The sequence below is a fragment of the Chroicocephalus ridibundus genome, chromosome 1 (assembly GCF_963924245.1).
Source record: "Chroicocephalus ridibundus chromosome 1, bChrRid1.1, whole genome shotgun sequence".
NCBI lineage: Eukaryota > Metazoa > Chordata > Aves > Charadriiformes > Laridae > Chroicocephalus > Chroicocephalus ridibundus.
In genome coordinates this window covers 133250833-133353329 of record NC_086284.1, presented here as the reverse complement: position 1 = coordinate 133353329, position 102497 = coordinate 133250833, and the positions used below count along the sequence as shown (strand labels likewise).

The 102497-nt window shown below is 52.7% G+C and overlaps 9 protein-coding genes across 13 annotated transcripts in view; 1 reads left to right on the top strand and 8 right to left on the bottom strand.

The window, feature by feature from the left end:
• Window positions 1-6813: 6813 nt before the first annotated feature.
• ENO2 (enolase 2) lies at window positions 6814-16740 on the bottom strand. Its single transcript, XM_063353754.1, has 12 exons — window positions 16600-16740; window positions 13384-13475; window positions 12332-12427; window positions 11984-12042; window positions 10864-10933; window positions 10542-10675; window positions 9628-9850; window positions 8973-9170; window positions 8640-8841; window positions 8320-8428; window positions 8124-8182; window positions 6814-7784 (listed from the first exon to the last, which is right to left on the bottom strand). The coding sequence occupies exons 2-12, from the start codon at window positions 13466-13468 to the stop codon at window positions 7715-7717; spliced, it is 1305 nt and encodes a 434-aa protein (XP_063209824.1). The 5' UTR covers window positions 13469-13475; window positions 16600-16740; the 3' UTR covers window positions 6814-7714.
• A 148-nt stretch (window positions 16741-16888) lies between these two features.
• On the bottom strand, window positions 16889-23930 carry LRRC23 (leucine rich repeat containing 23). Its single transcript, XM_063353767.1, has 7 exons — window positions 23565-23930; window positions 23375-23487; window positions 22233-22486; window positions 22006-22136; window positions 18408-18544; window positions 17598-17817; window positions 16889-17311 (listed from the first exon to the last, which is right to left on the bottom strand). Exons 1-7 carry the CDS (start codon window positions 23667-23669, stop codon window positions 17273-17275), a joined length of 999 nt encoding a protein of 332 aa, XP_063209837.1. The 5' UTR covers window positions 23670-23930; the 3' UTR covers window positions 16889-17272.
• Window positions 23931-28740: 4810 nt separating this feature from the next.
• TPI1 (triosephosphate isomerase 1) lies at window positions 28741-31821 on the bottom strand. The gene is made up of 7 exons (XM_063353743.1): window positions 31623-31821; window positions 30643-30766; window positions 30473-30557; window positions 30212-30344; window positions 29877-29962; window positions 29582-29669; window positions 28741-29324 (listed from the first exon to the last, which is right to left on the bottom strand). The coding sequence occupies exons 1-7, from the start codon at window positions 31732-31734 to the stop codon at window positions 29206-29208; spliced, it is 747 nt and encodes a 248-aa protein (XP_063209813.1). The 5' UTR covers window positions 31735-31821; the 3' UTR covers window positions 28741-29205.
• Window positions 31822-32421: 600 nt separating this feature from the next.
• USP5 (ubiquitin specific peptidase 5) lies at window positions 32422-47233 on the bottom strand. 2 transcript variants are annotated; one of them, XM_063353720.1, is made up of 20 exons: window positions 47088-47233; window positions 45483-45608; window positions 45126-45192; window positions 42093-42226; window positions 41641-41786; window positions 41156-41340; window positions 40467-40561; window positions 39769-39962; window positions 39545-39616; window positions 38166-38247; window positions 37828-37953; window positions 37242-37395; window positions 36658-36832; window positions 35202-35290; window positions 34813-35004; window positions 34114-34257; window positions 33810-33955; window positions 33570-33723; window positions 32885-32969; window positions 32422-32712 (listed from the first exon to the last, which is right to left on the bottom strand). In XM_063353720.1, exons 1-20 carry the CDS (start codon window positions 47193-47195, stop codon window positions 32619-32621), a joined length of 2568 nt encoding a protein of 855 aa, XP_063209790.1. In that variant the 5' UTR covers window positions 47196-47233; the 3' UTR covers window positions 32422-32618. The 2 variants fall into 2 exon arrangements, with proteins under 2 accessions (XP_063209790.1, XP_063209799.1); XM_063353729.1 differs by having other exon boundaries at window positions 34882-35004.
• Window positions 47234-47454: 221 nt separating this feature from the next.
• CDCA3 (cell division cycle associated 3) lies at window positions 47455-50515 on the top strand. The gene is made up of 5 exons (XM_063353878.1): window positions 47455-47752; window positions 47832-47961; window positions 48039-48248; window positions 49604-49725; window positions 50142-50515. The coding sequence occupies exons 1-5, from the start codon at window positions 47639-47641 to the stop codon at window positions 50280-50282; spliced, it is 717 nt and encodes a 238-aa protein (XP_063209948.1). The 5' UTR covers window positions 47455-47638; the 3' UTR covers window positions 50283-50515.
• A 1371-nt stretch (window positions 50516-51886) lies between these two features.
• Window positions 51887-56909, bottom strand: GNB3 (G protein subunit beta 3). The gene is made up of 9 exons (XM_063353851.1): window positions 56853-56909; window positions 56240-56278; window positions 55958-56064; window positions 55783-55846; window positions 55504-55666; window positions 55332-55398; window positions 54188-54389; window positions 52842-53058; window positions 51887-52016 (listed from the first exon to the last, which is right to left on the bottom strand). Exons 1-9 carry the CDS (start codon window positions 56907-56909, stop codon window positions 51910-51912), a joined length of 1023 nt encoding a protein of 340 aa, XP_063209921.1. The 3' UTR covers window positions 51887-51909.
• Window positions 56910-63142: 6233 nt separating this feature from the next.
• On the bottom strand, window positions 63143-74325 carry P3H3 (prolyl 3-hydroxylase 3). The gene is made up of 15 exons (XM_063353707.1): window positions 73852-74325; window positions 73437-73589; window positions 72497-72689; window positions 72238-72369; window positions 71190-71323; window positions 70811-70900; window positions 70412-70464; window positions 70141-70199; window positions 68859-68983; window positions 68645-68740; window positions 67526-67676; window positions 67236-67353; window positions 64707-64782; window positions 64143-64283; window positions 63143-63847 (listed from the first exon to the last, which is right to left on the bottom strand). Exons 1-15 carry the CDS (start codon window positions 74281-74283, stop codon window positions 63638-63640), a joined length of 2163 nt encoding a protein of 720 aa, XP_063209777.1. The 5' UTR covers window positions 74284-74325; the 3' UTR covers window positions 63143-63637.
• A 1130-nt stretch (window positions 74326-75455) lies between these two features.
• GPR162 (G protein-coupled receptor 162) lies at window positions 75456-82219 on the bottom strand. Its single transcript, XM_063353695.1, has 5 exons — window positions 81981-82219; window positions 78313-80092; window positions 77235-77424; window positions 76505-76656; window positions 75456-76338 (listed from the first exon to the last, which is right to left on the bottom strand). Exons 2-5 carry the CDS (start codon window positions 79150-79152, stop codon window positions 75811-75813), a joined length of 1710 nt encoding a protein of 569 aa, XP_063209765.1. The 5' UTR covers window positions 79153-80092; window positions 81981-82219; the 3' UTR covers window positions 75456-75810.
• An 8150-nt stretch (window positions 82220-90369) lies between these two features.
• The window catches only part of CD4 (CD4 molecule), a 21745-nt gene continuing 9617 nt past the window's right edge, over window positions 90370-102497 (bottom strand). For 2 of the 4 annotated variants that reach the window (XM_063322459.1, XM_063322450.1), the window contains 9 exons: window positions 96835-96966; window positions 94734-94889; window positions 94505-94648; window positions 93983-94255; window positions 93174-93536; window positions 92812-93054; window positions 92603-92721; window positions 92295-92362; window positions 90370-90726 (listed from right to left, as the gene is read on the bottom strand). In XM_063322459.1, coding sequence (XP_063178529.1) covers window positions 90711-90726; window positions 92295-92362; window positions 92603-92721; window positions 92812-93054; window positions 93174-93536; window positions 93983-94255; window positions 94505-94648; window positions 94734-94889; window positions 96835-96895 — 1443 coding nt within the window. In that variant the 5' untranslated portion in view covers window positions 96896-96966 and the 3' untranslated portion in view covers window positions 90370-90710. Of the gene's footprint in view, window positions 90727-92294; window positions 92363-92602; window positions 92722-92811; window positions 93055-93173; window positions 93537-93982; window positions 94256-94504; window positions 94649-94733; window positions 94890-96834; window positions 96967-97955; window positions 98032-102497 lie in introns of all 4 variants that reach the window. The other 2 variants (XM_063322468.1, XM_063322475.1) reach the window with 2 other exon arrangements.

The following is a 102497-nucleotide window of genomic DNA, read 5'->3' as shown; positions in this document are numbered from 1 at the left end:
ACGGCAGCGGCGGGGCTGCGGAGAGGCGCGGGCCTCGCCCGGGCGGGCCTTGAGCGGCGCTACATCAGCCCCCCCCCCCAACTCCCTTCACCCGCCGCCGCCGGCAGAAAGGCGGCCGTGAGGTGCGGTGCGGGGGAGCGGTTGGGAAAGCGGCTGCCTCCCCCCTCGCTGGCAAAGTTCATGGCCATTTTGGAAAAGTTGCCGTGGAAGGGAGGCTTTCGGGAAACGGGGGGAGGCTGTTGCTTTTGTTTCCCGGTAAGTCAGTGAAAGGGTCTGCTCCAGCTGCGGCCTGGTTGCTCTGGGGGGGCACGGCCAGCGGGAGCTGGGGAGCCTGGGCCCAGGAGAAGCTACAAGTGACCAGACACTGCGCTCTTACTGACCATTTTAGATTCAGAAGCCAAGGCTGGTGGTACAAGCGCAACCCGGGCTGCGTCGTACGGAGGCGGGCACGTCTGTCCGCACATTTAAATAAGAGAGGGTTGGTATGCGTATGGGCACGTCCCTGTATAACGCTCTGATAGCCTTTAAGTGTAATCACAAAATATTTCCTCGCCAGGACCTTTCACTGAGCAGGCTGGATGGTGCGCTCTCAATGGGGTTTTATTCAGTAATTCTTATTGTCCGTTACATGGCTCCAAGCACTATTTACTGTACGGCATCCAAACTCGGCGCTGGATAAAGATGCATTCATCTCCTCTTGGATTTTTTTCCGTAGTGCTAATCGCCCGAACACTTTAAAAACATTAATAACAATGTCCCTGCAACAGCCTTGTAAGCCGACGGGCTCCCAACGCGTTTCTTCCACACCCTCTTCCCAGCGGTTACTGTACCATTTCGGGGCCTCCCTATTTATCCTGGACCCAGTGTGGCTCTTGGTGCCTCTCGCTCCAGAGCCAGCCCCGCTGGCACGCAGCACCCTGTTGCACAACGCAAGCATGCCTCATGTCTCCAGCCTTCACTCATTCTTTCATCCACCCTTCTCCCCAGCCCACCTCTTTGTCTTGACCCTTGCCGAGAGCCTCCGCCCTGTCAGCAGTAATCCCGGGGTGCTATTGTTCCCTAGGACTTTCTGGTTTCCACACGTGGAGCCAGGGAGGGGTGAAAAAAGCCCTGCCTAACTAACGTTTGCAAAAATGCCCGCTGGTTTTGGGTGGTCGGTCTGAAACATTTCAGAATATTGTTTTGCAGAGGTGCCACGTTGAAGAGAACGCCCTGTTGATCCCAAGCACAGAGGAAAGGATTATCTGCTTCACAAAGCGCCTCACCGAGCTGAGCCCCAGAAAACATGAAAGAATATTATTATTGCTGTTGAGGTGGTAGTATTCGCAGTTGTTATGGCTGCTTCAAACTGTTACCTTATGAGTTGACACCTGGCATCCCGAGCTCATAATGAGTGTGATCCTTAGAGGCCAAGGTAATGATTCATGAAGGAGGAAGATCTTGTCCAAATCTTTGTTTTCTGGATGCTAAACATAATATCCAGATCCCTGAGGCTTGTGATTTGGGGAAAAGCCTCTGTGAAAGCCTCTGTGAAAGTGGAAGGTTGGACCCTTTAGTCCCAGGGTCTTCTGGATCACTAACGTGTGACACCAAGTTTATTTAACCACAAAGTCAAGCCCCAAATGGCTTTCATGTCATCATCTCCCATAACCAGGTCAGTTGCTTGAGTTAAAAAATTTGACTTAAACAAATGTTAAACCTAATATTGAGATTTTAGTGTCATTTATTATTTCCGTAACAGAAGACGCAGATACCCCAATGCCTTATGAAAATCTTACTGGGTTTAGCATTATTTCAAGAAGCCAAGGTGGCCTGTCTCCTGTAAAGCCTCTGGGCGTACTTTATGAAAGGACATCAGAGGGGATTCAAAAGAGAAGCAGGACCAGGGGGTAGGGTAATAACTTGCATTTGGGTAATCCAGACTTCCGAGGGCTTACTCGTGGACAAAAAATGGCATCTCCACTAATAAGGCCGAGTTTTTTGGCCAGCAGAATGAAAAACAATGAGTGACTGAAGACAAGTGCAGCTGGTCAGGACCTTTGCTGGGTCTGTGGCCAGCTGAGGACAGGCTGTGGAGGATGTGACTCGGAAGCTTCCGCAGGGCTGTAAGAAGGGTCCCCACGGGCGCTTGTCAGCCTTCCCAAAGGTGACAAACAGCTTCCCCTTCCCCACTAGGAAATCCTCCTAGCCAAATTGCTGCTAGGTAAAACCACCCTTTATTCTGGTGCAGGGCAGTTAGCGTAAGCGGAAAACAGGCAAGAGAAATACAAGTGGTCGTGTGGGCTCCTGCAGAGAGACCAAGCTGGACTGGCTGCAGAACACAGGAAATGAAATGACCTCACCTTTGAAATCAACAAGTTGAAGGCCTCGGACAGATAGAAGATACGGCATTATTAGCTGTACCATTTCAGGACAGGTAAATGACTTGGGGAGCCTGAGAGCCACCGAGGAGGCTGGGCAAGCAGATGCCAAGCTTGACGGGGTGCAGCTGGTCCTCCCTCGGAGTGGGGAGGTGGGACACGCTGCCTCCTGAGGTCTCTCCGGCTGCTTCATCCCACTGCTTTCATCCCACACAAACAGTGTCCTGCGAAACGAGAGGCCTTGGCTGGGACGTAGCCTTCTTACAGAAATTCTGCATGAGAAATGCTGATAAACCAAAGTCCTGCAGGGGAATAATGAGATAGTTCACATGCTGGCGCCCGTGGCATACAAGGGGAGACTGAAGGAGCCGATTCTTTCAGCCTGGAGTAGAGAAAGGTTAGGGGGGAACTAATTATTCAACTTTTGGGGTTTTTTTTTGGGGGGGGTTTATAGACAAGTCAGAGCCAAGCACTTCTGACAGAAGCACAGTGAAATGGTCAGAGAATTTGCAACAAGGGACATGCTGACTAGATAAAGCGAAAACCTCCTCCCTGAGCGTGCCTCAGTACTGGCACAGGTGCCCAGAGGGGCTGGGGAATCTCCCCCTTGTAAATATTCGGGAAACACCTGGCCAAGGCCCTTAGCAGCTGGATCTAGCTCTGGGGCTAGCCCTGCTGTGGGCAGGAGTTTGGAGTGGAGACCTCCAGACATCCCTTCCCAGCCCAGTCTTCCTCTGAATCTAAAAATACACGGTTTTCCTTTTCGACAGTGCAGACGCACAGCACGCAGTAGTCTCCTTGATTAAAAGAATAATGAAGCCAGCCCTCTAGCCTGTGCTAGGCCTGGGGAAAGTCTTTCTCCAAGCCAGAACCCAGCCAGAGCCACCCAGGATGGCTTCTCCTGGCTTGCTCTCTCTCACGCAGACAAACGATACCAGCAAACCGGTGGGTGTTGGTAAGTGAGACACTGAGAAGGTTATAAAGACCCTTGCCCAGTCTCACCAGTCTCCCAGCAATGGTTGTCCCCATGGCTGAGATGGCTCAGCGACTGGTAATGAAACAGTGAGCTGCTTCAGTTTACCATTTAATCAAAGCCAGTTGGGCCTGGGCTACAGCTCAGGGAGGTGTTAATTGTGGAGGTTCATTCATGTGCCACTCCAGCAGCTTCTAGAAGTGAGGGGCAAGGGTGGCAACCTTACCCATCACCCCAGTTCGGTTGTCCACTAGACGTGCCAGTGCGTCACAGCTGCACGGCTGATTTCTGAGGCACAGCAGGATGTGCACCGTGCCAGCAGAGACCCCAAAGATGCACAGCGATTATCCAAAACTGTGGCACCTGCAGCATTACAGAGGCGTTTTATCTCCCCCGTACATGGCGCAGCACACAGTTGCCACTGCTTCCACGCTGAGGCAGGCAATGCTCTAGCAAGCGGATCTTTGTCCAGAGAGCGAGCTTCATAATGTCCTCCTGGCAACCTGTCTGCAGCCAGTCTTCCAGCAACAGAACCTAAGACTCGTCTTCATTAGAATGAGGTGGCCAGCACCTTATAGGAATTACCCAGCACCCAAATTTTTGGACCTCTTGTCAGGTGTTCAGCAGAAGAGCGTCTCTGACGGCCCCCTATGTTAAAGATGTTGGTTTCCCGAGGTTGAATACCACCCCGTCGTTCTTGAGAGAGACAAAGAGATACCAGAGAAATTAAGTGGCGCTTCATCATTAAGGCTTCCCCATGCACACTACGACAAGCCTAGTTGAGTGACATCTGCCCTTCCAGCTCCTTTATGGGCACACGCACCTATTTAGAAATGAAAGAACAATTCTGCAAGCTTTGTGGGAGGGCCGGGACAGGCCGGGACGGGACACTAGTGTTAAATTACCCCTGTTACACCTCGACATTGCTCTGAAAATGTCATCTAAACTGAGTATGATTTGAGAGTTAAAAGAAAACCAATCCAACAGATGTTTCCCTTCACAGATACTGTCACGTCTCCACCCCGTGCTCTGACTGAGAGCACATTGTAGCCCAGCGATCCGATGGAGACATCAGCTTATACAACAGGAGCCCGCAGGTGCGGGGAGAGCAAAGCGTTCGGGCATTTCTATCACAAAGAAACCGTAACCAAATCCCTGACACCGAGGCAAAGCGAGAGCAGCGCGTATCTTATGATGCATTGGCAAAGGATAAATATTTGCAGTGACCCAAGCAAACACACCAGGGTCCTATATTCCTTACGTACATTGTGCCATCAAATGACAGACTCTTTTGATTTGGAAAAGGCACCAAGGTGAGGCCGTGCTACGGCGCAACGCATTTGCATCCCCTCGGTGCTTTCACGCGCCTTCGGTGCCACAGGGACGTGGCAGCACCTCTCTGATACTCTTCATTAACAAATGCTCTTCGCTAACAAATTCTTCCCACAATCTAGGGACGTATATACCGGTTCCCTGCTGCTACCGCGTTGCTGCATTTAAATAGGCAACTCGGACTACCTTGGGTACTTAATTTCCTTCCTTGCACAAAAAAAAAAAAAAAACCAAACAAAAAAACCAGACAAATGGGGGGGGAGGGGGAACGGTTTTGGGAATATGAAAGCTAAGAAACTTTTCTTTCCAAAAAAACCCAAACCTGCCCTGCTTGCTAAGCAGCAGCCATACCGTTTGCAAAAACCCCAGCATCTAAAACAAAGGAAAACAGCAGTTCAGTCTGCAACTGGGGAAAAAAAGGCACGCACGAAACGCGCTTTCCTTCCCCCAAAAAAACCAACCCAGCCGCTGCCGTGCTTTTGCGGGCGGTGTGACGGCGGGGGACCGCGGCAGGGGGCGACCCGTACCCCTGCCCTTGCGTCCCCCGTCCGCGTCCTCGCTGCCGCCGGAGGGGAGCGGGCTCCGGCAGGGGAAAATGGAGCGTTCCCCGGTCGGCTCCGGCACTACAGCTCCCAGAAGGCAGCCGCGGCCCTGCCGCCCTGCCCCGGGGGCCCCGCAGGCCCTCCCGCCCCCCCCCCCCCAACCCCGATCTCCCCCGTCTCCCGCTCCCCTTGTCTGAGCTGGCGGCGCCGGTCCCCCGCTGCCTGCCCCGGGGGCGGGCGTCGGGCAGGCAGCCCCCGCCGCCCGGCTGCGGGAGGGAGCATCCTCCTTTTGTCGCCGATCCCTCCGGCGTGGTGGCCGGCGGCGGCCTCCCCGTGCCTGCCGGCATCTGCCGGGCGTGCGTGGGTTTGTTCACCGGTGGGTAGGAGGTGTGGAGCTGGAGGCGCTCCAGCCCTTGAGTTTGGGGTGAGTTTCACTCCGCAGCTGCGCTTGCTGGTCCAAGAGGCTGCGGGGGGGCGACTTCGCAGAGAGCATGGGGGAGAGGTGGCCTGCAGCTAGGACACAAGCTGTTCATTGCCACCGGGATTTGTTCTGTATTCACTAGCGATTCCCCCAGAAACCAATCCTGGCTCTACCCTTGCATTCTCCCTCCCACCCTCTTTTCTGTTCTGGGTCTTTGTTTTCTCTTCTTGAACTTACTCCCCTCACTGTGCTGTTTGGTAAAGAAGCAGCAGTGAAATGCCAGTGTTTTAAAGTGTGGTCTTGCGGTTTTAAAGTCTGCGTTGGGATCTAGTCGAGGGGGCTTGGGACTTGCTGAGCACCCTCGGCCTCCACCCTTGCGTCCGCGCTCATCATGGTGTGGCTTCGGTCTGGAAACTTTCTGTAGTGAAGGGGGGCAGGAGGTTTGCAGGACCTGAGCGCGCCCAAGTACAGAGAGGGGCTTCTGAGATGAACCGGTAACGGTGGGCAAGGTGGTTTTATCTTTTATTCTCCGTCATAGCTTGGATTGGATTTCTCACAGTAGCAACCTCCCCCAGCCTCCCGCCTTCGTTGGAGCCTGTCCAGAGTAAGGCTGCTGAGCAGGCGCTGGGGTTTGCTGGCACTCAGCCTGCTGGGGCACCCGCTGGAGCACGGGCTGCTTTCCCCAAGTACTGCTGTGTTGCCCCTGTGGAACAAGGTGGAGCTGAGAGGGACTGACATCCCACCTACCCCTCCATTCACCGCTCTGCAAGCCCCTCACAGGGGAGGAGGATCAGCTTTTGCTCTCCCAAAGGCTTGCGGTTCCAGTTCATCGTCACTTGAGTCCAGTGGGCAGCTGGCCGGTGGCCCACCCTGAGGAGGACACGATTAAAATCCCCGCAGAGCAGATCTTCGTGCAGCGTGGTTTGGGGGAGAGGATGGGGGCAATTCCCACCCTCCCACCTGCCTTCCCCTTTGGCGTTCCCCGGCTGGGTGGCTGACAGTCTGGCTGTGGGACAAGGCTGTGAAAGGAGGTGGAGGTACCTGGGCCTTGCCTTTTCTCTTTCCAGTCCCCTCTGCTTGTTTTAGTTACCTTTTCTGTGCGAGTCTCTCCTGCTTTCATGGCAAAATGTCCCCATTTCCCAAATGCCGGTGTATAGAGAGAAACATCAGGCCAAGCCAGGCAACTCAGGTGTGAAATACATTTTAATCGAGTTTAGGGGTCTGTAGTTTGTCAGTTGCTCAGCTGAGCATGGGCTCTCCAGAAGGTGAAGCAGACATTGTGGGCGGAGGAGAGGGTGAAGGAGTGCAAGAGGGAAGGAAACAGAGAAAAAGGTCACGAGAAGCAAACGAGAGCATGGGTTTGTTCACGGATGTGTTTTAATATATCGCCCCACAGTACTATGTGCTGACCCGGAGACTGACAACACGCACACACACGCACACCCAGTGAGGGACAGCAGTGCACGTCAACGCTAAGCTGCTGGCAAGCACAGCCCAACACAGCACAGCACTTGGGGTGGAAGGAGGGGACGCTCGGGTCCCCACCACGGCTCAGTGCGATCACACGCCTGGGGAACAAGGACGCCGTAGGCCAGTACACATACACCTACACACATGCACAACGAGAGCGAGCCACTGGCGACACTCGTCCAAACACAGCTACAGGTACGACACTTGTCCAAACACACCAGCCCACGCACATATGTTCACCGCACATGCTTCGGCGTACGAGGGGAACACACCGGGCAGCATGCTCCCGCGGTCTAACACGTGAACAGAGGGGCTCAGACGCGGCCCTGCACACAAAAAAAACCAAACAAAACCAAACAAACCAAAAGACACACGATGCCTAGATCCAGAAATGCTTACGACCCCAAAGCAAGGGACAGGGTGTAGGCCGCTCTCTCATCCTTCACCTGGGTACAACTAGCCGGGGACACCTGAACTCGAGGGGGTTTGAGGTGAGAGGGAACCGGGTGGCGGAGGGGGGAGAAAGAGCAAAAAAGGGAGCAGTGGAGGGAAGGGGGCTTCAGAGTCTGTGAGGTGGGAAAAGAGCAGCAGGGTAGCTGTGCCCTGGGAACAATGTTCAAAGAACACTTGGGTTGCGGAAGTTGTGTCCAGCAAAGCGTGCTTCATCGCCAAGCTCTTCCTCAATCCTGCAGGAAAGAGACAGCACGCGTCAGGCCCTTGCTGCGAGGGAGCGTCGGAGGCACCAGGGCGCTGGAGAAGCAGCGCATCGGCCGAGGAGCTGACAGGGGCCAGAGGAGCTCAGCTCCTGCCAGCTGCTGCGCTTGCGGGGCTGCACCCTCACGCCATGGAGGAGGGAGGGAGTCTGCTCCAGAGATCTCCCCGGGACCCTACTGTAATCTCTGCCCCTCATCTTCATAACAGTCCCCCCCACAAGCCCCATCTACCTTTGGGCTTTCAGCTTCTCACACCCCAGTTAGTCACTCCCCCCGTTTCTCTTCTGCGTTCCCGTCCCCGGAGCCCCTTACCTCATGAGCTGGTTGTATTTAGCCAGGCGTTCAGACCTGCAGGGAGCACCCGTCTTTATCTGTAAAGCATTCCCCAAAACAAACACGGTAAGACACTGTTATGACTTGCACCAGTTTCCCGTGGTGGGGCGGGGCATTCTGTCTTCACACCTTTTTGCTTTCTTCCAGGCCTGTGCATGGCCTGGGTCTCACTTACCTGCCCGGTGCACAGTCCTACAACCAGATCAGCAATGAAGGTGTCTTCGGTCTCCCCAGATCGGTGGCTCACCATCACACCCCAGCCGTTCTCCTGGGCCAACTTGCAGCTGCAAGAAGTGAGAAAGGCAGTCGTTAGCTCCCACTCCTATAACCACCACCCGCACAGGGTGACATCCAGGCACCCTCTGCTCCCACCCTCAGCATCCTGCACTCTGGTAGAGACAAAAATCAATGGATATCCAATGGATAGCGGGACACCCTGCTGTGGTTTGTTACCGACCCTTTCACAGGACAACAAGGGCAGTGGGCTGGACTTACGCTTGGATGGCCTCCGTGACAGATCCAATCTGGTTGACTTTGAGCAGGAGGCAGTTGCAGGCCTTCTCTTCAACAGCTCGCTCGATGCGCTTGGGGTTTGTCACTGTCAGGTCGTCTCCCACTATCTGAATCCCCACATTGGCCGTGAACTTGGACCAGGCCTCCCAGTCATCTTGGTCAAAGGGATCCTCGATGGAGACCACTGAAGGGACAACAGAAGAGACATGAGCGAAAGCTGCCTCCCTTCCCACCCCAAAAACACAAGAGAGGAGGTGTTCCTGTTAAGTATGCAACACCAGTGCTGATTCCCTACTGCCGAGCAAAGCAGCTCACCTGGATAATCACGTACAAAGCTTTGGTAGAGGTCGCCCAGCTCGTCCGCAGAAATGTAGCGGCTTGGGTCATCTGGGGACTTGAAGTCCAGGTCATATTTGCCATCGCGGTAGAACTCGGAGGCTGCCACATCCATGCCGATGACAATCTTGTCTGTGTATCCCGCCTTGTCAATAGCTTCCTTGAGGAGCTCCAGAGCTGGGAGGAGGAAAGTTGCAGTCATGAGAGTCAGCCCGAGCAGGGAGCTCTGACTTTCAGTGGCAACCTCCCCTGGGAGGGTCCTGAGAGCCACTGAGAGTCTAATGGTGCGATGGGAGAGATAGAAGGGAGCACAGAATGCAACAGAAACGTGACAAGGGCCTGTCGAGGCCATATCCAAAAGGATGAGGAGGAATTAGAATACAATCTACGGCTCAGTGACAAGTTGGGGGAAGGCCTTGGAAAAGTCTGCACGTACATGAGAGGTTTGTATGGAAAGGCAGTGACAGATCAGGGGCACCCCAAGGAGAAGGAGCTTAGAAACCATTCCCTAACACAGGAGGTCAATGACACCGATGCATCATATTTTGAATCGGTCTTTGGGGAATGCTGTGATCTGGGTGTAGGAAGCCACAGCACTGCAGGCTGGGGCACCCCATCTCTGCAGGGCTCTCACCTTCACTGTTTTCCAGGATGTTGGGGGCGAAGCCTCCCTCATCACCCACGTTGGTAGCATCTTTGCCATACTTCTCCTTGATGACACTCTTGAGGTTGTGATAGACTTCAGCCCCGATGCGCATGGCATCACGGAAGCTTTCAGCTCCCACAGGCAGGATCATGAACTCCTGCATGGCCAGTTTGTTGCCTGCGTGGGAACCCCCATTGATCACGTTGAAAGCCTGGAAGAGTCCATAAGAGAATCAGAGCTGAAGGAACCAGTCTTGGCACCACCTAGAGGAGGCTCTCAGGTGAGTCACCATGCCCATTCATGCCACATCCCACAGGGTAATGTAACACATCAACTACAAAGGCCAACGGCACATAAGCCCAGGGTCTTCGTTCCAATAGTGGCTCAACACAAATGGTTGGCGAAGACTTTCCCACCTGTTTCCCTCTCAGAGATCTCCCGAGCTATATGTGTTTATCTGTGCTGTGTTTATCTGTATGCATTTGTCAGCAATGCCACATCAATCTCTCTTCCAGGACCTTTCTCCTTGACGCTGAGAAAATTTTAGCATCCACAATACCCTTTGTGAAGGAGTTTCACAGGGCAGCTACCCCTGGTGTGAAGGCCCATATGCCCTTGTTCTGAACCATGCCCCAGAGGGTTCACATGATGCCCTCTGGTTCTTGTGCCAAGAGGGAGATCCTCACCAATCCCCACCACAACCTCTGCCGTATCCTCCTCAGGCCCCTCTTTTCTGTGTTGAAACCTGACAAATCTCACACCTTGGTTTGCTTCCTTGACAAGTGCAGTGCACTCAGATGACGTTTCAGTCCTATATCCCTTCCTTCTCTACCTCCCAACACACCCTTTGAAGTTTCGTTTGGAATTTATGAAGGTGGATGTCAAGGACAAAGGAGTCTTACAGGCACAGGAAGGATGAGATCGGAGTTGCCAGCCAGGTCAGCAATGTGCCGGTACAGGGGGACGTCCTTCTCTGCAGCTCCCGCCTTGCACACGGCCAGCGAAACTCCCAGGATAGCATTGGCACCAAACTTGGCTGTGGGCAAAACCAAGGAATTAGGCTTCTCAGGCAACAACCTTCTCTCCAGCGGGTAACCCTTGCAAGCCCAGCCTTGGGCTCACCACAGCTCTGACAGCGCCCCCCTACTCTCCAGCCCTGCAGCCTCCCATGCTCTTTACTTCCCAGACCAAAAAAAAAAAAAAAAAAAAAGAAGAATGAATTACATTTGTTCTCTGTGCCATCCATCTCAAGCATCAGATTGTCTATCTTCTCTTGATCCACAACAGAGAGGCCCTGCAAGAAAGAAACAGCTCCTCAGGAGGGGAGGCTGGTAAGAGCTGTTGGCTCCGGCGTGCGAGAAAGGAGGCGTTGATGGAGAAGCTGGGGGTTACAGGGACCTTTTTAGCTCATGGGGGAACATATACACACAAAGCTCTGGGAGTTAGTGCCTTGGAAATTAGTGCCTTAGTCAAGTTAGGTAACCACGATGACGTTGCTGCAGTGCAGTGTAGATGTACCCACGCTGGAGAGGGGATCAGCTGCAGCCCAGGCAAGGCCACGCATTGCTGGGGATACAGGACTCCCTTGGGGATTTACCCAGCCTTTTGGCATCTTCCAAGGAGCTTTGTGGTGCTGTGGCCACACAGAAGCTAGGCAGAACAACAGTACATGCTCAACCCCAAGCAAGCGAATGTAGACTGCATAGAGCCGTCCCCGGGAGCAAGGTGGAGAGCAGGATTAGACCCAACACAGGCAGCCCTTCACCAGGCCGGGTGTTTTTCAGGGGTGGAGAGAGCTGGGCTCTCAGCCAGACCCCACCACAGGCTGCACGGGCTGCAACATGTGGCTTCAGCTCAGCTCTCGTCGGAGCAGGCTCCAGGTCTTCAGGTGTGAACGGGTTGAAGATGTGACAGTGACACCACCGCTCCGCGAGGCTGTGCTGGGGGAGCTGCCAGACCTTGCACGGTACGGTCATTGCTCACCACACCATGAGTGCTGGGTGGGACGAACGGGCGTGAGGCCACAGGCATGTGGATGAGGTTCAGTGCTTGAGGAGGAGCACAGCTGAAAGAGGGAGAGCGCTCTACAGGGAGCATCGAGGGGACTAGCTAGGTGGTACAGGTGCTGCGGTGGACCAGGTAGCGTTAAATCCTTTCCGCCCAGAGAAAAGATCGCTGTGGACACGTACAGGCATGGAGGGCAGGAGGGGCGTGCCCAAGGTTCACAGAGAGCATCACTATGGCTGTTAACCCAGTGAGATGAAGAGAGGCAGAAACAGAGATCGGGGGACAGAGACGGACCAGAGTAAGCGTTGGACAAGGGAGAACAAAGAGAAATCCTTACAGAGCCCACGAGAGCTGGGGCGACAGTGCTGTTGATATGATCCACGGCCTGCAGGACCCCTAAAGAAGGGAAGAGACAGAGAAAGAGAGAGAGAGAGAGAGAAAGAGAGAGTGAGGCAAAGAGGAGAGTGGAAAGAGGGAGGGAGAGGACTGATAGACAGACTGAGAGGGAGACAGCAAGGGAAGATGGAGGCCCGATCTTTCACTTTACGCTAGGTCTGTGCCTCCGTGGTCTCCCTGAGGGCAGTGGGACACATCCACATCACGCCAGTGGATGAGCGGTACCCTCCAGCGGAGCCCCACGCATAGGCAGCCCCGGGGACGGGGTGCGGAGCAGGCATCTCCCCACCTTTCCCAAGGAAACGCGACTTGTCGTTGTCTCGCAGCTCCAGCGCTTCATAGATACCAGTGGACGCGCCGCTGGGGACCGCTGCTCGAAACATGCCTGGGAAACAGCAAAACATGAGTGTGAGACGAGCAGAGGGGGAAACGGAGAGAAAACCCTCATGTACCCGCTTCTGTCCTGCCTTTGTGGGACACGATGTGGCAACCACTTGTGCAAATGGATGGCCCTGCTGGCTGGCTGCTTGTGGCAGGTCTTTGCAGAGGTAGAGCACCTCTTGGAGGTGGAGCACCAGGGTGGCAAGAAATAAATGTACCCAGGGCTTCCAGACTGAAAAACCTGGATTTCAGGCACCCAGAGGTCCCCACTGATCCCAGAACTACAGATGATAGGTGGAAGTCTGGCTCCTCAGCCCTCCTCCTGGTTCCAGAGGCAGCCTGACCCACAGCCTCCAGGGGCTTCCTCCCCCTCAGACTGGGGCTGGGTTTCTGCCTCCGTGAAGAAGGAAAAGATTGGTCATATGCCTGCTCTGGCCCCTCACTGCTCCTCATTCCTCATCCCACCCCGCTTTGGGCCCAGCTCAGATGCAGCTCTTCCAGTTGAGGCACGTGTGGATGTACATACCGGCACAGCGATCTCGGGGACAAACCTTCCCCTGCCTCACATGCATGACCATGGATGTGTTTCCAAACTTGTATTGTGTCCCAGGACTAAAAGCATAGCTGCAGCAGGGCATCGCAGGGATGCGAGAAGGTAAATATATTTATGTTAATGAAACCTTCCGTCCCTGCTACTAGCAGACACATGGCTCAAGTCACACACATGGCAGCCAGCTGTCTCGTCGTGATTTGCCCAGCACATGCGTGGAGTCGCTGAGCTTGTGGCTCACGCACAAGCAGAGTTTTGGTCTCTGCCTGTTCCCCCAGCTTGCTGTCCACCGGGGGTTCACCTGAGAAGACCCTCCGTGCTCTCGGCGGAGCGTGCCAGGCTGCCGTGCAGCACCAGCTCCACCGGGGTGGGTAGGACTTCCCTTCCATCTCTTCTTGTCACCCCCGTACCTTTGTGCGTGTACAGGTCCACCTCAACGGTGGGGTTCCCACGGGAGTCCAGGATCTCGCGGGCATGGATCCTCTCGACTGCCATGGTGAGTCTGTGGAGAGGGAGAGGGAGAGGGAGAGGGCGAGGGAGAGGGCGAGGGAGAGGGCGAGGGAGAGGAGAGGAGAGGAGAGGAGAGGAGAGGAGAGGAGAGGAGAGGAGAGGAGAGGAGAGGAGAGGAGAGGAGAGGAGAGGAGAGGAGAGGAGAGGAGAGGAGAGGAGAGGAGAGGAGAGGAGAGGAGAGATTTTCAGCTCTGAGAGGCCCCAGGATGCGGTGTTCACCTTTCTAATATCTACACAAGACACCGACAGAGAGAAGGGAGCTCAAGGAATAGCGTCCTTTGGAGCTGGAGCTAAAACTATTGGCTCAAGAAAATTTAGAAATTGCTATTAAATCCCAGATGGTAGGAATGCACCCACATTTTGTCCAGGAACTGGTTATCCATTTGAATTTATCCTGTCCCTTTGCTGCAGATGACAAACTGGGAGCTCTCTCCCTCTCTGCCTGCACCATGGCCGAGTGCTGCAGCTGGCGCAGCCAGGAGGTGCCCCCGGCTCCGGCGCCAAGGACGAGGCACAGGCTCCCGGCGTCCCCCTTCCCCTTGCCGGGAGGCAAGGACGGTCCCCGCCAGGGCCAGACAGCGAGCGGCCACCGTGTCCCTGCGCGGCGGGCAGGGAGCCAGCCTGGCGCAGTGGCTGCCTGGGGCAGAGCCGGGCAAGGCAGGGGTCGGCCGGCCTTCCGGGACCCTCAGCCCCTCTCTGGCCCATGGCGGGGGGGGCTGCCCCAGCCCGGGTCTCGCAGACCCCCAGCCGCCGCGTCCCCCCATCTGAGAGCCTGTCTCAGCCTTCCCCTCTCCCCTGTCACCCTGCAGCGTCAGGCTGTGCTGAGGCGACGGGAGCGTGGCAGAGGCCGGCAGCCCAGGGGAGCCATCTTGCTGAAGGCCGCGGTGCCTCGGCCGTGGGAGAGAGGGCTCTGAAGGGAGGGGGGACCCGCGCCTGCCCCTGAGACGGGGAAGCGGATGAGGCCGGGGGGCGTCTCTTGTCGGGTGAGGAAACCGGGCGTTTTGGTTGAACCTGAAGTGGAAAACAGGCTGGGGGTTGAGGGCGGCTGCTTGAAAGACATGAAGTTTGCTCCCTATGGGGTCCAAAACAACATGTCCCCCCCGCCCCATCCCACCTTCTTATTCCCCCCGGCCGCGGGGCCGTGCGATGCCGGGGAGCTGCGTCCCCCCCAAAGAGAGGGAGCAGCAGGGAGGTGTGTGTCACCCCCACGCCCCCGGCAGCTTTTCCTCCCCTGGCTGCCACGGATGATTCATTCCCTCAACCCCACACGCAGAGCTCGGCGCAGAGGCTGGGCCCCAGCCAGAACCAGGCCGTGGTGGCACCTTGCAGAGGTACGGCCACCACAGGGGCTCAGCATGGGGGTTGCGTGCGGGGCCGGGAGGGGGGGTGGGATGCTGCAAAAGCACATCACGGCGCAGAGGGGAGCTAAGAAGCAGGCTGGGGGAAGCCGGGGTCAGCTCTGGACCCCGTTGGCTCGGGTGGGTGGAAATGGCAGAAGCGTGAGGAGGTGGCGCTGCTCTGAAGTTTTCGGCAAGAGCTTCCCGTACTGGGGTGTTTCAGTCCGCGACACCGGGGCTCTCTGGAGCCTGCGCAGGGCCCTCCACCATGTCCATCTGGGCTGGGATCCCCCATCAGCCGCTCTGGCAAGGCTCCTCACGCCATCTGGCACACGCTGCGGGAGCTTCCTCCAGAGCCGTGCCCGCACGGCTGCGATCTTCCTTTGCAGCAGTGCCCTGGCCATGCCTGAGCAGCCTCCGCGGGGGAGAGAGGAACAGGACCCCATTAATGTGATCTTTGACAGCAAGACACCGTGCCGGCTGCGGTGCCTCTCTGCTTAATGTGGTCGTGTTGCCCACGGTCACATCCCTCTGCCCACGTCCACCTGCCCCTGGTTGGGGCCATCTGCGAGGAAGCCCAGTGACAAGCCCGAATCCAGCCGTGCATGTCCCACCCCATCACTCGGCCTCTTCTCCTCTCTAGTCCTTCGCACCCTTTTCTCCACTTGTGTTGCTGCCCCATGTCTCCCCGCGTTTGCCCTCCTTTGAATGGCGCAAAGAACCACCCTGAAATCCCTGGCATCAGCTGCACTGTCCTGAAAGGAGGTCAGAGGCGGATAAGCCGGGATAAGGGATTGGGATGGAGCCACAGCCGGCAGCCCATAGACCACAGCGAAGAAGAGAGAGGAGCCAGGCTGGAGGCTGGGCAGGGCACCTGGGGAGACTGTCACTGCTGCAGTGCCTTCCCGTGGGCGCTGCTTCGTGGCACTGCGTGTCGCCAGGGCATCGTCTCACTGGAGTTCGCGCCGCAGAGATTCCCCCTCCCCGCCGGGCAGGCCAGCGTGGAGAACACCTTTGCCCTCCGAGCCCCCGCCACCGGCCCCCCGTGCTGCTGCGATTCCCCCGGGCTGGGCACTGCTCCCAGGAAGCCCGCACTGCTGCAGTGTCGTGGCTGATGCAGCTATTGCTCGCTTGACTGTCACCTCCTCTCCCTGCTGCCCCCCCCCCTCCGCCCCGTGTGTGGCAGATAAGAAAACATCCCCTTCTCCTCCCTCCCTCTCCCTGGGACCCGGCTGAGCGCCCGTGTTTATGTCAACACCTCGGGAGACTTGGGGAGGGGGGGGGCACTCTGCACTGAGGTTGAGTCCTTTCCCCAGCAGTGCCCAAACTGAGCTTTCCTTCCTCCCCGCTACCCACCCCCCCACCCCCCCCCGGCCACGTAAAGCTCCATCCCGCAGCAGCTCCCGGCAATGCCCTTGGGGAGCACCACCTATCCTTGTGGGTTGCCCCCCTCCTGCAATTCCCTAGATTCACATCTGACATGATGCTTGCCGGGGGGGTAGGGAAGGAGGGAGTACCTGAAATTAAAATACGAAAGAAAAGTGAGAAGTGGGGGAGAGGCGGCGGGGGGGGGGGGGTGGTGAGAATGTCAGGAGAAAGAGGTGGGAGGAGCAGGGGGAGGAAGCGAGGGGAGTTTAGTTTTTAATGCCGCTCACCGTGGTCCTTCTCCGCGGGGACCCCAAAGTGCGTGTGGGGTTTGGAGGGCACAGGGTGGGGAGCAGAAACATGCATGGGGGGAGGGGGGTGGTGGTGGTGTGCTGGCCGTGGGGAGAGACTTACCTTCCTAGGGCAGGGGTGAACGAGAGATTGAGAAAGTGCTGGTAGGAAGGAGAGAGGACGAAGCTGAGGAGGGATGCAGGACCTCAAGGGGAGATGATGTGTCCTCTAAGCCAACGGCGGCGGCAGCAGCAGGATGGAGACGCCCCTGATAGGGCCGGGACAGCAGCATGTGACCCAGAGCTGCGATGAGTCAGGATTTAGCAAAGCTTTGCAAACAGCACGTAGAGGATGGAGAGAGAAAGAGAGAGAGGCAGACAGGGGATAGACGTACACAGACGAGGGTTGAGAGAGCCAGGGAATAGGAGTGGGTGTGCAGGATAAACAATTCCACTCACTCCAGGCTCATTAATTATTTTTATTCAAATCAGAAATTCTTGTAGGGTTTTGGGGAGCCATAAATCGAACCGCAGAACCTGTAACTCTCCCCTTTCCCCTTTTCCCTCTTGGGCCTACTGAGAATAGAGCGTATGAGTGCAGTGACTGCAAAAACACTGCAGTACCTCAGGGCAACTTCCAGGACCAGGGTGGGTAGCCCTCCTCTTTTCTCCAGGGGTAAAATGAGGTGAAGGTAGCTCCGATACCTGCAGTTCTCACTTCTCCAGCTGCACTTGTGAGGGAAGGAAGGCATCTCCAAATCCTGACTGGTTCTGGGAACAGGTATTAAAACCGGCGGTCACTCAGTTGCATCAGCCTGGAGAAATCCTACTGTTTCCTGAAGAAGGAAAGAGGGAGAAGTTAAATGACTCCATGCCTGGCTTCTTTTCCCCTTTCACCGCTGAATTCTGCTGGTGGGGTTGGGAATGGCAGTAGGGTTGCGATGCTGGCCATCCCAATCAGGTTGCGAGGCCTGGCCTCTCTTGCAGGCTCCACTGCCTTTGGGACTGACCTCCCTTAGCCTTCTCCTCATGTAATCTAGAGGAGGAGAGGCTTGGTCAGCATGTTTGATCCTCTCTCTTTCCCTTCACTTCCTTCTTCTCCCTATGCCGTGCTGTTCTCACCTTTTCTTCCTGCCTTTTCTGACGGATTTCATTTGCCTCTGCCCGCTCATCTTGCTCAACTAATTCCTTGTCGAGGCGTTGCAGGTGTGGCAGCAGGACCAGGACCTCCAGCCGGTAATTGGGTTCATCAGAGCACGGATTGTCCAACAGCACCAGTGCCTGCAGCATGGGGAGGACCTGCAGTTTTGCCACCTCCTGAAGGCTACTGATCCCATTGCTCCTGAAGAAGAGGAAGGACAGAGAGCAGGGGAAAGTGACACATGCAAGTAGTGAGGTCGTTTTGGAACAGTAAGCTGACAAGACAGACAAAGCAAAATGTAGCAGCGTGATAGACCGTAGACCTTAGACCGCAGACCTGTGATCTAAGGTCCAGAGCTGCCTGCAGCTCCCCAGACTAAGGGACAAAAAGAACACGTCCTCTGGATTTCTCTGTCCTCAGAACAGTATTGTGTGATATCGCCATCACCCTGTATGGCAAATGCTGAGAAGTAAAGGGCACTTGCAGTCACGTCCAGGACACAGAGAACACACTTAGAGGGATCCAAAGGAGTTATGGCAAGGAATAAAAAGTATGAGGTGGGATGTGAGAGTAACTGGAGGAGCAGATCTTTTCTGAGAAGCCCAGCAAAGACGCTGGCTGTTATACTCTTAGACAGCTGACTGCTGAACACCAGTTAAGAATGATAAAGATCAACACATCCCCATCGGGTCTTCAACTTCCAAAGAAACCAGAAAAATCCTAAAGATCTAAATGTGAGTACAGCCTGATGAAGGGGTCTCTGGTCCCAACACAGAGCAAGGAGGACCCACCGTAGATTGAGGTACTGCAGGCACTTCATGCTACTACAGAATCCATCCAGGGTCTCAAGCTGGTTGTCACGCAGGTGCAGAGTTGTCAGCTGTCCTAGCCCCTCAAGGCCTTCAAGGCTCCGAATGGCATTCTGGGCCTGAGCACCAGGGAGGCAGGAAGACAGAAGGGAAAAGGGGACGCACAAGAGAGGGAACAGCAGTTATTTCTGGCCTTTAAAGCTCTTTCTACCCTTCAGACTCCCTACCACTCATAACGCAGCCTTCTCTGAAGCTAGACCAGGTTGCTCATCGGCTTGGCCAAATGGGTTCTAAGTATTCAGATTCAGGGACCAAAAGTTTGCTGCACCAAAAACTTCAGATTGAAGGACCAAAGTAGCATCACTTGGTGACTGGGACAAAACCACCCCAGATGAATACTCAGCTGCCAGCACAGCACCCCCTTCCATGGCAGTGCCGAATCTGAGTCCCTAAGGCCTCAGAGAGCGACAGTGTGGAGGGGAAAGCGGCGGCCTGAGCCTGAAACAAGTGTGTGTAAAGGATGAATAACCAGCCCCTCTTAGTCACGTAGTCCATGTAAGTCCAGGCATCTTCCACTGTCCGCAGCTTCTGTTGTGGGGGAAATCTACTACTCTCCTCTTTTACTCCTCTAGGAGCAGACGCAGGCTGTGTGCTCCTAAGAGAGGTTGCTGGGGGGCGTGGGGCTTGTTGGCTGGTTTAATTTTAAGCTTTTCCAGATATAATTGCTGTTTTCCATCCATAGGTGCACCTTCTCACAACAAACCTGACAATTGTACAGCAGGAAGAATGTGTCCTATCAGTTCAAAATTCCCCATCACTGAATTTCATTCACTTCACTCTGATGTGAGTTATTAGATGGGGAAAAACGAAGCCCTGAATTTCAGCCATAGTTTCACAGCAGGATTTCGGCTGCAAAAGACCACTAGAGGTCTCCTGCCCAAGGCCGGGCTCAGCGCAGTGCCCGCACCAAGGAGAGGTCAGGCCGCTCATCGCCTTCTGCAGCCGAGTTTGGAACATCCCTGGTAACTACAACCTCCACGCCACGTTCTCCAGCCCGGAGCTGCGCAGGGCTCCACTTGGGATCGTGGCTCTGGGCTGCAGTCTCTAAGGGTGCAGATACCTGCACGGGAAATGGGGAGAGAGCTACTGTTGTGCTCTCTTTTCCTTGTTGGAACCCAGGCAGTGATGTGGCCAACGCCTGAGACTAATGAAAGGGGCACAGGCTGAACTGGTGGGGTAAGAGAAAAAGGAAGTTTTGTAGAAAAGGTGGACTCTCATGGAAACTGGACAAGGAAGAGTCTGGACCAGCTGGGCCAAGTAAAGAGGGTAACACAAGGACAAAAAAAGGAAAGTCGGAGATGTAGCGAAAGCCGTGCAAACAGTTTTAACAACCAGGAAGGAGTAGTACCTCAGAGGAAATCAGGAGCTGGTGTGGGAAATAGGGTGGGGAGCTCACAGGCCACTGGTCTGTAAAATGAATAGTAACCTCCCATCACTCTCACTTTCTTCATTACTTCAGTGTGAACAGTTTTAACAGCTGCAAGCACTAACAGGACAAATACAGAATGGATTTTTTTCAGGGTTGTTTTTTTTCCCCTAAATCAAAGAACATTCCACATGACTGTTTTAATTAAATGCTCACATCATCACCCTACCTCAGATACCTTCACGTAGACGTGATGCCACCATTTCTTATGGACAGCTACTATAACTATGCTCCTCACAATTCCCTCACCCCTTCCTGCATACCTGACCTTGCTCTAGCTAGTCTTCGGCACCACTGCTGCACAATGACCAGGAACCAACACAGCCCTACTGACAGCAGTGATCCTCAAACTGATACAAGTGCCACGTGGTACGGAGCCAGCTCATAGTCTTCCTGCTAGTTGGTATAACTTTTTTAATGCTAAATTTCGTCTGCAACTATGTCATACATTAACCAAATTTAGTTCAGGTCCTTTCAATTTAGCCCTTTGTCTTGAACCCTGTCCTTGAGGGCATCAGCTTCATCTACCCATGGCTCAAGTAATACCAAAATCTTTACACAGAAAGCAAAGCAGTACTGGGAGAGATGATTTAGTGAGCGGGCAGACATGGGAGACAAATTCAAGCCCCAAAGATTCCTGAGAAATGAGTCAGTTCCAGTTTTAATAATCACGTCGTGCAATTTGCCCACTTCATATGTGCAGCTCAGAAATTCCTCAGTCATGCCAGGAACCTTCTTTAAACGCAAATGCAGTGCTTGCTCTTCTGTAATCATTCACTAAAGTCACTGGTTTTAGTTTGAAATTCTGTATTGTATTGAGTGACTTATCCACTTCGTCACTTCTTTCAGCACCTCTCACCCTAAAATCTGTTTTCTACCAGAAAATAGCAGACAATCTCAACAAGCAATCTCCTCAGTGTTTTCTGCCAGGGAGCCTTGATGAAAAGAAACCATATAGCTTTTCAAAGCCTTTATCATCTTTAATTGCTTTTTAAGAGCTAGTGACTCAGGACACCTATCCAGTCTTCGCAAGCTGTAGCACTGTGTGTTGCATGGAACTAAGCCATACATATTTTCTTCACTTGCATCTCTAGGAGTAAATGTTCCTTGAAGCAATTATTTTTGGTATTAGGAAATTGGTTCTCCTATCTTACTTTCACTTCGATATTCAATTGGTTTCTTTTTTGGCAGCTGAAGGTGTGAATCATATAATTGTGCTGTTTTTAAACCAGTATTTGATTAGGCCCATCAGAGAGGAGAAGGAGGCATCATCTCCCCCTGTCACCCAGAGCAAACCTGTTGCCTTCCGCACTGACCACCGTGGGTCCCAGGACACAGAGAATACAAGCTTGCTTAACACTGCCAGAAGGGAATACCACTCTCCTGTAGGATGCTGTGAGGGAAGAACACTGAACATTGCCAGCTCCTCCACTCTCTGCAGAAGAATTACTGGTCAGTGGCTACTTACTCCTATGAGGACAGGCTGAGAGAGTTGGGGTTGTTCAGCCTGGAGAAGAGAAGGCTCCAGGGAGATCTTACAGCAGCCTTCCAGTACCTAAAAGGGGCTTACAAGAAAGCTGGAGAGGGACTTTTTACAAGGGCATGTAGCAATAGGACGAGGGGTAGTGGCTTCAAACTGGAAGAGGGTAGATTTAGATTAGATATCAGGAAGAAATTTTTCACTATGAGGGTGGTGAGGCACTGGAACAGGTTGCCCAGGGAAGCTGTGGGTGCCCCTTCCCTGGAAATGTTCAAGGCCAGGTTGGATGAGGCTTTGAGCAACCAGGTCCAGTGGGAGGTGTCCCTGCCCATGGCAGGGGGGCTGGAACTAGATGATCTTTAAGGTGCCTTCCAACCCAAATCATTCTACGATTCTACTCCCTTCGCGCTATCTGGGCAGACAGCATAGAAGGAGCTACCCCAAAGAAGTGATTTTGTCTCTTTAGGTCTCTGAAATCTGTGCCTTTCTCAGGCTGAGAAGATTGAACTGAACACTGCTCTGAAGGGGACGGCCTCCTCCCCTCCGCCCACTGACTGGAAGCGCCAGGCTCTGCAGCAGCTCTGTCCCACTCCCCTAGCTGGCTGATCCCTTACCAGGTAGAGGTTCTTGAGCTTGGGAAGACTGAGCCCTGCTGTGCTTTCTAGCCTGTTTTCTCGCAGCTCCAGGATTTGCAGGCTGAACAACTGGCCGTGACTCAGGCCCAGCGCTGTCTGGATTTTATTTCCTGAGTGCCAGAGGAGGAAGAAACAATGAGAGAGTTAATCCCACCCAAAGAGAGCATCCTACGTGCAAAAGAATGAAGGCAGGTGGTCTGTATCACCTTTCAGGTTGAGGTTGGCTAAGCGGGGGTGAGTAATGCCCTCCATATCCTTGATACGGTTGTGAGCAAAGCTGATGATCTGGAGGTAGGGTAGCTCCTGCATGCAGGCACTGGTAAGCAGATTCCTATCCACCTTCAGCCAAAGCAGGTGGGTTAGGCTCCTCAGAGGAGACAAATCTTGCAGCTTGTTCTCTGACAAATCCACATACCGCAGGTGAATGAAGGATTCGAGGAGGCTGATGTCTGTCAAGTCCCTGTGGGAGGGAGGATGTGAATAAAACATCTCTCATATTTCCCCCTGCTAACAGCTTTTAGTTTGCGCCTCACCACTACTAGAGGGAGGGCTTCCTCCCTCCCACTTTCCTGCTGTCCTAGGAAGCCTTGCTGGAGAGAAGGAGGAAAGGAGAAAGGCGATAGGGACAGGTGGAATAGTGTGTAAATAAGGCTGAATGTTAAGATTGAACCTGCCTTCCTGGCACAGGGAGTACTTATTCTCATTGAACTGCCAGGAGAAGGCAGAACCAGAGCAGAAAAGAGGGTAAGTATGGGTGGGGTGGATCTATTAGACAGTAGTGGCAACAGCAAGGACTGTGTGGAAGGAGTTTGCTAGTTGGAAAAAAAGCTGTATGAGATACCTATGAGGCTGCTGAAAGACACAGTCTTACTGAGGCCTGTTAGTTAGGTCCAGGGTTATGTGGGTGTACAGATCGGGCTGAGTCTCCAAACTGTCCCCAGGCCATTGTGGCACTGTACTTACAAGTGCATGGCCTTAAAGGTTAGCAGTTGACAGGAGAGATGCTTAATGGATATTCCCCCAAATGACTGTGGGGAGGTCACCCCGTTCAGGTGCCCCTAGGAAACCACAGTCCAGAGCAATGGTCAGTCTCGCCTCAATCTAGGGGGACACTGATGTTCCCACCAGTGCGTCTAGCTATGGTGGAGGCGGTCCCCAGCTCAGGGCTGGGGGTGGACAAGCTACGCTGAAGCACAGACTGGAAGCCAGCCAGCCAGAGAACATGGCCTGGAAACGCTCCTGCCCCACAGGGTCTGTCACCAGTGGCCTTATGATGCAGCTGCTCCGTGGCTGCATAGGTGCCCAGGGAGGAGGAGGCCTTCTCCCGGGGCAGGTGTTGCACACTCACTTGTATTTGGCTTCAAATTTCACATAGGCGTGGGCCAGGCCGTTGCCGGTCTTCGAGAGGAGAGAGAGGCCCTCCTTCAGGGCCTCCTCCGTCAGGGGACAGGGGGCCGGCACCTGGGAGAGAAGGAGAGAGCGCGACGCCAGCGCTGGCCTAACGGCAGCCAGAGGGTGCTGAGCCCCCCCTCCCTCACCTCTTCTTCCTCCGACAGCGCCTTCTTCCCCTCCTCCTCCTCCTCTCCTTCCTCCCCCTCCTCCTGAAGGCTGTACTCCTCCCCGTCCAGCTCCTCGCCCTCCATCCTCACAGGCCCCGCTTCCCTCACGGCTCAGGCCGCTCCCGCCGGGCCGCGCCGCCCCGCTGCCATGGAAACCGGGAGGTTGAGGGGGAGGCGGGGCCCGCCGCCGCTGCCATAGCAACCGCGCTGAGTGACAGCGCCTGCGCCGGGAGGCGGGGCTTCCTGCTTCCCGCCGCGGCGCTGCGCGGCCCTGCGCGGATTTGCGGGGCGCTGCGCGGTGGTGCGCGGTGCTGCCGGCACCCTCGGCCTCAGCCGCCTCCTCCTCTGGTCGTTCCCAGGGACGCCCCTTCTCTCACGAGCCGCATCCTCGCTCCTCCTCCTCCCCCCCCTTCCCCCCCCGCCTTCCCCGAATCCAGACATTTCTGCTGCCACGTTAGCCTTTTCCGCTAAGGCGAAACCCAAAATCTCGTCAGCTCGGAGTTAAACCCCCTCCAAAAAAAAAAGAGACGACTTCTCCTATTTCACAGGCCCTGTTCCGGTTAGCGTGTCCCGCAGCTCACCCTGCGTTTCCTGCAGCGGCACGGGCGCTGGGGATTTGCCGCTCGCCGGCCACCCCAGCTCCCCGCGGCTTCTTTCTCATCACCCTGCGGGTAAATACTCCTCCCGGCCGACCGCTTGGGTCAGTTTGCTGCCCCGGCTGCGGTGGCCCGTCCTTTTTGATGTTCAATTCCACGTGCAACGCTCAGAGCGTGCCTTGCCTTCATCGGAAGCGCTTTGTCATCCTACTCTGCCTCCCGGCCCTTCCTGGCTGGGTGACATCCACGATCATTAGGAGTGTATCCAGAGAGCCGAGAGACCGTTTTGGTGGGAAGGGACCACTGGAGGTCGTCCTGTCCATGCCCTGGGGTCAAAACGGGGCCGGGGTTAGGCTGGGCTGCACAGAGGGTGGTGGCCACTCGGGCGGTGAATATCTCTGAGGAAAGACATTCCCTCTGATAAATGTTTAATTAACGTGTTGAGCAGAATTAGGCTGGGGCTCTGCAGGAAACCTCCCATGACGTGATCTCCTGGATGCCAGGAAGTGGATTTTGGGGTACGGCGTCCCGACCCGCTGTGGGTGACGACGCTTCAGCCCCCTGCCCCAGGCTGGGGAGGGCTGAGGCTGCTGGTGCCCAGCAGACGCCATCGGTGCCTCCCGGGCTTTGGTGACCCCGTTGTCTGCCGAGCAGAGCTGGGTGTTTTCCGGCCGGGAATGCTGCTCAGAGCTGACGGCCACCAGCGTTTCGCAGTTAATGCCAAAGTCCAAGGCCCTGCGCCCTTTCTCTCCACTGCACTTTGCTCCATCACAACCCCCCTGGGCAACGTCAGTGCTAGATAAGCTGGTCCAAACTGAGCTGGACCCAGAGCTGTCAGACACGAGCCTCACGCTCCTCCAGTGCCTGTGCCGGCCATCACCCCCTCCTGCAAAGCATCCCTCAGCTGCTGCCCGTGTCCCCCTGCCTCATCCCGCTTGACTCCCCACCGCTGACCTCGTCTCCCATGCTACACTCGCCCCATCTGAATTCACTCCCTGGTCATTAACCTGCGTATGACGGGGTTTTACACTATATCCCCTGAAAAAAAACCCAAACCAACCAAGACCCTTCTGCACATAAAGCACTCCGGCTCCTCTTGCCTTTGCTTTCCAAGGCTTTAAGGAGCCCTTCAGCAAATCAGTGCTGGAAAAAAAGCAACAACACGCTTTTCTTCCCGTCCCTCGTCCCTTTATGCTGAAGAATGGACCAGTAGGAGTTGTGTGTGCCTCTATGCAGATGTTTGATGTGGTCTTACAGAAGGAACATATGGCTCAATTGCCCTGTTTCTGAATGACCAGAGAACTTTCAAGAAACAAGAGAAATTATACAAGGAAACACAAATCTTTAAAGGAGTGAAAAGTTATTTATGTTACATATAAAAAAGAAAAGATCCCAAACCTAACTATACTGATCATTAAGGAGGTGATGTGACAAAAGCTCACCCTCACAGCCACAGAGGAACGCGGGGAGAGGACAGCAGGAGGGGGAGCCCAAACAGCACCCTGCTGGGCTGCTCCCAGGCCCATCCCAGGAGCCATCAGCCCACCAAAGGCCCATCTTGGGGAGAACAGCAACACAGTGGCAGTTGGGAACCCAAATTAAGGACTCAGAGGGGGGTTGGGGGAAGATGCAAGGGAGGAGCTGGCTGCCAGGGGGACCAGGGGGTCCCGGCAGCTGACGAAGAGTCTGAGGGACCTGGAACGCCAGAGCATCATGGGGGACCTGGCTACTGGGGGACCAGGGGGACTAGGGAGGCTGGGATGAGGGGCAGCTACTGGGGAGACTGCCTGAGCCCAGCTGCTGGAGGGAGCCACATTGTACATAAATGTGTGTGTGTGTATATATATATATATGTATATATACATGCTCACTAGCGCACCTCCACCCAGTTCAGACAGAAAAGGGGGTGGGATGAGGCTACTGGTGCTGTGTTCATGCGAGGGCTCTGTGTGGCCGGACGCGTTGTCTGTGTGGCCATCTGTCCCGGTTTGAGGTAGAACAGAACCAATTTTCTGTTTTGTAATTTTACTTTTTAGCTGGGCCTCTTCTAACTGCCTAAACTCTGGAATTAACAGCATATCGTTCAGAAACTGTTCACCCTCAGGGTGATAAGACCTGATTATGCCAAGGGATGGTACGCACAGAGGCTCTTGCTTATACTTATTGCTATAACAGCCAAGGTCAGCTAACTTTGTTATTTGCCCTGTTAGAGGGTCAGAAGCGGAAAAGCGTAGAGGGGTCCCACCTGTAGGGAGGGGGGGACAGGGCGCGTGACCCAAAACTGACCAACAGGGGTATTCCATCCCATCTCCACCACACTCAGTATAAAAGCTGAGGGATCAAAACGTCAGCTTTTCTTTCTTCAGTGGCCAACAGCTGAGGAGGACCCTGTCTGTTCGTCTGCTTTTGACCCTGATCTGAGCATTCCTGACTCCAGATCTGGAATCCTGCTCCTGTCCATCACTGACTCCAGTCTGGGATTTTCCCTGTGCCTGCTGGTGATGCGATCGTCATCCTGGGAGCTGAATACGGTTTTCTATACATTGTATACTTTTTAATTTCTTTAATATTTCATTATTCATTAATATTTTCATTAAAGTACTCTGGTTCTTTTTCTAAACTCGTAAATCTCCTTATCTCTTCCTCTCCTCTGTTTGGAGAGGGCGGGGGAGGGCCACCTGTCATTCTGATTGGCCAATCTGACCAAAACCACGACACCCTCCCTGTATATATGTACATATGCAGTGTGTACGTGTGTGGGTGCCTATGGGGAATACAAGCTCAGCCTGGCTACGGGTTGGGGCTGAGGACACGGAGCGGCAGCAGCCTCTCTCGGGGCTGTCGCATCTGGCACGACGCATTTTTCCCCAACAGCAACCTGTTTAAGATCCAACCTCTACCATTTGCAGTGAGGATCTGGCAGCATTTCCGCTCCACGGAGCTGTGGTCCTGCCAAAAAGCAGACACAAAAAAAAAAAAAAAAAAAAAAAAAAAAGAAGAAAAACAAGACCTGGCACTCCTGCTGATGCAGAAATCATTTTCCATGACTTTATTCCTCATTAAAAGAAGGCTTTCGTGCTTCTGTATTCTCCTCCAAACAGCAAGATCAACAGTCAGCTCCCATCTGTTTTGTTCTGGTTTTTTTTTCTCTATGTAGGTCACTCTCCCGGGCTCTGCGGGCAGCAGTGGGAACACACAGGGGTGTCGCAGACCAGGGCTGATCCTGCCTACCCATCCCCAGCAGCCTTCGGCATCGCCCACGTCCCGACCCAGTCACCGCTGCTCTGCTCACGCTGACCCCAACGCCCTTGCAGTTGTAGAAACCACGGAGTTTTCAGGATTTTGGTGGTTTTTTTGCGTGCGTGTCTGAAGCATCCTCCTCGCCACATCGCTCCGCACGCACCGAGTGCCAGCAGCTGCCAGCTCTGTGCTGCAGTCAGGATCTTCCTTCCTAGGCCACCGCACATCCTTCCCTGTTTGGTGGCTTTTCCTCCACCACGAGAGGCTCCCACACCTGGGACCCACCACCACCCTCTGCTCCCTGACAGGGATTGTCCCACAGCTGGCTCCAGCACCCACCACACCGTCAGCCATCCAGGATCCCAGTGCTGGTCCCTCCTGACAAGGCTCCTGCCAAGGAAGGGGCAGGGTGGGGGCCAGACTCCTGCTCCGAGCCAGGAAGGAGATGCCCTGCTCTTCTGTCCTGTCCAGTCCAGCAGAGAGGGAAGAGCACCATTAGCAGAGCAGGACCCGCAGCATTAGCGGGCTTCCTAAGATTTTTTGACCTTGATCCCTCACCTTCCGCCCCTCAGGTGATGCTGGCAGGGCAACACACTCAACAGCTGGAGTATCAGGGATGAACGTGCCACTGCTACAAAAACAGTGGACCAGAGACATGAACTGGGAGAGGATCTCTGAGCTGTGCATTGGCAGAGCCCTCCTTCCCATGTCTGCTCTGTACCAGAGCAGTGCCCAAAGGCTCCCAAGGACAGACTGCCCCACAGCTAAGCTCCTCCTTTTGAGACACTTCCTTTTTCCGTTACCTAAAAATCCCCTAGCTGGTGCAGCAGCTGGGAAATAGCATCTAGTCTCGCTTTCTCACCCATCAGCAGACAGCAGGCAGCGAGCACAGCCTCAGCACACGGCCTAAAAACCTTCCCTGCATAAAGAGGGAGCTGCTCCGCTCGTCCTCACAGGCAAAGACAGTGGGGATGGGCGCGTTACCAAGCCTGCCTGGAAAGCTCAGCTCACCAGTGGAACAGCCGGGTGCTCCGGGAATAGAGATGCACAGAAATCACCGTGGGACCAAAGAGGAGCTGTAACAGGAGAGAAACAAGATGCTCAGGGCACGCTGCAAGTGACAGCCGACAGCAAGACGCAGGCTGAACCTGCGCAGTGCCTCCTGGGGCAATGATGGGCCCTCAAAAAAGAAAAAAAAAAAAAAAAAAAAAAGGCCACAAAACCCATGCTGCCCTCTCTGCAACCAGCTACCTCCAGAAGTAGTAAGTTCTGTACACTGCTCATCCCCAGAAGCTTCCGAATAAGATCCAGGACACCACCTTTGCATTTTCTTTTTTTTTTTTTTCTCCCATTTATTGTTCAGTACAGGACACAGGTGAGGTAAGACATCTCACAAAGGTCTAAGCTGACAGGCTCCTTGCTGACGGAGCTGAAGGATGCAAGAGTGTGGTTCCGATTTCCCTCCCCCAGCACCAGCGGCCCCCTCTCCCTGCAGTGCTGCAGAGGAAGGGGGGAGGCACCGGCCAGGTTGACTGTGGGCTCTTACAGGTCAACAGGCAACCAAGGATTTTGCCAATTCAGAGAGGAGGCTGTCAAGACTCTGCCGAGACAGGCTTCCACTAAGAGGACTCCAACATGGTGGTGGGGGTTAGCAGCACAGCTAGAACAATGACGGTGGAGGGGGAAAGCCTCAGAGGAGGCCTCTGTATGTGTGCAATGAAAGGTCCCTTTCTTGCTTCCGTTTCTCGCTCTGAACCACAAGGGACTGCTCCTCACAGGCTGCTTCAGTGTTTGGCATTGATAATATCCACAAACTCTGGCTTGAGAGAAGCTCCACCAACAAGGAAGCCATCCACATCGTGCTGAGAGGCCAGCTCCTTACAGTTGCTGCCAGTGACAGAACCTAAAGAAGGAACAGCATTTTAAGGTCAGATGTGGCCAGCTCTAGAAAACAGGGCCAGGGCACAAAGGTAAGATTTGCCACATCTAACTCTGCAGACAGTAAAACTGTCTCCCATTTACTGAAACAAGCTGGTAGGTGGCTCTTTATGCTCTGACAACCTCAGGTTTCCTCATCAGCAGAGCACGTTGCACAGCTGCAGCAACAAGCAGAGAAACTAAGTGCCTCTTGCACTGGAAAGTGGCTTCAGATTCATTTACCTCCATAGATGATCCTAGTTGACTGAGCAACAGCATCAGACACGTGGCTTTTCAGCCACCCCCTCAGCTTCTCATGAACTTCCTGAGCCTGCAACAGAACGGAAGGAGTCCCGCTGAGGGCTGAGCAATACCAATACATGCCCTGCATACAAATCTAAAGAGAAGACAGAATCTCTTTGAGAGAATCTTTAGAGATTCTCTATATCCTTAGTCTTTAGAAAGAATCTTCCAGAAGACCTCTTGAGTGGGAAGGGTCAGCTGGACGTTTAGTCAGCCACCTTTCCCCAGCTCATACCTGTTGGGGAGTTGCAGTTTTACCAGTTCCAATGGCCCAAACCGGCTCATAGGCAAGAACCACTTTACTCCAGTCCTTCACGTTATCTGGGGAGGAAGGAGAAGATACAAGTAAGCACAGTACCCCATGCTAGGGAGGGTAGAGCTGGAAAGGCTTCTGGAACACCTTTTATTAACACAATCATTAATATTGTGTGTGAACACTTGCAGCAATGTATCTGCAAGCCTCCCCAGAAGGCCACGATGGCCATTATAGCCGTCCAGTTAAGGCCATTATGACCATTTCTTCCCACATGTCCAAAGCAGAAAAAAAATATGCCCGTTTTCCTCCCTTACCAGCAATGGCCTTGGTCTGTTCAAAAACCACTTTCTCAGTTATGCCAGCTTCTCTCTCATCCAGCTTCTCTCCAATGCAGGCAATGACTCCAAGACCCTCAGCTAGAGCATGAGCCACCTTCTGCCCAATCAACTGGGAATTGAAAAGAAAGAAGGCGACCAACAGTCAGATCTACTTCTGTAGTCATTTTAACTGCTCACCCTTCCAGCCTTTGCAGGCACATCTGAGCTGGACCATCCCTCCATCCCAGGGGCACACACCTCATCGGACTCTCCAAAAACATGTCTTCGCTCGGAGTGGCCCAGGATCACCCACGTGGCTCCAATATCTTTGATCATTGCTGGGCTGGGGAGAAAGGAGATGACTCACACCTCTGGAGGAAATTCACGTCCCAGAGGCACCCCAGCTTTACTCTTCTCTGTGGGCTCACCTGATCTCTCCTGTGAAGGCACCCTTTGGTACCTTGTAACAGTTCTGTGCCGCAACGCCGATCTTTGTGTCAAGCTTCTGACGGGCAAAGTCAAGGTAGATGGAAGGGGCTCCACAAACCACCTCTATAAGGCGGAGAAGGTGGTTACCCTTGAGACAGGCGAAGGGCAGAAACCGTACCCAGCCTCCTCCGACCCCAAACCCCAGCCCCAAGAGGTCATCCCTTGGGTCAAGAACTCAAGGCTCAGCCCGCCCACCCTTGCTGACATTTGGGGGACTCTCGTGCAGGAGGAACATCCCCGCTATCCGATGACTCAACAGCGGGGAGGAAGCCCTTTCCAGCGGGCAGATGAGCTATTCCAGGCCCGCGGCCAGGCCCCCCCCGGCGGGGTCACACGGGGAGAGGGCTCAGCCGAGAAACCGGGAGAGAATCCCACCTTGCTGCCCGGGCCTGGCTGCACCGGGGTTGGGGGGGTGGGGTGGGGGTGGAAAGGGCAGCATCGGATTACGCCGGGGACTGTAACCGGCGGCGAAGCGGGGGCACGGCCTGGCAGCGCAGCTCGGCTGAAACACGGAGCTCCGCACCCGCCGGTTGCCGGCCGGCCGGCGGCACCGACAGCACACGGGGCGCGGCGGGGGGTTGGTGGAGCGGCCGGGCCCAGGGAGACGGGCGGACGGACGGACGGACGGACGGGGGGGAGTGGTGCTCGGCAGCGGGGACACCGGGCCGCCCGCCCCCGCCTGGAGCGGGCCTCCCCCCGCCCCTCCCGGCGAGCAGGCGGAGGCGACCCGGAGTACGGGGCCGCATGGATCCGCCGGGCCCGGATCCGGTTTCGCGGGTATATTTAGCCCCGCCGCCGCGTTATATTTAGGTCCCCGCCGCCCTCTGACATTTGCGGCTCCCCCCGCCCGGCCGCCGGCCCCGCTGGGCCCCGTGAGGCGCCGGGCGGGACGTGCGCTACGTGCGGCCGCGCCCCTCACCGGTGTCGGCGGAGAGCTTGGCGCCGTTCAGCGTGTGGATGAGCTCGCCCAGGCTCTTCTTGTCGCCGTTCATCTTCCAGTTGCCCCCCACGAAGAACTTCCTGGGCGCCATGGCGGGGGCGGGAGCGGGCGGGCTGCGGCCGGTACCGGAGGAGACGCGAAGGTCGGCGGCGGCGGCGGCGGCAACGGCAACGCGGCACCCGGCGCCCGCTTTTAACGCACAGGCCACGCCCCTTCAGTTGACCACGCCCCTTGGCTCCACCCACACCCATTGGCCACGCCCCCTCCGCAGCCCGCCCCGCCGCTCCCGGCGGAGGCTGCGCCGGGGAAGCGCTGCGGGGGAACGTCTCTGCCGCAGCACCGGCGCTCACGCCCCAGGAGGCCGGAGGGCCCCAGCGATGCGGAGGGCAGGCAGAAACCGGGGGGGGTATTTCGACTTTTATTTTGTCCCTGGTGTATTTTGGCATGTAAAGGGCACACAAGGGGGAAGGGGGACACACACACGCACACCCCCACACCCACCCACCCTGCTCGTGGCCCGCCTGGTTGCCCACCCTGCGCCCCACAGGCTGGGCAGGAGAAACGCTGCCCCCCCCGCCCACCCCTACACAAGCCACAGGTACACACAAGCCCCCTCCTCCCCTCCGGGACAGCTAGGAGGTGGCATCATCCCACCACGCAGGTGGCCTCATCCCCCCAAGCAGCGAAGCACTAGGGCTGTGTGTCACACGGGGGTGGGGACAGTGAGGACATTTCCTACAGAAACAGACATTCCCCACCCCCCCATCCCCCCCCCTCCCGACCCCCTTCACTCATGTCCAGTCTTTTAGTCAGGGGACTCTTGTCTCCACGTGTGTCTCCACGGAGAAGGGACCAGTGGGGAAAGAGGAGGGCCCTCTGAGAAGGACCCTGCTCTCGTCCTCACGGCCCCCACCCTCTTCCCCCCCCAGTGTCTTCAGCCCACTCTGCCCCCACCACACACAGCGAGAGGATGTTCTAGCTGGGGATCCGCTGGTAGAAGTAGATGTAGCCCAGATCCTTGGGGGGCTTCTCAGAAGCACAGACTTTCTGGTCATTGTAGATCACCCACCTGCAACAGGCAGAAGGGGGGAGCTCAGGGACACTGTTCCGTAGCCAAGACATGACTTGATGCCCCTTGCCTGCTCTCATCCCCGACCCCCCAAGTCCTCTGAAGAAAGGGGGGAGGACAGTGATCTAAAGCTGTACCTCAGATCCCCCTTACGCTGTGAAATCCATCTTACCTGCCCTCTTTCTTGATGTGACAAACGTAGTGTCCGCACATAGTCGAAGTGCCCATGTGGCTGATGAAGGCAAACAGCTGATATTCTTGAGAGAAGGAGGGAAGAGAGGAGCGGTCAGGGAAAGGTAGGCATCTTACCCCAAAACACCCCGTGCAAGGCCCTCTCTAGAAAAGGATCCCTGAAGGAGCCTCTGCTGGGTTGTAATTTAGAAGTGGGTCTGTGAGGATGTGGTCTCAAGGCCAAACAGGAAAGGCCAAATCTCAAGGCCAAACAGGGAAACAGGAGATGGTAACCGCCGCTTGGCCTTCTCTCTTCCAACTGCTGATTTGGCCCACGGGTGCCGGGTGGCTAACAGCAGGGATTCCCCCTCCCTGGGGTACCCAGCAGCGCGGCACTGATTCTGCACAGAGACTGCAACCTGGTTTTTCAATGGGAACAGAAAACCATCCCAGGACGACTGGGAGAAAGAAGCACAGCCCTTCCCGTCTTTCACCTGACTCTGCCTCTCTCTTACCAGCTTCCAGGTGACCCCCAGCCCGACATTGCCATCCCTCTCCTTTTCCTCCCTGCTTCCAGCTCAACAACCAGACCGGCTCTGTGGCAGGTACTACTGCATGGATTAGGGAGGACAAAGCCATGTAGAGTTTGCAGCCCCAAATCAATATTCCTACTGCTTGGAACTCACTTCCAGGCCCATCGCGCACTTTAGGACCCACAGGGACAGATTCAGAGATGGACTCCGCTGCCGAGCGCCCCTCTGAGATATCCATAGCAGCTTCTGCATCAAGGTCATCAATGTGACTGAAGATCCAATCCACAGCACGCTCCAGACTGTTATTCTGGAAGGAAGAAAAGAAGACTGTGAACTTAGGAATGCCTGCTCCTGAGACTATCCTTTCCCTCTGACATCAGCCATGCCTCTCACCGTGGCTCTAAGCGCTTTCATAGCCTGGTCCCGGGAGAAGCCCATGGAGACAATGGTGGCCACACTGTCTTCTGAAGGAGGGTCTGGGCAGGCAATAGTTGATCCTGGTCCACTGGATCCAGGGAGAACTAACGGGTTAGCAAAGTCTGCAGCAGGAAACAGCACACACCTCAGAGCAGTTAGATCTCTCCAAAAGGGATACAGTCTGGGGTCCCAACTACTTCAGCTTCGCACCGCAGCAGTGGGACAGGAAGTACAATGGCCCAGGGGCAATAAGCTTCACCACGGCCACGTGGTCTCATACCTGGATCATCCATATGTGACATGACCCAGTTCATGGCAGCCTCAACCCCGCTGTTCCCTGTGTAATACACGGCTTTGCGGCAGGCATCCATGGGAAAGCCCATCTCCACTAGCTGGATAATCACCGACTCATCCAGCATGGGTGCTGTGGGAAAACAGAGATTAGAGCCACCCACTCCCACCCAGCCCTGCCTGCTCCATTTTTTGCAGTGTCACACAGGCCCTCCAGCCACCATCTCCTGGCTTTGTTTCACACAAGTTGTGTCCCTCTGCTCTTTTCATCCTTTGCTACCTGTCGTCTTCAGAAGCGCAGTCTCACACACAGGCACCCCGGGGAATGACAGGATTCAACTCACGAACTCAGGAGCACACTGGCTCTTCCCTAGCTTCCAAACCCCACCTCCCACTGTGTTTTGTGAAAATAAAATACCTCTACCAGTTAAATTTTGTATAAATCCCCAGCTCTGGCCCCCTTTAAGTGCCCTAGACATGCCACCTCCCCGTCTTCCATGAAACAGGAATCAAGAAGGTCCCTTGCATAACACCCTTGCATAACGGGCGCGCAAGGGAGGGAGACGGCATTCGCTGACAGAGGGACAGGGAAAGGCCGAGCAGGTGGGAAACCACTAGCACAGGAGACAAGACAAGGAGAGCAAGGAGATGAGTCAGGCATCAGGAAGAGAGGAGGAGAATCACTAACATGTCGGAGAGGAGAAGTGAGGGGAGCAGAAGGAGTCGTCGTCCTCGTTGCCATAGAACCCCAGGCTACCTTTGGGCTCGTCTGGTGTCACCAGTGGGGGTGCGATGTCTGGCATTTCTTCTTCTCCGTCTTGCAGCCCCGTTCCCTGCAGTGCAGAGATGTCCAGCTCCTCTGGCATTTCAATGGAGACGTCTGCAAGACACAGTCTTGCTCAGCCTCCCCGTTGGGGCAGAAACAAAGGACTCGGTTGGGAGATCTAAAAGGGAATGTCCCTGGGGATGCAATACTCTACAGTCTGCAGCTCCTTTTGGGGTAGTTTGCAGTAATGACCGCAATACCCACATATGACACCAAATACCTATATGCTCTGTACTTCTCATCCTTCTTACCAAGCTTTTTGGGCACCCAGTCCAGACCGAAAGTGAATTTCTTGATCTGGATCACCAGATAATCCGGGAAAGAGGCGAACCGTGTTGTTCTGAAAGAGACAAATAATACTTATAAATACTTTGTCAGCAATGATTGAGGGCACCTAGCGGATTCGAGACATCAGCGAGTAGGGTGGAGGCATGTCCTAAGGGGGGGATACCCAGCTCTGTGCAGCCCTCCTACGCTGAGCTGAAAGCTCTTCAAACACAGAACTATTTCTAAAGCAGGTGCTCTGACCAGATGAGACAGAATGAAGCATGTACGAAAACTCGGGGGGATGAGGAAAAACAGTACGTGTTCTCTACCCTCCAATCCTGTATTTTACAAGCCTCCTCAGCTTTTAACTGAAAGTCTAACCCTTGAGGAATGCAGAAAAAATAACATCTTTTATTAGACCAACAGACACAGCTGCAGGAACTGACAAGCTTTCAAGCACGAGAGCACTTCTTTGGATACGAAGCAAATGCAGTGAATTTTAAGCTAACTGAATTTGATTGAACATTATTTAGTTAGACAGTTTGAGAGAGAGGGTGTCTGGAATCTATGAAACAGGGGGGAATGTTTGTGAAAGGAGAAGCAGCAGTAAGAAAGACAGATACTTATTACCGGGGGATAATTGTAACATGCCATAAAATTAATTTAAGCAACGGTACATCTTCAATCCTAATTCTTACAAAGTGTTTGAACACAACTCACTACTTAAAAGCAGAACAAAATGTTACTTTTCAATGTGACTGCGTGACTGACTGTTTGTTTACAGTAGCTATTGCTTAATGATAGAATATTTGTTGGAAAACTATTTCCAGTTCTTTGAGGACTGCTCTTTCATTGCAGAACGGTCAGTAGCAGCCCAGCAGGAAGCCGCATAAGTTTGTAATCTTCTCACTACACCTTTGCACTGTCGCATGCGCTGCAGGCAGCCAGAAAAGTGAAAACTGTTTTTTAAACCTTGCTATTAGCATTTAAGTTAGCGTTCTTTAAAATAACACACGTCTGTTGCACTCAGTGCTTTGCTCAAACTTTTATAGCTAAAAACTTCCTTTAAAGAATTTTTAGAGACCAAGCAAGACCAGTGTCACCACACTGTCAGTACTGATTTTAAAGGTAAATTTTGAAATTAGAATAAAAGCTGTTAGTTTTCTGGAATATCACTGTATTTTTGTAGTCCCTCAGCAACTGAAATCTGACAGTAAGGGTTTCACTAGCGCTGCTCTTCTGCTCACTGTGATCCCTTGGGGGCAATGACTCCAGCACCGACAGACTGGTTCCCTCTCTGCTTCAATGTTCTGTGGGTCCAGGCTGTGGGGGACTACAAAGCTTTGGTCACGCTTCTTCCCCAAGCAACCGAAAGAAGGCCCCAAAGATGCAGCTATTGCCTGTTCGTCATAGCCTAGCGGGTAACTCGCACACACTCACTTGAGAGCCACAGACTTGGCCTGCAAGGCTGTGCTCCAGAAATCGTCCACCTGCTCTGGAGCTCCATAGGCTTCTAGGCAGGAGCTGAAAGGCACCTTGGCTCGCACCAGCTCGGGCAGTGGCTGCTTCTCCTCCTCTGCCTGCCGCTTCTTCTCCTCATATTCCAGTAGTTCATCTAGAGAATAAAGCAGAGGAGTCAAGGACCACCCCTAGGTACCCACAAAGCAACTGGTGTAAGCTACACGCAGAGGCAGAATAGGCCTGTAGAGGCCATCAAGAATGGAGCACAAAGTGGACGATGTCTTCCAGAGCACTGGTTCTGCTACTGCAGTCCTATTTTGCTGTTGAATCACAGCCCAGCTTGTGGCGTCAGAGGGAAAGGTTCTAGAGGGACATCATCGTGTCACACCACCTCTGAAGAAATCAGCCCGATCCCACAAAAGCAGGTGAAGGATCGATCTGGCTTCAGAAACGGCAAAGCCAGTCCTTGAGGAAGTCCCTTTCTCATTTAAGGAGTTTTGTAATAAAAGTACAACATCCAAACATAATGTTTGCTACTGTTCTGGCCTTGGCACATTACTGACCTTTGTTGAGTGCAGCGTCCATGGGCACGGGCAGCTGCATGATATAGTCCACACGCTGGGTATATTTCACCTTTTCTGTGGCCAGGCACTTCAGCTTCTCCTCCACCAGAAAGCGGAAGACCTCATTAGGATTCTCCGAGCTGCGGCAGTTCCTCTGGAGAGATTAGAAGGATAGGTGTAACATCAGAATGGCAGAACCACGTATCTGCAGTAGCAGCGGTTCCACAGAGGACACGGCTAAAGAGTATTCACTTCTGTACCCAATCCACTGGAAAAGACAGCAAAGATTAAACTAGAGCCAACTTCTGTACCCCAGGAACCCATGCCACTCCTGCTCCTAAAGACGAAAATTTACATCTCCGGCTGTGCATTCCCAAAAGATATTCCTCCAAGGAATCTGCCCTGAAAACATGGCCAAGCATCTCTCCTTCTCTGCTCCCACAGGTGCTGGCTGGCCCATTTCCCTGTGTTCTCTCCCTCCCTCTGCTCCGATTGCCAGCTTCTCACCTCCGCTCCTCACCCCCTGCTCTGGGGAGGAAACAAAGCTGGGCTTTTCCATGATTTGACAGACAGACTCGACCATTACCTCCACCATGTTGATGAAGTGCAGAAAGAATTCCTGGGCGTCCTGCTGTCGGTTAGTAGAAAATTCTGGGTGCCCTTTTCCAATGAGGGACTTAAACATGCGTGGAGCAATGCCATTTTGCATACCCTGCAGATAACAAGGTGGAAGAGGAAGGTGGTCACAATTTGCTAACCATGCATGTACCACGCTACTCTTAGCCATGCTTTTCTTCAGGTGACAGGGCCCTGGAACGATCCCCAGGACATGTCTGCAGAAAGGGTTCTCTCTTCATCCCCACGTAACGCACAAAATCCTTCATGCAACACACACATCATGAGGATGCCGTATCCAATTTTCACCTTCTGATCGGGCTGCTGTTCCCCATCTGCAGAAGCTGGCTTTGAATACTCCCCAGAAAGCAGTCCGTGGCCCAATTTGGCTCTGGAACGATGAAGAAGTCACTGTTAGCATCACAAAGGTTTCCGCAATCCCACATACTCCAGGAGCCACATCAACCCATCCAGCTTTAACACCGCCATGGACTGCCAGTCTCACAGAGATCGGCCTTCTCTGCTGCGCCAGCCAAGATCATCTTATCTTGGTCTGCGTGAGACATCATTGACTTGAAAGTTACTAGGACTTCTGGGCACCAATCTGAACCATTGCTTGCACGGTGGGGAGAACATAAAGGAACAGCTTCCTTTGCCCCACAGAAGGGCAGCTGGTGCTGAGCCATACAGCAGCTGCGTAACAGCCAAACTAAGCCGCAGCCTGAGATGGGTAAAGTAGGAGTGTATCAGCTGCACCGACTGTGCAGGAGACAACAGGGCAGAGTTAAATTGTCTGAGCCAGAAATAGCATTGCTGCGAGCAGACTGATCACATTTTCCCAGAGGAAAGATCAAGAACGAGCACGTGAGGCACTTAATGGACAAAAGTAACATTCAGCGATTTCCTCCTATGCTCAGACCCTCCCTACTCTTCCACCCCACTGCAGTCCTTCCCCATCACTGTTGCCATTTCTCTGGAACCAAACCCTACCAATTCCTCCCTTTGCCCAGGCAAAAATCTTTCTGGCTGTCTCAACTTAATCCCCTCCTCAGTGAACACCTCACCCCAGGCCGTCCAAATTTAGAATCCTCCCTTACCGCTGAACTCCCTTCCACAAATGCCACCTTCCGTTCCTCCACCCCAAACTTCCATATACTGCTTTGCTGGTGTAGAGCAGATGTAGCACGGAATTAATGCATTTAAAATGCAACACCCTCCCAAATCTTGCGTTCCTTTTTCCATATATTCTCCTGCTCTTGCAGGAAGCCTCTTTAAGTATATATAAATTAGCCACTGAGAATAAAGTTGCCTAAATCTACGTATTTCTTTGCTCTTAGCCATCTCTCTCCGTTGCAGAGAGCCAGTACCTCTTTGCTGTTACGCAGACAGAATATGCCTACCAGAAATCCCCCTGTGGTAACAGATGGTACTGCGTTCCCCACATAACACATTTAAGAGCCTCTCATGAACAGTGAGGTGCACCCTCTCCTCTCCATCTAGGGCATTCAGCTGAACTTTCTTGGCTTAGATCCTTATTGATCACTGAGGATCGGTGTCTCTGGCGATGGACACAGAAACAGAGAGGCGAGGCTCGAGGGAGAAACCTGCAGCAAAGCACTCTGTAGCAGCGCAGAGGGGACGCACCCAGGCAGCCTCAGCCTTCCTTCTCTCACCAAAACTCTACGTACACTTGTGTGCTGAAGTCCTGTGTGGGGTCCGAGGGTGCACTTTGGAATATCTTCTCCAGCTTGTCCACATACCTGCAAAGCAAAGCGGAGCAGTCTAAGGGATGTACGGGTTCATCTAGTAAAGACACAATTCTGAGCCTGACTACTGTAACAGAAGCTCCCAGGTCTAGGAGACCTTTGGACTGATCCCAGGCTAATGGAAAGGAATGATTAAGCTCACTTACTTTCTCTGGAAGTCTGGGATACTGAAAAGCACCTGCATCACGGAATTGAGGTAGCAACTGTTGCCCAGGTTCCGGATACCAGTGTACCCAGGCCCATAGAGGGGCTTGAGCTGCACACCAGACTCCTGGATGAGCTCCCACTCCCCAATGCGCTGGTTCATGTCTATTTCCAGTTCTGTCATTGTCTTGTCTGTCTGTGGAGGGAAAGAACAGGGAAAACCCTCAAAGAAGACTCAAGGGAACGTCAAAGGTGTAAAAAGTGCAATACTGTAGAGAAACATAAAGTCAAATCCATTCTGTTTTATTAAATTAGAAGAGGAGGAAGGTACAAGTATTGTTTTCAAATATCTGAATACCTGGGACAGAAAGAAGAATGGTAACAGACATGGGAGAAATCTGAACCTGGTATAAAGGGGCATGGAAATCACATACTAACACTGAATCCAGGGAACAAAGCTCATCACCTGGGAACATCCCTGCCCGCAGTACTGATGCAGAACCCCGAGGAAATAAACTTAAGAGACGGGAAAGAAAGGCAAAAAAGGCAACGAAAGAGGCAGACAAGATAACTCTGCCTGACCAAAACCAGGGTTTCTTGACCAGGAATGGTTCTGCATAGCCACAGAATGATGGAATCCAGCTAAGACACCTCAGACTTGCTTCTCTCTCCCTTTGGACTACCCCCCTCCCCGCCTCACCTTCTGCATCTTGAGCATGTCAATCCCAAAGTGAGCAAGGTGTTCTGCCAGGTTGGGATCCAACACCATGTCATCTTCATCATAGGAGTAGACATCTACACAGGAACACGGAGGAAAAGGAGAGACTTATAATGGCCTATGATCTAACATTCACTGCTGGATGAAGAGAACAGTTTTCAGAAATCCGAGTTTTGACTAACTGAGCAGTTGGGGTTCCTCTCCTTTCTCAGGAGAGCAGCATGACAGACAGAATATTGAGGTCCTCCAAAACATGTGACAAGACAAACACCTTTGTCATTGATCAAGGTACAGATGCGCATGTATGTCTGCAGTGAGGAAAGTGGGTTACTGTGCCATATACTCTCTACTCAGGCTTTGCACACCAAATTCTTTGATAAACGTCCCACCACAGAAAATAAGATGGCAACCTGGATAACTCTGCTAAAACCCTCCAAATTAGAAGGGAGGGGAGGAGGAAGGCAAGGTTTTATCAGTTGGTTCTTTGCCCGTCACAGGATGCAGGTCAGAGTGGGAAAGTTCACGATAGGATGACACTGAATGTTCCAGATCATAAGATGGGCAACACCAGCCTAATTCCTGGAAATCCTCCCTGACTTCCCTTGTCAGAGACCACAGTCAGCCTGACTGGTGTCTGACGTCTCTAACCCTCACAGGATCCCCCTTCTCACCAGCCCCATCAGGAGTAATTGTTCCCAGTTTCACAGCCAGCGGGTAGCCAGTTTCCCGATAATGCTCGACTGCATGATTGTTGCCACCACTGCCATCAAAATAACGCCGACCACAGAGGATGGCTCCATCCGTCATGTTCAGCCACAGGTTCTCCCTCATGTCACACTTGCTGCACTTCCAGCCACTATTGACAAGACAGAGAAAAAGAGATTAGGGTGAAAACCTTTGGATTCTATCTCCCAAGCCCTCTCCATTACTACGTACTGACTATAGCATAAGCAATCTCATTTCTCTTTTACTTCAGAACACCGAGCATCCTGGAATACCTTACTTTGACATTTCCCCTGAATTTACTATAACAAGGCACACTCAGACCCCCACAAAAGAAGTCTCATCTGCTGCTGCAGTACAGGAAAGGAGAAGGTGGTGATGGGGGTGGGTCTGGGATACAGAGCGATACAGCTAGTTTCAGTACTACGCTCACCATGGCGGGATGCGGACATCATTCTGAAGTTGGTGCAGGGAGAAAGCGTGTTTGGAAACACGTCGAACCTCCCCATCCCAAGCCTGCACCTCCTGCTTCCGTGACGCTGAATCTGCTGTCAGGATGGCCTCGACCGCACTGGCAATCTGGAATTAGGACAGCACGAAAAAAAAAATGAAGGGCAGAAGGAAAGAAGCTTCCAGTGCCACAACACCCCACATTTAGGCTCAGATCGGCAAATCAGTCGTGCTAGGGCAGCATTCAGGAGCCTCAGCCACACGCCAGGACTCCACAATATAAAGCACTGTATAAGTCCAGAACAATCCTGCTTACTGCAAGCTGAGACTTCACAGCCGCTCTGCAGGATCCCTTTTACAGCACAGCAGTTGCTTCTCTGCAAGGGCGCATTGCCTCCCTACCCATAGAAAACACAGCTCTCCATGCAAACATACCCTGTCTCTGACCATGTCTGGTAGTCCCTCCAGCCCATCACGAGGAATATCCAAATGCTCTGGGAAAATTACTATTTTTACATCTTCGTCATATTCAAACTTTTCCTCTGTGATGTCAAATCCACCTTCTACACCTACAGGAAGAAATTGCGTTAACAGGTAAAACCAAATAGCTTGCAAAGCTTCTTTACCCATAGCTTACACGAAGTAAGACACCATGACTAAGGCAAAGCTCCAGATCAATGATCCACGATTTTTCTTCCATTTCTGGACTCCAAAGTTTCTGCTGGCAGTGTGGACTTCACAGTAGCAAATATAAGCCTAGTGACAATAGGTCTGCTTTTCCCAGCTCTTTTTACAGATGCTTAGAAGGAATCTCCAGACCCTGACCACAACCAGAAAAAATACCCGCTCTAGGGAGACACTGGCCAGAACAGAGTCATGATAAAGCACTGCTGTTCATCCTTCATAGTACATCCAAGACGATGAATGGAGATGTGCATGAGGGGATCATATTCTAATCCTGTGCAAATGTCTAGCCTACCAGCATCTTTAAGAAGCCTGGCTCTGCTTCTCGGCTATTCCAGGAAGGACAGTTCAGAGCCCTGAACTTAAGCAAGGAGAACCAGGAGTTCCTCGGAAACCAGAACATCTAGAATTACAGAAAATGTCTTAGCAAAGGTACAGTGCTTGTAGTTTCTCAGGCCCGCTTAGCCATGCTTTCCAGAGATTGCAACAGAAATGGGAGTTTCATACATAACAGGTTATTTGCCAGGTGTCAAGAGTCATGATGGGTGCTCAGCAAAAACATCTGCAGTGGAGGGAACAGTTTCTGATTTATGCAGAGATTCAGGAAAAAGCCTTGGCCTTTCCTGTTCTCCAAGAGTTCACACCTTAGATCCCAGAAGGAAACAGGCAGAAGACACACATTGCTTACTAGCAGCCTTAACTCCCTATTTTTTTTTTTAACTGAATTTCCTTTATTTCTTTAAAAGTGACTGCAATAGATCTCTGAAAATCTGTGGCAGCAACAGATGGGAATACGAGAAGGGAATAGGAGTTTTTGCTGTTTAATGCCTCAGCCTCAAGAACCCTGTGTGCAACATGGTTGTGATAACCATTACTGCATTTAGTTAAAACATAAATACCCAGTTCCCACAATATCTCCCACAACTCTCCCCTCAAATACCTACATTTTTTAGACTATGCACAAACTGCCACGTATGAATGCAGATGCTGCAAGCCAGAGTGATTTAAGAAACACCTGAAAACAGTCACCAGCATCATGCAACGACATACCCAGATAATCCTCTCCTGTGCCTCTTCAGCACATCCCAGAGAGATCTCCTGCCATCGCTTCATAGAGTAAAGCAATACCCAATCCCTCAGGGGTTTTACACAGTTTTACACAGAAACACAATTTCTGAACTCTAAAACAGACTGATGAAGTTCCCTAGGGTGGCTATATGAACCTGCTGAAGCTCCAGATGAGGAAGAGGGTCTTCAGCCAGCAGACTGCCTCCTAGCCCTTTTTCCCCCATACATAGCCAACAGCTTGCCATGCAGATACACTGCCTCCCTCTCCATGGCTGCATCTAAGTGCCACAAACTCCAAAAGTCGTCCAACCAACATGCGGGCATGGGAAGCAAGCGCTACAGAAGTATTTACCATGGAGGGGGAAGCTGAGGTACAGAGAGATCAAGGGCTACATTTTGCAGCCAATGACATCTTGCTCCTACTCTTTCTAGTACCTTTAAAAATCTCCTGTGTCAGGATTAGCTAAACCAACACGGTTTAGCTAAAAGAAAGGAAAAAAATAAATATCTCTCCTGAATTTAAGATCGCTGCATCAACCACAGGGCTAATACAATCTTTTATTTTCGCCCACTCCATTCACACCACTAAACTGTTATCAGAGGCAGCTATTTGCTGACCCAGGTACAACACTTGTCTCAAGACTTTCATAGAACTGAGGATGCAGAAGTAACTCATGATGCAGATCGGGCTTTACCTCTGCAAAAGCAGCATAATCATATATATGAAAGCACTGTCTATCTGAAGAAACGCAGATTCTAGTCTCAATTTTGCTAGAAGTGACCTTTGGGACTCCATTCACCTCACCATAACAACAGGCAGCAGCTGAAAGTCTTAATGTTGGTGTTTGCACTGTGGCAGCAGCAGAGTCAACAGACGTCTGCCACACAATGGCACAGACAGGGAAAAAGTGAGCAAAAAGCAAGACGTCCACGTTCCAGGTTCTGGATTTCCCTCTAGCGGTCAGCTCCCAGCAGCCAAGAACCTGTTACTGCTAAAAAATGTTCCAATGCTCTGCTTTATAGAACTCCATAATGGTTCAGAAATTACTAGGCGAGACTGCTCCAAATAAGCAGCATGTTCATTGATTTCCATGACAGCCTTTGCAGCCGGTGCAAGACAGTAATGGAATACCAGCCCTGTTCTTCTAAAAAAGGGCTTGGCTTTTATATTTTAATGTTCACACGTATTTCCTCCAGTATCAGCCTTGTATTCCAAATAACTATTGAGCACAAAATGTTAATACAGCATTTACCAGTAATTTCTTCCCCATCTACATAAATAACACCAGTTCAATATCTGAGAAGTTTAAAAAATAGTTTTTCTACCAGAAACTTCAAACTTACTTTTCTCAGACTTACACATTTTCTCAAACTTACTCCAGCCCCACACATCCATATTAAGCAACAGCCCCACGCTGGTTATACCCACCCCAAGCTGAGTCAGGCATAGAGAGTTAAGAGAGGATGCAAAACGTTTACCTACAGAAAACATGATGCAACTTTGAATACAGCACAAAACTACCACCTCAACACCTGTTTTGCTGAAACTGCCCACCTAAGACACACTAGAAAACATGAAGTCTGAATTCAGTCAGGGATACTAGGTTCAACTAGTGCAGAAGAGGAAAGGGAAAAGCAACGTGCCACGAAGCCGGGCAGCTCCAAAGGACTGGCCCAAAACAACAAAGGTGATATCATACACAAATGCTTTCTTACCAATAGCCAAGCGAGTTGGTTTCTTCCTTGGGGGGTCCCCAGCACTCGTGTTGGTGTCTTCTTCCTTCTATTTCATTGAGAAGAAATAGGGAAATTAGAGTTAGGGGGACAGGCAAGCTGTGGCAAGCCCTAAGGACTGAAATTAAGCTACTCTAAAACCAGAAAGAGGCAGAAATAGCATCGGCAACCCATACAACAATTCAGCATAAGCAGAGCTGAAGAACTGGTGTACCTCAATTCACCAAGAAAAACACAAGTTACATTTGAGGAGAGAAAACTGTATCTGATTGAATACAGAGACACATACCAGCTCTCAATTTCAAAACAAGTTTGATTGTATGTATTTTTATTTTTTACCGGTTTACGTGTTCTTTTGAGGTGCAGGTAGACCCGTTGGCCTGTTTTCTGATAGTGCTTTTCCACATATTGCTTCCCAAAGCCCAGGAACGTGTTCATGCAGATATACAAGCCGCCATCTGACTCCTGGCAGGAAGGAGAGATAAAAACTGAAGGGAGATGGTAAAGAATGCCATTCCAGCAGCTAGGACAGACACAGACTTACCTCTAGGAACACTATTCGCTAGTCATTAAATCATGGCTACAGCTCATTCCTACGTACCAGTCACTTATTAGCTAGTCTGAAATAAGCTGGCGAGCCCCAGTCTGGCCGTCCCAGAAGAATGGGTACTCCTGTCAAGATGACGTATTTGAAAACCTCTTTGCCTGTTCATTTACGGCAGGATGCTACTGAATCAGGAAAGCCTGAGTGAGATTCCTCAGAAGCTTATTTCGCAAAAAGTCCTTATCATGCACAGTTCACACGTTCAGACTGCGGTACAATCAGGACCAACAAAACCGTGCCACCCTGTCTACAAGAGTAACTCCCAGTGCCATAGGGAACTCTGCCAAACTACAGTGTGAGGAAGGTTAGCAGACCACTGTTTATTTTTGCTGCTGTGTTCAAAAGCTTGTGAGTGCTCCGAGACGGATACAGAATGAGCCCTCCTCATCCCACAAGCACCCAGAAAACGCCACGCTCACTCAGCAGACATACTCGTTTTAAACTGAGGAGGCAAGGAACCCAAGTGCAGGGGCAGGAAAAGAGGCAAACCAGCAAGAAGGCCTCAGCCTGCTTCCCAACATGAACCAGCTGGGACAGCGTCAGGGCGGGGAGCACATGGACAGGCATCACCGTGGGGCTCAGGAAGGGAAAGAGGGCAGGGCTGCCGTGTGCTCTTTTCTCCAAGGACCCGTATCTTCCAGCCGCAGCCCATTTCTTCAGGTGGCCCGGGACACAGCCTGGACGGGCGCCTGCGGAGGTGGCCAAGGGGGGCACCTCGCCCTCCTGCCGCCTGGGCCTCCCCAGGTCCGCCTAGGCCAGGCAGGGATAGGGAGGGAGGAGCAGGGTTGCCGGCGGGGTGGAGACGGCCGGAGAAGGGACCACTGCCATCTTAATGACACAGCACCGACTCGCCCCTCCGCCTGCCCAGCCACACCACGCGGTGAGGCCGAGAGGGGCAGCTCAGACCCGGGCAGGGCGGGACCCCCGGCCCGCACCCCCTGCCGCCGCCAAGGGCCGGGCCCGAGGCACGCCCCGACCCCACACCGGACTACAAGTCCCGGCAGCGGAAGGTGATGTTGGGGGGCACCCGCTCTCCAGGAAAGCGGAGCCGAAGGGGGCGAGCAACCTGCCCACGCCCGCTCCAGTCCCAGAACTACAGCCCCCATCGCGCCGGGGCGGCCGGGCGGGGCGCGGCGCGGAGCACGCCGGGCGCTGTAGTCCCCGGGGGCCCCGCGCTCCGCCCGGCCTTGGGCCGGCCCGGCCGCCGGGGAACCACAAGTCCCATGGCGCCCCGCGCGGGCGGCGCCCCCGGCGGGCGGGTGGGCCGGGAGCGGGCCGGGGCAGGGGGTTCAGGCCGGCGGGGCGGGCGAGCAGGCGGGCCGGCGGCAGGGCGGGCTTACCGGCGTGTCAAAGGAAAAGGCGCACTCGTCCTTGTGGACCCGGTCGCCGGCCTTGGGCACCCGGATGGACGGCAACACCGAGAGCAGCGCCTCGCTCAGCTCCGCCATGACAGCGGCTCACTGCGGCACCGCCCACGGCGCCCCACCCTAACCAATCAGAGCCCAGCTTGGTCAGGCGGGCTCTGGCCAATCCCGCGCCGCAGGGGCGCGCTGGCAGCGAGGCTGAGGGCAGGGCCGGCGGGCAACGCCCGGATGGCTGGCCCAATCGCAGCCGGTCTTCTGCCTGTACGGGGGGCGGTGCCGGGCTCCTCGGCCAATAGAGCGGGAAGGAGGCGGGGACCTCCCCGAAGATTGACAGCGGGCGGGCGAGGCGGGACGTGCCAGGCGGGGGCTGCGCATCCCCGCCGTAGACCGGGGGGGCGGGGCGAGGGGGGCTGGCCCCGCCTCCGCGCGGGGGCCAATGGGGCGGTGTCGCCCGTTGCGCGGGAGATTTGAATCGCGGTCGGCCGGTGGGGCGGGGCAAGTAGCGCGGCCGGGCGACCGCCGCCGCCATGGGGGTCTCCGGCAGCGCCCCGGCTACCCCCATCGCCCCCCGTGACAAGCACCTGGCGCACCTCCGCGACCCCCGCTCGCCCAGCGCCGGCATCCTGCGGACGCCCATCGAGGTAGGAGTCCTCCTTCTCCTCCTGCCGGCCGGTCTCGGCGGCCACGGTCCGCCGCCCCTACGCCTGCTCTCTCCCGCAGGTGGTGAGCTCCCCGGTGGGTAGCCCGCAGCCCGCCCCCGCTGAGCCGGCGGCGGGCACCAGCCAGGACCGGGACCCGCGCTCGCCCACGCCCGGTATCTCCCGCACGCCCATGAGAGCCGTCTCGAGTGGTGAGTGAGGCCGCGGGAGGGGCGGGCTGCCCGGCCTAGCCCGGCGGCTCACCCCGACCTCCATCCATCCCCGGCAGACAGCGTGGACCACCTGGTGAAGCAGCTCAGCGAAGCCTTTGGGGCTGAGGCCGCTCCCGCCGAGCCGGCGGCAGTGGAGGAACCGGCCCGGCGGAGCCCCCCGCCTCCGGCCGCCGCCTCGGGGGAAGAAGCGGAGAGGCCACCTTCACCCTCTCCCAGCGCGGCCCCGGCTCGGCCAGCCCGCGTTGCTGGGCCTGGCTTCTCCTCGGGTAAGTGGTTGGTATGGGGGGTAACGTACCCGCAGCCCCCCGGGCCTGGTAGCAACACCCTGTGGTGCCTCTGCCTTCTCCAGCCTTGCTTCCTTACGGACACTTTGTCCGTTCCCTGCTCCGGTCAGCTGCCTCCCACAGCCTCGGGTAGCCCGGCCTTGGGGCTCTGCAGCTGGCAGATGGGAGGCTCCTTTGGGAACTGTCCTTCTATCTAAGGTATAAGGTCTCTGGAAAACCTTATAGCAGCCTTCCGGTACCTGAAGGAGGCCTACAAGACAGCTGGGGAGGGACTTTTTACAAAGGCATGTAGTGATAGGATGAGGGGTAGTGGCTTCAAACTGGAAGAGGGTAGATTTAGGTTAGATATCAGGAAGAAATTCTTTACTGTGAGGGTGGTGAGACACTGGAACAGGTTGCCCAGGGAAGCTGTGGATGCCCCATCCCTGGAAGTGTCCAAGGCCAGGCTGGATGGGGCTTTGAGCAGCCTGGTCTAGTAGGAGGTGTCCCTGCCCATGGCAGGGGGGGTGGAACTAGATGAGTGTTAAGGTCTTTTCCAACCCAAACCATTCTAGGATTCAAACTGTTTTCTGTCTGGAGTTGAAAAATTACATTTTCAATCGGTAGTCAAAATCAAGAGGTAAACATACCTCTTGAAGAGGTAAATGTCAGCTCTTCCGCTCTCTGAGACAGGCGTGTAATTGAGGAGGCCTATTCAGTGGGGGCTTGGTGTTTCTCCTTGGGAAGAGCTGGGAAGCACTTGTAAGTGCTATGAGTGAGTGGTGCTGAGAGCCTTTAATATAGATCATGTTTCAGAAAACTCTGTGCTGAGCATCTCTCCTATGAGGAGAGGCTGAGAACTGGAACTGTTCAGCCTGGAGGAGAGAAGGCTCAGGGTCATCCTATTAGTATGTGTAAACACTGGAAGGGAGGGTGTAAGGAAGGGAGAGCCAGGGTCTTCTCAGCAGTGCCTAGTGAGAGACCAGAGGCAATGGGCACAAACTGGAACACGGGAGACTTCATCTTAACATCAGTAAACACTTTTTTTCACGTTGAGGATGACCAAGCACTGGAGCGGGTTGCCCAGAGACGTCACAGAGTCTCCATTCTTGGGGATATTCAAAAGCTATTTGGACATGGTCGTAGGCAACTGGTTCTAGGTGGCCCTGCTGGAGCAAGTCCTTCCAGAAGTCCCTTCCAACCTCAACCTTTCTGTGATCCCTTTACCTGGAAGTCCTTGGGTAACAATCTTTGCTGTGCAAGGCAAGCAAGCTAGATCATGAAGGCCAGGACGCATTTAAAATCCAGGACCCTGTACTCCTGTCATGACAAACTGACATGTTTCCTTCTGTCACTAGGGAGCAAGCCTGTAAGACGCAAGACCAACAACAAAATCATGGCAACATCTGGTGGAACTGGCCGCTCTCCCCTCAGCATCCTCCAAGATGATAATTCCCCCAGTGCTCCTGCACCTCGCCAGGTAAAGTTTATTGATTCATACTCTGGGAGGGAGAATGGGCTGAAAAAAACCCCCACAAATCCTTCAATGCTGTATTTTGTAGGGCCCCAGTTTGGAACTGTGGCCTCCTAGGCCTGTAGAGCCTAGTAACTTCAGAAGTATTTTTCTGTGGTTCAGTTCTGTCCCTGGATGCCTCCAAGTCTTGTTCAATGTCTGTATCTTTGGCCTTATGATGATATTGCCCATTTCAATGCATCCTTTCTCTTCAGGCCATAGAAAGAAGTCCATCGCTCTTAGATACTTTCATAAGAGAGCCAAAGACGAATGGCCTGAAAATGGGCTACATGTTCCACTGAGAACTAACTAACTAACCCTCAATTAGGTTGTGTTTTACACTGTATGTTTGGGGTTGTTTTTTTTTTTTTTAATTTCTCTAGGGTAAGAGGCATGTCTTGGGAGAGAACCTTGGGGAGAAGAAGGAAGTGACAGTGGATCTAAGCAGGAGTGTCAAATCTGGGAACTGTGCTTGGAGTAACTTGAACAAAGAGAACCAACAGTGTCCTTTTGTGGAGAACTAGATATTTGCTTTTTGAAGATCTTGCTGTAACTTACTTCTATGTTTTGAGAGTCTTCTAGGGGTGAGAAATCCTGCAACAGACTGAAACTCCAGACTTGTGGTCGCTCTTCTCGCCTATCCCTGTTGGGGAAAGAGCACACTATCTCTCTCTTTGTGTGTCTTATGTACAGTACAGACTTTGGCTCTTCTATTGTATATCAGCTCTATTGACTTACTGTAGAGTTTTTACCTGTAGCGAATAAATTTATATAAACATTAGCTGACTGTATCTGTGTCCTGATAGGACAGTAGGAGTCCCCTGCTTGCCCAGTGCAATGTTTTCTTTGGGGACAACGATTCAGGGACAAATAGTTCAACCTTCCATTAGCCCTAAGACTCTGATGTCCCCTGCCTGTAACGTGCCACCATAGACCTGTGCTGAGGAGGGTCTGACCCTGAACCCACGTACTACACAGTGGGCTGGGAAGCTGCAGCTCTGTGCAGGAGACTGATGTATCTATCTAGTGTCCCTTCTGGAGCTCTGCTGCATCTACGCTGCCCTGAAACTAATGTATACAAAGCTCTGCAGCCTATTGTAAGGGTCTGGCATGAGGGTGAGGTCCAAAATAGGTTGAGATAGTATGGTGTGTTAGTATCTTTACCTTCTGTTGATAAGTCACTACAACCTCTTCTCTTCTAAAACATACATGAGGAACACCCCACCCTGGGGCCTTTGAGGTAGAGCAAGGCCTGCAGATGAGATGTTCTCCGGATGGGGTCGGTAGGCAGTATTCACAGGAGGAGAGTTAGGTTTACAGTAGCTCATTGTGATGCTGGAAAGAACACAGCCTGCAGTGCTTGTGTGAAGCTTTCTTTATTTGCCTGGGCTATGAAGAACTAGAACAGACTTGAAAACAGGGGTTGATGGCTACTGGGTCAACAGGGTCACCACACAATGCAGGGGTGATGCGAAAAGAGAAGGAACAGCAAGAAGCAGACAATAAGGAAGAATAAATATAATATTCCCTGGTGTTCTGGCAGGGGCTGCCTTTCCCCCATTTATGCATAGATAAGACTTGAGCTAAGTCTTCCCCAGTGGAAAATGAGCCCAGTTTACATTAGCTTTTTGATTGAGGTTGCATGATAAGGAATCTCAAATTCAGTGCGTCTCTGAGGCTGTCTGCAGGGGTATAGGACAGCTGTGCAGAGAAGCTAGGTGGAGTTAAATCATGGGCAGAGCTTAGTCTGGGATAGAGGTGTTCGAGGAGGGGTCCTCTGAAGGATGGGTGTCAATGTGGGTGGAGGTGTTTGATGGGAGGTGTGGGGTGTCTGAACTGTGCTGTAAACTCCTGAGACATAACAATTAGTGCTTCGTAGGTCTTCAAGCCCGCTGGAAGCTGCTGGGCCTCTTTAGAGGTGGAGAGAAGGGCGAGTGTGTATGTGTGCTCCTGCTCCCCAGCTCCCCCTGCTCCCCCTCCCCAACCTTTCCTTTCTCTTTCACTCTAGGAGACCCCTACAAGTGACCTGTGTCTAGAGACAAGGGGGAGTGGTAGGTAGGCGTTTCTGTTGTGCTCAGCTGACGATGTTCTTTGCATGGGCTCGGGCTGTGGGCCTTGCTTCCGCTGCTCTTTCCCTCTCTGCTGCCATCCTCAGTTCCAAATCTTGAGGAAGCTGTCCCAGGAGCCGGTGGCAACGGCCATGCCGTCTGCCGTCACCCCCAGGCAGCTCACTCTGTTGTCATGGCCAGAAAGGATTCCTGTTGGGCGGGGGGGAAAGAAGAAAGGTCAGGAAAAAGAAGTGGGTCTTGGGAGAGACGAAGGGGTTGACCACACTGAGGACACGCATCGCAGGCTGCGTACCTACACCCCTGTGTATCGCGCTGTCTGCTCTTACACAATGTGTTACAATCAGGCTAATAAGAACAAACCTGTGGAAGAACATTTGTGCATGGCATACAACCACCACCCACGGGACTGGCCAAAGAACAATGTTCTTGGGAAGATCTGGCTAGTTGAATCCTCATACAACTGCTTTCACCCTGGAGCGATGGTGGGACTAAGGGTGGCGTCCTTGATAAGACTGAGAAATAGCATTGGTGGGTGTGTTATAAGTTTTCAGAGGCTAGAGGCCACATCTGAAAGAAAAATGGTATTCTGTATATGACTATGACAGAGTATCCAAAGGTGTTGGATGGAAGCCCAGGTCCATGCTCAGCTTGGTGCTTGGTGGCCAAGTGGCACTGTAAGTAGATGGAACTGGCAAAGGGCAGAGGCTAGGAGAATGCAGGAAATACTATTGGTGCTTGTGAGCAGTTTTAGCTAACAGGAACCTTAATCATCTTTTCCCCCTTGAAACAATGCTGTTTAAAGGCTTGACTTCCTTAACGTGAGAAACAATAGTTCTTCTACACCAAAGAGATTTGTACTAGTTATGTTGTGCTCCTTAAGTGCGAGGAAGCTTTGTTGGGTTTCAGTCAGTATATGATGTGTCCCGTTTAGAAAAAATAAAGGCCTTTTCCTTGCCTTGGTAGGGACAGAAGTCCTTGCAGGGAATGAAAGAGGGACCTCCAGGAGCCACTCACCCACACGCTCTGCTTTCAGGGAGTCCCAGATGTTGCAGTTGAAGTCATCGTATCCAGCAAGCAAGAGGCGCCCACTGCGAGAGAAGGCGACTGATGTAATTCCGCAGATAATGCTCTCGTGGGAGTACACTATGAGCTCCTGGTCTGCCCGGAGGTCAAAGAGACGGCAGGTGGCATCATCTGAGCCGGTGCAGATGGCTTCACCATTAGGGAAGAACTGAGGAGGGCACACACCAGATTTTAATCAGGCTTACAGATTTCTTCAACTCTTCACCTCTCTCCTAACCATCAGGAAGCCATGGAGGTAGGAAAACCCAGTGGGACAAGACACTGGATCATAAAAGTTGAAGGGGGAGATTGATGCTTCTCCTAAGACCTAATAAACCCCTTCCACCTTGAGAAAGCCAGTGACCTAGGGGCTAGAGCTATTGCAAGATGTCCCGGTGTTTGAGGAAGGATTATTGTCTCTTTAACTCCAATTGTTAGTTCGGGGCTTGACAAGATGGAGTCTGGCATGATACAGAGCTACGAGAGCCTTCCTCTGTCTGATCCTCATACCCCAACCTTCTCATACACACCCCTTTTCTGTGTCCCAGCTCTGAGGAGCAAAAAAGAACTCCTCAGGAGCAGGTATGGCAGAAAGCCATATGGCTGGCAAGGTAGCCATGGGACAGGTGAGAAAAGCTGTGCTAATTGAAGTCAGCGGAGGGTGGCTCAAGCAGCAGACATTGCGGGAAGCTGGCAGACTCATTTGGTTGGCCACATGGGATTAAACTGACATGTTTCTTGTCCTGCCACCTCTAGGGTTCTGGTTTGAATCCTTGTCGGTGAGGGGGATACTTGCCCCCAAATGTCTGTGCTGCCTCCTGTGAAGATTTCATCTCCAGAAGGTCTCCCTGTGATCCCAGGTTCCCACCTCTGCTGTCTGTAGCTGACCAAGACCCTCAGCTGAGTTAGGTGTTCCTGCTGCCTCACTTGTGTCTTGTGCCAGGGCTTCTGGAGCATGCCTGAGCCATGGTTCCCAGCAGCTGCTATGAGCAAAGCTGCACCAGCACCTGTGTTAGGGTGCTGAGCTCCAAATACCACTGCTGAGTCCAAGCAGTGCTTTGAGTTAGACCTAGAAGCTTTGGGGCCCCAGTTCCCAGGAAGAGCCAGCCTCCAAACTTCAGTGAACTCAGGCCCTTCCTCCTGCTTCAGGCTGGATCATGGGCCCAAGGTCTCTTGTGACCCTTGTTCCCCACATGACACTGACAGCTTCTTTCAACCTTGTCCCAAGACCCTGTTTCAGAGTTGGTCCACCCTCTGTTTTCCTTGCCTTCCCACCACCGTGCGGGCAGCATACATACGCAGATGGCGTTGATATCGGACTCGTGCCCTGAGAAGGTCTGACGGCAGGTGCCCTCCCGCACATCCCACAGTTTGGCAGTAGCGTCACAGGCCCCAGAGATGAAGAGTTTGAAGTCTGGGGAGACGGCCAAGCTCATACAGTCTCCGGTGTGACCCAGGAACACAGTCTTCTGCTGCCCTGTCTCAATGTCCCAGAGTGCGCTGTGGGAGAGGAGAGAAGTTCTCAGAGCCAACCCAGGCAGGACAGATCTACAGCTGGGTTGAAGAGATGTCCCACTCACAAACAAAAGGAGGGAAGTCATGGGCCTGGCCACAGCATGGGAAAACAGGCCAGAGCATGGCTGGAGCCAGCTGCATACAACAGGAGATATCTTCACAGCTGCTGCTGGTCATACCTTTTGCCAAAGCAGTGTTAGACTAAAGCTGGGGGTCTATGAGGTTTGGCCGTATTTCTATAACCATATTGAATGGAATACTGAGAGGAGGTAAGAGGGACCCACGGGCAAACAGCTGGAAAAGGTCTGCTGTATCCACGCTTGTAGCATGCACGGGACGTGTTCACCGGGATCCCACGTTACAGCCAAACAAGCCCCGTGTAACCTTGATCTCTGATGGAAATGCCACATCCTGACTCATCCTCAGTCAAGAGGTTCTTCCAAAGCAAGTGTTGGGATGGGATGGGGGTGAATAATGTCTTGGCGCTGCTCAAAGTCACAGCACAGCAAGACCTGAGAGCCAGGAACCAAAGGATCCAGGCACTGGCTTTGCAGGTGTCTCTTGCACAGCAGGCAAGACTAGAGAAGTGGAGCACGTATGTGAGCTCCACATAAATTCACAATGTTTTCTGTTCTGGGATGAATAACACTGTGCTTTGTGAGAGCTGACGACACGGTCCGTACTGCTTCACTGATAGACCTGCATCTTGACCTGACCTCCACTGGGAAAAGAAGCACCTGTTCTGCCAAGGGAAGGGAGAACGAGTCTGGCTTCCTAAGGTGCTTTCTGTGGCCTCCCCGTGTAGAAGCAGTTTGTCCTTAGGTAGTGGATTGCTGCAGAGCAAAAGGACTGCCCTTGCTGATGTGTGATGTGCCTCTAAGAGCCAGAGGTGCATCGTGTCACTAGGATGCAGAAGATAACACTCACCATGTGGTATCTCCAGAGCTAGTCACAATATTGTTGTCATCAAGAAATCGGCAGCAGGAGAGGTAACCTGGGAAGTGGGAACAAGCAAACGTGAGAAGCAGGGCAGGGCTAGAAGGATGAGATTTGGAAGCAGAGGGCACCCAGGGTGCAGGCAAGCAGGCAGCACACACACCTGTATGGGCTGAGAGCTCCCGGCTCACTTTGACGTTGCCTTCACGAGTCTTGAGGTTGTAGATGGAGCACATGTTGTCAAGGCCCCCACAGGCCACAAAATTGCCTGAGGGGGCATAGGCACAGGTCATGACCCAGGAAGAACGCAAAGGGATGGCATGAACCTGGGAGGAGAAGAAACCACGTTGGGGCTCTGGCAGCAGAGAGAGCAGGGCAAGGACAGTAGCTCTGAGGGGACCTACTCCAGCATCCCGGTTTGCTGCAGCCATCTGACTCCTACCTTGTTGGTTGTGTATGTGTCCCACACAATCAGTTTCCCATCTTGTGAGGCACTGACCAGAAGTCTGTGAGAGAGGAACAAGACCATGTTAGTAGCTCTCTTCCCATCAGAGCCTTCTTGCCCTTCACGCCCACGTGCTGCCCTGCACCCAGCAGGCCAGCTGCATCCCTCTCACTTGGAGTCCGTGGACCAGTGCATGGCGTAGATCTTGGCCAGGTGCCCACGCAGGGTCCTTCGGGTCCGCATCTGGATGCGGCCAACAACCTCCACTCCAGACACAATCTGAGGAAAGAGTGGGGAGGGGGACAAAGAATTAATCTTGGATTGGCAGGAGCTTTACGGTTCCCCACATCTCTGCCCTCCTAACTCTGATTCCCAACTGGAGAGAGTCCCCCTTGGAGTGGTGCTCACTGACCCCACACACACAGTCACCCTCCCAGCCTGTCCTGTCCCTTACCTGAGCAAGTGTTGTGTCTGCGCAGGCTTTCCGGGCATCCTGGAGAAGAGACGGAGCAGATGAGACAGAAAAGAAGCCACATGATGAAGGCAATGGCAAGTGAAATTCAGGGGCATGGCCTGGGGGCTTCTAGAAGCAGGAACTGTGGCTTTGCTGGGTTTGGATTGTGGCCAGCACAGGGGGATCCTGGTCTGTAACTAGGGCATCTCGTCACCAGTCAGACATCAGGAAGGTGAGACAAAAGCTGCTCAGCACCCAGTTCCCCATGCAACACCCTTTCCATGGATCCTCCCGCCTGGCAGAACACCAGCTGCCTCCCAGGCAGAGAAGCTCCTGGGGACATAGTACACTTTTTGGCCCCCTGCAGACACAATGCCGGTGGCCACTTCCTTCTCACTATTGTAGTGTCCCCTCTTCTCTCCCTTCCCACCCCGCTCTTCCCCCCACCATGCTATGAAGATCTCCATTAGCACTTAAAGGGCTGTGCGGAACTGCAGGGGGCTCCAAGGATCTAGATGGAGAAAGTTCAACTCCAAGCTGTGACTGAGGAAAAGAACTTAGACATGGGGGGGTAGACATCTCTCAGCAGTTTCATGACTGTTGCCAGCATTACCGCAATCTGCTTCTTCAGCTGCTCAGCCTCCTGCTTCATCTGCTCCATTTCCCCCATCTTTCTGACCTAGGCGTGGCTCCTCCACGTGGGGCAGCCTTGATTCTGGGGAAACAAATCAAAGGAAAAAGGTGTGAGGTAGAAAGGCAGAATATGACTGCTCGGTTATGCAAATGTAGGCATCTCTGATAAAGGCTTAGCTACGATTTCTTGGCTGAATACTTGGTAATGCTGTGCTGTATCTGGTCAAAGCCCCCCTTAGGATTTGGGAAGATTGTCCTGGGGCCCGATCAAAGGTCCATTTGGTCTTGTATCCTCCTTACATGTACACTGGGAACCTGAAGACCTCCAGAGCCTCTTGCTGAGGTTCTGGACACGCTTGTCCCCTCACCTCTTTATTTTTCATCTCTTCATTCCAAGCACTACCATGCCCTGGGTCCTCTTCATCAGGTTCTCCCTCTCCATGGCCAAGCTGTCCATCTCAGCTCCAGGAGGAGGAAACTTTATGGGGGGAGCCCAGTGGCTATTTCCCATCGTTTATCCTAGGCAAAGCATCACCAGGCAGTGCCCACCAACTCTTTGACCATCAAGGAAATCTGGGGGCTGTCAAGGGGCTCTGTCAGGGTTCCCTCCTAATTTCCCATTTGAAAAAAAAAAAAAAGAAAAAAGAAAAAAAAAAAAAAAAAGGAGGGGAAGGGGGAATGCCTAGGGAAGGATCTAAGAACAACATAAGCAAATAGTGGTATTTCTCCTACTTTCCTAGCCCCAGGTTTTCACTGACATCCAAAGCTAGAAGCAGCATTACTGTACGCAAGTCCTTGATTGACTTCTCTTCTATGCATTTGTTCACACAATTTTTCTGCCCATGTCAAAGTTTGACATCCTCAGTACCCCATGGTGACGACTTCCACAGCTTAGTGGCAGGCTCTGCAAAGAAATCCCTGGTTCTGTTACTCCTCAATGGCACTAGTTCCACTTGGTGGTCCTAGCTTTTGAGTTGGAAGAATCAGTGAATAACTATTTTCTATTCACCTCAGCATCACTCACTATTTTATAGATCTTTGTCATATCCGTCTTCATCCATCTCTTTTCCGGACTGCAGAGCACACTTAGTCATTCCTCCCATGTAAGCTGTTACATCCTGTTACCTCTGTTGTTCTCCAAGACCTTTTCAGTTGTTTACAGAGTATAGATGATATGTTTTTGCAGAGAGAGCAGTGAACCAGAACTGTAATCCATATTCAAGATGCAGGTACACCATACGATTATACAGCATCTCTGTTTGGTTCTCTCTTTCTTGTTACGTGCGCTTAAAACTTCACCAGCGATTCTAGTATCTCCCACTCTTGTAGGCAAACCTGGTCTTTAATTGCTTTAATCTTTCTCCTGGGTAGGTGTCCAGATGTGCTCCAGGTGTTGTTCATCATTAGAACCAGCGCTTTGCCCCAAGGCCAAGAAATACTACAGCAGCACCTGCAGAATTTCTCCTAGTCCCTGTGGGTCACGTCACCTCCATCCCCTTCTGGCCTGTTGCCTGAAGGCCTCATTTTTTCCAGCCAACACGGCTTTGGGTTCTTCCATGCTAGGTTTCTCTCTTGCTGTGGGCAACCACACGCAGATGGCTCCCAAGTCCCACCTTTGCGTGCTGCTTCATAGAGCTCTTTGGGTTTCCTTCCAGGATCCCTTCCCCTGAATGTCTCTGTGGCTTTCCTGGTTGAAGGACGGGGACAGACCAGCACCTGAGCTCAGCCCTATCCATAGTTTATTTTTCCTCTTGTTTGAACAGAACAATGATGAGGGTGTTCCTCCCAGCAAGGATGCATAGTTGCACCTGGTTGAGTGATGCTGGCCATGGAGGCCCACCTGCATGCACTTCTCCTCCTTTGGGAAGGGGCTAGGCACCCCAGGCCATCTCTCAGCTAACTGACAGAATGGGAAGATGGTGGGGAAGGCCTTGCAGCTTTCAGCAGGAGGCTGCACATCCTCCTTACCTTGGGGTATTTCACCCTCAGCTTCAGTGTACACTCAAGCTGTGGACACCGTGGCCAGCTCTGGTTGTTGCCTACTAGCACACCAAGTGGCAAACCTGAACTTCCAGACACCCTGTGGAGACCAGCCCTACAAGTGTGGTCCCCATCTTCCCCTTTCTCTGTTCTCCCTAGGACTGATCCTACCTTCCCTCCATCAACCCTAAGTGTTGGATTGTCTTTCCCTGCTGGGCCACCTCTTCACTCTGACTCTCTCCTTCCAGTCTCTTCTGCTTGGTCCCCAAGCTCTGCAGGCTGTTATTTCACATGCCTTTGGCCATCTGAGATCATTGTCCATCCACCTGCCTTAATCTGTCATTGTGGACTTCTGGTTTTGCCCACTCAGAACCTGCATGGAGATGGAAGCCTTGTTCTCTTTTCCTTCCAATTTCTGCCCCAGGTGAAGCTGGCTGGACATGTCCTCCTCACTGCCCATTGGAGCCCCAGTCTTCCTTGCACCTCTCCTGCTTTTTTTACCATTCTCTTCCCTTCCCTGGGTGTTTCTTTCTCAAGCCTGGCACCATCACGGGAGCGCCAGTTCACAGGCGCCTGCTCTGTGAAGTTGCACAAGCAGACGAGGGGCTTTCAGAGCCAGTAGGCAGATCAAAGGGCAGGGGCACGACGTTGAGGACGGATAAAAAGGGCTAAATATAGAGAAGGTGCAGCTCAGGTTCAGGACTCTGTCCGAACCTTTAAATCCCTTTGAGGGAACACTCTAAATGAAGTTGGGAATTGTTCTCAGCCTCAGAAGGACAAGGAGCCACAGATGAGCGATAATAATAGCTCCAGCTTCTCCTGTCGCCTCCACCCATCACGTCCCGATGCAATTTGTGGAGAGTGAGTTACCCAGTCTCCAGCGGAGTGCAGGTGCCTCCCGGGAGGACCACGGCAGGTGTGCAAAAGAGCAGCTTGTCATGGTCATGTAAATTTAGGACAGGAAACGGGGGAAACAAATGGGGGAAGAACAGAGGAAAGGGGAATGGAGTTGGGAGTCTGGCCAAGGCACGTTCCTACCACGACCAGCGGGACCTTAGGGATGCACATTCTTGTGGATTCACGGATCAGCTCACAGTTGCTCGTGGTAGCTGCCCAGCCTGGTTTTAATGGGAAAGGCTTCTAAATGGTGTGCACTCAGTGCTTTCTGGACGTAAGGGCTCTTTCAGGTGGACACTAAGCAGTGGAGGAAACCAAGTCCTTTGGTAACTTTGAAAAAGCACTTCACCACCACGACTCCAGCATTGCAAAGAGCTACTGCCAGGAGGACCTTGGCACCAGCACTGGTCCAGAGTTGTGCCTCCTACAAGCATCACTGGGGAGCACAGCCCGGGCAAACAGAACTTGGGCTTCATCGGTTCATGCCAGCCCTCTTCTCAGCTCTGCCTTGGCTGCGCTCACCCAATTCACAGTTCTTGGCTTTTGGAATCACGTTCCGTTTCTTCTGCTCTCCAACATGACAGTTTTTTCCCCTCCTGCCTTTTCTGACAAACTTGCTGGAGGCACCTCCCGTAGCCCTCCTGTCCATGGGCAACCGGACACCCCCCTCAGCCCTTGGGCGTCCACTCGTAGCAGACCAAATGCCTCAACTGTGGTGCGAGGCTGAGGAGGGTCTGGAATTATCCTCCTCCTGCCTTTTTGCTGTCACGCCACGACTTTTCAGGGCAGCGACTACGTCTCCTGCACCTCGCCTGTGGTGGGGGCCCAGCCTGCACCCCAGAGGTGCAGGGTCATACCCACCATCACTCCCTCGTGGGGATCGGGGCGCAAGTGATGGGTGGGAAGAAAGGGGAGGTGAACCCCCTCGTTTCCTATCCTCCGGGTAGCTTCCCCCACACTGGGGAGGGAATGGTCCCTCTGGGAGATCCTGGCAGAGGGCTGTAAATAGAAAAGGGAAAGGTGCAGGAGGGAGGACTGAGTATTAATAGGCAGCATCCCTGGGTCTCTGAGTAATCCCTGGCTGGCCTTGCATGCTCGCCCTGGTGACCCTGGGCTCCTTGCAGAGCCGGATACGGAGATGATCCTCCTCTCCTGCGATGGAGATCAAAGGCCAGGGTAAAATTACCCTGCTCTGCTCCTTGCTCTCTGAGGGGTCCTTCTCCGTCCAGAAAAGCAGCCAGCTGCCAAGAGGTGTGCACAGGGGCGCACCGGGAGCACAGGGCTGTGTACTGGTAGCGAGTGCGAGATTCCTCAGGGGAGGTGTTACCTTCCTGTTCCAGTATGGAAACTGGTGAGATTTACCTGCCAAGGGGAGAAGCAGCAACTCCATCCCGTGCAAAGCCCCTCATCATCGTAAAGACATCTCAGCAGTAACCGCAACTCCTTCCCCACCGCGATCTTTCCCCCTCCCACGTCCTCAGATGGGATCAGCCCACGTACAAAAACTCCCCGCAGCGTCACACCAAGAAACCCAGTGTCCCAAGTGCCGGGCTCACCAAGGTGACCTCAGGCATCACAACAAGGCAGCATCCTTACCGGGATCTGTAGAGCGAGGTGGGTTGCAGTCCCCCCTGGATGGCACCCTGATGGCCTGCCTCCTCTGCTGAGAATGGCTCCCCGCCGGCCAGAAACCCCTCGTCTCTCTGCCGTCTCCAGTCAGTCCTGCCCGTCCACCCAGCGAGTCCCTTGCTCCCTCTCTGCTCCTCAGCCTCTCCCAGGACTGATCTCCCCATGGGGAGCTGGAAGGCTGTGGACGGGAGGGGTTGGGGGAGGGCTGATTCCAGGAGCAGCGTCAGGCAAATTAAATCAGACACCAGAGACTTGGGGAAATCGGATTGGGACGTAATGCAAAGCAGGTGGATGGGGAGGGGTGAAAAGAGAGAGTAGCACGCTGCTCCTGAAGGGAAAGAAACCATCACAGGCAGATTTGACTCCCTCTGTTTAAATCAGCAACAAACTAATAAAGTGAAGATTAGCCAGAACAGGCTAGGATTATCAGTCACTGGGGCAGGGCTTGCTGCACCTCACCATCCACAGGAATTCCCATTTTCCCGGGGACAGCATGCCACTTGTGTCCTGGGCAGGGCGGGAAGAGGGATGCTGCCACCCACGGTGGCCCTGGCAAGGGAAAACCCCACGGCAGGGCTGGGGTCACACCACCTCTGGGCAGCAAACTGGGCTCTGCATGCGGAAAACAGAACTGGGCACAGGGGCCAGGGGTGGCAAAAGATTTGGTGGCGTGCCTTTTGGCAGCCACTTTAGTGGGATGCTGCGAGGGGATTATCTTGGCCTCAATCTCTTTTAATCTCTCCCGCGGCTTTGGCCCAAGCCCGAGATAAATACCTTTTAACGGATCTCATCTGACGTCAGGAGGCCATCAGTCTAATCACCCAAGCAACCTTTGGGCAAAGCAAGCCAGAGATGTGGACGCTGGCCCCCTCGCCCCCCAACACGTCCTCATCAAGCAGGAACCATCCAGTGCCCCCACATACATCATGGGGAGGGAGGTGTGAGTGCTAGGGTGCGACGGACCTCCTGCCAGGGAGATGGAATTTGAAATGCACGCGTCAAAGTGTCTTTCTCCTGTGACCCTGGGGAAGACGGGAGGCAAAAAGGCTTGCCAATTCAGGTTTCCCAAACTCACATGTTGAGGAAGTGACTGGATTTAGACTAAGGAAAGACTTCCCTTTCCATGGAGCAGGGACCCCGTGCCAACAGCGAGGAGGGCATCACCCACTCACCTCTTACACCATTGGCCCTGGCCCTACAGATTTCTTCCATCGGAGCTGTAGTTGGGGTCTCCATACACAACTCGCATCAGGGCCTGTGTATGTCATGACCACAGACTGATCTCTGTCCCTAATGCTTCCCAGGAAAAGGGTCACTGCTCTTTTTGTTGCTCCACATCCACCCCATTCGATTCCTGTTGGGCTACAATATAATCCCATCTCGGGACACTAATCCCCTGGGCAGTGACAGCAGATTGTATCAGGGTGGAAAATGATAAACAAAATATCTCTTCTGCTTTCAGGGGCAATTTGGTGGTGGAGTAGGGGAAAAAAAAAAAAAAAAGGAAGAGAGGCCTTGCTGCAGGGAAACGTGAGCATACAGTGCTTTTCCTTAAAGGCACTCCCCACCCCTTCCAGGGGTTAGTCATGGCAGAGCTGACTTTCTCTCTTGCTCTCTCTTATCGGAAGCAGCTGGCATCTGGACAAATACTTTGTTTGTTTTCTTTCACTGAGGGCTCAATCTCCTTCTACCATTTGTTTAATTAAATTTCCATCAGCAACAAGTGTGCATGTCTCCCTCCTGGTGTACAGACTCAAGCTCCCGCCAACATCTGTGTCCAGCATTTTGCTTTTATTCCACATATTCACAGTCCCCCACCTTCCCTCTCTCAGACCAACTGCGTTTCTCGAGTTTGTGGGTGCCTCGGAAATTCACAGGCTTCTGTTTTGAGTTCCCGAATGCGAGACAGCCCTTACTGAAAGACCCTAGGCTCCTCCTCCCCCTCTCGGATTTGGTCCTGGGTGACCAAGAAGCTGCCACTGAGAGGAGACCTTGCCTTCTTACTTCTGAGGGACATAAACATGTTGGTGAGGCAGTGAAGAAAGTTCCCGGTGTCACTGACTTTAATATGTCAGGGACGTTAATGTCCCTGCTCCCATTTTTCAGCTGCTGGGATGTCACAGAGAAGAAAGCTGCATCCCTCCCCATCACTACGTCTCTAGCATGCTAATACACTTCTCCAGGCCTCTGTGGTCCCGATGCTACCAAGACCGGCCAGGCCATGGTGTGTGCCAGTCCTGCCCCTGCGGCCCTGTGCACTCAGAACTCATCTCTGGCCCGCAGCTCCTTGGGTTGCTGCATCCTGTCCGAGCCAGGCTTGTGTCTCCGGCTCGTGGGCCTGGCTCCTCCGCTGGAAACGGGAGACTCTGAGGAGGATCTGCCGCTGTGATCAGCCTGGCGTTCTTCTCCATCAGGCTGGTCCTGCTCCACAGCCCTCTGCTCCATCAGCTCCTCTGCCTTCACCCGCTCCTGCAACCACGGAGACAGACATGATGTGAACCCCTCCCTGCCAGGGTCTTCGTCCTGCTCACAGGGGCTGACAAGACGCATCTTGTCTTTGCCACATCCATCCAACCCCCCCAGAGTCCATCCTCCCTTGCGGGACCCATCACAGGCTGGCCTCTCCACCATGTACCTTGTCAGAGGACAACCCCCAGCTGCTGCACTAGGCCCTGCCCCACGGGAAAGCCTACAAGCCATTCCTCAGAGGGATGTGATCTAGCTCGGAGGCACTCTTATCCGCTTCTCCAGCATGGTCCTTTACCTGCTCAGCATGCTCCTGGGAGTGTGTGTACCACAGGGCGATGGCGCAGCGCCTGCCGCGGCTCACCGCCCACACGCCGTGGGGGTTCTCCTTGCCAGAGCTGAAGGCTACCAGCCTCCCACACTTAGGATGCACCTCGGCCTGACAGGAGAGACAGAAGAGACAATGAAGCCAGCAGCCCTCTTCTCCAGGGTATACAGTTGTCGTACAGAGGCAACGTTGCTGCTGGGAACGTGGAACAGCAGAGAGCCATTAGGCACCTACTGCCAGTCTATGAGCAAGGCAGACCTTGGGGAGGGTCAGGAAGAATCAGAGGGATGACCTACTTCACAGACACCCGCAGGGTGCAAGAGCCCGGAACATCTCAGCTAGAAAGGCGTTAACCTCTCCTCTGCCTGAGATTTGCCTCAATTTGCCTTTAGCTGTCCCTATTTGAATCTGCCACGGCACCAGCACTGGATTGTTTTTGGAGTGCTGGGATCCAATAACCAACCGGTTTCCACCTGCCCGGACTAAGTCTCACCCTCAGTCCTCCCTCCTTCTTTTGGCCAGTGCCAGACTTACTGTGACAGTCACAGCGTCCATTTCAGTGAAGAAAAGGCCCCCACCTTGGAAGTCGTCATTGAGGTAGAGAATGCCGCTGTGGACAAAAAGGAAGAGGACATATGGACGGTGAAGCTCATTCCTCCCAGGTGCTTCCCCACACTCCTTGTCACAGCAGGCAGTGGCACCTGAGCGATGCCACAGGTTCAAAAAATGACCAGACCAGTTAACAGGAGGCTCCATTTGGGGGTGTTAAATATGCCAGTGCCTAACTCAGGGGAGTCCCTCAGCTGCAAGGCACAGGAGGCTAGGAGAGCATGCCAGGGAGTTAGCTCTGCACGCTTGTCCTGTTTTGTTTTTGTGGGGTTTTTTTATTTTTAATCCTCTGCAGCATCCATCTGTGGCACTGTTGTGACAACACCCTGGGCTAAAGGGACTTTGGTTCTGACCTGGCATGACGTTACGTTTTAACATTGGAAATAATCCAAAGCCTGGAAGAAGAGACTGATCAGCGAAGTAAGCCATATCTTAGGAGTCAAGGAACCTCAGGGTAACATAGGAATGGTCAAAAAGAAGCTTAGTGCACGCCGAAAAGAAAATTAAACCAAGAAATTTCTTTACTTATGTTAGATAAAAAGAGAAGTAGTGAGGCTGCTGTGCAGTGTGGGTGAGACCAAAGTCAACTAGTGAAAGAATGGACCACAAACTACTTGAGTTCTTCTTGGTATTCAATTACGCTGATAGAAAATGTCAGAGGAACAAGAGAGGCTCATTAATGGGACTGGGAGAAGGAAATAAAAAGCAACACTGTGGCTGCTGAAGTAAAATGTTAAGGACATAAGGACAGCGAGAGGACTACCAACCCTGAAACCCAGGAAGTTATAGCTCTTCTGCCATAGGGTTTTAATAAGACTGTGAAGTTGGGGTGGTAACATGACTAGAAAAAAAGCAAGGATAGCTCTCACATGCACAAAGGGGCAGGAGGGTGGGGGTAGCGGTTGAAGCATGAACAGCCCTGCTAGCCTGACCTCAGTAGTCTGCAGGGCTTTAGGCTCCATTTCTGAGGAGAAGGACAATTAAAGGTCAAGAAACAAACGGAAAACAGTCTTAAAATGTAACATGGGGGTACTAAAAGCAGATTGGGCTAGCCACACAATCTTTGACGGAACAGTTGATTTGCCAGGGAAAGACAACGTGCTCCACCTCAGCGGTCTGGACTCTAGTAATCTGAACAGTGCCACTAGAGAAATTGCTACTGAACACTGAGATGGTGAAGAGCACGTGAACAGCACACAGTGCTTAGCGCACCACCGGCATGGAAAGCAGCACTGTTCGCCTGGAGGAGGATCACTGGGACTTTTGGACCCCTGGCCGCAAGCCTGTTCAATAGTTTCATTAATGACCATAGCACAAATACGCAGAAGAGATCCAGGAAGTTTGGAGCGCAGGGACCTCTTTCAAAAGGACACTGGAAGAGCTCAGCCCTTGTGAGTTGGCTGGTCAATCACAATTCACTCTACAAGAGGACAGGAATACTCCTGGAAATAATTCAATGGCATAGATCCCAGGAAGATATTTTAACATACATCCAAGCAGAAGTCAGAGAAGCCCACTACCTAGGGAGGAGTGAGGTGACAGGAGGGACAGAGATCTAACGAGTTACATGACAGAGCCTGGTAACTTTACAATCTGATTATACCAAATCAACATCTATGTCAGAAGGGAAATGGACTCAACGATACTGAAGTTCCCTCTAAGTCCCACATCCTTACCACAGGCTGCTTAGAGAAGATTTCTGCTCTGGGCACAACTACCACTCAAATAAAAGGCAAATAAGATTTCCGGATGCCCAGGGATAGGATGGTAAATAGGAGGAATCAACTGTAGTGAACTGACCTCATTTGGCTGCAGTGTGCAACAATTGCCACCATCTTTAAAACATATTTCAGGTTCTTTCACAAAAGAGTAACAAAACCTGCCACAGGCTGGAAAAACACTCTCACGTGGAATGGGAAAACTCTCACATGGAATGCCAACACAAAGTATTGGCAGTGAATCTTGAGAGATGAATGGAGAGAACAGTCACCAAAGTACACTGACTGCTCAAAGGAAATCCAAGGAGCTTGGCTCTCCCTCTCCTGTAATGCACGGGAAGACTGTGAAAGATGGAACTTTCACAGAAAGATGGAAAGATTAGAAGAAACAGACTGTCACAAGGGCTGGCAGTGGACTGTAGTACAGCGGTAGACCCACGAGACAACAATTTGATATCATGGTTCTAGTCTGTGCAGCCTCCCTGCCTCCTTCTGCTCTCCGTTAATGCTGGCTGTAAGGAGGGAGAAGTGGCAGATATTCTTCCAAGCCTAGGGAAGGTGTTTCACACCTCATTCTGAAGCCGCTGATGCAGCCTTCTGCCTGATGCTACAGTCCTGGCTGGCTTTGAGCCAGTAACCCACCACCTGGTTTCTATAAGCTGAGCTCATCCTCCGATGGGCCGGGGAGATGTTCTGATCTCCACACGATCTAACGCAGGCCCCCTTCTTCTCTTACCTGTAGTCCCTGTACACGTAGGCAGGCGGTTCTCTCCAGCACTCTTGCCCCTCAGGATCCAAAAGACAATTATCAGCATGGACAGGATGACTGAGATCCATGCGACCTTCCTGTTCCTCTGAAAAGGGACGTTACAGAAAAGAATACGGGCATTTTCAGATTCAAGAAAGAATAAGGCAGAGAGAAAGGGGCACAGTGAGAGTAAAGGGAAGAGAATCTCCTGAAAGCATATGGCTGGGACTGAGGAGACTCTCCAGGAGACAGGACTAACAGGGTGAAAGATCCTTTACCGTCTACAGCCGTGCGGCACACAAGATGTGTGAATGAGAAATGGAGTTTCTTTCCAGGAGCAAAATAGGACTCTATGATTCTCCGAGATTTCTCACTGGCCTGCAGAAGCAATTTGGCATCTCTCCAGTCCACGTCCCCATTCTGGGCCAGCTACAAGTGAAAAACAGACCTGTTAGAATACTTACGTACAAAGACACTCTCAGAAATGATACACGTACACAGCACAGAAGAAGAGACCTGTGAAAAGTCCTGTGGTCGCACATGTAAGAAAAGAACACGTTTTCTCATGTAAATACAAGTATAGCACAGCAATTCTCTCCTTCTACTCAGCACATGAAGCCACATCTGGAATGCAGCATCATTTTGTGTGCCCCAGTACACAAGAGACAGTAGCAAACTGGAGCAAGTCTTCAGTGAAGGGTCTTAAGATGGCAGGGGCGTTGAGAGCACATGACTTAGAAAAAGAGGCTGCGAGGCCTGGGTTTCTTCAGCCTAGAGAAGGGAAGGCCAAAGGAGGGTCTAACTACAGTCTCCTCCCACCTACAATGGGGTTATAGAGAAGATGGAGGGACACACTGAAAAGACAAGAGGCAACAGGCAAAAGCTGCAGCAAACGAAATTTTGGCTTGATATAAAGAAAAATTTAATCCTCCTGAGAGTAGTACAGCACTGAAACAGGTGCCCAGAGAGGCTGGGGAATCTCCACCCTTGGAGATGTTCAGGACTTGCCTGTGCAAAGCCTTGAGGGATTTCACCTAGCTTTGGTATTAGTCATGCTGCGTGCAGAGAGTTGGACTAGAGATCTCCAGAGGCTCCTTCCACCTTAATTTATTCTCCAATTCTAAGCTAAGCATGTCTGTTAAGACTGACGTACAGGGACAAGTAGCAATCCTGAAACCCTGTCTTACAGGAGAGAAAGCAGTTGACAAGCCCTCCAGGTACACTGTGCCTAAACATGATCGTGGAGGAAGAGGGTCAGGGGAGACTGCACATGTGCTTGTGAGGAAGATAGCACACCCATGACCCCATCCAGAGCGCAATCCACAAAGAAAAATGCTCAGGTGACAAACACTCTTTCTGGACAACCAACGACGTGGCAGACTCACAGAACCACTTACCTGCATGGCCTTCAAAACAGTCAACCCTTCAAATCTCTCATGTGGGGTATGAGGCGACCGTCTTGCCCGGTAGCCATCTCCTGCTTCTCCTGCTGCCTGGAATAGAAGGATACAGATGACACACATTAGGCTGCCATCTCTTCTCCATGGAAACACTACAGCCCTGCCTGCTGAGGAGGAAAGTACAGGAGGTCCTACAAGACCCAGGCCTCACCTTTGTCAACCGGAGAAGGTCCTTACACTCAGACTCCGTCAGCACCCTGTCGAACACAACCCTCTGGGTTCCATTCATCTGTTGGGAATCCATCGTGACAGCGATACCCTCAAAAGGCAAAGGACCTGTCGAGAAGCAAGTACAGATAGGCATGAGCAAGCTTTGGACAAGAAGCCCTCAGACACCAACCCCCAGCCTGGATAAGGAAGTGGAGAGACACTATACATTCTCTGAGAAGACAGGACAGTTCCCCAGAAGTGCCCATTCCTTGCAGACCCGGGCCACTTGCACCCCTCACATGCTTCAGGGGAACCAGAGCACCAGCTGGGGAAGCTGGCCTTCAGCGAGTGCTTCAGGAGCCAGCAGAAACTTGGGGCTTGCTGGGAGAGCAGCAGGGAGCTGGGGAAAGTTGTGGATCGCAGCAGCAGAACAGGTCCAGCCTACTGGGGTGAGGCTCTGGAGAAAAGAAGCAGGTAAACACCTCCATCAACCCTCCTTTCAATCACACATCTTATCCCAGAATTATCTCCAGTGAATCTTTCTATTTTTTTCATCCCCAAAGAGAAGCAATGGGTACTAGTTGGCGATTTGATCTTTTGATCTCTGGCCTTTTTTTCACCCCCCCTCTGACCTCTGGATGGTCAGGAATGCCAAGGCACTCAGGCCCTCAGACTGATCTGCTCTCCCATGTGTCACAGCAGAGAATCACTTGGGGTCACTTCAAGCAAAGACTCCGGGACAGAGCCCTGCAAGAGGCTGTGTGTCCACACATAAGAATAGAGAACCAGGAAGAACACAGGACTTTGCACTGCAGTCTATAGCATTCAGCCACAAACCATTTGGACTTGTGTTTTTCAGGGAAAGACTTGCCCAAGCCAAATAGTCTTCCAGTTGCCACTTCCCCCCATCTCTCCTTGTCCCCTTCAGAAAAATGTCGTTTGAAGTTGGGCTGGTGGAGTTGAACCAGGTTTGGTGTAGACACTCCTGCCACACTGAACAGGGATCTGCATATCCACAGGCTTGTCACGTATTCAGGCACCACTGCTCTCAGTTTCTCCAGCCACAGTGCTCTTTGAGTTCCCATGCCAGAGACGTACGCAGTGAGATTTTTGCAAGATTACACATGCATCAAAGAGGGAGAAAAGAAACAGTGAGAAGACTTGCCGAGCCATTCAAGTCAGTCTGCATCTATGCTAGCAGTCAAATGTCTGAGGATGGAAGAAGAGACAGCACTGAGCCTGTCTGACTGCATCCAAGTCATTCTTCAAGCTCTTTTACTCACCCCTCTTCTCACTCTCTTCCACATCCAGAGTCTCCTGCTTTTGCTTCTCCTGATCCTCTCTCGGGAGCAAGGGAAAAAACAGAGACCAGGGCTGTCAGTACACAGAGCTATGCCTAACCCTCCTCTGTGGTAGCATTTCACACCCTTCGCATTCCTCTTTTGCCCATTCCTCAGTAGGTATTACTGTTCCTTGTACCACCCCTGCCAGTCCAACCCCATCCCCTACTTCCAACACTTGTATTTCAGTCCTAGTTGACTTGTCCAACCTTACCTGTGTTTCTCCTTTAGGCTTTCAGGAATCAGCTCATCTGGAGTCCAAAGATCCTGGAGGAATAAATGCACACAGTTCGGTACACAAAAAACTCCTCCCACATGGGATCACGTTAAACAGCCACCCCCTTGTCCTGCTTCTCCAGTAAATATCAGACCAACTGTTCTGGCTGGCTTCTGACGACAGCCAGATTGGGCTAACGCATATGGTTACAGCACCAATGTGAAACTAACTTCAGTCCTGGAGTAGCAGAAAGGCCTTAAAGATCCACCTCATAAGGACTTGGGGGTCCTTCTCATCAGCATCTGATCCTTTCTGGATCATGTGCTACTGAAGTGAATTGTGGCAACTGTCTTGGTGAAATCCGGGCAGGAAGATTAAGATGATACCATTACTTACAGGGTCATTAAAAGTTCCTCCTAGATGCTCCACTGCATAATAAATCAACTTCTTCTCCATCAAAGATCTCTGCACATAATGTTGAATACTCTAAGGAAGCAAAGAGGCTGTCAAACAATCGCCCCACAAAAGACAAGACTATCCCTACCCAGGGCAGAAACCTGCCCCAACACACTGCTGTGCACACCGAAAGCCCAGTTCTGTCCTGAAGGGACCCTGCCTGGTACAGACTATACGTAAACTCAGGCTCCAGTTTCTTCAGTCCAGGGCCTGGCACACATCTGCAGTGAAACACGTTTCCCTTTTTGTCTCCCAGACTGTGATCCCATCGAATGGGACAGGGGAGGGCCAAGAAGTACAGACCTGGGGTTGTAACTACCTCTCTGGCTGTGACAGCTGTGTCCTCTCCCAGTTCTGTGCGATACTGTTCCATTTTCTCCAACATTGGCTCATCCGTGGGATAGAAGAGTAAGTAGGAAGCAGCACATTCAGCAGCCAGTGCCTGGTTCCCAACTTGGGCAGGGACAGAACAGAACAAAGATATGTCTCTGAAAGACTTGACATTAGCAGCAAACGTGTATAGGCCAGCAGCACCCAACTCCCTGGTCGGGATCCGGCAGCAGGAGGCTTTACACCGAGTACGCATCAATCCCTGCCTAGTTGGGCTCCACCCAACGATGGGCAGAGAATACAGGGAACGAGCCCAGTAAAGAATGGGCCAACTTTCAATATTTATTGGGAGCTCGTTCAGAGGAGACAGAGAAAAAAATAAGCATTTATTTGGAAGAAAGAGGGTCCCACCTCCCTCAGCCAATAGACATGACGAGGGGTCTGGAGGCTTCTTGGAGATACAAGTTTTACCAATGGTCTGACAGAGGAGACGAGAGAGTCAGGTCAGTGTGGGAAGGAGCAAAGGTATCCAAGAGAAGAGCTGAGGGGACCTGTGCAGGTGACTGACAGGACGACCAGTTTCATGACAGGCCATCAGTTTAGCGAGGGCAGGCAGGGCTGAGTCAGAAAGAGTCAACCCCTGTTGAGATGAGATGCACACGCATGCTCTAGATAGGAAGTGGGGGCCTGGTCTGGAGCCACGTACTGAAAAGGAGGGTATAAAATACACAGCAGATGGTTGGAGCAAGGACTTGAAACGGAGAGTGCTGGAGGAAAGACATGGGAACAGCCACACATTACAGAAGCTGCACAAGGAGACTGAAGTGGACCACAAGGGACCTCTCCCACGGCGGACACAGGCTTGAGCAAGAGAAGAGAGGTTCTGGGAAGAGCTGGGGGGCAGAACTGGGGAGAGAAAGGTAGAGCTCAGGTCGGTGTGCCAGTTCTCCCCATGACATGCTGCCCTGCAGGTCCAGAGGCAAAGGGCAAGTTTAGGAGTGCCACAGCATAACCCACTGGGTTGTGGCTCTACTTACCTTGATCATAGGCAAACTGCAGTAAATCAAGATGAGAGGGTATGAAATCTTCCGTGGCAGAAATCCGCCCTGGCTTTGTGGCAATTTCAAGGACGCACTGCTGTCTGCACTTTAAAACCTGAATATAATGGGCTGCAAGAAAGAGGAGCAAGAAAGGCAGTAGCTCACACTTCTTCCAGACGGGAGCTCTGGGAAATGGGGCATGTCCAGTGTGGGGAGCACGGCCTTCCTACCCAAACCTCTGTGCCTCTAACGCTACCTGCAACGGCTTCATACAGGCCAGGTTGCATGTCCTCCTCCTCCTCCTCGTCCTCATCCTCCCAAGGCCCTTCACACAGGGCACGACACTCTTCCAGTGCTGACAGCGCCTCTGTGAGTGACTCCTCCAGCCTTGCCACAGCCTGCAGGTACTCATCTGCATCGTAGTGCTGCACCCCAGCCTCGTATGCTTCCTGCGAAGGACAGATCCAGGTCCCTCATCAGTGTGGGTGACACCAAAGGACGCCCTGAGACTTCGAGTCGCTCACAGGGTAGTGGTGACATCTAGGGGCCTGCCTGATCATGCACAGCCCACCAGGCAGTGACAGCAAATCTTCTGGACTTAAACCAAATACTCTTCTCAAAGGCCCCGCAGCCTGCCATAACTGTCACCAGAAAGTCTCTGTGTCACACTTGCAACGGTTTGTCTTCACCCTGAAGAGATGCCTTCAGGGAGACCTTCTTGCACCCTTTCAAACATAAAAGTTACAAGAAAGACTTGACAAGAAATATAAAAGGGGCTTATAAAGAAGATTGGGTGAGACTTTTGACCAAGGCCTGTAGTAACAGGACAAGGGGCAACAGTTTTAAACTGAAAGAGGGTAGATTTAGATTGGAGATAAAGAAGAGATTTATTATGGTGAGGGTGGTGAGACGCTGGAGCAGGTTGCCCAGAGAAGCTGTGGATGCCCCATCCCTGGAGGTGTTCAAGGCCAGGCTGGATGGGGCTTTGGGCAGCCTGGTCTAGTGGGAGGTGTCCCTGCCCATGGCAGGGGGGCTGGAACTGGGTGATCTTTAAGGTCCCTTCCAGCCTAAACCATTCTATGTATGGGGGCCCTGTCTCAAGCCATGGCCCTTTTGTGAGAACAGATTAGGGTCCCAGACCGGTCCCTAGGATGGGATAAGAGCTGCCGACGCCTGGCTCTGCACGGAACCCTCACCCAGTGCGGCGTGGCCTCCAGGTCCCGAAAGTTGTCCGACTTCACCCCTGACATACGCCGGTACTTCTCGATGTCCTCCCGCATTTGCAGGTGCTGGGGGTTAGCCACGAAGAAGGTGTGAGCGGCGGACACGGCCTGATCCAGCTTCTTCAGCTGTGGAGAGAAGGCAGCCGTGCCCGTCACGCTCCGCCGGGCCCCCTCCTCTTCACCCACCCACCCACCCCTCTCCTCCGGCCGCTCCCTGGAGTCACCCACACGGCGCCTGTGCCCCTCTGCCGGGCCGGCGAGCCCTCTCAGCCGGGCGGTGGCCCCCCTCTGCAGACAGAGACCCTCACGGGGGGGGACGGGCCGGGGACACGGGGGGAGCGACTCCCATTCCCCTGCCGATAGCCCACCCCCGGGCTGCGGTCCCCACCTGGAAGAAGGCCACCTGCAGGTAGTTGTAAGGCTCCCTCTGTTCGAAGTCCCGGCGGATGGCTCGGCTGGCCCGGTGGGCGGAGGGCGCGGCGCCCAGCCGGCTCCCCAGGCAGTGCTGCAGGCAGTCGGCCCGCTGCAGAACCCCGCCGAAGAGGGCGGCCTCCCAAGGCCCCTCCGCCGCCGCCGGCCCGCCGAGGAAAGCCGCTTCCCGGCGGCAGGAGGCGCGGCAGGCGCGGCGGGCCTCCCGCAGCCCCGCGTAGCTGTGGAGGGCGCGTTGCAGCAGCTCGGCCGCCCGCCCCCAGTCCCGGGCGAAGTAGGCCCGCACCCCGTCGGCGTACAGCAGGTCGTAGGGGACCAGCCGGCCCGGCGACGTGGCGGCGGTAGAGGCGGCGAGGAGGAGGAGGAAGAACGGGCAGCAGAGGGAGGCCATGGCCAAACCGCCGGGCAGGACGAGGAGCAGGAGGAGGAGGAGAGGGGGTCCGGGGTGGGTAGGTCCACCCAGGGGGCCGGGCCGGGCCGCCGGTGGGCGGGCGAGCGAGCGGGCGGGCAGCTGAGCGTCCGGTTCGGGAACCGGGGGGCTGCCGGGGGCAAGGTCCCGTTCGGCCGCCCCCCCCCGCGCCCCCGTCTCTCCCTGGGAGCCAGCCGAGACCTGCCGCCCCTTCGTGGGCGCCTGGAGCAGCGCGGTCCCGCGTGGGCCAGCAGCGCCCCGGCACCTCGTTGTCTGAGGTGGTTCTTAGGTTGCCCAGAGAAGCTGTGGATGCCCCATCCCTGGAGGTGTTCAAGGCCAGGCTGGATGGGGCTTTGAGCAGCCTGGTCTAGTGGGAGGTGTCCCTGCCCACGGCAGGGTGGGGGGAACTAGATGATCTTTAAGGTCCTTTCCAACCCAAACCATTCTAGGATTCATCCCCCAGTGTCATCCCACCCTTTGGTACGGGTCACATAGACCCCTCCAACGAGACATCTCGTAAGAAGTTACGGTTAATCTACCAGAATCCATGCCAGGGACAAGGCACGCTTTTACGGTTCATAGAGCAAGTCCCATCACATGGAGGAGTGCTTTGGAGGTGAAGGGTTGCCTGTCTCACACATCCTCTCCGATGCAGCCAAACCCTTGCCCATGGCTGGAACTACAACCAGAACTGGCCTGGAGGAGGCCCATCTCCCACACACTCCCCCTGCACCTCCCTTCCAAGAATTTTGCATTGGGCAGGAGCCTGCTCCAGATCTCACCACTCCCAGCTTTGATGGTGTGGGCTGCCTCAAAGCAATACCTTTTGCTGAGCAATATTAGAAAGCACAGAGGCCGCTCCTGCCTAGCTGTAGGCAGCCCAAGTTTTCCCTGAAATGGACAGGAAAACTTCTCACCCAGTCTCCCATCACGACAACTCTACGGGCTTCGTTCCCTTCCCTGGGCTGCTGAGCATCTGCTGCCCTCCAGATGCACTGACAAGAAAGAGATGGCGAGGGAGGAAAGGAGCCTCGCACATTACACATTTCCCTTCCAGAAGCCTGAGAAGCTTCATTAAACATTGGGCCAGTCATTTTGTTTCTATGGAAACAAAATTATTACTAATATATTATTTTAAAAACAGACACACGATTGACACTCCAAATATAGAATTTTAATACCATTCTGCGCCTGCCTCGTGTCTTAGGGCAGCACGGATGCGAGGGTGGAGTTCACAAAGGGACAGGACGGGCGAGGGTGCCAAGTGGCGGTGGCAGCGGTGGGTGTGTTTGTAACCTGAGAGCAGGCACAGGCTGTCCGTCTGTCCGTCATGCTCCCTTCTGCGGGTCTGTCCCACTTCTTTTTTCCCCCACCAGCGTGGGGTGCCATGTTTCCTGCCTGCTGGCGAGAAAGATGAGAATGCAAATTAGTGATCGGGTCCCGGGACAAAGGGAACACTTGAAGTTTTATTTAAAAATCGTGATGGCACTGAATGTTTGATGCTGTCTCTCATAGTTTGGGATCCTGGAAGGTCTGTGCCTCGCAGGCCTCAAGGGTCCTTTCACGCGGCGCCTGCTCTCCGTCCTGCAGATGCCAGGCTTCGTTGCCAGCCAAGGAGCAGCGCCGTGGCCGGTCGGCGTTCTCCTCCTCTCTGCTGCCAAGGGAGAGGCGGCGATCGCGGCGTGATGCGAGTGGGAGACGGGAATGCCATGGGCTGCAGGCTGGGGTGGGTTGAGGCGTCTCGTCAATGAACGTAGTGATCTCATCTCGGAAGAAGCAGGCGCTGGAGCTGGAGCCCCGGGGCATCAGCCCCCCTTCCAAGAACTGCCGTAGGGTCGTCAGCTCATCTTCTGGGGGCCGCCGGCGGTGCTGGTAGTCATGCAGCTGAGGAGGCAAGAAGCCAGGGCCTCCAGGCTTGCGGGGGGTGGAAATGCGGATGTCATCAGATGAAGACCACTTGTGTAGGAAGGATGGAGCGGAACGGTGGGCGGAGAAGATGTTAGTTTCATCATGTGACATTCTCCGGGAGATAGGGACCTGGAAAACAGAGAAGGAGGCAGGTGATGGAAGACTTGAAGAGACAGAACAGGAGGGGGGTAGCGGAGGCTTTCTCAGGGGAGAGAGTCAAGAGGACATGAAGGCGTGAGAAACTGACAGAGAAGGAAGTGGGTTGTGAGGCTGCCCCTGCTAGCTCTCGGCTCACCTGCAGGTAGTGCACCTTGTCCTGGGGCAACAACATGTGGTGCATGGGTAGCAGCTTGATGTCCCGGGAGTCCCGCTTCACAGCTGCAGCACCGTTTGCATCAAATCTCACTTTGCAGATCCTGCCATCGCCATAATCATCGCACACACCATCTGTTGGCAAAGAGGAGAACGGCAGTCAACACTCTTCAGCTATAAGAGGAGCATTATCAGGGCACCTGGACGCCATCCTAATGCTTGTCTGACTTCTGCCGCCCTACTTGCAGCCCTCAGGGCTCACCTCTGAACAAGGACCTCGTCTTTCTGCTTGCAGCAGCACTGAAGCACCCAGAGACTGCCCTGTTTCTTCAGTCTCACTTTTGAATTGCTCACTGCCAGAACTTGGACCTTTGGATCAGCGAGTTGGGCTGAGGCCCAGCATGTCACTTTTGTTGTGGTTTGGCAGCTGTACGCATCGTCTCTACTCTTGTGTCTACTGTGAAGGATGTTGCACTAATTTTTCCTGGATGCCAGTGAGTCCTAAGGCAGCAAGTGAGCGGCAGAGCCTTCTCCAGAATAAATTTTCTCATGGTTGCTGACTCCAAGCTATAACACGAATCCCACCTAGCCACCCACAACACCACTCCTAGTGCCATCAGGTCCTTTTCCCAAGGCAGACCCCTCTTTCCTCTGTAGTCTTTTGGGGAGGGGGTTAGTGAAGAAAGGTGACTGTGGGGTGGTGAGGAGCTTACCATCATCTCCATCTTCCTCAGACATGATAGCCACACACTGCTCCCACACGGTGCGGAGATCTGCTCGGTAGCGCTCGCAGGACCAGATGAAGGAGGGGAGCAGCAGGGTCTGCACCATGGAGCACCAGAGCACAGCCAGGACCATCCAGGTGGGGGCCGTATCATAGCGCAGGCTAAAAAAGCTCACGACCTTCAAGGTAAGAGAGAGTAGCAATGCCGAGAGAGAAGACAGAAGTGGGGATCAAGGGATAAAGATAATGTGAGTCAATTCTGTAGTAGAACATGGTCTGTCAGTAAAGGATTCATCAAGTAATGACCCTGTGCCCCTCTGAAGAACTGTTCCTGGGGTGTTGCCCCGGGTTTGCCAGACCATATTCCCAGCTGTCAGATCTCTAACATGAGACCTGGTGTAAGCATCCCTTCTTCCCCGTGCTCATTATGAGCTGGAGCTAAATAGGTGCTAACAAAGGACACAGCCACTGGAAAAAAAAAAAAAAAAAAAAAAAGCTGTGACTAAGCCTCTCTTCTCTTAATGGTTCCCTTTGAGAACTTCCCCATTTTCTCCAGTTTTGCACAAAATCAACCAGCCAGACAAAACCTGAATGCTGACTATGACCGTACAAGCAGAAGGAAAAAGAAAACTGTCTGCAACAGCTTTTAAAGCTGGTGTATCAGTTACCCCGAAGCAAACTGGAGAGATAGAAATCTCGTTGTTTTTACAGAGCTAGATCCCCCGTAAGTTTGCAGAACAATTTCCTCTCCTCTTAGCCACTTAAAACTTTCACAGTGGTTTTAGCTGTGTGGTGCGTATTCCCCAGCCACTTGAAACTTTCACAGTGGTTTTAGCTGTGTGGTGTGTATCCCCCAGGCTTAGACTTGTCTTAAGAAAACGCTGCTGCGGCAGGATGAGAGAATTACTGCAATCTTTTTAAAACCAGCCCCCAGAATAACACAGATTCAGATGTGGCAGCTCTGTGGCTGGTGGACAGAAGGCAGAGTTTCTTCTCTAAAACTTGAGAGAAACGGAAAACTAGTTTAACTGCAGACTCTCAAGGGAAAGGGAGAACTCGCTGCTTACCAAGATAGGCACCCCAGTGAGTGTGTCATAGAGGAAGACAATAGCACTGATGAGGTTGGTCATCTGCAAGGAGGTCTTGGCTGACTCAGAGCCATCCAGTGAAGACCTCCTTTTGCCTCGTACATCCTCCACCACAATGGCCGGCACGTTGAAAGTGGTGTGTGCTGATGAAGAGCAGGATGATGCTTCCTCTGCCCTCTGATGGCGGCACTGCCGGAGTCTTCTGTGTGCCCACAGGGTCTGGTAAAAAGTGATCCCCACGCACACCAAGCCCATGACAATTCCTCCGAGCAGCAGGAGGCTAAAGCAGACCCCGAAGCCCAGCCCTATCTTGCTGACGATGAACTGGCAGCCGCGGGCATAGTAGCGCTCGCCGTTGTTGTGCCAGCCGATGGAGGGCAGGGTGGAGAGGATGAACGATACCATCCAGATACCCATGACTGCGTGCAGAGCCTGCTTCTTGGCATTGCTCAGCCGGTAGTTGACTGGCCATCTCACCATCCACATCCGGTGGTAGGAAAGGGAGGCCACTGTGAAGCAGGTGGCCAGCGCCAGGGTGTAGTATGTGGAGACGAAGACCTTGCAGATGCTTTCATTCCAGTCGTAGTCGGAGGACTCACGCCGCAGCTGCACCACGGCATAGGTGGTGAGGGGCACTGCCGCCATGAGGATGTGGGTCCCAGCAAGGAAGCATAGCAGCAGCTCCAGGGGCTTGTGTTTCTGTTGCTTGGCCGTGATGCTGAGGATAATCCAAGAGTTGGCCAACAGGGCTAACATCCCACATGCCAGCCACCACAGGGAGTTGTTGTGCAAGGTGGACTCTGATTCAGAGTCCCCCATGCTGCCACCCCTGCTAGGCTGCACCCTGTCCCTGCTGCTGGGATTTCGGAAGAGGGTCAGTGGGACTCCGCACTGGGGGAGCCACGTCCTTCCTCATCTGCTGCCGCTGCGATGCAAGGTGTACACACGCTGCAGGAGTTCCTCAAGGCATTGCCACCAGGTGCTAGGCAGAACAGCCGTCAACTCCGTCTCACTTTCAGTCCTCCCTTTCCCTTCTGCTTGCTTATATTTCTTTCCCTAGTTCTAACTTTTTCACCTGTTTTTTCCCTTGTTCTCTTTCTCTCTTCCACCTTCGTTCTCTCTCTTTCTCATGAACGTTTGCCAGTGCTTCTTCCCTCAGTCGCTTGGGCTCACTTTTTTTTTTCCTCCCCATCTATTTCATCCCCCTCCTCCACTCTTCCCCCCAAAGAAAAAGCTCTCCTTACTTCATGTGCCCACCAGGCACCTTCTGTCTCAGGTACCACCTTCTGCTGGGACTGGTGAAGGCCACACGCAAGCAGGGACTGCTGGGGACTCCAAACAGTTTGGTAGCAGCAGTAGCACTGCTGCCCGGTGTCCTAGTGAATGAGGAGCTAGCCAAGAGTTTCAGAGAAGATGGGAGGCAGGACAAAGGTCCCGTGGAAATGGTGAGGGTGGCACATACACTGTCTGGTGTGTAATCCCCCTCTCACCAAATGCCACGCTCGTGGCTGGGTAGAGGTTCCTGCCAAGACAGTCAGAGAGCCACCAGCAGAGAGTGAACAAGACTCAGAGGGCTCCCTACCCAAGGCTTCACGGCACCCTCACTACATTGTCCTTTTTGCTGTCCTCCAGGGCTCTCAGCCTGCTCTTTCAAGCTTCCCTGCACAGTGCAGGGCAGAGCTGGCAAACAACAAGGAGATGGCAGGGAGGGGAAGATCCTTTTCAAAGGTTCCCTTGGAGATTCAGGGCATGAGGTTCACTGTAGAAGAGAGAAAAAAGAAAAAGTAATTTAAGATCATTCTATCTCCCCAGATCTCTCTCTCTCCTTGCCCACACAAACACCTTGTCATGATTTAGGCTGTGCAGAGCACTCCCTGTGTCTTTCAGGGAACAGACAAGCCAGATTTGCAGCCGTCCCTGTATACCTCAGGCTGGACTCTGGCCCCAGCAATTCCTTCCAGTGCTGCTGAGACACCCTGTGCTCTCTGCCCCTTCCAGTCTGAGGCTCCCCATCCAACGTGTTACTAAGGCCTTTTTTTTTTTAACAGAAGGGTTGATTCTCATCGCTCCCTCCACTCCGGTCCTGCCCTCCCCACGCACCCGCTGCAATCCCTCCTCGCTCCTGCCGTACCGCTCCCACGTACAGCTCCCATAGCTATGCCAGTCTTCAGACCTCAGCTTTTCTCCACCAGTGCTCTGGACTGTAACCTGCCGCTCCCGCCCCGTCCTGTCCTGTCCCATCCCCGGGTGCGTGCCACCGCTCCAGCAATACCCTGCCATCCCACAGTCTTGGAGCACAGCTCTTTCGGGCACACGCCTCACCCACCTACCGTGTTTCTGCTAGAGCAGCTCTGGTCTCCAGAGACCCCACGGTTACAAACCCAGCCAACCAGACTGCCAAACTAGTCCTGAGTCTACTCACCTTTGCCAGTGGTCCTAATGACTCACACCCCCTTCTCCTGTCCTCATCTATAAGGGATGCCCAAGCAGTATATTCCAGGAAGGTATAGGCCTGCTCCATGCCTTGACCAGAGCAGATGCAACCTTAGTTTTTCTGTGGATGGATGGGTGACCCGCCCCCCCCGAGTCTGAGCTCGTGGCTCTCTTCCCATCCCTTCCCCTTCCTTCTGCTTCTCCGTACTTTCTCACCCTCTCTGTAACCACCTGAGGCTTTTCCTCCTTCCCTCCCTGCTTGGAGCAGTTTGTCATGACTGGATTGGTGATGCCCCCAGTTCTGCCCTGGTTCATCTTTTTTTCCCCCCCCAGTGCCATCACTCTTGCAGTTAGGCCTGTGGCCTCTGGAGACAGTTACGCTAGCCAGCCCTGATAATCCCACGGGAACGAATTTCCTTGCAGCATCTCCTTCTGCCGCCCTTCCCACCCGGCTCCTTCTGGTGGCCCACGCTGTTCCCTCCATGAGGCAGGCACCCTCCCACCTCTGCTGGCTTAGGGGCCCAATTCTGCTCCCAGCCGCGGTGCCCAATTCTGCTCCCAGCTGCGGTCCTCCCGGCTCCCAGGGATGGGAGAGCCCCGGTGCCCATTGCAGGGATGGCCAGGTCGGCGAAACCCACCCTCACCTGGCCCTGCTCCCCGGCCAGACCCCCCACTACCCCCCCTCCCCCCTCGCCTTCACCCCACCGCCCATCCCACCAGCGGGCAGAGGACAGGCTGGTGGTCCCGGGGCTGCTGACTCAGGGGAAGGCAAGGGCGGGAGCGGGGGGTGTCCGCGGGAAAGATGACCCAGAATAATTGCAAGGAAGCGCGGAGAAAACCGGAGGGCTGGGGGATGTGGCCGGCCCGGGGCCGAGCTGCGGTGCTGCCCCCGCCGCCCCCTCCCTTTGCCCCCCTCCCGCTCTAGCCCGGCCACGGCCGCGGCCCCCGCGGCGACCGGAGGGGCGGCGGGGGGCTGGGCCGGGCCGCCCCGAGCCTCTCTCGGGCAGCTGCGGCGCGGCCGGGGCTGGGCTGGGCTGGGCGGGGGCCGGGGCCGCGGAGCCCGCGGGGCGCCCCCGGGGCGCGGCCGTGCCCGGCGGCGGCGGCGCCGCCCTGTGCGCGACGGAGCGAAGCGGGGGCCGGCGGCGGCGGCGGCGGCGGCGGCGGCGGGGGCCGATCGCGGCGGCGGCGGCGGGGGCCGGAGGGACCCATCTTACCTCTCGCCGGAGCAAGCGCTGCCATGGCGACGGGCGCCCCGCGCGGCTGTGCGCGCCTCTGCCCGGCTGTGCCGGCCCCCGGCCCCGGCCGCCGCAGCGGACGCCGCAGGCAGCCGGCCCCGGCCCCGCGCTCCGGCCATCCGCCAGGCGGGGCGACGGCGAGGGGCGAGGGGCGGGGAGCGCCGGCGGGGAGACGGCGGCGGGAGCAACCGCCGGGCCGAGCAGCCAGGGGGCGGGACGGCCGGACGGCAGCGGGAGCCGCCGCCCCGGCCCCGGCCCCTCCCGGCGGTCCCCGGTGACGGGGCCGGCTGTGCCGGGGGTACGGGCGGCTCACGGAGATGGGTCTTGGCCAGGGCCCGGCCACAGGGGCTGCTGCTGCCCGGCCTCAGCCCGTCCCACCTCATCCGCATCCCTCCTGCCCCACGGGGCAAGGCTGGCCGCCCCCCAGGAATAGGAGTTTCAGGATAAGAAGGTGCCGGGCTCCCATTCTCAGGGAAAGAGGGTTGTGAGGAAGCGCCCTAAGAGGTGTCGGGAGGATGGATGCCGACCTGAGGGGAAAGGCCAAAGATAGTGCGGAGAGAGGGGCCTGCAAGGGATGCTCAGAGAGCGGGGAGGCCAGGACAACCCCTGCCCGGGTGAGCCGTGGTAGCAGAGCTGACTCGGTTTGCCCAGCTGCTGCGGTGGCCTCTTCCCTCACCAGCCAGCAGCACCGTCCCACAAACAGGGAAGGAAGGCGATAGAGCAGGAGTAGTGCTCGCAGGAGTAGGTTGGTCATGTTGGAGGGGTAAAGCTCTGCCTCCAGCTGCGTCACCTCAGCGAGGGCAATCCTTGCGTCACAAGGCAACGGACATCTCACTTTCCCCAGTTACTGTCTTGCTACACCTTCTTTGTCCTTGTTCCGTTTAGGAGCTGATGTCTACCAAAATGTCCACGCCCCTCCATTGGAACTGGGGTTGGATGGGAGTCCATGTTTCTGGACACTCAGGGTGCAGCTGCATCAGCACCTCAGTTTGGATCAGGAGAACGTGAACAATTTAGGGGAAAGGACCTGCAAGATGAGTGACAAGCAGGCTCTGAGAACTAATGAGAATTCAGCTTTGCTTTGGGATACAGATAGTCTGAAGTAAGCCCCCAGACATTTACAGCATGGTCACTAAGTCCTCAGCATCAGTTGTTTTCTTCTACAGATCTGCTCCTGCTTCATCACCCTAAAGTGGACCTGACCCTATGGATCCAGGGTCTGCTCAGCTTTATCACTCCCTCTGACAGGGCAGATTTCATATGTTGTTCCAAATACTGTCTGAGGTGATCGCAAGTGCCTTGGATACCAAGGAATTTCATCTGAGGTTTGTGTGGTCAGCAGAAGGAGGGACTCTTGAGTAAGAAAGCTGGAGGTACTGCTGGTTCTCAGGCGCAGGGGCAGCAGCAAAGGCAGTTCCCGAGGTATAAAAGAGATCATCTCTAAGGCGAGACCTGTTTGCATTGCAGTGGCCATTGTGACTGGAGCCTCTTTTAGAGACAGTGAGTAGAATCAGGAACCACTAGAATAGATCCGGCTTGGTGTCAGGTAGGTGTTAAGAGATATTTTGGAGGAAGGCGGGTGGCAACGATGCTGCCGTGCTCTGGCTATTCTTTGTCATGCAGGAGCTGCCACGGTGGAACAGCCCCGAGGTGGTTCATGTCAGTGGTCAGTCCAGCAATGGCAGGAGCCAGAGACATGAGAAGGGACAATTATGGCCCCCCTCAATCATTTCTTTTCAGCTCCTATCATTTACAGTAGGTTTATGCCTTGAAGTGAGAAGGTCTGTATCCACAAATGTAAACATTCATGCAGCTCCAGTTGTGTCATTTGTATGAATTACTTAATGTGATAACTTCCACATTACCATCCCCTTCTGATTCAGAAGCTGAGTCTCCTTAGTGTGAGCGGTTAGCCTGTCTGTGCTGTGTGGGTGAATAAATCTTGTTATCTCAGGGAAACAGCAAACCAAGCTTCCGGCACTTTCTGTGCTGCCTGCCTGCCTCAGCTCCACTCAGGTAGGGACATCCTGCAGCCCAGCATCTCTTCACGGCTTGGGCTACACCTGACAGAGGTTGGTGAGCAGACCTGCATGAGGACAGGTCCTCCTATCTCGAGGAGGCTTCTTGTGTTTGCAGACGTGTCCAGGTTCTTAGTTTGAACGAGAGCACAAAATTGAAGATTTACTGTGAAGAGGCATGAACTCTGTGGGAAGGAGAAGAGCATTTACCCTTGGGCTGTCATATTCCTAAGCAGATGCTCGTCAATCCATCCATCTCACCTAAATGGATTTCAAAGACGCTCTTTATTTGCCTAGGATTTCCAGACACCTGGTTTCGCTGGTTTTGATAAGACGTGGGTCACAACCGCGCATGTGCTGTATATTGACGGTGCACAGGCAAAGGAGCACCAGTGCTGGGATCTGGAAATCCTGAAGCCCCATGGTGCAAGGTTCCCTACGACTGCAGGGTTCCCCGTGTATCTAGGAAGTCCAGGCTAGAAGTAAGACCCCTTCCCTGACTCATCTCCTAGAAGGACTCACAGAGCTGGGAGCAATTTTTAATTCCTGCAGAGCCAGGCTGGACTCCGACCGGTGATCTGCTGTCTAAAGGCTGAGTAGCTCACTAGAATATCCTAAGGCATCCAGGCCCAAAGCAACACCGCTGTTACAATGTCAGAGTAAGAAATGTTTTCTGGAAAAGTTCGTTGCATAAAGATCAGTTATTTCTGGACAGCAGCTCTGCAGGTCCGGTGAAATGCTCTTCCCAGAGGTGCCCTGGATTCTTAAAGCAACAGAGGTCGTTAACCAAGAAACAAACACCAGAATCGTAAAAGCAAAAGCATTAACAGAACAGCCAAATTCACTTCATGGGGCTTTAGTGGTTCGCAGCTGTTACTCAGGACTTTGATAGTGACCATGAGAGGTTTCATGCGTTTTTCTCGCAGATCATGGATGCAATTAAATCCATCCTCTGAGCCCCGACGTGGCTCACGCCAGCCTTTTGTGAGGCTACGCTGGTGTGCTTGCTGGCAGGTTTCCTGGCATCCTTCCTGGCTCTTTGAGCAGGGTGTGGTTAATGGCTAACGAGAATCCAGCCAAGCAGATGCGTTAGCATATTCCTGCGGAAAAGACAGTGACTGCAATGTAGATTTGTCACATCCAAACCTTAGGTTCTATTTCTAGCACCGTACGGAAAGATTTAGTGAGATTTCTGGGATAATTCATCTGCAAAATGGGCAAATGATAATAGCTCACACTAGGGGACAGACGACTAATGCTGGTCGTGAGCTACACAGAAATATTAAGGGTTTGCAATATAAGAACTGGGATTTGAACTTGTGGATGCTTGTTTACGGCTGAATGTATTTCCTTACACAGCTGGGCACCTTCTAAAAGATTTTTTTTCCTCTGCCACATACATAAATATTTGTATATGACATTTTCTGTGAGAAAAGTACCAGGGTAGGCTTGTCAAATACATGGTTGTTACGGAGGTGCATGCCCTTTAGCAGAGGTGTATATACCCTCCTGCTTCCCCCACCCGATGTAATGATTTGAGTGTTCTTCTCTTCTGTATGTTGCTGACCCCTTTTTCATCCCTCCTGCTCTTGTGGCCTCACTGATCTCCCAGCACAGTGAGTGCCAATCCGTAAAGGATGTAAAAATGTCACTTCAAAATATAATTGCGCCACTTTCCAAAATTACTGAACACTTACTTGTTTGTTCTCATACACAGAAAGGATAATTAGGAGCTCTTGAATCATTAATCTGGGAACCTACGATATCTGGAAGGAGCTGAAATGATTTCTTTTCTTTGGATTTGGAACACAGAACCGCAACTTTCTTTTTACTACCTGTTCCTCTGGCCTGTCTAGATATTTCTGAGGTTTCTCAAGACCAGAACAATCTTTTCTTAATTCAAAAATAGGCTGTGATTTCAGGAGTGCCGCTGACACGCTGCGTGCAGCTGGCCCATGCCAGGGAAGCTCTCTGGCTCCCGTCGTCCTTCCAGCTGGTGTGGTGGCCCCTCAGGCCCCGTGGTCCTCACAGAGCCAGCGTCACTGTTACTGCTGTTCATCTCCAGGACCTCACCTCCATGCAGCACACAGACAAGCTCAGAGGAGGGGCTTCCCAGCACCAGAGCCTGAAACACTTGGACACCAGCCAGTGGGTGCCGTAGCGTTGAGGAGCTGGGGTTTCTCCTCTCTTCCCTTTTGATTCCTTGCCAGTGAGGCAGTCTCTGCCACCACCTCTTATTCTGCTATTCTCTAGTTCTCCAAATCTGGAAGCACCTCTAAGGCTTGGCCGAGCTGGCTAGAAAATGAACAGGAGGAGAGCCAAAGACGACTTCAGGGGCGAGGCTGGGGAAGGATGCTGACATACGTGGGGCAAAGGCAGCCTGCTGTGGTCTGGGGGTGTTGCTCGGACATGAGCTAACAAACCCCGAGATCTCTCCTAGTAAGCGCGCGCTTGGGAATACTCTCAGAGAGGAACAAGTCCAGCGCTGAGCATCTGCAATGGTCTGGTACGTCTACTCTACCCTCACCTCCCAGAAGGGCAGATGGAAGCTCCTCTCTCTCTGCAGCTGCATTAGGCTGATGAGACACTCAAATGGATGCTGAAAACTGTTTTTTTTTTCCTCCCCCCTGAGATAAACAGAAATTAGACGAGGCTGAAGTGCACAGCTTCCTCCCTTCTAGACCTTGGGAACATGCAAAGAAACACACAGGGTCATTTGGCTCTGAAGGCTGAGGGATGTGAGTGCTTCGCTGCAGAGCCCGCGGGGAGCATGAGTCACATGGACTGCCTTGGCAGATCCGGGCTGACAGCATCCACCGAGTCACCGCCTCGCGTCGCACTCAAAGGGCAGAGATAAACTGGGAGGCAGGAGGGGCTTGGGGAGGTAGGGCTACGGGCCGGGGTGATTTCAGCCCGTGTGTTTCTGGTTCAGCAGAACTGGGCGGTGTAGCCTCAGCTGCATCCAAAGCCCTTCCTCCGCTGGAGCAAGCAGGTCTGTGGGTCCTGACAGGGGACCATACGTTGTAGGTGAGTCCAAAGGACTGAAGCATGTGCTTTTTCCATTCTGCAGACCAGAAACATGGGGAACAGTAGTACCAGGAAGACCAACATGTTAGGGAAAAACACTTCTCAGTTTTTTCTAAACTCTTGCTTTCCATAATGTTTCCACACCACTGCACAGAGCTCTTGCTGCCGTTGTCATTTTGTTAAGTACTGCCATGTATGCCTTTCTGAGTCCTGCCATCATCTCAGGGCCACTCTGATGAGCTGTCACCACATGATAAAATACGCCTGTCATTGTGTTTGCTGCTTTGTAGAGTTGTACATCGCTGTGGTTTGCATCACGCAGAGGGATTATTCCATTGCGTAGTGTAGATACACCCTCATCACACCGAGCAAAGGGAGAAGTCCTCAATGCCTTCTGAGAAGGAAGACCAGGATACATGCAACACAGCCTGTGAAGCTCTGGGATGCCACAAGGAAGGGACTACACAAAAGTGGTCTGATAGGGACACCCGGCTTCTCATCTCTATACTCAATACTGCCCAGGAGCGCTGTTGCCAGTGTTATTTGCTGCACAGGCTGTGAAGACAAGTGTGTTGTCTCAGAAAGGGAATGTGCTGTTGTATTACTGCAGCCCAGACCTGGGCAAGATGTTACTGCAGTCCCCTCCAGCTAGGGACTCGTTAGGTACATCTACATCGTAACATTTGTTTTGTGCAAGCTTGTTCTTATCTGGTCTGAACGTCCACCTCCGTACTGCCTGGATGCCCACACTGAAGCTTTTAGTATTGCACTCAGATGGAAAGCAAAGCCCATCTAGGACTCGCTCTGTGGATGACTTTTCTCTCAATCAGGGCAGTCTGTGTGTCTAGGGAACAAAGAAGGTCATCATGTGAAAAGACACAGACAGAGAGACCTGCCAAAAAAAGAGATTTACAAGATTGGAGCTTAGAGTAGTTTGTGCTTGCAGGTGAGTTTCAAGTAGAGTAGGGCAGGGTCATGTCTGCTGAGATCAGAAGACCTACTGAGGAACTGTGCAGGGTTGAGGAAGGCTTATCATTCTTGTTACACCCATCCAGATGGGAGAACTGGAAGCTGTGCATCTGTGGATGCGGCTGTGCATTTACAGGCATCCCAGTGGCACCATCACATCCACTGTAATGCCAACCAGGGCACCTGGAAATGGGTGGAGGGACCTCCTGCATCGGTGGTGGGGCTGTGAGCCTGACCACGCTTTGCAGGTCGGTCCCAACTGTAAATAGGGACATGGTCTTTGGTCACTTGTGGGGACTCAGTGTGTCTCTTCCAGCCCTTGGAAGAGACCAGAACTGGGGTTGCTGAACTAAGGGTCACTCGTCCACATGGTGCCACTCTTCACCCCGTGAGAGGGCCAGCCTGGCTTGGAGACTGCACCACCACCTGCCAGGGTGGGATCAGGGCTGTGGTGGGGCAGGCAGGTTGCCTCCTGGCTTCAACAGCTGTGGGCAGTGCTGTCAGGCAGCACAGGCACCTCCGTGCTCTCTGAGCCACCGGTGTGGGCATTCTCTGCTACCCATGCATTTCATCCTGGACCTGCCAGGTTTGATGGACCCTGTGCTGGAGGCCAGGCAGGCCCTATTAGCTTAGTCTTTCTTTGTCAGGCTGATCCTCTCGCTGAAGAAGTCAAGGCTTGTATTTTTAGGCACAGAGGCGGTTGGTTCAGCTGCCTGGGCCTCAGGTGAGCATTTGAACTACTGGAGATGGCTGCAGTGCTGGAGGAGATCATGATGGATGCTCTAGCAGTGTGCTGCTTTGTCCCACCCAGGGATCAGGTGGTACAGGGTAATCCCTCTGCTCTGGACACCTGTGTGAGTGGAAAAAGGAGAAGACTTGGGTACTTGAGCAGTTATTTAAGGAGAAGGGACTGGACTTCAGAAGCAGAGGTTGGTTCTGGTTGAGAGGACCACATCAAGCACTTTGTCGTCATCGCTATATCAAACACCACTGACCTTGCGCTCATTTTCCCTCATACAGCTCCCCAAACTGACCTCTCCTTAAGGCCTGATGATGCCTTGTTTAGCAGACTGATGGACCTCAGCCGGCTCCCTAGTTATGCTGATAGTTCAGGGACAGGATGCAACTGCATCTGTGTACTGGGATATGGACCAAGGCATTTCCAACACTAGTGGAGTTTTGTGTGCACAAGCACAAGCTATGGGAAGGAAAATGGCATTAGTGTGAGCCTTCGTCGCTCCTTTTTGTGTGAGGACGATGGTGGAGGAGCAGGCGTGACCCTCATGGTGGCCCACACCTGCTGCCACAGCTGCCTGGGGTTGCGTCCTCATCCAGAGGCAAGATGGGGTTGTGGCAGGTGGGGGGAGGAGGAAGATTTCCCCCGTCTCACAGGTGTTGTCTCTGCCGTTGTTGCCACCTGTCTTTTCACCCTCGGTAACAGCGGGATGCTGGCGTGACTGCTATAGAGAAACCCCCTCCTCCAGCACTGGGGGTCCTGCGGGGGGTGGGGGTGGTGTCTCTTCCACGAGGAGCCCTTCCCACAGCCCAGAGCCCCTCGCTGTCTCTCCCCAGCAAGCCCAGCGCAGGCGAACAGACTTGGAGCGCAGCCAGCGGCAGCTGTAGGTCCTCAAGGCCTTTTTGACCCGCCGCTAGCAGACAGTAGAATAGCTTCTATAAACACAAGGCTTCTGTGTACATATTTTAACAGTATTTTTCTTTCAGGACATTCTGGCATCTCTGCAACACGCTTTTACTTCCATCCTAAATGTCCTGTGCTTTTCACTCCCTCTTCCCATCTCCCTGAGCCAACGAGGAGCTGGTTTTGGTGGCTTTCTCAAAAGCATCTCTTCTCTGCACTCTGCAGGCTTGCGCAGTCCAAGGCTGGTTTGTTCTCCTAGGAAATTACTTTGTCACCCCCTTCCCAAACTTTCCTTCTAGATCAACATTCATAACTTCTTCAGGCTTTGATTTCCAGAAGCCGTTGGTATCCTGAACTGCCTTCCTGACAAAATTAGTCCTGAATTATCCTGCTGCTCGTGGTGTTTTCACTTGTGCGTTGGTTTGTGGTGGGAGAGGGGAAGACTGCAAGCTGAGGGATGGGGCTGGGGGGCACTGTAGGGCTCAGGCTGCCCCAGAAAGGCAAACAAGGATGGACAGGTTTCATGGAGAGCAGAGGGCTGGTGTGTTAAGGAAGGCTCATGGCAGCCAGGGAGGTGGGAGATAGTGAGAATCGGGATTCCACATCCTAGCAGGAAAGGGAGAAATGTGAATTTGAACCAGATGAGAGTGCCTCAGAAAATATTTAGTCCAGCTTGCAAAAAAACACAAAAGACGTCCGACTCCGAGGTAATTTATTGTAGCTCAGGCAGATAAAAGAAGCACATAAAATTGTTTCCACAAGAAGGTCAAATTAAGTGCATGAGCAAAATACAAGCATATATATATATGTGTGTGTATATATATTCTATTCACTATCTCTCACTGTAGAACTCGGAATCAATCTTAACTCTTAAGGGTTTCTTGTCTTGTCCATCAGCTCCTAGCCAGACAACATCCCTCCACAGCATTAGACTGGGGGAATGATGAAGAAATAATTACGTCAAAACCAGAGAAAGGGAGATGGATTCACAGAGCTGGCAGGTGTTTCGGTAAAGGCAGAGATTTCATCAGTCCTTCTGACTCCAGTGCTGCAATACTACTTATTCAGCCGACTGCAAGAGAAAAGCATTATGTGAGTACCAGTACTGTAGAGGTGAAAGTCTCCGCTCAGTCACATTAGAGCCAGCCAACCCCCCACTTTTTTGCTTAGTGTAGAGAATGCCGGCTCGCCCCTGTAGCTGAGGATGCAAATGGTTGCTTGGGCATCCACACGGCTGCGGTTTAGGTTTCAGTTACATTGAGCTGCTTACTTGGCAAAGAGAGTTAAAGAACAACTGTATCAGCACTTGTATTGCACAGATTTATCTAGTTTTTGATGCAGTTGTATGGGCTTTGTCCTCTCTTTATGGGGATTATTTTTTAACCTTGATAAAAAGTAGGTGAAAACAAGGCGAATTCTTTGACACACATGGCGCTAACCAACTCTTCACCATATATACATCCCCGCTATGAAGTAACATTTGCCAATAAACATTCTCAAGGAATTCTCAGTGACAGTGAAAATAAAATAAGTGAAACTATCACAATTTGCCTCTGTCACTAGTGAAAATTAAGCAGAAGTACAGTTCTGTACCTATACATTAATTGAACTGGTTCATGCATCATCTTAGTTCTCCAATTCCAGTGATAGAATAGCTGCCCGTGTTCCTTCACAGCTGCTATGAAGCCTGATATCATAATAAGCTTAAAGACCTGGAAAAAGGCAGCTGGGAAATCCCTGCTCCCGTGAAAAGGGCCAGGACATGATAGTGTATTTCATATCAATGGGGCCAGGCTCTTTTCAGTGGTGCCCGGCAACAGGACAAGAGGTAATGGGCACAAACTTGAGCATAGGAGGTTCCAGCTAAACATGAGGAGGAACTTCTTTACTTGGAGGGTGGCAGAGCACTGGAACAGGCTGCCCAGAGAGGTGGTGGAGTCTCCAACTCTGGAGACATTCAAAACCTGCCTGGACGTGTTCCTGTGCAACCTGCTCTAAGGTGACCCTGCTCTGGCAGGGGGGTTGGACTAGATGATCTCCAGAGGTCCCTTCCAACCCTATGATTCTATGATTCTACGATATCACCCACGGCCTTTAGGAGAGGGCATGGTTCACCCTGTGCTGTGGTTTTCTCCTCTTTTTCCTTGCTCCCGAGAGGTTATTGGCAATTTTCACAAATTGCAGTCCAGCATTGTGCTAGCAGAGCTGGAATCACATTATGGACATCATGGATTTTAAAAATTTAGGTTTCATCCTTGAGCTTGGTTGTGTGCCTTCCACCTCCACAACCTTGATATCCAGGTCCCAGATTCACTGTGGAACCCATCAAAGGACTCTGTAGCTCCTGCTTGGGTTTGGCCAACTCCTCTTCAACATCAAGGTAATTCAAGTGAAAACTCTCTGCTCAAAAGTTCCCCAGCACGGCGCTATCATGGGTTTGGGGCATAACAGGAAATTCATTAAACACAGCTCATAACTCTTAAACATGACTTAACATGAGTAAGCCCTGAAAATTATGAAATGCATCTGTACCGTAGCACTAAGCAGGTTCAAGTTCCATTTTTCCCCACTTGACTATCAAACTCCCCTGTCTTGAAAACAGAGTCTTTGCCCATTCTGGATGCCCTCATTGCCACTTACTGTTGACACTGACATGTCTTGTTTTCCAACAAGTATTGTCTTGCTCGTATCATCCTTTTTGCCCGTTGCTGCCAGGAAAGAAGGAATAAATAATGATTGGATATTTTCTTGCTTCAAATGCTTTCCTCTGAAGTGGTAGTAAAGCACTGTCTGACATCTGCAAACTGTCCATCTCTAGCCGCTTGCTTTGAGTCTAAGGATTGACCCTTTATCTGCTCTGCCCTGCACCCAGACAGAAAATCAGACGACTCCTATGGTTTAGGGAGACTTGTCATCTCTTCACCTTTCACAGGGACGAGGGCACTCACCCTTCTCCGCTGCCAGCTTATACCGCTGATGATGCACAGGCATGCTAGGCCAAACACCAACACACTGCCTCCAATACTTGCTCCAGTTACCGCATAGCTAATCCAAACAGGAGCTTCCTCTGTGGAAGGAGAAAAGTATTCAGAGACACATACAAAAAGAATTTTAAGGACTTTGACTGGAGACAGGCACGTGACACTAATTTCCATACCCACGGGGTAACTAAGGCTGATCTTCATGTCATTGTCTTCTATGAGGTGACAGTTCCACAGCCCTGCAGCACTGACGTTCACCTCCACCTTTGCTTCATTCTGCTTTGACTTCTTGACGTCCTCCTGAGTCCCATTCACACGTTCCCAGAGCAAGTGAGCGTTGGGTGGGAGAGGACTAGAGACCTGGCAGATCAGCGTCGTCTTGGCCCCGCAGGGGAGTGGCCCAACAGGGTTAGCTGAGACTGTAAAGGTAAGAAAAGAACACATGAGTGAGAGGATGGGAAGGTGGGTCCATTCATACTCTTGTGGCTTCTAGATTTCTGCAGATCTTCGTCTCTTCACCCACTTCTTTTTCTCTCACCTTTCATCACCACCAGCTCTATATTGTTCTGTGTATATCTTCCTTTGTATGCCAGCTGGCACTGGTACTGCCCAGAATGGTTGAAATGGACTTTGTGGAGTTTCAGTTCTATGGTGCTTTCAGGTTTGCTTTCAGGTATCTCAAACCGAAAGTGGTTGCTTTTTTTGGTCTTATGCTGCTCTCCCCGGGCTGTGACATTGAAATCAAATAGCTCATGAGGGGTTGCATTTTCCTGTCGTTTCCAATTCAGTCGTCCTGTGAAACCTTCTTTCCATATTATCTTCCGGAAGTTCAGGTGCCATGACAAGATGACAGTGCTATCAACAGTTGCATACTTTCTTTCCAAGACTGGATTCTGAAAACCTGAAATCAGAAGAGACAAGGAATACAGAGACAGGGAAAGCCATGGCTACACTTCCCCGTGTCCACCCTTGATCTGGAGAGATGCATGCTGTGCTCAGTTGAAAGAGGACTTGAAGAAAAGCCATGAGATACCCCAGGACGCATAAACAATTAGTGTCTGAGGATGGGTTTAAAGAGCCAAAGCTCCCACGCTTACCAGAGCTGAGAAGAACAGACCCCAAGGAGAGGGAGATCTTTTAGGACAAGCCTGGAGAGGAAAATGGGAGCAAGTGTGGGACAGAGCGCAGGCAGCAGAGCAATCCCCGAGCTGCAGTGTTGGAAGCCCTGGGAGATCGACCCTGGAGCACCAGTGCTTGGGATGCTGGAAAGTAAAAGCTCAGCTCATGAGCTGAAGGGAGCACTGGTTCCTGAGCCTGTGTGTGAGTTGCGTTTTTGTTGTTGCATACCTAATACCTTCACATCAAAGGCGATGTTCTGATTAATCAATGGAGAATCTGCATGGACATGACACATCCAGGTCCCACTGTCCGTAGCCTCCAGTTCCTTTAACTGCAGTATGTATTTTTGAGGGGTGTTTTCTAAGGGTTTTGCTATTACTGTGTTATTGTTGCTGTTGAACAATGTGATGCTGAGATTGGGTAGCGGTTTGGATGAATTTTGCATTAAAGTCAGCTTGGGGACTTCGTTTGGCAGGAAGTGCCCATCTGAAGAAATCGTCACTGTAAAGACAAAAAGTGCAGCCAGTAAGTCAACTCCTCATCCTGTGAGAGAGCAGCAAGTGTCACAGTAAAAAGAATATGGAGACTTTGTGCCCTGGAGATGTAGGAGAAATGAACTATCATAGCTCAGGCCAGAAGAAATGGCAGCTGGATAAAAAATCCCAGCAGAGGTGTCTCTCTGAGCTCTACAGTCTCCTCATCTCCTCCCCCCTCAACCTCCTCATGGATAAAAGCCCTCTAATCACTCACATTCAAAGACATGCAGTGAGATATAGACTTTGTGAGAGCCATATTCGCAGGTGTAGATGCCAGCATCGGTGAGCTTTAAGTTCAACACCTTCAGCTGTTTAGTGTTGGGGATGATTTCAGATCGATCGCTCATAGTAGCTTTGCCTTTTGAAACAATAAGCTTGGTTAGGACAAAAGAGGTTTCTCAGCCATATACTGGGGAGAAGAGGTGATGAATTGGAAGCCTTACCTTTAAAAGAGTTAGTTTTAAACGCCCTTACGACAAACTTAGAGTACTTCCAGGTCACATCTGAGTCAGAAGGTATGCCTCTGCAGTTCAAGATCACTGGCTTGCCTGCGACCCCAACCTGTAGTTCATCTTGATGACCCATAATGGGGATCAGACCTGAAAGTCAATACCCACCAAGAAAGGCATACATTCACTTTCTGAAGGGTGGCTCGGTGAATACTTCCCATCCTTCCAGAAAGATGCAGCTATTTCTCCTCCCTTTTCCAGATACTGGGAAGATTATCCTCAGTTTCTGATTTTTTCTCTCCTTTGTCTCATCAATCAATCCCTTTTCTTTTCAGCTCCACAACTTCCCTCCCCTCCACTTTGGTCTCTTTACACAGCTAATGGTTATTCTGTTTCACATACGTTCAGAAACAGGGAAAATGCCAGCGGTTGTGGTGGATTCGCCATCATTTACAATTTTGAGATGTCAACAGTTTTACTGAAACAACCTTTTTCCACTGGACAAGATTTAGTTATCCTACTGGTAGCAAAGGCAGAAGAGCATACACCAGCCCTCCTTCACTCCCCAGTCAATACTTGAGGCAACACTGGCAGATTTGCTCACCCTTTCTTCCAATTTTTGCATGGATCAAGGCTGAAAGTCCAGGAAAATGAAAGGATAAAGTAAAAAAGAAATGGGAAGGCTGGCCTAATGTAGGATGTATAAGGTTGAAGTAGGATGTGTAAGTAGGATGTATAAGGTTGAAGAAACTTTAGGAGTGGTTTCTTGGAAGAACCACTTCCTTTCCTTCATTGTGAAGAGGATTTTTGCAGGAGACCATAAGAAGGAGATTGAGTTGCCAGAGGTACAACTGAGAATAAGGGGGTTGTGGTCTTCTGCCTCACTGCTGTAAGCTCTCAGAGCTGCCGAACCTGTGAATCCCCCAGGTGACCCTAGTACTGGAGAGCCACAGAAGTGCAAAATAAAAAGTTTACATGAGTTTAATGGAGGGTTTTCCACAAGTTACATATTCTTCCAAGAGCATGGGTGATCTGCAGCATCGCCAATACAGGTTTTCAGTGGGCACACTGGACCACAGAAAACAATGCATTTGTCTTAAGCTGTGAAATTATAAATGCTATTAGTAAGAGTTGGTAAGGTCCATAAAAGATTTCCAAGCTTTCCTCTGCAACCAGAGGAATCAAAGCCGAGTATCTGAGAACACTGAGAATAAGGTTTGGCCTTACTCCTTTCTTGGAAAATGAGCGCTAAAGAGTCCACCTAATCTTATAACATTAGCAGTGAAACTGAGCAAACCAGTATCATCACATTTGTAAAGGCAAGTCTGTGATGAGAAACACCCAAGTTTTTGCCCAGGCAGCTGGAGGGAGTGCGGAGGGCAGTATTTTCCACTCTGTGCTCAGTGTGCAGGATCTGGGCTGTATTTGGCTCAGGAAATGGCTCTGCCCAAAGGACAAGTCCCTCATCAAGCATTTCTTCATATTCATACAATTTTTGTCAACCTTGACTCTGAATCGCACACTGCCTTCCCCAGCTGGTCGTCTTGTTCTTTCATGGCAACATTTGTCCAAGTCAGACACTGGTGTGCTACCACCCTTACGCACTCACTGCTTATGGCCCCTACCTCTCCTGCCCACTCCTCCGGTGTGAAGTTTGAAGCAAAGCGACAGGGGCACCCTGGCTTTCACAGGAACCCCACTCCTGCATCTCTACAGGGCAGCTCCCCAAACCTGGTGATGGTCCAGACACCGTGGTTTCGGCTGTCAGGTTCAGCAGGCAGGCTGGGAACAGCCTGAATCCCAAAGCTTCAGCCTCTGAAATAACCAGGTATGGATGTAGGGAGCCCCTCAGCTTCTAGCCCCTCTGTCCTAATCTCCACTGCATGTCCCCGCCAGAGAGCGGTTGGGCAGTGGAGGTGGGCCAGACAAGGTAAGAAGGTGGCTGTCACAGCTGCATTGCTGGAGTGAGCCTGGCTCTAAGCTGTGTGACATATGTTGTATGGCAAATCAGGAGGAGCCTAAAAACACCCCAAAAATTGTGAGGCCTGTGGAAAGGCTGCAAGAACTGGGAGGGTTCGCTGAGCTGAGGACTCACCCAGAAGCAGAACGAAGAAGATGGCAAGCGTGCTGCTCACCACCGTGCCGCATGACTTCATCGCTGCAGGAGCGCTCCTCCCTGCTGTGGACCGCAGCGCTGGAAATGCTGTCGCTGCCAAGGGATGCTATCCTGGAAGACCCAAATGCTCTGTTAATAATGGCTGATTTTCAGACCTCAGTGGATGGGGACCATCTTCCCAGTCAGTACCCACCATCCTTCAGTGCAACGAAATGGAAACTCGTTGGTGAAGTCACCTGAGCCCTGTGTTTCAGCAAAGAATCCAGCTGGAGTGTTCCCCAGAGAGTTTGGTATTAAATGTTTTATTTTACTCATCCCTAGGTTTCTGGCATTCATTGGACTGCAGGTGTTTATATTGCCAAGAGTTCTGCGCTTTTTTACTTCTCTGTGGTGGGTTATCAGTGCTTTTGCAGCAATTAAGGCTAAACACATACAGGGCTGCGTTAACAAATGCACAGCCAGCAGGATGAGGGAGCTAATTATTTTCCTCTATTTGGCACACCTGAGGTCTCATCTAGAATAGAGAATCCAGTTTTGAGCCTCCCAGTACAAGACGGATGCCAACAAACAGGACAGAGTCCAATGGAGGGCTACTGGGACAGTGTGGGGGCTGGAGTGCATGATATATGGTGAGAGACAGAAAACTGGGTTTGGTAGGGAGAAGACAGCCAAGGTGGGACCTTATTTCAGTCTCCCACTATCTAAAGGATATTACCTAGGAGAAGGAGCCACATTCTTCTCAGAGGTGCACCGGAGAAGAACACAAGGCAGCAGACATAAGTTGCAGCAGGGAACTGTCGGCTGGATATAAGGAAAAATTTCTTCCCACTGAAGGCGCTTTAGCATTGGAACGGATGCCAAAAGATGCCAGGCAATCTCCACCCTCGGAGATATTCAGAGGTTCCCTGGACAAGGCCCTGAGCAATGTGTTGTAGTTTTAGAGTCAGCCCAGCTGTGAGCAGGACGTTGGACTGGTGACTTCCAGAGGTCCTTTGCCATCTAAATATTTCTGTGCAATTTTGTGATTCTATGATTAATGCCATCTTTAGGCTCTCATTCATATTTTTCTTTAGTTTATTTTTTGTCTACTTATTTCTTACCTTAAAAATCTCAATAACCACCAAGTCCGATGTAGGAAAGACTTGCTTGAATTCTTAGGACTATTCAACAAAAAGTCTGGGGAAAAGGGAGGAATGAGGTCAGAAAAAAGAAGTTGCATTGGTGGTAACGAAACCTTAAGTGGGAACTGGGAGCTAACTGTCATGTTAAGGTGAGTTATCAAATTAGATGAAGTATTCAACTGTAGCAGAGACCAAGTGCTGGTATCAGCTGCAGCTGGGTGGGCTGACAACATGACCATGGCTGCTGGCGCAAGGAGACTACCCAGCTCTAAACCAAGGCGTATGTCACAAAAAGGAAGCCAAGCAGGTTAACCAGTTAACCAAGCAGGTTAACCTTGAGGTGAAGCTCAAGGGGCCAGGGAGCCAGACGACGAGGCACTGGGGCATCTCAGAAGCATCCCACCTCCAAGCTCGGTACTGGTCAGGATGAGGCAAAGGTTGGAGGATGCCAGGTTTGTGAAAGGGAGCTGGGAGGTGCTGTGTGAACACTGACAGCATGCAGACAGGTCGGAAAAGGTCTTATGGCATAGCTTAACTTGTAAAGCAGGAAATTCATAGCTGGAAATGCTTCTAGAAACACGCATAGGATGAGGCGGAGTGCTCAAGTTACAAAGTGTGACAGAGAAAGTAGTGTGAAGAAGAGGGGTATGGGGTCATCAGGAACCGAGGAACTTGGGGAGCATGAGGGCACCGTATAGAAAGCATGAGCTTTCTCTAACGCAAGAGAGGCTTCCTTTAAACTAGCCAGAACCTGGCTGCTGACACATAAGGTAAGAACTTTTATAAACAAAGGCTGGGGAGAATCCAACAAATGTAGATGAGCATATTATGTGAGCTGAAGCATCTGAAACACAAAAGCTCCTCAAGTGGAGGGTCAGACAGAAGCTGACAAAGCTCAAGGGACAAGCAGTGGGAAGCGAGCTGAACAAAGTGAGTCCTGTTTTAATGGAGTATGGGAGAACACTATGGATGCTACCAAAGGAGAAAGTCAGATATCAGAAGCAGAACTGACAAGTAGGGGGGACGTGGAGGAGAGATACAAGCCCAAGGACTTTTGGATCCCTAACAAAAAAATTCACACTGGTTTTCAGAGAAGTCAGTAGGATAGCTGGTGGGAAGGTCACTCGGCTCTCGCTGATAATAGAAACCTCCTTTCACAGGTAACATGATAGACTGAAGGCTGGAGTCATAACGGGGTTGAACTCAAAAGACATACAGGAGTAATTTTATACAATATTTATATGTACTATGTGCAATATTAAATATGTTCTATTAGAGGATAATTTAATATTGAAACTAATTTAAATGATCAGAGCACATGAAACTATCAAAGAGTAGATGAAAACATCAGCACTACATTTACATGGAGATCAGGTCAGCACAACCGACAAACTGACAGCTAGACAGATGTACAAATGTACACATATGAAAAATACAGGTGCAAGAGCAAGGCAGAAGCCATGTGCACCATCAGAAGAGGCATAGGTGGCAAAGGCACAGTCAGAGAAGATTTGTGGCTTGCCTTGTGCAAAGCAAAAAACCCATCCCACCCCCAGGGAATATTTGCATGAGCTGTTTTGTGCGAAAAAAACAAAATAAAGGAGCCAGTGCATGTGATCGGAGATCACTTCTAGCCAGATGCAATAGCAGTGATCAAGCAGTTTGCTGGGCGATGCTACAGAATAAAGAAAGGGGCAACAACAAGGCATCTGTGTGCGTCGCACTCCGAAGAAACATCTATAACTGAGAACTGGTGTAGGGCCTTGGCTAAGATCCATTCCTGAGACGACAGAAGAAACCTCATCCCTGCTGTGAATATTCGCCCCACCTGTGCCAGTGGGAGCAGCAGGAAAAGTCAGCCCCCACTTTAGAGTGGTATCGACCAATTAATAGGGTCCATGTTGGGTTTCAAATATTTTAAGTCATTAAGCTTTATATAAAACCTGAAGATAATGGAACAGGTAAAAATTGATGAAATCGATGAGTCACACACCATCATTTTGTTTTGGCTGGGACTCTCTATTTTCCTGTCATCTTATGGCTTTGGTTTGTTCTTCGCCTTCTTGCTACCTCGTTATTGAGTGAAACCACACAACCAGAGCACCGTGGGACTGGTGAACTGCTGACCTTGCACAGCGTGGTAGACATAGATTGATGCACCTTTGTTTTTCTGTTTCTTCTTGAGGTTTCACATGTGCTGCATTCCTACTCCATTCACGCTAATCTTTGTATTTCTGTGTCAGATCTCTACAATATGATGTTTATCACCTACATGTTACAAGTCAGTGGGGAAAATCAGTTGCCTTCATCTACAATTTCCCTTATACACTTTCTCTCTCCCTGTTTATCTCTACTTCTCATGTGTGCCACTTCCTATTTTCCCCCTGTCTTTCTGTCTCCTTCTGTATCCTCCAGGTCAGGTCACAGGCGATGCTACTCTGGAGTTCACAGATCTCAGTGAGCAAAGCTCTGCTATATTAACTCAGCAAGCCGTTCTCATTAGCAGATGCCTGTAGCAGACCCACAGCCTCCTTACAGGCAGCCCAGCTGTATCTTCTGGTGGTACTCATAAATTAAGTGGTGTCAGGGAATGTCCCCAGGCACTGGAACACACTCATCAGTCCTGTTAAATTGCTAGAACATTTCCTGACACATTTTTGGCCCAGGACAATTCTCGCTTTCCCGAGCAACTCCCGGGATGCATTTAGGTGTTAGCAGGGGCCAGGGACCACTCCCATTAGGTGACTGGCATGTCGCCAGTTCATTTTAGAGGTTAAGTGAGTTTAATAGCCCAGACCATCTCATGCCAGTTGGCCTCTGTGCCAGAAACAGTCCAGGCATACTTGATTTATTAGCACGTCTAGCGACAGAGAAGCAGGGCTCCCTCCCAAGTGAACATTGATTTCCATTTCATTTTAACTTCCCCCTCTTATTAAACTGGTTTAATTTCCTTCTTGCCTTCTTTTAATAATCCCTGCCTCTCTGAGGGATAGGAAAAGGAGAGCTGAGGCAGTGAGCGAGCGGTCCGGGGGATGATGCCTGCAGGACCGGGTCTAGCCTGGAGAACATCTGCCTGGGAGAGGGGCTGGCAGCCCCTCGCCCCCTCCAGCACCGAGCCCCGGCAGGCCATGGCCATAGAGAGCTCTCCCCTAGGCTGGCGCCGGCATGACACAGGAGGAAACTGACATAAAAAAACAAAACAAAACAAAACACAACAAAACAAAACAAAAAAATGCAACCCCAAAACTCAGAAACCGCTCCTGATGCAGAGCGGGCCCATCTCCCTCTCTCTGTGCGCTCCTGCGCTTCTTTCATGCCCTGCGGTTTTCATGTTTTCTTCTCTCACCCTTGCTTTGTGGCTGCGCTTTTTTGATCTGGCAGCAGCTTGCTCTGCCAGGGGTAGGATGGGGGGGGGGGGGGGGGGCCCTCCCTCCCAGCCATCCGCTTGCCAAAGGCCTCCCCACCTCAGCCTCCGCCGCCGCCGCTGGGCTGCCCGTCCTTCCCCCGGCCGTGGCTGCCAGGCCATGGAGCCGAGGGAGGCAGCTGCCTCTTGTCCCCGCACATCAGTGTGGCTTGGCTGCGGGGCTCTGGGCTACAGAGGAATCCACTCCTCTTTTTCTCAGTTTAAACATCTAAAGCAAAGCTGATCTGGCTGTTTTACTCAGTAGCGGTTTCCTTGGAATTATTTATTAATGTTAAAGCAAACATACACGAGCAGCAGGCAGGGTAAGAGACCATCCTTGTGTTCCAGGCCAGGCTGGATGGGGCTTTGGGCAGCCTGGGCTAGTGGGAGGTGTCCCTGCCCATGGCAGGGGGGTTGGAACTAGATGATCCTTAAGGTCCCTTCCATGAAATGCAACAAAATTAGCCATCAGAAAGCAAAGAGACGATAGCATTGGAGGCCATGTCACAGGGCCCCACTGTCCCCGTGAGACTGGCCCGATTTCCCCTCGGGCGCCGCTGGCCCTTCGTCTGAGAGTGGTGGGCAGCCTTGGGAGCTGCTGCGAGAGGGACCTGCTGGGGCAGGGGCCATGGGCCCCGGCGGGTGAGACTGCCGATCCCTCAGAGAGAGGTCCCACCATCAGGAGGAGGCCGCCATCTCAGCGCTGCCCAAGCTCTCTTCAGCCCCGAAGTCCTCATGGCCTAGCCGTGTGCCTGGACCTATCTGGAGGCCATGAGAAGCGGCTCCATCTTCGCAACTCCGGGAAGCTCCCTGCAGCCTCTAACCCCTCCGGCAGCCCAAGGGGACGCCAAGACCTGCCTTTGCCTCACAGGCATTTCAGCACCTGCTTTCTGAGCTTTCTCACCCGTCTTTCCTCCTAAACCTTCTCTTTTTGGCTTCACAAACAGCCTTTCATCCTACAGTTCGCAACTGCAGCTCAGGGGTGACTTTCTAAAGCCGCTGGAGGCTGTGACTAGCAAAGGCACAGAGATGCCCTCCAAAGGCAGGCCCTCCATCACCCTCCCAAGCCATGTGCATGCCCGGGATGGCATTCAGGTATCATTAATGCAGCTGCCAAA

Bases quoted from the DNA above. Each gene is read 5' to 3' on its own strand.
- ENO2 (XM_063353754.1), bottom strand. From the start codon at position 13,468: ATGGCAGTCGAGAGGATCCATGCCCGCGAGATCCTGGACTCCCGTGGG. The intron at 8,842-8,972 runs GTGAGCTGCTTT...TTGTCCCTTCAG, and splicing joins CTTTGTACGTGATTATCCAG to TGGTCTCCATCGAGGATCCC. The intron at 8,429-8,639 runs GTAAGTCCAGCC...CACTTCTTGCAG, and splicing joins GTCACGGAGGCCATCCAAGC to CTGCAAGTTGGCCCAGGAGA.
- LRRC23 (XM_063353767.1), bottom strand. From the start codon at position 23,669: ATGGAGGGCGAGGAGCTGGACGGGGAGGAGTACAGCCTTCAGGAGGAG. The intron at 23,488-23,564 runs GTGAGGGAGGGG...CTTCTCTCCCAG, and splicing joins CGCTGTCGGAGGAAGAAGAG to GTGCCGGCCCCCTGTCCCCT. The intron at 17,818-18,407 runs GTGGGTCCTCCT...CCTCTTCTTCAG, and splicing joins CTGCAGTACCTCAATCTACG to GAGCAATGGGATCAGTAGCC.
- TPI1 (XM_063353743.1), bottom strand. From the start codon at position 31,734: ATGGCGCCCAGGAAGTTCTTCGTGGGGGGCAACTGGAAGATGAACGGC. The intron at 30,345-30,472 runs GTGTGTGCCCCT...TTCAATTCCCAG, and splicing joins TTTTTGGAGAGTCCGATGAG to TTGATTGGGCAGAAGGTGGC. The intron at 29,325-29,581 runs GTAAATGAATCT...TTCCTTCTTTAG, and splicing joins AACTAGGATCATCTATGGAG to GTTCTGTCACTGGCAGCAAC.
- USP5 (XM_063353720.1), bottom strand. From the start codon at position 47,195: ATGGCGGAGCTGAGCGAGGCGCTGCTCTCGGTGTTGCCGTCCATCCGG. The intron at 45,193-45,482 runs GTAAAAAATAAA...TCAATGAAATAG, and splicing joins TCAAAAGAACACGTAAACCG to AAGGAAGAAGACACCAACAC. The intron at 41,341-41,640 runs GTGAGCGTAGTA...TCTTGTCAATAG, and splicing joins GATGTCCGCATCCCGCCATG to TGGCTGGAAGTGCAGCAAGT.
- CDCA3 (XM_063353878.1), top strand. From the start codon at position 47,639: ATGGGGGTCTCCGGCAGCGCCCCGGCTACCCCCATCGCCCCCCGTGAC. The intron at 47,962-48,038 runs GTGAGTGAGGCC...CATCCCCGGCAG, and splicing joins CATGAGAGCCGTCTCGAGTG to ACAGCGTGGACCACCTGGTG. The intron at 49,726-50,141 runs GTAAAGTTTATT...TAATTTCTCTAG, and splicing joins GTGCTCCTGCACCTCGCCAG to GGTAAGAGGCATGTCTTGGG.
- GNB3 (XM_063353851.1), bottom strand. From the start codon at position 56,909: ATGGGGGAAATGGAGCAGATGAAGCAGGAGGCTGAGCAGCTGAAGAAG. The intron at 56,065-56,239 runs GTAAGGGACAGG...CTCTTTCCTCAG, and splicing joins CAGACACAACACTTGCTCAG to ATTGTGTCTGGAGTGGAGGT. The intron at 55,399-55,503 runs GTGTGTGTGCTG...CCCACTTCCCAG, and splicing joins GGAGCTCTCAGCCCATACAG to GTTACCTCTCCTGCTGCCGA.
- P3H3 (XM_063353707.1), bottom strand. From the start codon at position 74,283: ATGGCCTCCCTCTGCTGCCCGTTCTTCCTCCTCCTCCTCGCCGCCTCT. The intron at 73,590-73,851 runs GTGGGGACCGCA...TTCTCTCCACAG, and splicing joins TGCAGGTGGCCTTCTTCCAG to CTGAAGAAGCTGGATCAGGC. The intron at 67,354-67,525 runs GTAAAGGATCTT...GTCCCTTTTCAG, and splicing joins GTGCCGCACGGCTGTAGACG to AGGAACAGGAAGGTCGCATG.
- GPR162 (XM_063353695.1), bottom strand. From the start codon at position 79,152: ATGGGGGACTCTGAATCAGAGTCCACCTTGCACAACAACTCCCTGTGG. The intron at 77,425-78,312 runs GTAAGCAGCGAG...CTTACCTTGAAG, and splicing joins TCACTGGGGTGCCTATCTTG to GTCGTGAGCTTTTTTAGCCT. The intron at 76,657-77,234 runs GTAAGCTCCTCA...CTTTGCCAACAG, and splicing joins TGAGGAAGATGGAGATGATG to ATGGTGTGTGCGATGATTAT.